Source organism: Hyla sarda, assembly GCF_029499605.1.
Source record: "Hyla sarda isolate aHylSar1 chromosome 1 unlocalized genomic scaffold, aHylSar1.hap1 SUPER_1_unloc_23, whole genome shotgun sequence".
NCBI lineage: Eukaryota > Metazoa > Chordata > Amphibia > Anura > Hylidae > Hyla > Hyla sarda.
This window is the reverse complement of record NW_026607585.1, coordinates 154,184-298,362: the sequence shown is the minus strand read 5'-3', so window position 1 is coordinate 298,362 and position 144,179 is coordinate 154,184. Positions and strand designations below refer to the sequence as shown.

At 45.0% G+C, this 144,179-nt stretch overlaps 2 protein-coding genes across 4 annotated transcripts; one reads left to right on the top strand and one right to left on the bottom strand.

The window, feature by feature from the left end:
* Positions 1-40,333: 40,333 nt before the first annotated feature.
* Positions 40,334-128,964, bottom strand: LOC130298133 (uncharacterized). Its single transcript, XM_056551039.1, has 14 exons — positions 128,800-128,964; positions 128,037-128,216; positions 124,533-124,659; positions 124,340-124,431; positions 124,173-124,251; positions 123,938-124,051; positions 101,564-102,474; positions 64,902-66,656; positions 63,668-64,402; positions 45,547-45,858; positions 44,363-44,542; positions 42,209-42,335; positions 42,020-42,111; positions 40,334-41,902 (listed from the first exon to the last, which is right to left on the bottom strand). Exons 1-14 carry the CDS (start codon positions 128,875-128,877, stop codon positions 40,787-40,789), a joined length of 5,898 nt encoding a protein of 1,965 aa, XP_056407014.1. The 5' UTR covers positions 128,878-128,964; the 3' UTR covers positions 40,334-40,786.
* LOC130298131 (gastrula zinc finger protein XlCGF57.1-like) lies at positions 47,801-60,533 on the top strand. 3 transcript variants are annotated; one of them, XM_056551035.1, is made up of 9 exons: positions 47,821-48,159; positions 51,952-52,028; positions 53,400-53,579; positions 55,119-55,245; positions 55,343-55,419; positions 55,506-55,581; positions 55,706-55,797; positions 55,915-56,023; positions 57,619-60,533. In XM_056551035.1, exons 2-9 carry the CDS (start codon positions 52,008-52,010, stop codon positions 58,695-58,697), a joined length of 1,761 nt encoding a protein of 586 aa, XP_056407010.1. In that variant the 5' UTR covers positions 47,821-48,159; positions 51,952-52,007; the 3' UTR covers positions 58,698-60,533. The 3 variants fall into 3 exon arrangements, with proteins under 3 accessions (XP_056407011.1, XP_056407010.1, XP_056407008.1); XM_056551033.1 differs by having other exon boundaries at positions 51,952-52,085; XM_056551036.1 differs by lacking the exons at positions 55,343-55,419; positions 55,506-55,581 and having other exon boundaries at positions 47,801-48,159; positions 51,952-52,085.
* Positions 128,965-144,179: the final 15,215 nt, after the last annotated feature.

Below are 144,179 nucleotides of genomic sequence, written 5' to 3'. Positions count from 1 at the left end.
AAGAGATCAGTGTGTGCAGTGTTATAGTCTCCTATGGGATAATAATGATCAGTATAAGAGATCAGTGTGTGCAGTGTTATAGACTCCTATGGGATAATAATGATCAGTATAAGAGATCAGTGTGTGCAGTGTTATAGTCTCCTATGGGATAACAATGAACAGTATAAGAGATCAGTGTGTGCAGTGTTATAGGTCCCTATGGGATAATAATGATCAGTATAAGAGATCAGTGTGTGCAGTGTTATAGTCTCCTATGGGATAATAATGATCAGTATAATAGATCAGTGTGTGCAGTGTTATAGTCTCCTATGGGATAACAATGATCAGTATAAGAGATCAGTGTGTACAGTGTTATAGTCTCCTATGGGATAACAATGATCAGTATAAGAGATCAGTGTGTGCACTGTTATAGTCTCCTATGGGATAACAATGATCAGTATAAGAGATCAGTGTGTGCAGTGTTATAGTCCCCTATGGGATAATAATGATCAGTATAAGAGATCAGTGTGTGCAGTGTTATAGCCCCATATGGGATAATAATGATCAGTATAAGAGATGAGTGTGTGCAGTGTTATAGTCTTCTATGGGATAACAATGATCAGTATAAGAGATCAGTGTGTGCAGTGTTATAGCCCCATATGGGATAATAATGATCAGTATAAGAGATCAGTGTGTGCAGTGTTATAGTCTCCTATGGGATAATAATGATCAGTATAAGAGATCAGTGTGTGCAGTGTTATAGTCTCCTATGGGATAATAATGATCAGTATAAGAGATCAGTGTGTGCAGTGTTATAGGTCCCTGTGGGATAATAATGATCAGTATAAGAGATAAGTGTGTGCAGTGTTATAGGTCCCTATGGGATAATAATGATCAGTATAAGAGATCAGTGTGTGCAGTGTTATAGTCCCCAATGGGATAATAATGATCAGTATAAGAGATCAGTGTGTGCAGTGTTATAGTCTCCTATGGGATAACAATGATCAGTATAAGAGATCAGTGTGTGCAGTGTTATAGTTCCATATGGGATAATAATGATCAGTATAAGAGATCAGTGTGTGCAGTGTTATAGTCTCCTATGGGATAACAATGATCAGTATAAGAGATCAGTGTGTGCAGTGTTATAGCCCCATATGGGATAATAATGATCAGTATAAGAGATCAGTGTGTGCAGTGTTATAGTCTCCTATGGGATAACAATGATCATTATAAGAGATCAGTGTGTGCAGTGTTATAGCCTTCTATGGGATAACAATGATCAGTATAAGAGATCAGTGTGTGCAGTGTTATAGCCCCATATGGGATAATAATGATCAGTATAAGACATCAGTGTGTGCAGTGTTATATCGTCTCCTATGGGATAATATTGATCAGTATAAGAGATCAGTGTGTGCAGTGTTATAGTCTCCTATGGGATAACAATGATCAGTATAAGAGATCAGTGTGTGCAGTGTTATAGGTCCCTATGGGATAATAATGATCAGTATAAGAGATCAGTGTGTGCAGTGTTATAGGTCCCTATGGGATAATAATGATCAGTATAAGAGATCAGTGTGTGCAGTGTTATAGTCTCCTATGGGATAACAATGATCAGTATAAGAGATCAGTGTGTGCAGTGTTATAGGTCCCCATGGGATAATAATGATCAGTATAAGAGATCAGTGTGTGCAGTGTTATAGTCTCCTATGGGATAACAATGATCAGTATAAGAGATCAGTGTGTGCAGTGTTATAGGTCCCGATGGGATAATAATGATCAGTATAAGAGATCAGTGTGTGCAGTGTTATAGTCTCCTATCGGATAATAATGATCAGTATAAGAGATCAGTGTGTGCAGTGTTATAGGTCCCTATGGGATAACAATGATCAGTATAAAAGAGATCAGTGTGTGTGCATTGTTATAGTCCCCTTTGAGATAATAATGATCAGTATAAGAGATCAGTGTGTGCAGTGTTATAGCCCCATATGGGATAATAATGATCAGTATAAGAGATCAGTGTGTGCAGTGTTATATAGTCTCCTATGGGATAACAATGATCAGTATAAGAGATCAGTGTGTGCAGTGTTATAGGTCCCTATGGGATAATAATGATCAGTATAAGAGATCAGTGTGTGCAGTGTTATAGGTCCCTATGGGACATAATGATCAGCATGAGAGATCAGTGTGTGCAGTGTTATAGGTCCCTATGGGATAATAATGATCAGTATAAGAGATCAGTGTGTGCAGTGTTATAGGTCCCTATGGGATAATAATGATCAGTATAAGAGATCAGTGTGTGCAGTGTTATAGTCTCCTATGGGATAACAATGATCAGTATAAGAGATCAGTGTGTGCAGAGTTATAGGTCCCTATGGGATAATAATGATCAGTATAAGAGATCAGTGTGATCAGTGTCATAGTCTCCTATGGGATGATAATGATCAGTATAAGAGATCAGTGTGTGCAGTGTTATAGGTCCCTATGGGATAATACTGATCATTGTTATCCCATAGGAGACTATAACACTGTACACACTGATCTCTTATACTGATCATTATTATCCCATAGGAGACTATAACACTGCACACACTGATCTCTTATACTGATCAGTATAAGAGATCAGTGTGTACAGTGTTATAGTCTCCTATGGGATAACAATGATCAGTATAAGAGATCAGTGTGTGCAGTGTTATAGTCTCCTATGGGATAACAATGATCAGTATAAGAGAGCAGTGTGTGCAGTGTTATAGTCTCCTATGGGATAATAATGATCAGTATAAGAGATCAGTGTGTACAGTGTTATAGTCTCCTATGGGATAATAATGATCCGTATATTAGATCAGTGTGTGCAATGTTATAGTCTCCTATGGGATAATAGTGATCAGTATAAGAGATCAGTGTGTGTAGTGTTATAGCCCCAAATGGGATAACAATGATCAGTATAAGAGATCACTGTGTGCAGTGTTATAGGTCCTTATGGGATAATAATGATCAGTATAAGAGATCAGTGTGTGCAGTGTTATAGTCTCCTATGGGATAATAATGATCAGTATAAGAGATCAGTGTGTGCAGTGTTATAGGTCCCTATGGGATAATAATGATCAGTATAAGATCAGTGTGTGCAGTGTTATAGGTCCCTATGGGATAACAATGATCAGTATAAGAGATCAGTGTGTGCAGTGTTATAGGTCCCTATGGGATAATAATGATCAGTATAAGAGATCAGTGTGTGCAGTGTTATAGTCTCCTATGGGATAATAATGATCAGTATAATAGATCAGTGTGTGCAGTGTTATAGTCTCCTATGGGATAACAATGATCAGTATAAGAGATCAGTGTGTGCAGTGTTATAGCCCCATATGGGATAATAATGATCAGTATAAGAGATCAATGTGTGCAGTGTTATAGTCTACTATGGGATAATAATGATCAGTATAAGAGATCAGTGTGTGCAGTGTTATAGGTCCCTATGGGATAATAATGATCAGTATTAGAGATCAGTGTGTGCAGTTTTATAGTCCCCTATGGGATAATAATGATCAGTATAAGAGATCAGTGTGTGCAGTGTTATAGTCCCCTATGGGATAATAATGATCAGTATAAGAGATCAGTGTGTGCAGTGTTATAGTCTCCTATGGGATAACAATGATCAGTATAAGAGATCAGTGTGTGCAGTGTTATAGGTCCCTATGGGATAATAATGATCAGTATAAGAGATCAGTGTGTGCAGTGTTATAGTCTCCTATGGGATAATAATCATCAGTATAAGAGATCAGTGTGTGCAGTGTTATAGTCTCCTATGGGATAACAATGATCAGTATAAGAGATCAGTGTGTGCAGTGTTATAGTCCCCTATGGGATAATAATGATCAGTATAAGAGATCAGTGTGTGCAGTGTTATAGCCCCATATGGGATAATAATGATCAGTATAAGAGATCAGTGTGTGCAGTGTTATAGTCTCCTATGGGATAATAATCATCAGTATAAGAGATCAGTGTGTGCAGTATTATAGTCTCCTATGGGATAATAATGATCAGTATAAGAGATCAGTGTGTGCAGTGTTATAGTCTCCTATGGGATAATAATGATCAGTATAAGAGATCAGTGTGTGCAGTGTTATAGTCTCCTATGGGATAATAATGATCAGTATAAGAGATCAGTGTGTGCAGTGTTATAGACTCCTATGGGATAATAATGATCAGTATAAGAGATCAGTGTGTGCAGTGTTATAGTCTCCTATGGGATAACAATGAACAGTATAAGAGATCAGTGTGTGCAGTGTTATAGGTCCCTATGGGATAATAATGATCAGTATAAGAGATCAGTGTGTGCAGTGTTATAGTCTCCTATGGGATAATAATGATCAGTATAATAGATCAGTGTGTGCAGTGTTATAGTCTCCTATGGGATAACAATGATCAGTATAAGAGATCAGTGTGTACAGTGTTATAGTCTCCTATGGGATAACAATGATCAGTATAAGAGATCAGTGTGTGCAGTGTTATAGTCTCCTATGGGATAACAATGATCAGTATAAGAGATCAGTGTGTGCAGTGTTATAGTCCCCTATGGGATAATAATGATCAGTATAAGAGATCAGTGTGTGCAGTGTTATAGCCCCATATGGGATAATAATGATCAGTATAAGAGATCAGTGTGTGCAGTGTTATAGTCTCCTATGGGATAATAATCATCAGTATAAGAGATCAGTGTGTGCAGTATTATAGTCTCCTATGGAATAATAATGATCAGTATAAGAGATCAGTGTGTGCAGTGTTATAGTCTCCTATGGGATAATAATGATCAGTATAAGAGATCAGTGTGTGCAGTGTTATACTCTCCTATGGGATAATAATGATCAGTATAAGAGATCAGTGTGTGCAGTGTTATAGACTCCTATGGGATAATAATGATCAGTATAAGAGATCAGTGTGTGCAGTGTTATAGTCTCCTATGGGATAACAATGAACAGTATAAGAGATCAGTGTGTGCAGTGTTATAGGTCCCTATGGGATAATAATGATCAGTATAAGAGATCAGTGTGTGCAGTGTTATAGTCTCCTATGGGATAATAATGATCAGTATAATAGATCAGTGTGTGCAGTGTTATAGTCTCCTATGGGATAACAATGATCAGTATAAGAGATCAGTGTGTACAGTGTTATAGTCTCCTATGGGATAACAATGATCAGTATAAGAGATCAGTGTGTGCAGTGTTATAGTCTCCTATGGGATAACAATGATCAGTATAAGAGATCAGTGTGTGCAGTGTTATAGTCCCCTATGGGATAATAATGATCAGTATAAGAGATCAGTGTGTGCAGTGTTATAGCCCCATATGGGATAATAATGATCAGTATAAGAGATGAGTGTGTGCAGTGTTATAGTCTCCTATGGGATAACAATGATCAGTATAAGAGATCAGTGTGTGCAGTGTTATAGCCCCATATGGGATAATACTGATCAGTATAAGAGATCAGTGTGTGCAGTGTTATAGTCTCCTATGGGATAATAATGATCAGTATAAGAGATCAGTGTGTGCAGTGTTATAGGTCCCTGTGGGATAATAATGATCAGTATAAGAGATAAGTGTGTGCAGTGTTATAGGTCCCTATGGGATAATAATGATCAGTATAAGAGATCAGTGTGTGCAGTGTTATAGGTCCCTATGGGATAACAATGATCAGTATAAGAGATCAGTGTGTGCAGTGTTATAGTCCCCAATGGGATAATAATGATCAGTATAAGAGATCAGTGTGTGCAGTGTTATAGTCTCCTATGGGATAACAATGATCAGTATAAGAGATCAGTGTGTGCAGTGTTATAGTTCCATATGGGATAATAATGATCAGTATAAGAGATCAGTGTGTGCAGTGTTATAGTCTCCTATGGGATAACAATGATCAGTATAAGAGATCAGTGTGTGCAGTGTTATAGCCCCATATGGGATAATAATGATCAGTATAAGAGATGAGTGTGTGCAGTGTTATAGTCTCCTATGGGATAACAATGATCAGTATAAGAGATCAGTGTGTGCAGTGTTATAGGTCCCTATGGGATAATAATGATCAGTATAAGAGATCAGTGTGTGCAGTGTTATAGTCTCCTATGGGATAATAATCATCAGTATAAGAGATCAGTGTGTGCAGTGTTATAGTCTCCTATGGGATAACAATGATCAGTATAAGAGATCAGTGTGTGCAGTGTTATAGTCCCCTATGGGATAATAATGATCAGTATAAGAGATCAGTGTGTGCAGTGTTATAGTCTCCTATGGGATAATAATGATCAGTATAAGAGATCAGTGTGTGCAGTGTTATAGGTCCCTATGGGATAATAATGATCAGTATAAGAGATCAGTGTGTGCAGTGTTATAGTCTCCTATGGGATAATAATCATCAGTATAAGAGATCAGTGTGTGCAGTGTTATAGTCTCCTATGGGATAACAATGATCAGTATAAGAGATCAGTGTGTGCAGTGTTATAGTCCCCTATGGGATAATAATGATCAGTATAAGAGATCAGTGTGTGCAGTGTTATAGCCCCATATGGGATAATAATGATCAGTATAAGAGATCAGTGTGTGCAGTGTTATAGTCTCCTATGGGATAATAATCATCAGTATAAGAGATCAGTGTGTGCAGTATTATAGTCTCCTATGGGATAATAATGATCAGTATAAGAGATCAGTGTGTGCAGTGTTATAGTCTCCTATGGGATAATAATGATCAGTATAAGAGATCAGTGTGTGCAGTGTTATAGTCTCCTATGGGATAATAATGATCAGTATAAGAGATCAGTGTGTGCAGTGTTATAGACTCCTATGGGATAATAATGATCAGTATAAGAGATCAGTGTGTGCAGTGTTATAGTCTCCTATGGGATAACAATGAACAGTATAAGAGATCAGTGTGTGCAGTGTTATAGGTCCCTATGGGATAATAATGATCAGTATAAGAGATCAGTGTGTGCAGTGTTATAGTCTCCTATGGGATAATAATGATCAGTATAATAGATCAGTGTGTGCAGTGTTATAGTCTCCTATGGGATAACAATGATCAGTATAAGAGATCAGTGTGTACAGTGTTATAGTCTCCTATGGGATAACAATGATCAGTATAAGAGATCAGTGTGTGCAGTGTTATAGTCTCCTATGGGATAACAATGATCAGTATAAGAGATCAGTGTGTGCAGTGTTATAGTCCCCTATGGGATAATAATGATCAGTATAAGAGATCAGTGTGTGCAGTGTTATAGCCCCATATGGGATAATAATGATCAGTATAAGAGATCAGTGTGTGCAGTGTTATAGTCTCCTATGGGATAATAATCATCAGTATAAGAGATCAGTGTGTGCAGTATTATAGTCTCCTATGGGATAATAATGATCAGTATAAGAGATCAGTGTGTGCAGTGTTATAGTCTCCTATGGGATAATAATGATCAGTATAAGAGATCAGTGTGTGCAGTGTTATAGTCTCCTATGGGATAATAATGATCAGTATAAGAGATCAGTGTGTGCAGTGTTATAGACTCCTATGGGATAATAATGATCAGTATAAGAGATCAGTGTGTGCAGTGTTATAGTCTCCTATGGGATAACAATGAACAGTATAAGAGATCAGTGTGTGCAGTGTTATAGGTCCCTATGGGATAATAATGATCAGTATAAGAGATCAGTGTGTGCAGTGTTATAGTCTCCTATGGGATAATAATGATCAGTATAATAGATCAGTGTGTGCAGTGTTATAGTCTCCTATGGGATAACAATGATCAGTATAAGAGATCAGTGTGTACAGTGTTATAGTCTCCTATGGGATAACAATGATCAGTATAAGAGATCAGTGTGTGCAGTGTTATAGTCCCCTATGGGATAATAATGATCAGTATAAGAGATCAGTGTGTGCAGTGTTATAGCCCCATATGGGATAATAATGATCAGTATAAGAGATGAGTGTGTGCAGTGTTATAGTCTCCTATGGGATAACAATGATCAGTATAAGAGATCAGTGTGTGCAGTGTTATAGCCCCATATGGGATAATAATGATCAGTATAAGAGATCAGTGTGTGCAGTGTTATAGTCTCCTATGGGATAATAATGATCAGTATAAGAGATCAGTGTGTGCAGTGTTATAGGTCCCTGTGGGATAATAATGATCAGTATAAGAGATAAGTGTGTGCAGTGTTATAGGTCCCTATGGGATAATAATGATCAGTATAAGAGATCAGTGTGTGCAGTGTTATAGGTCCCTATGGGATAACAATGATCAGTATAAGAGATCAGTGTGTGCAGTGTTATAGTCCCCAATGGGATAATAATGATCAGTATAAGAGATCAGTGTGTGCAGTGTTATAGTCTCCTATGGGATAACAATGATCAGTATAAGAGATCAGTGTGTGCAGTGTTATAGTTCCATATGGGATAATAATGATCAGTATAAGAGATCAGTGTGTGCAGTGTTATAGTCTCCTATGGGATAACAATGATCAGTATAAGAGATCAGTGTGTGCAGTGTTATAGCCTCATATGGGATAATAATGATCAGTATAAGAGATCAGTGTGTGCAGTGTTATAGCCTCCTATGGGATAACAATGATCAGTATAAGAGATCAGTGTGTGCAGTGTTATAGCCCCATATGGGATAATAATGATCAGTATAAGACATCAGTGTGTGCAGTGTTATATCGTCTCCTATGGGATAATATTGATCAGTATAAGAGATCAGTGTGTGCAGTGTTATAGTCTCCTATGGGATAACAATGATCAGTATAAGAGATCAGTGTGTGCAGTGTTATAGGTCCCTATGGGATAATAATGATCAGTATAAGAAATCAGTGTGTGCAGTGTTATAGTCTCCTATGGGATAACAATGATCAGTATAAGAGATCAGTGTGTGCAGTGTTATAGGTCCCTATGGGATAATAATGATCAGTATAAGAGATCAGTGTGTGCAGTGTTATAGTCTCCTATGGGATAACAATGATCAGTATAAGAGATCAGTGTGTGCAGTGTTATAGGTCCCCATGGGATAATAATGATCAGTATAAGAGATCAGTGTGTGCAGTGTTATAGTCTCCTATGGGATAACAATGATCAGTATAAGAGATCAGTGTGTGCAGTGTTATAGGTCCCGATGGGATAATAATGATCAGTATAAGAGATCAGTGTGTGCAGTGTTATAGTCTCCTATGGGATAATAATGATCAGTATAAGAGATCAGTGTGTGCAGTGTTATAGGTCCCTATGGGATAACAATGATCAGTATAAAAGAGATCAGTGTGTGCAGTGTTATAGTCCCCTATGGGATAATAATGATCAGTATAAGAGATCAGTGTGTGCAGTGTTATAGGTCCCTATGGGATAACAATGATCAGTATAAGAGATCAGTGTGTGTGCATTGTTATAGTCCCCTTTGAGATAATAATGATCAGTATAAGAGATCAGTGTGTGCAGTGTTATAGCCCCATATGGGATAATAATGATCAGTATAAGAGATCAGTGTGTGCAGTGTTATATAGTCTCCTATGGGATAACAATGATCAGTATAAGAGATCAGTGTGTGCAGTGTTATAGTCTCCTATGGGATAACAATGAGCAGTATAAGAGATCAGTGTGTGCAGTGTTATAGTCTCCTATGGGATAACAATGATCAGTATAAGAGATCAGTGTGATCAGTGTTATAGTCTCCTATGGGATAACAATGATCAGTATAAGAGATCAGTTTGATCAGTATTATAGTCTCCTATGGGATAATAATGATCAGTATAAGAGATCAGTGTGTGCAGTGTTATAGGTCCCTATGGGATAACAATGATCAGTATAAGAGATCAATGTATGCAGTGTTATAGTCTCCTATGTAATAATAATGATCAGTATAAGAGATCAGTGTATGCAGTGTTATAGTCTCCTATGTAATAATAATGATCAGTATAAGAGATCAGTGTGATCAGTGTTATAGTCCCCTATGGGATAACAATGATCAGTAAAAGAGATCGCTGTGATCAGTATTATAGTCTCCTATGGGATAATAATGATCAGTATAAGAGATCAGTGTGTGCAGTGTTATAGTCTCCTATGGGATAACAATGATCAGTATAAGAGATCAGTGTGTGCAGTGTTATAGTCTCCTATGGGATAATAATGATCAGTATAAGAGATCAGTGTGATCAGTGTTATAGTCTCCTATGGGATAATAATGATCAGTATAAGAGATGAGTGTGTGCAGTGTTATAGTCTCCTATGGGATAATAATGATCAGTATAAGAGATCAGTGTGATCAGTATTATAGTCTCCTATGGGATAATAATTATCAGTATAAGAGATCAGTGTGTGCAGTGTTATAGTCTCCTATGGGATAATAATGATCAGTATAAGAGATCAGTGTGACCAGTATTATAGTCTCCTATGGGATAATAATGATCAGTATAAGAGATCAGTGTGTGCAGTGTTATAGTCTCCTATAGGATAACAATGATCAGTATAAGAGATCAGTGTGTGCAGTGTTATAGTCCCCTATGGGATAATAATGATCAGTATAAGAGATCAGTGTGATCAGTATTATAGTCTCCTATGGGATAATAATGATCAGTATAAGAGATCAGTGTGTGCAGTGTTATAGTCTCCTATGGGATAATAATGATCAGTATAAGAGATCAGTGTGATCAGTATTATAGTCTCCTATGGGATAATAATGATCAGTATAAGAGATCAGTGTGACCAGTATAATAGTCTCCTATGGGATAATAATGATCAGTATAAGAGATCAGTGTGTGCAGTGTTATAGTCTCCTATGGGATAATAATGATCAGTATAAGAGATCAGTGTGTGCAGTATTATAGTCTCCTATGGGATATTAATGATCAGTATAAGAGATCAGTGTGTGCAATGTTAAAGTCTCCTATGGGATAATAATGATCAGTATCAGAGATCAGTGTGCTCAGTATTATAGTCTCCTATGGGATAATAATGATCAGTATAAGAGATCAGTGTGTGCAATGTTAAAGTCTCCTATGGGATAATAATGATCAGTATAAGAGATCAGTGTGATCAGTATTATAGTCTCCTATGGGATAATAATGATCAGTATAAGAGATCAGTGTGTGCAGTGTTATAGTCTCCTATGGGATAATAATGATCAGTATAAGAGATCAGTGTGTGCAGTGTTATAGTCTCCTATGGGATAATAATGATCAGTATAAGAGATCAGTGTGATCAGTGTTATAGTCTCCTATGGGATAATAATGATCAGTATAAGAGATCAGTGTGTGCAGTGTTATAGTCTCCTATGGGATAATAATGATCAGTATAAGAGATCAGTGTGTGCAGTGTTATAGTCTCCTATGGGATAATAATGATCAGTATAAGAGATCAGTGTGTGCAGTGTTATAGTCTCCTATGGGATAATAATGATCAGTATAAGAGATCAGTGTGATCAGTGTTATAGTCTCCTATGGGATAATAATGATCAGTATAAGAGATCAGTGTGATCAGTGTTATAGTCTCCTATGGGATAATAATGATCAGTATAAGAGATCAGTGTGTGCAGTGTTATAGTCTCCTATGGGATAATAATGATCAGTATAAGAGATCAGTGTGTGCAGTGTTATAGCTCCCTATGGGATAATAATGATCAGTATAAGAGATCAGTGTGTGCAGTGTTATAGTCTCCTATGGGATAATAATGATCAGTATAAGATCAGTGTGTACAGTGTTATAGTCTCCTATGGGATAATAATGATCAGTATAAGAGATCAGTGTGTGCAGTGTTATAGGTCCCTATGGGATAATAATGATCAGTATAAGAGATCAGTGTGTGCAGTGTTATGGTCTCCTATGGAATAACAATGATCAGTATAAGAGATCAGTGTGTGCAGTGTTATAGTCTCCTATGGGATAACAATGATCAGTATAAGAGATCAGAGTGTGCAGTGTTATAGTCTCCTATGGGATAATAATGATCAGTATAAGAGATCAGTGTGTGCAGTATTATAGTCTCCTATGGGATAATAATGATCAGTATAAGAGATCAGTGTGTGCAGTGTTATAGGTCCCTATGGGATAATAATGATCAGTATAAGAGATCAGTGTGATCAGTATTATAGTCTCCTATGAGATAATAATGATCAGTATAAGAGATCAGTGTGGGCAGTGTTATAGTCTCCTATGGGATAATAATGATCAGTATAAGAGATCAGAGTGTGCAGTGTTATAGTCTCCTATGGGATAATAATGATCAGTATAAGAGATCAGAGTGATCAGTATTATAGTCTCCTATGGGATAATAATGATCAGTATAAGAGATCAGTGTGTGCAGTGTTATAGGTCCCTATGGGATAATAATGATCAGTATAAGTGATCAGTGTGTGCAGTGTTATAGTCTCCTATGGGATAATAATGATCAGTATAAGAGATCAGTGTGTGCAGTGTTATAGTCTCCTATGGGATAATAATGATCAGTATAAGAGATCAGTGTGGGCAGTGTTATAGTCTCCTATGGGATAATAATGATCAGTATAAGAGATCAGAGTGTGCAGTGTTATAGTCTCCTATGGGATAATAATGATCAGTATAAGAGATCAGTGTGATCAGCATTATAGTCTCCTATGGGATAATAATGATCAGTATAAAAGATCAGTGTGTGCAGTGTTATAGGTCCCTATGGGTTAATAATGATCAGTATAAGAGATCAGTGTGTGCAGTGTTATAGTCTCCTATGGGATAACAATGATCAGTATAAGAGATCAGTGTGTGCAGTGTTATAATCTCCTATGGGATAATAATGATCAGTATAAGAGATCAGTGTGTGCAGTGTTATAGTCTCCTATGGGATAATAATGATCAGTATAAGAGATCAGTGTGTGCAGTGTTATAGTCTCCTATGGGATAACAATGATCAGTATAAGAGATCAGTGTGTGCAGTGTTATAGTCTCCTATGGGATAATAATGATCAGTATAAGAGATCAGAGTGTGCAGTGTTATAGTCTCCTATGGGATAATAATGATCAGTATAAGAGATCAGAGTGATCAGTATTATAGTCTCCTATGGGATAATAATGATCAGTATAAGAGATCAGTGTGTGCAGTGTTATAGTCTCCTATGGGATAATAATGATCAGTATAAGAGATCAGTGTGTGCAGTGTTATAGTCTCCTATGGGATAATAATGATCAGTATAAGAGATCAGTGTGTGCAGTGTTATAGTCTCCTATAGGATAATAATGATCAGTATAAGAGATCAGTGTGTGCAGTGTTATAGTCTCCAATGGGATAATAATGATCAGTATAAGAGATCAGTGTGTGCAGTGTTATAGGTCCCTATGGGATAATAATGATCAGTATAAGAGATCAGTGTGTGCAGTGTTATAGTCTCCTATGGGATAATAATGATCAGTATAAGAGATCAGTGTGTGCAGTGTTATAGTCTCCTATGGGATAATAATGATCAGTATAAGAGATCAGTGTGGGCAGTGTTATCGTCTCCTATGGGATAATAATGATCAGTATAAGAGATCAGTGTGTGCAGTGTTATATTCTCCTATGGGATAATAATGATCAGTATAAGAGATCAGTGTGTGCAGTGTTATAGTCTCCTATGGGATAATAATGATCAGTATAAGAGATCAGAGTGTGCAGTGTTATAGTCTCCTATGGGATAATAATGATCAGTATAAGAGATCAGAGTGATCAGTATTATAGTCTCCTATGGGATAATAATGATCAGTATAAGAGATCAGAGTGATCAGTATTATAGTCTCCTATGGGATAATAATGATCAGTATAAGAGATCAGTGTGTGCAGTGTTATAGTCTCCTATGGGATAATAATGATCAGTATAAGAGATCAGTGTGTGCAGTGTTATAGGTCCCTATGGGATAATAATGATCAGTATAAGAGATCAGTGTGTGCAGTGTTATAGTCTCCTATGGGATAATAATGATCAGTATAAGAGATCAGTGTGTGCAGTGTTATAGCTCCCTATGGGATAATAATGATCAGTATAAGAGATCAGTGTGTGCAGTGTTATAGTCTCCTATGGGATAATAATGATCAGTATAAGATCAGTGTGTACAGTGTTATAGTCTCCTATGGGATAATAATGATCAGTATTAGAGATCAGTGTGTGCAGTGTTATAGGTCCCTATGGGATAATAATGATCAGTATAAGAGATCAGTGTGTGCAGTGTTATAGTCTCCTATGGGATAATAATGATCAGTATAAGAGATCAGTGTGTGCAGTGTTATAGCTCCCTATGGGATAATAATGATCAGTATAAGAGATCAGTGTGTGCAGTGTTATAGTCTCCTATGGGATAATAATGATCAGTATAAGATCAGTGTGTACAGTGTTATAGTCTCCAATGGGATAATAATGATCAGTATAAGAGATCAGTGTGTGCAGTGTTATAGGTCCCTATGGGATAATAATGATCAGTATAAGAGATCAGTGTGTGCAGTGTTATAGTCTCCTATGGGATAATAATGATCAGTATAAGAGATCAGTGTGTGCAGTGTTATAGTCTCCTATGGGATAATAATGATCAGTATAAGAGATCAGTGTGTGCAGTGTTATAGTCTCCTATGGGATAACAATGATCAGTATAAGAAATCAGTGTGTGCAGTGTTATAGTCTCCTATGGGATAATAATGATCAGTATAAGAGATCAGTGTGTGCAGTGTTATAGTCTCCTATGGGATAATAATGATCAGTATAAGAGATCAGTGTGGGCAGTGTTATAGTCTCCTATGGGATAATAATGATCAGTATAAGAGATCAGTGTGTGCAGTGTTATAGTCTCCTATGGGATAATAATGATCAGTATAAGAGATCAGAGTGTGCAGTGTTATAGTCTCCTATGGGATAATAATGATCAGTATAAGAGATCAGAGTGATCAGTATTATAGTCTCCTATGGGATAATAATGATCAGTATAAGAGATCAGTGTGTGCAGTGTTATAGTCTCCTATGGGATAATAATGATTAGTATAAGAGATCAGTGTGTACAGTGTTATAGGTCCCTATGGGATAATAATGATCAGTATAAGAGATCAGTGTGTGCAGTGTTATAGTCTCCTATGGGATAATAATGATCAGTATAAGAGATCAGTGTGTGCAGTGTTATAGTTTCCTATGGGATAATAATGATCAGTATAAGAGATCAGTGTGTGCAGTGTTATAGGTCCCTATGGGATAATAATGATCAGTATAAGAGATCAGTGTGTGCAGTGTTATAGTCTTCTATGGGATAATAATGATCAGTATAAGAGATCAGTGTGTGCAGTGTTATAGTCCCCAATGGGATAATAATGATCAGTATAAGAGATCAGTGTGTGCAGTGTTATAGTCTCCTATGGGATAACAATGATCAGTATAAGAGATCAGTGTGTGCAGTGTTATAGTTCCATATGGGATAATAATGATCAGTATAAGAGATCAGTGTGTGCAGTGTTATAGTCTCCTATGGGATAACAATGATCAGTATAAGAGATCAGTGTGTGCAGTGTTATAGTCTCCTATGGGATAACAATGATCAGTATAAGAGATCAGTGTGTGCAGTGTTATAGCCCCATATGGGATAATAATGATCAGTATAAGACATCAGTGTGTGCAGTGTTATATCGTCTCCTATGGGATAATATTGATCAGTATAAGAGATCAGTGTGTGCAGTGTTATAGTCTCCTATGGGATAACAATGATCAGTATAAGAGATCAGTGTGTGCAGTGTTATAGTTCCATATGGGATAATAATGATCAGTATAAGAGATCAGTGTGTGCAGTGTTATAGTCTCCTATGGGATAATAATGATCAGTATAAGAGATCAGTGTGTGCAGTGTTATAGTCTCCTATGGGATAACAATGATCAGTATAAGAGATCAGTGTGTGCAGTGTTATAGCCCCATATGGGATAATAATGATCAGTATAAGACATCAGTGTGTGCAGTGTTATATCGTCTCCTATGGGATAATATTGATCAGTATAAGAGATCAGTGTGTGCAGTGTTATAGTCTCCTATGGGATAACAATGATCAGTATAAGAGATCAGTGTGTGCAGTGTTATAGTCTCCTATGGGATAATAATGATCAGTATAAGAGATCAGTGTGTGCAGTGTTATAGTCTCCTATGGGATAATAATGATCAGTATAAGAGATCAGTGTGTGCAGTGTTATAGTCTCCTATGGGATAATAATGATCAGTATAAGAGATCAGTGTGTGCAGTGTTATAGCTCCCTATGGGATAATAATGATCAGTATAAGAGATCAGTGTGTGCAGTGTTATAGTCTCCTATGGGATAATAATGATCAGTATAAGATCAGTGTGTACAGTGTTATAGTCTCCTATGGGATAATAATGATCAGTATAAGAGATCAGTGTGTGCAGTGTTATAGGTCCCTATGGGATAATAATGATCAGTATAAGAGATCAGTGTGTGCAGTGTTATAGTCTCCTATGGAATAACAATGATCAGTATAAGAGATCAGTGTGTGCAGTGTTATAGTCTCCTATGGGATAACAATGATCAGTATAAGAGATCAGAGTGTGCAGTGTTATAGTCTCCTATGGGATAATAATGATCAGTATAAGAGATCAGTGTGTGCAGTGTTATAGTCTCCTATGGGATAATAATGATCAGTGTGTGCAGTGTTATAGTCTCCTATGGGATAATAATGATCAGTATAAGAGATCAGTGTGTGCAGTGTTATAGTCTCCTATGGGATAATAATGATCAGTTTAAGAGATCAGAGTGTGCAGTGTTATAGTCTCCTATGGGATAATAATGATCAGTATAAGAGATCAGAGTGTGCAGTGTTATAGTCTCCTATGGGATAATAATGATCAGTATAAGAGATCAGAGTGATCAGTATTATAGTCTCCTATGGGATAATAATGATCAGTATAAGAGATCAGTGTGTGCAGTGTTATAGGTCCCTATGGGATAATAATGATCAGTATAAGTGATCAGTGTGTGCAGTGTTATAGTCTCCTATGGGATAATAATGATCAGTATAAGAGATCAGTGTGTGCAGTGTTATAGTCTCCTATGGGATAATAATGATCAGTATAAGAGATCAGTGTGGGCAGTGTTATAGTCTCCTATGGGATAATAATGATCAGTATAAGAGATCAGAGTGTGCAGTGTTATAGTCTCCTATGGGATAATAATGATCAGTATAAGAGATCAGAGTGATCAGTATTATAGTCTCCTATGGGATAATAATGATCAGTATAAGAGATCAGTGTGTGCAGTGTTATAGGTCCCTATGGGATAATAATGATCAGTATAAGAGATCAGTGTGTGCAGTGTTATAGTCTCCTATGGGATAACAATGATCAGTATAAGAGATCAGTGTGTGCAGTGTTATAGTCTCCTATGGGATAATAATGATCAGTATAAGAGATCAGTGTGTGCAGTGTTATAGTCTCCTATGGGATAATAATGATCAGTATAAGAGATCAGTGTGTGCAGTGTTATAGTCTCCTATGGGATAATAATGATCAGTATAAGAGATCAGTGTGTGCAGTGTTATAGTCTCCTATGGGATAATAATGATCAGTATAAGAGATCAGTGTGTGCAGTGTTATAGTCTCCTATAGGATAATAATGATCAGTATAAGAGATCAGTGTGTGCAGTGTTATAGTCTCCAATGGGATAATAATGATCAGTATAAGAGATCAGTGTGTGCAGTGTTATAGGTCCCTATGGGATAATAATGATCAGTATAAGAGATCAGTGTGTGCAGTGTTATAGTCTCCTATGGTATAATAATGATCAGTATAAGAGATCAGTGTGTGCAGTGTTATAGTCTCCTATGGGATAATAATGATCAGTATAAGAGATCAGTGTGGGCAGTGTTATCGTCTCCTATGGGATAATAATGATCAGTATAAGAGATCAGTGTGTGCAGTGTTATAGTCTCCTATGGGATAATAATGATCAGTATAAGAGATCAGTGTGTGCAGTGTTATAGTCTCCTATGGGATAATAATGATCAGTATAAGAGATCAGTGTGTGCAGTGTTATAGCTCCCTATGGGATAATAATGATCAGTATAAGAGATCAGTGTGTGCAGTGTTATAGTCTCCTATGGGATAATAATGATCAGTATAAGATCAGTGTGTACAGTGTTATAGTCTCCTATGGGATAATAATGATCAGTATAAGAGATCAGTGTGTGCAGTGTTATAGTCTCCTATGGGATAACAATGATCAGTATAAGAGATCAGTGTGTGCAGTGTTATAGTCTCCTATGGGATAACAATGATCAGTATAAGAGATCAGAGTGTGCAGTGTTATAGTCTCCTATGGGATATTAATGATCAGTATAAGAGATCAGTGTGTGCAGTGTTATAGTTTCCTATGGGATAATAATGATCAGTATAAGAGATCAGTGTGTGCAGTGTTATAGTCTCCTATGGGATAACAATGATCAGTATAAGAAATCAGTGTGTGCAGTGTTATAGTCTCCTATGGGATAATAATGATCAGTATAAGAGATCAGTGTGTGCAGTGTTATAGTCTCCTATGGGATAATAATGATCAGTATAAGAGATCAGTGTGGGCAGTGTTATAGTCTCCTATGGGATAATAATGATCAGTACAAGAGATCAGTGTGTGCAGTGTTATAGTCTCCTATGGGATAATAATGATCAGTATAAGAGATCAGAGTGTGCAGTGTTATAGTCTCCTATGGGATAATAATGATCAGTATAAGAGATCAGAGTGATCAGTATTATAGTCTCCTATGGGATAATAATGATCAGTATAAGAGATCAGTGTGTGCAGTGTTATAGTCTCCTATGGGATAATAATGATTAGTATAAGAGATCAGTGTGTGCAGTGTTATAGGTCCCTATGGGATAATAATGATCAGTATAAGAGATCAGTGTGTGCAGTGTTATAGTCTTCTATGGGATAATAATGATCAGTATAAGAGATCAGTGTGTGAAGTGTTATAGTCTTCTATGGGATAACAATGATCAGTATAAGAAATCAGTGTGTGCAGTGTTATAGTCTCCTATGGGATAATAATGATCAGTATAAGAGATCAGTGTGTGCAGTGTTATAGTCTCCTATGGGATAATAATGATCAGTATAAGAGATCAGTGTGGGCAGTGTTATAGTCTCCTATGGGATAACAATGATCAGTATAAGAGATCAGTGTGTGCAGTGTTATAGTCTCCTATGGGATAATAATGATCAGTATAAGAGATCAGTGTGTGCAGTGTTATAGGTCCCTATGGGATAATAATGATCAGTATAAGAGATCAGTGTGTGCAGTGTTATAGTCTCCTATGGGATAATAATGATCAGTATAAGAGATCAGTGTGGGCAGTGTTATAGTCTCCTATGGGATAATAATGATCAGTATAAGAGATCAGTGTGTGCAGTGTTATAGTCTCCTATGGGATAATAATGATCAGTATAAGAGATCAGAGTGTGCAGTGTTATAGTCTCCTATGGGATAATAATGATCAGTATAAGAGATCAGAGTGATCAGTATTATAGTCTCCTATGGGATAATAATGATCAGTATAAGAGATCAGTGTGTGCAGTGTTATAGTCTCCTATGGGATAATAATGATTAGTATAAGAGATCAGTGTGTGCAGTGTTATAGGTCCCTATGGGATAATAATGATCAGTATAAGAGATCAGTGTGTGCAGTGTTATAGGTCCCTATGGGATAATAATGATCAGTATAAGAGATCAGTGTGTGCAGTGTTATAGTCTCCTATGGTATAATAATGATCAGTATAAGAGATCAGTGTGTGCAGTGTTATAGTCTCCTATGGGATAATAATGATCAGTATAAGAGATCAGTGTGGGCAGTGTTATCGTCTCCTATGGGATAATAATGATCAGTATAAGAGATCAGTGTGTGCAGTGTTATAGTCTCCTATGGGATAATAATGATCAGTATAGGAGATCAGTGTGTGCAGTGTTATAGTCTCCTATGGGATAATAATGATCAGTATAAGAGATCAGTGTGTGCAGTGTTATAGCTCCCTATGGGATAATAATGATCAGTATAAGAGATCAGTGTGTGCAGTGTTATAGTCTCCTATGGGATAATAATGATCAGTATAAGATCAGTGTGTACAGTGTTATAGTCTCCTATGGGATAATAATGATCAGTATAAGAGATCAGTGTGTGCAGTGTTATAGTCTCCTATGGGATAACAATGATCAGTATAAGAGATCAGTGTGTGCAGTGTTATAGTCTCCTATGGGATAACAATGATCAGTATAAGAGATCAGAGTGTGCAGTGTTATAGTCTCCTATGGGATATTAATGATCAGTATAAGAGATCAGTGTGTGCAGTGTTATAGTCTCCTATGGGATAATAATGATCAGTATAAGAGATCAGTGTGTGCAGTGTTATAGTCTCCTATGGGATAATAATGATCAGTATAAGAGATCAGTGTGTGCAGTGTTATAGTCTCCTATGGGATAACAATGATCAGTATAAGAAATCAGTGTGTGCAGTGTTATAGTCTCCTATGGGATAATAATGATCAGTATAAGAGATCAGTGTGTGCAGTGTTATAGTCTCCTATGGGATAATAATTATCAGTATAAGAGATCAGTGTGGGCAGTGTTATAGTCTCCTATGGGATAATAATGATCAGTATAAGAGATCAGTGTGTGCAGTGTTATAGTCTCCTATGGGATAATAATGATCAGTATAAGAGATCAGAGTGTGCAGTGTTATAGTCTCCTATGGGATAATAATGATCAGTATAAGAGATCAGAGTGATCAGTATTATAGTCTCCTATGGGATAATAATGATCAGTATAAGAGATCAGTGTGTGCAGTGTTATAGTCTCCTATGGGATAATAATGATTAGTATAAGAGATCAGTGTGTGCAGTGTTATAGGTCCCTATGGGATAATAATGATCAGTATAAGAGATCAGTGTGTGCAGTGTTATAGTCTTCTATGGGATAATAATGATCAGTATAAGAGATCAGTGTGTGAAGTGTTATAGTCTTCTATGGGATAACAATGATCAGTATAAGAAATCAGTGTGTGCAGTGTTATAGTCTCCTATGGGATAATAATGATCAGTATAAGAGATCAGTGTGTGCAGTGTTATAGTCTCCTATGGGATAATAATGATCAGTATAAGAGATCAGTGTGGGCAGTGTTATAGTCTCCTATGGGATAACAATGATCAGTATAAGAGATCAGTGTGTGCAGTGTTATAGTCTCCTATGGGATAATAATGATCAGTATAAGAGATCAGTGTGTGCAGTGTTATAGGTCCCTATGGGATAATAATGATCAGTATAAGAGATCAGTGTGTGCAGTGTTATAGTCTCCTATGGGATAATAATGATCAGTATAAGAGATCAGTGTGTGCAGTGTTATAGTCTTCTATGGGATAACAATGATCAGTATAAGAAATCAGTGTGTGCAGTGTTATAGTCTCCTATGGGATAATAATGATCAGTATAAGAGATCAGTGTGTGCAGTGTTATAGTCTCCTATGGGATAATAATGATCAGTATAAGAGATCAGTGTGTGCAGTGTTATAGCTCCCTATGGGATAATAATGATCAGTATAAGAGATCAGTGTGATCAGTGTTATAGTCTCCTATGGGATAATAATGATCAGTATAAGAGATCAGTGTGTGCAGTGTTATAGTCTCCTATGGGATAATAATGATCAGTATAAGAGATCAGAGTGTGCAGTGTTATAGTCTCCTATGGGATAATAATGATCAGTATAAGAGATCAGTGTGTGCAGTGTTATAGTCTCCTATGGGATAATAATGATCAGTATAAGAGATCAGTGTGTGCAGTGTTATAGTCTCCTATGGGATAATAATGATCAGTATAAGAGATCAGAGTGATCAGTATTATAGTCTCCTATGGGATAATAATGATTAGTATAAGAGATCAGTGTGTGCAGTGTTATAGTCTCCTATGGGATAATAATGATCAGTATAAGAGATCAGAGTGTGCAGTGTTATAGTCTCCTATGGGATAATAATGATCAGTATAAGAGATCAGAGTGATCAGTATTATAGTCTCCTATGGGATAATAATGATCAGTATAAGAGATCAGTGTGTGCAGTGTTATAGTCTCCTATGGGATAATAATGATTAGTATAAGAGATCAGTGTGTGCAGTGTTATAGGTCCCTATGGGATAATAATGATCAGTATAAGAGATCAGTGTGTGCAGTGTTATAGTCTCCTATGGGATAATAATGATCAGTATAAGAGATCAGTGTGATCAGTGTTATAGTCTCCTATGGGATAACAATGATCAGTATAAGAGATCAGTGTGTGCAGTGTTATATCTCCTATGGGATAATAATGATCAGTATAAGAGATCAGTGTGATCAGTGTTATAGTCTCCTATGGGATAACAATGATCAGTATAAGAGATCAGTGTGATCAGTGTTATAGTCTCCTATGGGATAACAATGATCAGTATAAGAGATCAGTGTGTGCAGTGTTATAGTCTCCTATGGGATAATAATGATCAGTATAAGAGATCAGTGTGTACAGTGTTATAGTCTCCTATGGGATAATAATGATCAGTATAAGAGATCAGTGTGATCAGTATTATAGTCTCCTATGGGATAACAATGATCAGTATAAGAGATCAGTGTGATCAGTATTATAGTCTCCTATGGGATAACAATGATCAGTATAAGAGATCAGTGTGATCAGTGTTATAGTCTCCTATGGGATAACAATGATCAGTATAAGAGATCAGTGTGTGCAGTGTTATAGTCTCCTATGGGATAACAATGATCAGTATAAGAGATCAGTGTGATCAGTATTATAGTCTCCTATAATACTGCAAAAAAAAAGTAAAAAAAAAGTGAATAAAGATCATTTAACCCCTTCCCTAATAAAAGTTTGAATCACCCCCCTTTTCCCATAAAAAAATAAAACAGTGTAAATAAAAATAAACATATGTGGTATCGCCGCGTGCGTAAATGTCTGAACTATAAAAATATATCATTAATTAAACCGCACGATCAATGGCGTACACGTAAAAAAATTCCAAAGTCCAAAAAAGTGTATTTTTGGTCACTTTTTATACCATTAAAAAATGAATAAAAAGCGATCAATAAGTCCGATCAAAACAAAAATGGTACCGATAAAAACTTCAGATCACGGCGCAAAAAATGAGTCCTCATACCACCCTGTACGTGGAAAAATAAAAAAGTTATAGGGGTCAGAAGATGACAATTTTAAACGTATTAATTTTCCTGCATGTAGTTATGATTTTTTCCAGAAGTGCGACAAAATCCAACCTATATAAGTCGGGGATCATTTTAACCGTATGGACCTACAGAATAATGATAAGGTGTAATTTTTACCGAAAAATGTACTACGTAGAAACGGAAGCCCCCAAAATTTACAAAATGGCGTTTTTTCTTCGATTTTGTCGCACGGATTTTTTTTTCCGTTTCGCCGTGAATTTTTGGGTAAAATGACTGATGTCACTGCAAATTAGAATTGGTGACGCAAAAAATAAGCCATAATATGGTCACGTGACTGGTCATGTGATCGAATTGTATGACGCGGCCTTCCGGGACAAAGGCTGGAGTATCCGGTGCGGCGAACATGCGCCAAAATACATGTGTGGAATAAGGACACATACAAGGTGGGTGGCAACTTTGTTTTAACTGGCTCTATGGCTGTATAAATAGAAGAGAGATTGAGGGTAGCGTCACTCCCGGATGAAGGCTTGAACGTGCCGAAACGCGCGTTGGGGTGACGCTGCCTTGGACCCTGTGAGCTGTCTGCTGTTCATATTTTGCAGATTGCACTTTTCTGGGTTGGTATTCTTATTATGTTTACTCCAGCACTTTTTGCTTTCATCCTGCACACCCCCTCCAGTCCACCTTACTGTGCGACTTATGTATATACCGCCATCTAATTACAGGGGTTAGTGCAACATTAACTATAGCTACCTTCCCTAGTGCAATATTTTCATCACATTTTTGCCATAGCTTCAACTCGTGTGACAGCGCAGGTTCCGGGGCAGTGTTTTGCTTTTCCCATGTGTTGTTATGTTCCTCCTTTGCACATTATGAGTTTTTGATTCAATAAAGTTTATAATTAATTTGACATGACTCCAATTTTCTTTTTCGGGTGTATATCCCACCCAAATGTGCAGATGAAATGACCTCTCAATTCTCTATTGATGAAATACTCTCCTGCATACGGGCACTTAAGCCCTCCAAATCTCCAGGCTCTGATGGCATTTCTAATGATTTTTATAAAAAGTTTGCTCCCTTACTAGCTCCATACTTGCTTAGGATCTTTAATGTTATTGCATCTACAGGCGTTCCCCCTGCTGAGATGCTTGAAGCTCTTGTGGTTACCATCCCTAAAACCGGTAAGCCATATCTCTTCTTAATAGCGCTATTAAGTTGTATGCTATGGTACTTGCCGCTTGTCTTAACAGGATTCTGCCTGTCTTGATTTTAAAAGATCAGGTTGGCTTCGTTAAGGGGCACCAGACACTGGACGGTACTCGACTCTTCCTCGACCTTATTGCAAAGGTCAGTGCCGATCAGACGCCTTCTCTGCTCCTCTCCCTGGATGCGGAAAAGGCGTTCGATCGGGTACACTAGGAGAACCTCCAAGAGGTCCTTCGTAAATTTAAATTTCCTTCTAAATTGGAGCGTGCCATAATGGCCTTGTATTCTCCATCTGCAAGAGTATATACTGCGGGTGCAGTATCTCAGAGATTCACCCTCAGTAATGGCACCCTTTGCGCAGCACATAAGGACATCATCGGCCATATCTGAGATCCAGATAGGGCGGCAGAATCATCGTATTGGTCTGTTTGCCGATTATGTCATTGTTTGCTTAACCAATCCACAACACTCAATCCTTACAGTTACAACTATAATAGCAAATTTTGGGAAGGCGAGTTATTATAAGATTAACCCTACTAAGTCCACCATCATGGGTTTTAACTTAACTATGGAAGTTGAGGGATATTTGAGAACAAATTTCTCCTTCTCTTGGGCAGAAGGTCAAATTTCTTATCTGGGCATTATATTAACTGCTGATCCATTTAAAACTGCAAGTGTACATTTCTCCTCTTTGAAATAAAAAATAACCAAAGACATTGCGGATTTCTCTTTCCTCCCAGTGTCATGTGTAGGGCGTATAGCAGCAGCAAAAATGGTTTTGTTACCAAAAATCCTGCATCGTCTCCGAAACCTGCCAATTGTAGTTCCAAATAAGCATATTTCTGATCTTCAGAAGTTACTATCACAATTCATATGGGCAGGTAGATGTCCCAGAGATAGTGCACAGCTCCTTTATCGCCCAGTTAAAGAAGGAGGAACGGGCAGTTTTAATAGATCAGCTTAACCCCTTAAGGACCCGGCCATTTTACACCTTAGGACCCGGCCATTTTTTGCACATCTGACCACTGTCACTTTAAACATTAATAACTCTGGAATGCTTTTAGTTATCAATCTGATTCCAAGATAGTTTTTTCGTGACATATTCTACTTTAACATAGCGGTAAAAAAAAATTGTAACTTGCATCCTTTCTTGGTGAAAAATGTGAAAATTTTATGAAAAATTTGAAAATTTAGCATTTTTCTAACTTTGAAGCTCTCTGTTTGTAAGGAAAATGGATATTCAAAATATTTTAATTTTTTTTTCACATATACAATATGTCTACTTTATGTTTGCACCATAAAATTGACAAGTTTTTACTTTTGGAAGACACCAGAGGGCTTCAAAGTTCAGCAGCAATTTTCCAATTTTTCACAAAATTTTCAAACTCACTATTTTTCAGGGACCAGTTCAGGTTTGAAGTGGATTTGAAGGGTCTTCATCTTAGAAATACCCCACAAATGACCCCATTATAAAAACTGCACCCCCCAAAGTATACAAAATGATATTCGGTCAGCCTTTTAACCCTTTAGGTGTTTCACAGGAATAGCAGGAAAGTGAAGTAGAAAATTCACAATCTTCATTTTTTACACTCGCATGTTCTTGTAGACCCAATTTTTGAATTTTTACGAGGGGTAAAAGGAGAAAATGTATACTTATATTTGTAGCCCAATTTCTCTCGAGTAAGCATATTGTTACGCCGAGCGCTCCGGGTCCCCGCTCCTCCCCGGAGCGCTCGCTTCACTCCCTCCGCTGCAGCGCTCCGGTCACGTCCTCTGACCCGGGGCGCTGCGATCCTGCTGCCAGCCGGGATGCGATTCGCGATGCGGGTAGCGCCCGCTCGCGATGCGCACCCCGGCTCCCCTACCTGACTCGCTCCCCGTCTGTTCTGTCCCGGCGCGCGCGGCCCCGCTCCCTAGGGCGCGCGCGCGCCGGGTCTCTGCGATTTAAAGGGCCACTGCGCCGCTGATTGGCGCAGTGGTTCCAATTAGGGTTTTCACCTGTGCACTTCCCTATATTACCTCACTTCCCTTGCACTCCCTTGCCGGATCTTGTTGCCTTAGTGCCAGTGAAAGCGTTCCTTGTGTGTTCCTTGCCAGTGTTTCCAGACCTTCTGCCGTTGCCCCTGACTACGATCCTTGCTGCCTGCCCCGACCTTCTGCTACGTCCGACCTTGCTCTTGTCTACTCCCTTGTACCGCGCCTATCTTCAGCAGCCAGAGAGGTTGAGCCGTTGCTAGTGGATACGACCTGGTCACTACCGCCGCAGCAAGACCATCCCGCTTTGCGGCGGGCTCTGGTGAAAACCAGTAGTGGCTTAGAACCGGTCCACTAGCACGGTCCACGCCAATCCCTCTCTGGCACAGAGGGTCCACTACCTGCCAGCCGGCATCGTGACACATATACCTCATATGTCTATGTAAAGTGTTCGGCGGGCGCAGTAGAGGGCTGAGAAGGGAAGGAGCGACAAGGGGATTTTGGAGAGTACGTTTTTCTGAAATGGTTTTTGGGGGGCATGTTGCATTTAGGAAGCCCCTATGGTGCCAGGACAGCAAAAAATACCCACATGGCATACCATTTTGGAAACAAGACCCCTTGAGGAACGTAACAAGGAATAAAGTGAGCCTTAATACCCCACATGTGTTTCACGACTTTTGCATATGTAAAAAAATAAAATAAAATTTCACTAAAATGTGTGATTGCCCCCAAATTTCACATTTTTGCAAAGGTTAATAGCAGAAAATACCCCCAAAAAATTTGTAACCCCATCTCTTCTGAGTATGAAGGTACCCCATAAGTTGACCTGAAGGGCACTACGAGCGAACTACAATGCTCAGAAGAGAAGGAGTCATATTTGGCTTTTTGAGAGCAAATTTTGCTCGGGGGGCACTTCGCATTTAGGAAGCCCCTATGGTGCCAGGACAGCAAAATAACCCCCACATGGCATACTATTTTGGAAACTAGACCCCTTGAGGAACGTAACAAGGGGTACAGTGAGCATTTACCCCCACTGGTGTCTGTCAGATCTTTGGAACAGTGGGCTGTACAACATTTTTAATTTGCACAGCCCACTGTTCCAAAGATCTGTCAGACACCAGTGGGGTGTAAATTCTCACTGCCCCCCTCATTACATTCCGTGAGGGGTGTAGTTTCCGAAATGGGGTCACATGTGGGGTTTAGTTTTTTTGCGTTTGTCAAAACCGCTGTAACAATCAGCCACCCCTGTGCAAATCACCTCAAATGTACATGGCGCACTCTCCCTTCTGGGCCTTCTTGTGCGCCCCCAGAGCACATTGCGCCCACATGGAGTATCTCCGAAGTCGGGAGAAATTGCGTTACAAATTTTGGGGGCTTTTTTCCCTTTTACCCCTTGTCAAAATGAAAAGTATAGGGCAACACCAGCATGTTAGTGTAAAAAATTTATTTTTTTACACTAACATGCTGGTGTAGATCCCAACTTCACATTTTCATAAGGGGTGAAAGGAGAAAAAGACCCCCAAACCTTGTTAGTCAATTTCTCCCGAGTACGGTGATACCCCATATGTGGCCCTAAACTGTTGCCTTGAAATACGACAGGGCTCCAAAGTGAGAGAGCGCCATGTGCATTTGAGGACTAAATTAGGGATTTGCATAGGGGTGGACATAGGGGTATTCTACGCCAGTGATTCCCAAACAGGGTGCCTCCAGCTGTTGCAAAACTCCCAGCATGCTTGGACAGTCAACGGCTGTCCAGCAATACTGGGAGTTGTTGTTTTGCAACAGCTGGAGGCTCCATTTTGGAAACAGTGGCGTACCAGACGTTTTTCATTTTTATTGGGGAGGGGAGGGGGGCTGTATAGGGGTATGTGTATATGTAGTGTTTTTTACTTTTTATTTTATTTTGTGTTAGTGTAGTGTAGTGTTTTTAGGGTACAGTCACACGGGCGGGGGGTTACAGCGAGTTTGAGCTGCCGCGCAAAATTTGCTGCATCGCAAACTTGCAGCCTGATACTCACTGTAAGCCCCCTGCCATGTGAGTGTACCCTGTACATTCACGGGGGGGGGGGGGGACCTCCAGCTGTTGCAAAACTACAACTCCCAGCATGCAGCCTATAAGTGCATGCTGGCAGTTATAGTTTTGCAACAGCTGGAGGCACACGGGTTGGGAAACACTGAGTTAGGAAACAGACAATGTTTTCCAACCAGTGTGCCACCAGTTGTTGCAAAACCACAACTCCCAAACATTCTCAAACACGCTGGGAGTAGTAGTTCGGCAACATCTTTAGAGCCAGATGTTGCCGAACTACAACTCCCAGCATGCTTGGAGTTGTAGTTTTGCAACATCTGGAGGACTACAGATTGCAGATCACTAATACAGTGGTTCCCAATCTGTGCCCTTCCAGATGTTGCAAAACTGCAACTCCCAGTATGCCAACTGTCCAGGCATGCTGGGAGTTGTAGTTCTGCAACATCTGAAGGGCCAGATGTTACAGCACTACAACTCCCAGCATGCCTGGACAGTAAGGGCATGCTGAGGATGTGTAGATTTGCAACATCTGGAAGGGCACAGTGGTCTCCAAACTGTGGACCTCCAGATGTTGCAAAACTGCAACTCCCAGCATGCCCAGACGCCAAGGGCTGTCTGGGCATGCTGGGAGTTGTAGTTTACAGGGTCCCAATACAGCAATGCATGTCGCTTTACGGCGACGTGCATTGCTGTAAAGGGCCCGACCGCGGCTGAAGATCAACTCACCTGTCTCCGCCGCCGCCGTCTTCCTCGCCGGGATCCGGGTCTTCAGGGACGAGGTAAGTACCGGGGCCGGTCCCCAGCACTCCCCCGTCCCCCGCCGCGTCCTCCGGTCTTCCTCCTGTCCTCTCCGGACTTTCAGGGGCCGGGCAGGACGGGAGGAAGTAACCGCCCCCCCCTCCTGCGATTGGTCGGTTAACTAACCGACGGATCGCAGGGGATCGGAGGAGGGGGCAGGCTTTCCACCTCGCTCCTATACTTTAGCATGGTCCTGACTGTCTGTGACAACCGGGATCATGCGAAATTACTGGGCGGTCGGGTCCCAGAGACCCGATCAGCCCGGTATCGCCGCAGATCGCAAGGCCCCCCTCGGCGTTTGCCCTGGATGCCTGCTGAAGGATTTCAGCAGGCATCCGGTTCCGATCTCTGCCCGGCGTGCGGCAGGGACCGGAAAACGCCAGGGCGTATGGATACGCCCTGGGTCCTTAAGAGGTTAAAAGATGGTGGTGGCAAAAAGACTCCCCACACTGGGTGGATATAGAGGCAGAGCTACTAGAATCACCCTCCCTGTGTAACTTCTTGTGGTCTCTTCGATTCAACTCTACCTTACTTCCTTCTGTTTATGTCCTACTATAACAGCAGCTATTAAAATCTGGAGTAATTCGGAATACATGAAGGTCTTGTGCCCATGGCGAATAAGGGCTATCCCACTCACAGCAATAAGTAGTTATCTGAAGGACCTAGATCTAAAACCTTGGATTAGAGCAGGTATACATTCTGTTCATCAACTGTTTGACTCTTCTGGTCGTTCTTCCTTTTCTTTTATTGCCTCAGCTTTTTCTCTTTCACATAAGGAGTTTTATAAATACCTAAGAATACGGCATTTTCTTAGCTCTTTAGTGCGGCCCCAGGTAACCAATAGAACGAACTATGAAAGGTTTTTTCTTAATAAGGCATTTACCAAGGGAATTTCTGTGACCTACACGGAGCTTTTGCAGATAAATAAACCTCAATGTTTTGTATTCCAGCAAAGATGGGAGGAAAATCTGGGTCAAAAATTTACAGTTGAGCAATGGGGATTCGTATTTGATATTCACAGAAAAATATCTAGATGTGCTAATTATTTTGAATCGTCACAGAAATTGTTATATAGGTGGTATTGTACTCCTGCCCACCTCCCTAAATTGTATCCTTTGTCTTCTAATTGCTGCTGGAGATGTGATAATGGAGTAGGTACACTGATCCACATTTGGTGGACATGTGACCTTATACGCCCCCTCTGGCTGAAAATTAAATACCTACTTGAGCAACTCCTCTCTACCCCTCTCTAAGGCCTGAAGTGGCCTTATTATTTTTGACCCTAGAAAGTACTCCTATAGACCGCTTGGTTATTATTTATCATGTCCTTACTGTGGCAAGAATCTCCATTGCTCAATGTTGGAAATCAAAGAGGAACACAATAGGGATTTAGGGAAGTATCCCGCGCTGCCAAATCTCCAGGTAAGGAAAAATCACTGTTGTCAAATTATGGTTTTTATTGAATACACACAACGCGTTTCAAGGCTGAGTTAGCCTTTTCATCAGGCGTGTAAAACATAGAATGTCGCCAGTTTAAATAGGGAGAAAAAAGGGGAGGGGGAAGGGAAAAAAGGGGAGTGGTGCAAACAGGAATGACATAAAAACAATTCGGAGGAGTTATTCCCATACAGATGCATAAGCAATATTTAAAAATGTTGGAAAAACAGCTTACGTATTTTTACCATCCAATATTAAAAATATATAAGAGGCATATACATATAAGCACAAGTGACATAGATCGCAACAGTCACAAAAATCACAAAAGTCCATAGCAAAAAATACATGTCAAGAAATATATATACATATACAAACATAAAATATATATATATACATATACAAACATAAAAAATAAATATATATACATATACAAACATAAAAAATAAATATATATACATATACAAACATAAAAAATAAATATATATACAAACATAAAATATATATATATACATATACAAACATAAAAAATAAATATACATACATATACAAACATAAAAAATAAATATATATACATATACAAACATAAAAAATAAATATATATACATATACAAACATAAAATATATATATATACATATACAAACATAAAAAATAAATATATATACATATACAAACATAAAAAATAAATATACATACATATACAAACATAAAAAATAAATATACATACATATACAAACATAAAAAATAAATATATATACATATACAAACATAAAAAATAAATATATATACATATACAAACATAAAAAATAAATATACATACATATACAAACATAAAAAATAAATATATATACATATACAAACATAAAAAATAAATATATATACATATACAAACATAAAAAATAAATATATATACATATACAAACATAAAATATATATATATACATATACAAACATAAAAAATAAATATATATATATATATACACACATAAAAAACTTATATTCTTATACATCTAGACAGTAGTTCTCTCAATCATCTCATTGAGTCCCTCTGGATTCAAAGAATTAATCTTAAAATTCCAGAAGGACTCCCTATTTATAATGGTCTCTCTTTTTGTGTCATTGATTCTATACCATCTGACCATTCAAATCGTTTCCAGCAACTTATAAATAGGGAGTCCTTCTGGAATTTTAAGATTAATTCTTTGAATCCAGAGGGACTCAATGAGATGATTGAGAGAACTACTGTCTAGATGTATAAGAATATAAGTTTTTTATGTGTGTATATATATATATATATATATTTATTTTTTATGTTTGTATATGTATATATATTTATTTTTTATGTTTGTATATGTATATATATTTATTTTTTATGTTTGTATATGTATATATATTTATTTTTTATGTTTGTATATGTATGTATATTTATTTTTTATGTTTGTATATGTATATATATATATATTTTATGTTTGTATATGTATATATATTTATTTTTTATGTTTGTATATGTATATATATTTATTTTTTATGTTTGTATATGTATATATATTTATTTTTTATGTTTGTATATGTATGTATATTTATTTTTTATGTTTGTATATGTATATATATATATTTTATGTTTGTATATGTATATATATTTCTTGACATGTATTTTTTGCTATGGACTTTTGTGATTTTTGTGACTGTTGCGATCTATGTCACTTGTGCTTATATGTATATGCCTCTTATATATTTTTAATATTGGATGGTAAAAATACGTAAGCTGTTTTTCCAACATTTTTAAATATTGCTTATGCATCTGTATGGGAATAACTCCTCCGAATTGTTTTTATGTCATTCCTGTTTGCACCACTCCCCTTTTTTCCCTTCCCCCTCCCCTTTTTTCTCCCTATTTAAACTGGCGACATTCTATGTTTTACACGCCTGATGAAAAGGCTAACTCAGCCTTGAAACGCGTTGTGTGTATTCAATAAAAACCATAATTTGACAACAGTGATTTTTCCTTACCTGGAGATTTAGCAGCGCGGGAATACTTCCCTAAATCCCTATTGTGTTCCTCTTTGTTCGTATACACGCCCTCCCGGCGTGGGAAGCCTGCGGCAGCCTGGAAGCCTCACCAGCGGTCTCTGTTATACTCTTTGAGCGTTGTGCCTCTTCATTGCACAACGAATAAAAGGTGAGCTAAATACTCACCCATTTACATGATATTGTTTTAGATGATCCTGCACATGGAAGCGCTCTTGTCCTTTTTGTTTTCAATGTTGGAAATCGGCTACATCCCAGAGATTGCAGTGATTAAAGCTACTGTTTACCGTAATCTTACGTTGGAGGGACTTATAACTACGCAAGGGGGGACTTGGGGGACAAAAACTGATAGGTGGAGTAAGTGGATTGAGGCTATGAAACGGATTGAATTAGTATTTCATTTGTACCTCCATTTCTTTGTGTGCTTCCCTTCCTCTTATGGTTTTCTCTTCTTCTTCCTTTTCTTTTTGTCTTTTACATACACTTCCCATCAAATGGTATACGATTGTTATTGCTCCTTAAAGTAGGAGTTGTCATTTTATGTTATCATGTTTAAAAATTAAATAAAAAGTAAAATATATATATATTTAGAAGGAGAAAGTTAGAAACGTCTCACGTTTACTTGATCCCTTTTTTTCCAACCATTCATGTACCTCCTCTACCGAGGTGAAAAACCATGACTTTTCTTTAAATATCACTCTGAGTTTGGCCAGAAATAATAGGGAGTACCTAATATTTGCTTCTCTTAACCTAGCCTGCTATGTCAACCTCAAATAATCTGGATACAGCATTATTTTATTACCATCAACCTCTTTATCCACTACTCTGGCTGCCCTCAAAATCGAATCTCTATCTGCTGCCGATAACCTGACTAGAATTGTTCTTGGGTGGGCAGCTGGTGGGGGGAGACTTTGAAGGGACCCTGTGTGCCCTCTCTACTTCAAATAAAGTGGAGAGGCATTGTTTGTAAAAAAAAAATTTATATCCATTTTTTAACAAATTCCCAACAACCATTACCTTCCGTTTTTTCTGGAATCTCCAACTATTCTTACATTTGATAGTCTCCCTCTATCTTCTAGGTCACTCACTTTGTCGCACAGTTCCTGACACATCCTTGTGAGCTTACCAACCTCTTTCTCTGTCTCGCCCACCTTTTGTTCCATCCCTTTACCTTTTTCTTCCACCTCAGTCAGTCTTTCCCTAATTTTTTGAAAATCCTGTCTTAATATTGCGGTATCCTGTCTTACCTCTCCTATCTGACTTTGTACCTCTCCTATTGCTTCATTTGTTTATCCTACGCCCTCCAATATTCGATTTAACATTACTTTTGTCTCTTCTTCTTCCCTTCTCATCCTCAGAGTTTTCCACTACAATTTTTTTTCCATCTCTTGTTGGCTTACCTTTTTACCTTTAATCCCTGGGAGCTTAACATTTTTTCCATTGAGTTTCCGCCAACCGTCCCATCTCCCTTCTGCTTCTGACGAGTCTATGTCCAACCTCCTGACATACGGTTGGGCGCCGAGTCATCTTTCCCTGCATTCTTTTTGCCCCCCATTATTCTGCTCTCTAGAACCAGTAGTTATTAAAAAATTGATTTTATGGCGCCAAAGTCTAATATTAGATATTAGAGCACGGAACATAAATTTAGTTGTTAAGAATTAGAACACAGCATTTCCAAGGTTAGTAGATGATTGAGGCCCTTAAATAGGCATTTCATATTATAGCCAAGCAATAACAGATGGATGTTAAGACACAGAAGTCTGATATTAGGTATTAAAGGCACAAAAGGACATAAATAGATAAAAAAAAATGTAACACAGCCGTTCCGAGGTTCAATAGTTGCTTGAAGCCCTTATACAAATGTTAGATACTATAACCAAACAATATAGACTGGATGATAGAGCACCAGAGCCTGATATTAGAGCACGGAAAACGCAAAGATTAAAAGGAGATGTCCGGTGCTGACTATTCCTATTCCATCATGCCCGGCCTGCAAAAAAATAGAAAACAAACTTTCACTTACCTTCCTACATTCCCCGGAGCTCCGCAACAGCTGTTCGGTCGGCCTGTCTGCTTCCTAATTCCTTTAGCCCGGGACGTCACATGGCCCTTCAGCCTATCACCGGCCACAGTGATGTCCTGCTTCAGTGATAGGCTGAAGGGCCATGTGACGTCCCGGGCTAAAGGAAGTACAAAGCAGACAGCCCGGCCGACTGAAGAGCTGTTGCGAAGCTCTGAGGGGGAACGTAAGAAGGTAAGTGAAAGTTTGTTTTCCATTTTTTAGCATCCCGGGCAGGATGGAATAGGAATATTCCGCACCGGACATCTCCTCTAACTGTTGAGGATTACAGCACAGCAATTCCGAGGGTGGAAGCGAGAGTAGCCGATTGTTGATTGTTAGTGGGGAAGTTCTTGAGTAGCACCAATCAGTTGTGGAGCTCTTCAAATTCTTATAGACACTGGGACTTGTAATAGCACGCACTGATTGTAAACTCCCCCATTCCTTGAAGTAAAACAGCCCCCTGAATCCCAATTTTAAGCCAAGTCTCCCCACAGGTATAAACACTCATCTCCAGAGGGAGTCCTGCTGCTCCGTAATTCTTGTCAATGGCCACCAGAATAGCAGGGTAGCTTGTAAGTTATTAATGAGGAGGGCTTTAAGTTATACAAATGTTCATACGCCTTGGCCCAATTTTGGGGTCAGAATGATAAGATCCGAGCAGAGTCCCCCACAATTATAGGTATTCAGCTTTGGAAAATTTCAGTTATACCAATCCTTAAAGACTGAATCACAGCTATGTTCAGAGCTCCGCTCCTCTCACCACTCCAGACTCTCCGTCCCAGAAGCCTGGCGTCCCACATGTTCACAGCTTCCCACCACCACCACATCAGCCTCCGCCTCACTGATCCGTCTCGTCTCCCCCACTCAGCCTCCTGATCTCACACCTCCTGTCCACATCGGGACAGCACCGATCCTCTCCAGGGACCTCGCCTCCGTACTAGCAGCTTCCCCATTGACTTTGCAGCTACACCCAGACACAGGACAGGTACGCGGGATCACCATATGGCTGCTAGCTGGCTATGCCGGGTGGTCAGAGCAGCGTCTCACCGTTCACATACTCCACCCCCCCAATCTATCGTGATCATCCTCGGTTATATAAAGCTGGAGAAGGATGATGGGAGTTCTTTGTGTGTCAGGACAGGACAATTAGTTCAGGTAAATGGCCATTCTGTGGCTGGTAACTATAATATTTTTTTATGTGTAATGTAGAACCCAAACCTCATTGTACGTTACAATCGTTCTCCCCCCTCAGAATTACACATTTATGGAGACTGCTGGTCCATGTCTCTGAATTACACTTGGATGTTTATTTATATTGAATAAAACATCAAATTTATGAAATTGAACAAAAATATTAAATAAAAAGTCAATTCCATTTATTATTACCTTAACAGTCTATAATCAGATATCTCCCAAAAAGTTGGAGAAAAGATTCACACTTTGCAGATATGTTGCAAACATTTTTAGACTGTAAATCTAATCCATACACGTGAATAGAATTGTTACTAGACACGGATCCTTGTAAAACGTATTCAGATTAACGAGACAATGGCAGGAACTGCAGTGTGGATATTCCCTTACAATGTCCCTATACCTTATACTTAAGACAGCCGAATCCGCCACCATTAGCCGACTGTCTATAGCAGTGTTTAACCAACCATGGTGCATCCAGCTGTGGCAACACTACAACTCCCAGCATGCATGGACAGTGAAAGGCTGCATGCTATGAGTTGTAGTTTTGTACTAGCTGGAAATACCTTGGTTGGGAAACCCTGGTCGAAGGTTTATGGCAGCCTCCCGACTCTCCACCCAGGGGCAAACAAACATTACGCCGGTGCCAGAGAGGTATTGTTGCAGCTTCTTCCTCTCCCCATAAAGAAACACATAAACATGCAGCCGTGCAGACCTATGAGTCTGGAGAGGAAGGAAGAAAGGTTATGGAGACCTGTGAGTCTGGAGAGGAGGGAAAGGTTATGGAGACCTGTGAGTCTGGAGAGGAGGGAAAGGTTATGGAGACCTATGAGTCTGGAGAGGAAGAAAGGTTATGGAGACCTGTGAGTCTGGAGAGGAGGGAAAGGTTATGGAGACCTGTGAGTCTGGAGAGGAGGGAAAGGTTATGGAGACCTATGAGTCTGGAGAGGAGGGAAAGGTTATGGAGACCTGTGAGTCTGGAGAGGAGGGAAAGGTTATGGAGACCTATGAGTCTGGAGAGGAGGGAAAGGTTATGGAGACCTGTGAGTCTGGAGAGGAGGGAAAGGTTATGGAGACCTATGAGTCTGGAGAGGAGGGAAAGGTTATGGAGACCTGTGAGTCTGGAGAGGAGGGAAAGGTTATGGAGACCTGTGAGTCTGGAGAGGAGGGAAAGGTTATGGAGACCTGTGAGTCTGGAGAGGAGGGAAAGGTTATGGAGACCTGTGAGTCTGGAGAGGAGGGAAAGGTTATGGAGACCTGTGAGTCTGGAGAGGAGGGAAAGGTTATGGAGACCTGTGAGTCTGGAGAGGAGGGAAAGGTTATGGAGACCTGTGAGTCTGGAGAGGAGGGAAAGGTTATGGAGACCTGTGAGTCTGGAGAGGAGGGAAAGGTTATGGAGACCTGTGAGTCTGGAGACAGATTGTTCTGCTGCTCAGTGGAAATTTCAGAAAACTCTCAAGGGGCCGCGGCCGTTCGTTCTGCTCGGACTAAGAAAGTCCCTAAGATCTCATCATTTCTAGATTACACCTACAGATAGTGAAAACAAAGCCATATACAGGAGACATGGGGAAAATACTGTCCACAATACAAAGGAAACAAGATTCAGCAATGAAGATATTTCACCTGACCCAAAACTTTATCACAACTGGAGACAAGGTCACTTCTGGCCCACTAGAAACTCCTGCATTACAACAGAATCCTGACAAACATTGTAGGCCTCCTGCTCAGTGAACACTCGCAGCACCTGGCAGAGTGTACATGGTGATGTACATACAGTATGACAGAATCCTGACATACATTGTAGGCCTCCTGCTCAGTGAACACTCGCAGCACCTGGCAGAGTGTACATGGTGATGTACATACAGTATGACAGAATCCTGACATACATTGTAGGCCTCCTGCTCAGTGAACACTCGCAGCACCTGGCAGAGTGTACATGGTGATGTACATACAGTATGACAGAATCCTGACATACATTGTAGGCCTCCTGCTCAGTAAACACTCGCAGCACCTGGCAGAGTGTACATGGTGATGTACATACAGTATGACAGAATCCTGACATACATTGTAGGCCTCCTGCTCAGTGAACACTCGCAGCACCTGGCAGAGTGTACATGGTGATGTACATACAGTATGACAGAATCCTGACATACATTGTAGGCCTCCTGCTCAGTGAACACTCGCAGCACCTGGCAGAGTGTACATGGTGATGTACATACAGTATGACAGAATCCTGACAAACATTGTAGGCCTCCTGCTCAGTGAACACTCGCAGCACCTGGCAGAGTGTACATGGTGATGTACATACAGTATGACAGAATCCTGACATACATTGTAGGCCTCCTGCTCAGTGAACACTCACAGCACCTGGCAGAGTGTACATGGTGATGTACATACAGTATGACAGAATCCTGACATACATTGTAGGCCTCCTGCTCAGTGAACACTCGCAGCACCTGGCAGAGTGTACATGGTGATGTACATACAGTATGACAGAATCCTGACATACATTGTAGGCCTCCTGCTCAGTGAACACTCGCAGCACCTGGCAGAGTGTACATGGTGATGTACATACAGTATGACAGAATCCTGACATACATTGTAGGCCTCCTGCTCAGTGAACACTCGCAGCACCTGGCAGAGTGTACATGGTGATGTACATACAGTATGACAGAATCCTGACATACATTGTAGGCCTCCTGCTCAGTGAACACTCGCAGCACCTGGCAGAGTGTACATGGTGATGTACATACAGTATGACAGAATCCTGACATACATTGTAGGCCTCCTGCTCAGTAAACACTCGCAGCACCTGGCAGAGGGTACATGGTGATGTACATACAGTATGACAGAATCCTGACAAACATCGTAGGCCTCCTGCTCAGTGAACACTCGCAGCACCTGGCAGAGTGTGCATGGTGATGTACATACAGTATGACAGAATCCTGACAAACATTGTAGGCCTCCTGCTCAGTGAACACTCGCAGCACCTGGCAGAGTGTACATGGTGATGTACATACAGTATGACAGAATCCTGACATACATTGTAGGCCTCCTGCTCAGTGAACACTCACAGCACCTGGCAGAGTGTACATGGTGATGTACATACAGTATGAAAGAATCCTGACATACATTGTAGGCCTCCTGCTCAGTGAACACTCACAGCACCTGGCAGAGTGTACATGGTGATGTACATACAGTATGACAGAATCCTGACATACATTGTAGGCCTCCTGCTCAGTGAACACTCACAGCACCTGGCAGAGTGTACATGGTGATGTACATACAGTATGAAAGAATCCTGACATACATTGTAGCTCTCATGCTCAGTGAACACTCGCAGCACCTGGCAGAGTGTACATGGTGATGTACATACAGTATGACAGAATTGTGACATACATTGTAGGCCTCCTGCTCAGTGAACACTCGCAGCACCTGGCAGAGTGTACATGGTGATGTACATACAGTATGACAGAATCCTGACATACATTGTAGGCCTCCTGCTCAGTGAACACTCGCAGCACCTGGCAGAGTGTACATGGTGATGTACATACAGTATGACAGAATCCTGACATACATTGTAGGCCTCCTGCTCAGTGAACACTCGCAGCACCTGGCAGAGTGTACATGGTGATGTACATACAGTATGACAGAATCCTGACATACATTGTAGGCCTCCTGCTCAGTGAACACTCGCAGCACCTGGCAGAGTGTACATGGTGATGTACATACAGTATGACAGAATCCTGACATACATTGTAGGCCTCCTGCTCAGTGAACACTCGCAGCACCTGGCAGAGTGTACATGGTGATGTACATACAGTATGACAGAATCCTGACATACATTGTAGGCCTCCTGCTCAGTGAACACTCGCAGCACCTGGCAGAGTGTACATGGTGATGTACATACAGTATGACAGAATCCTGACATACATTGTAGGCCTCATGCTCAGTGAACACTCGCAGCACCTGGCAGAGTGTACATGGTGATGTACATACAGTATGAAAGAATCCTGACATACATTGTAGGCCTCCTGCTCAGTGAACACTCGCAGCACCTGGCAGAGTGTACATGGTGATGTACATACAGTATGAAAGAATCCTGACATACATTGTAGGCCTCCTGCTCAGTGAACACTCGCAGCACCTGGCAGAGTGTACATGGTGATGTACATACAGTATGACAGAATCCTGACATACATTGTAGGCCTCCTGCTCAGTGAACACTCACAGCACCCGGCAGAGTGTACATGGTGATGTACATACAGTATGACAGAATCCTGACATACATTGTAGGCCTCCTGCTCAGTGAACACTCGCAGCACCTGGCAGAGTGTACATGGTGATGTACATACAGTATGACAGAATCCTGACATACATTGTAGGCCTCCTGCTCAGTGAACACTCGCAGCACCTGGCAGAGTGTACATGGTGATGTACATACAGTATGACAGAATCCTGACATACATTGTAGGCCTCCTGCTCAGTGAACACTCGCAGCACCTGGCAGAGTGTACATGGTGATGTACATACAGTATGACCCCTGACCTGAAGACAGCCACATCCACAGGATAAGTACTGAGCAGCAGGCATTTTCCCTATTGCTCGGCAAGTACATAAGTAGGGAGTCTGATTCGTTTAACATTTCTTTGACCTTAGTATTAAACATTTCCCACATTCTGAGCATTAATATGGCTTCCCTCCTTAGTGATCTGTCATGGGTTACAAAATGTGGTTTACTTGTAATATATTTCCTCATTATGAAAATAGAATTTCTCTCCTGTGAAAATTGATAAAGTTGTAAAATATTTCCCAAATGCTATTTATTCTGCTTCTCGCTTGTGTGACGTCTCTCATGCATAACAAGATTTGACTTTTCTACAAAACATTTCAACATGAATATGGCTTCTCTCCTATATGACTTCTCTTATGTCTGACAAGACTTGACTGAGTTGTAAAACATTTTCCACATTCGGAACATAAATGTGAATTCTCTCCTGTGTGACTTTTTACATGTGCAACAAGATTTGACTGATCTGTAAAACATTTCCCACATTCTGAACATGAATATGGCTTCTCTCCTGTGTGACTCCTCTGATGAGTCCTTAGTTTGTCTTTAGTAATAAAACATTTCTCACATTCTGCACATGAAAATGGCTTCTCTCCTGTGTGACTTCTTTCGTGTCTATTAAGACTTAATTTATCTGTAAAACATTTCCCACATTCTGCACATGAATATGGTTTCTCTCCTGTGTGACTTCTCTCATGTCTAACAAGAGTAGATTTATCTGTAAAACATTTCCCACATTCTACACATGAATACGGCTTCTCTCCTGTGTGACTTCGTTCATGTTTAACAAGATCTGATTTATTTGTAAAGCATTTTCCACATTCTAAACATGGAAATGGCTTCTCTCCGGTGTGACCTCTATTGTGTAAAACAAGATGGAATTTTTGTATAAAACATTTCCCACATTCTGAACATGAATAAGGCTTCTCTCCAGTGTGAATTCTCTTATGTATAACAAGATGTGATTTATACATAAAACATTTCCCACATTCAGCACATGGATGTGGCTTCTCTCCTGTGTGACTTCTTTTGTGTGAAAAAAGACCCGAGCTTGTTGTAAACTCTTTTCCGCATTCATTACATTGAAACTTTTTCTGACCTGTCCTTGTGGTAACAATGTGTGGTTGGTGAGGAGAAGGTTCCCCATGATCAGGAGAATTATTATAGGATAGATCTGGATGGACATTAGGGGTAAGGAGGTCTTTTCCTGAGGAGCGCTCCATGATCTCTCCATCTTCTCCTGAGAAGCGCTCCATGATCCCTCCATCTTCTCCTGAGGAGCACTCCATGATCTCTCCACCTTCTCCTGAGAAGCGCTCCATGATCACTGGGGTAACACCTCCTGGAATTTCCTCCTTCACTTCCCTCATACACGGGTGATGGCCGCTCATCCTCTCTTCTTCATCCTCCACTTTATTATTAGTCAGATCTCCCCCCTGATGTGACATATAGAACAATTCACTACAATACAGCAGACAGGAGGAGCAACAGAGGCCCCCAAAATCTATCCCTGCAGGACCCCCCTATAGAGATATGGGATCAGCCTCATCTACCTGATGCTTCTCTGGGACATTTCCCTCTGGACAGTCCTGGGAATACAGATGACGGGGACACCTCTCGGGAGGATTTCTATCAATGACTCCATCTGTATGGAACACACAGGGAATGAATACATCAGTGCTGCATAGATTTCTATGTTACTAGGTAGTGAGAGTGATATCTATATATATGTCTCTTCTTACCTTGTGATGTGAGGGGCCGGTGATCCTCCATCATGACTATGTCCTGGTACAGATCCTTGTGTCCTTCTACATACTCCCACTCCTCCATGGAGAAATAGACCGCCACATCCTGACACCTTATAGGAACCTGACACACAATTATACCGTCATCACCAGACCCCTCCATTACTGTATAATGTCCCAGCAGTGTCACCTCTCTAATCATCACCAGACCCCTCCATTACTGTATAATGTCCCAGCAGTGTCACCTCTCTAATCATCACCAGACCCCTCCATTACTGTATAATGTCCCAGCAGTGTCACCTCTCTAATCATCACCAGACCCCTCCATTACTGTATATTGTCCCAGCAGTGTCACCTCTCTAATCATCACCAGACCCCTCCATTACTGTATAATGTCCCAGCAGTGTCACCTCTCTAATCATCACCAGACCCCTCCATTACTGTATAATGTCCCAGCAGTGTCACCTCTCCAGTCATCACCAGACCCCTCCATTACTGTATAATGTCCCAGCAGTGTCACCTCTCTAATCACCACCAGACCCCTCCATTACTGTATAATGTCCCAGCAGTGTCACCTCTACAGTCATCACCAGACCCCTCCATTACTGTATAATGTCCCAGCAGTGTCACCTCTCTAATCATCACCAGACCCCTCCATTACTGTATAATGTCCCAGCAGTGTCACCTCTCGAATCATCACCAGACCCATCCATTACTGTATAATGTTCCAGCAGTGTCACCTCTCTAATCATCAACAGACCCCTCCATTACTGTATAATGTCCCAGCAGTGTCACCTCTCTAATCATCACCAGACCCCTCCATTACTGTATAATGTCCCAGCAGTGTCACCTCTCCAGTCATCACCAGACCCCTCCATTACTGTATAATGTCCCAGCAGTGTCACCTCTCTAATCACCACCAGACCCCTCCATTACTGTATAATGTCCCAGCAGTGTCACCTCTCCAGTCATCACCAGACCCCTCCATTACTGTATAATGTCCCAGCAGTGTCACCTCTCCATTCATCACCAGAGCCCTCCATTACTGTATAATGTCCCAGCAGGGTCACCTCTCCAGTCATCACCAGACCCCTCCATTACTGTATAATGTTCCAGCAGTGTCACCTCTCTAACCATCACCAGACCCCTCAATTACTGTATAATGTCCCAGCAGTGTCACCTCCCCAGTCATCACCAGACCCCTCCATTACTGTATAATGTCCCAGCAGTGTCACCTCTCTAATCATCACCAGACCCCTCCATTACTGTATAATGTCCCAGCAGTGTCACCTCTCATCACCAGACCCCTCCATTACTGTATAATGTCCCAGCAGTGTCACCTCTCATCACCAGACCCCTCCATTACTGTATAATGTTCCAGCAGTGTCACCTCTCTAATCATCACCAGACCCCTCCATTACTGTATAATGTCCCAGCAGTGTCACCTCTCTAATCATCACCTGACCCCTCCATTACTGTATAATGTCCCAGCAGTGTCACCTCTCCAGTCATCTCCAGACCCCTCCATTACTGTATAATGTCCCAGCAGTGTCACCTCTCCAGTCATCACCAGACCCCTCCATTACTGTATAATGTCCCAGCAGTGTCACCTCTCCAGTCATCACCAGACCCCTCTATTACTGTATAATGTCCCAGCAGTGTCACCTCTCTAATCATCACCAGACCCCTCCATTACTGTATAATGTCCCAGCAGTGTCCCCTCTCTAATCACCAGACCCCTCCATTACTGTATAATGTCCCAGCAGGGTCACCTCTCTAATCACCAACAGACCCCTCCATTACTGTATAATGTCCAGCAGGGTCACCTCTCCAATCATCACCAGACCCCTCCATTACTGTATAATGTCCCAGCAGGGTCACCTCTCCAGTCATCACCAGACCCCTCCATTACTGTATAATGTCCCAGCAGTGTCACCTCTCCAGTCATCACCAGACCCCTCCATTACTGTATAATGTCCCAGCAGTGTCACCTCTCCAGTCATCACCAGACCCCTCCATTACTGTATAATGTCCCAGCAGGGTCACCTCTCCAGTCATCACCAGACCCCTCCATTACTGTATAATGTCCCGGCAGGGTCACCTCTCAACACCAGACCCCTCCATTACTGTATAATGTCCCAGCAGGGTCACCTCTCTAGTCAGCAGCTCAGTGATCCTGTGGATGAGTTCTAGGATCTTCTTCTCATGTATCAGTAAGTGAGGTGGAGGCTCCGTGATGGGGCCCCGGGCCCTGCTCCGTCCTCCTGACTCATGGAGATGGCTGCTGGGGGCCACACACTCCCCCCATGTCTTCTTCACTATGGTGTAATCCTGTGTATGGAGAGAGACAATGAGGGGACTGACCCTACAAAGAGACATCCAGAACATAGAGCGGGGCCAAAGATGGGGGCCAACAATGGTGGAAATGTAGATGGGGCCAACAATGGTGGAAATGTAGATGGGGCCAACAATGGTGGAAATGTAGATGGGGGACAACAACGGTGGAAATGTAGATGGGGGGGACAACAACGGTGGAAATGTAGATGGGGGGCCAACAACGGTGGAAATGTAGATGGGGGGCCAACAACGGTGGAAATGTAGATGGGGGGCCAACAACGGTGGAAATGTAGATGGGGGGCCAACGACGGTGGAAATGTAGATGGGGGCCAACAACGGTGGAAATGTAGATGGGGGCCAACAATGGTGGAAATGTAGATGGGGGACAACAATGGTGGAAATGTAGATGGGGGGGACAACAATGGTGGAAATGTAGATGGGGGGGACAACAATGGTGGAAATGTAGATGGGGGGACAACAATGGTGGAAATGTAGATGGGGACAACAATGGTGGAAATGTAGATGGGGGACAACAATGGTGGAAATGTAGATGGGGCCAACAATGGTGGAAATGTAGATGGGGGACAACAATGGTGGAAATGTAGATGGGGGGACAACAATGGTGGAAATGTAGATGGAGACAACAATGGTGGAAATGTAGATGGGGACAACAATGGTGGAAATGTAGATGGGGGGGACAACAATGGTGGAAATGTAGATGGGGGGGACAACAATGGTGGAAATGTAGATGGGGGGGGACAACAATGGTGGAAATGTAGATGGGGGGGACAACAATGGTGGAAATTTAGATGGGGGGGACAACAATGGTGGAAATGTAGATGGCGGGACAACAATGGTGGAAATGTAGATGGCGGGACAACAATGGTGGAAATGTAGATGGGGACAACAATGGTGGAAATGTAGATGGGGGGACAACAATGGTGGAAATGCAGATGGAGGGGGACAACAATGATGGAAATGTAGATGGGTCACCTCACCTCTCCGGTCAGCAGGTGGAGGATCTCCAAGGTGAAGTGTAATATTCTCTTAGTCGTCTGATTCCTGTCCTTGTCCATCTTTGGGGGGTCATTCAGGAGAAGAGGAGACAACTGGAGGAGAAGAGGAGACAACTGGATCAGCTGGAGGAGAAGAGGAGACAACTGGATCAGCTGGAGGGGAAGAGGAGACAACTGGATCAGCTGGAGGGGAAGAGGAGACAACTGGATCAGCTGGAGGGGAAGAGGAGACAACTGGATCAGCTGGAGGAGAAGATGAGACAACTGGATCAGCTGGAGGAGAAGAGAAGACAACTGGAGGAGAAGAGGAGACAACTGGATCAGCTGGAGGGGAAGAGGAGACAACTTGATCAGCTAGAGGGGAAGAGGAGACAACTGGATCAGCTGGAGGGGAAGAGGAGACAACTGGATCAGCTGGAGGAGAAGAGAAGACAACTGGAGGAGAAGAGGAGACAACTGGAGGAGAAGAGGAGACAACTGGATCAGCTGGAGGAGAAGAGGAGACAACTGGATCAGCTGGAGGGGAAGAGGAGACAACTGGATCAGCTGGAGGGGAAGAGGAGACAACTGGATCAGCTGGAGGGGAAGAGGAGACAACTGGATCAGCTGGAGGGGAAGAGGAGACAACTGGATCAGCTGGAGGGGAAGAGGAGACAACTGGATCAGCTGGAGGGGAAGAGGAGACAACTGGATCAGCTGGAGGGGAAGAGGAGACAACTGGATCAGCTGGAGGGGAAGAGGAGACAACTGGATCAGCTGGAGGGGAAGAGGAGACAACTGGATCAGCTGGAGGGGAAGAGGAGACAACTGGATCAGCTGGAGGGGAAGAGGAGACAACTGGATCAGCTGGAGGGGAAGAGGAGACAACTGGATCAGCTGGAGGGGAAGAGGAGACAACTGGATCAGCTGGAGGGGAAGAGGAGACAACTGGATCAGCTGGAGGGGAAGAGGAGACAACTGGATCAGCTGGAGGGGAAGAGGAGACAACTGGATCAGCTGGAGGGGAAGAGGAGACAACTGGATCAGCTGGAGTGGAAGAGGAGACAACTGAATCAGCTGGAGTGGAAGAGGAGACAACTGGATCAGCTGGAGGGGAAGAGGAGACAACTGGATCAGCTGGAGGAGAAGAGGAGACAACTGGATCAGCTGGAGGAGAAGAGGAGACAACTGGATCAGCTGGAGGAGAAGAGGAGACAACTGGATCAGCTGGAGGAGAAGAAGAGACAACTGGATCAGCTGGAGGGGAAGAGAAGACAACTGGATCAGCTGGAGGGGAAGAGAAGACAACTGGATCAGCTGGAGGGGAAGAGAAGACAACTGGATCAGATGGAGGGGAAGAGAAGACAACTGGATCAGATGGAGGAGAAGAGGAGACAACTGGATCAGCTGGAGGAGAAGAGGAGACAACTGGATCAGCTGGAGAAGAGAAGACAACTGGATCAGCTGGAGAAGAAGAGGAGACAACTGGATCAGCTGGAGAAGAGAAGACAACTGGATCAGCTGGAGAAGAAGAGGAGACAACTGGATCAGCTGGAGGAGAAGAGGAGACAACTGGATCAGCTGGAGGAGAAGAGGAGACAAGTGGATCAGCCGGAGGGGAAGAGGAGACAAGTGGATCAGCCGGAGGGGAAGAGGAGACAAGTGGATCAGCCGGAGGGGAAGAGGAGACAAGTGGATCAGCCGGAGGGGAAGAGGAGACAACTGGATCAGCCGGAGGGGAAGAGGAGACAACTGGATCAGCCGGAGGGGAAGAGGAGACAAGTGGATCAGCTGGAGGGGAAGAGGAGACAACTGGATCAGCTGGAGGAGAAGAAGAGACAACTGGATCAGCTGGAGGGGAAGAGGAGACAACTGGATCAGCTGGAGGAGAAGAGGAGACAAATGGATCAGCTGGAGGGGAAGAGGAGACAAGTGGATCAGCTGGAGGGGAAGAGGAGACAACTGGATCAGCTGGAGGAGAAGAGGAGACAAGTGGATCAGCTGGAGGGTAAGAGGAGACAACTGGATCAGCCGGAGGAGAAGAGGAGACAACTGGATCAGCCGGAGGGGAAGATGAGACAAGTGGATCAGCCGGAGGGGAAGAGGAGACAACTGGATCAGCCGGAGGAGAAGAGGAGACAACTGGATCAGCCGGAGGGGAAGAGGAGACAACTGGATCAGCTGGAGGAGAAGAGGAGACAACTGGATCAGCTGGAGGAGAAGAGGAGACAACTGGATCAGCTGGAGGAGAAGAGGAGACAAGTGGATCAGCTGGAGGAGAAGAGGAGACAAGTGGATCAGCTGGAGGGGATCCTGAGAGGAAGGAGATTATGGTTGCACCTGCAGTGACACATTGTAACAAGAACTCCTCATGGAATCCTACCTCAGGCAGTACTGTACAAATCTTCTCCGCACGACTGAACCCCGCCTACTGTCACATGACCATTCTCACAGGTCCTTCATCCACTATATCATCTATACTGCTGAACTCCGCCCCCAAACATACTGGTCACATGATTGTGACATCATTACAGGTCCTACACCTGCACCGAATTGAATATAAAGGAAGGGACCTGCTCGAGCGGTTACTGATCTTCTGTGTGGAGATCTCTGCTGGTAGGTGTCACCCCAATAGTAAGGAGATTACATGAGGAGGAGGTTTGTTACAGTGTGTCACCCCAATAGTGAGGAGATTACATGAGGAGGAGGTTTGTTACAGTGTGTCACCCCAATAGTAAGGAGATTACACGAGGAGGAGGTTTGTTACAGTGTGTCACCCCAATAGTAAGGAGATTACATGAGGAGGAGGTTTGTTACAGTGTGTCACCCCAGTAGTAAGGAGATTACATGAGGAGGAGAATTGTTACAGTGTGTCACCCCAGTAGTAAGGAGATTACATGGGGAGGAGGTTTGTTACAGTGTGTCACCCCAATAGTAAGGAGATTACATGAGGAGGAGGTTTGTTACAGTGTGTCACCCCAATAGTAAGGAGATTACATGAGGAGGAGGTTTGTTACAGTGTGTCACCACAGTAGTAAGGAGATTACATGGGGAGGGGGTTTGTTACAGTGTGTCACCCCAGTAGTAAGGAGATTACATGAGGAGGAGGTTTGTTACAGTGTGTCACTCCAATAGTAAGGAGATTACATGGGGAGGAGGTTTGTTACAGTGTGTCACTCCAATAGTAAGGAGATTACATGAGGAGGAGGTTTGTTACAGTGTGTCACCCCAGTAGTGAGGAGATTACATGAGGAGGAGGTTTGTTACAGTGTGTCACTCCAATAGTAAGGAGATTACATGAGGAGGAGGTTTGTTACAGTGTGTCACCCCAGTAGTAAGGAGATTACATGAGGAGGAGGTTTGTTACAGTGTGTCACCCCAATAGTGAGGAGATTACATGAGGAGGAGGTTTGTTACAGTGTGTCACCCCAATAGTGAGGAGATTACATGAGGAGGAGGTTTGTTACAGTGTGTCACCCCAGTAGTAAGGAGATTACATGAGGAGGAGGTTTGTTACAGTGTGTCACCCCAGTAGTAAGGAGATTACATGAGGAGGAGGTTTGTTACAGTGTGTCACCCCAGTAGTAAGGAGATTACATGAGGAGGAGGTTTGTTACAGTGTGTCACCCCAGTAGTAAGGAGATTACATGAGGAGGAGGTTTGTTACAGTGTGTCACCCCAGTAGTAAGGAGATTACATGAGGAGGAGGTTTGTTACAGTGTGTCACCCCAGTAGTAAGGAGATTACATGAGGAGGAGGTTTGTTACTGTGTGTCACCCCAGTAGTAAGGAGATTACATGGGGAGGAGGTTTGTTACAGTGTGTCACTCCAATAGTAAGGAGATTACATGAGGAGGAGGTTTGTTACAGTGTGTCACCCCAGTAGTGAGGAGATTACATGAGGAGGAGGTTTGTTACAGTGTGTCACCCCAGTAGTAAGGAGATTACATGAGGAGGAGGTTTGTTACAGTGTGTCACCCCAGTAGTAAGGAGATTACATGAGGAGGAGGTTTGTTACAGTGTGTCACTCCAATAGTAAGGAGATTACATGAGGAGGAGGTTTGTTACTGTGTGTCACTCCAATAGTGAGGAGATTACATGAGGAGGAGGTTTGTTACTGTGTGTCACTCCAATAGTAAGGAGATTACATGAGGAGGAGGTTTGTTACAGTGTGTCACTCCAATAGTAAGGAGATTACATGAGGAGGAGGTTTGTTACTGTGTGTCACCCCAGTAAGGAGATTACATGAGGAGGAGGTTTGTTACAGTGTGGCACCCCAATAGTAAGGAGATTACACGAGGAGGAGGTTTGTTACAGTGTGTCACCCCAATAGTAAGGAGATTACATGAGGAGGAGGTTTGTTACAGTGTGTCACCCCAATAGTAAGGAGATTACATGAGGAGGAGGTTTGTTACTGTGTGTCACCCCAGTAGTAAGGAGATTACATGAGGAGGAGGTTTGTTACAGTGTGTCACTCCAATAGTAAGGAGATTACATGAGGAGGAGGTTTGTTACAGTGTGTCACCCCAGTAGTGAGGAGATTACATGAGGAGGAGGTTTGTTACAGTGTGTCACTCCAATAGTAAGGAGATTACATGAGGAGGAGGTTTGTTACAGTGTGTCACTCCAATAGTAAGGAGATTACATGAGGAGGAGGTTTGTTACAGTGTGTCACCCCAATAGTAAGGAGATTACATGAGGAGGAGGTTTGTTACTGTATGTCACTCCAATAGTAAGGAGATTACATGAGGAGGAGGTTTGTTACTGTGTGTCACTCCAATAGTAAGGAGATTACATGAGGAGGAGGTTTGTTACAGTGTGTCACTCCAATAGTAAGGAGATTACATGAGGAGGAGGTTTGTTACTGTGTGTCACCCCAGTAGTAAGGATATTACATGTGGAGGAGGTTTGTTACTGTGTGTCACTCCAATAGTAAGGAGATTACATGAGGAGGAGGTTTGTTACAGTGTGTCACCCCAGTAGTAAAGAGATTACATGAGGAGGAGGTTTGTTACAGTGTGTCACCCCAATAGTGAGGAGATTACATGAGGAGGAGGTTTGTTACAGTGTGTCACTCCAATAGTGAGGAGATTACATGAGGAGGAGGTTTGTTACTGTGTGTCACTCCAATAGTAAGGAGATTACATGAGGAGGAGGTTTGTTACAGTGTGTCACTCCAATAGTAAGGAGATTACATGAGGAGGAGGTTTGTTACTGTGTGTCACCCCAGTAGTAAGGATATTACATGTGGAGGAGGTTTGTTACTGTGTGTCACTCCAATAGTAAGGAGATTACATGAGGAGGAGGTTTGTTACAGTGTGTCACCCCAGTAGTAAGGAGATTACATGAGGAGGAGGTTTGTTACAGTGTGTCACCCCAATAGTGAGGAGATTACACGAGGAGGAGGTTTGTTACAGTGTGTCACCCCAATAGTGAGGAGATTACATGAGGAGGAGGTTTGTTACAGTGTGTCACCTCAGTAGTAAGGAGATTACATGAGGAGGAGGTTTGTTACAGTGTGTCACCCCAATAGTAAGGAGATTACATGAGGAGGGGGTTTGTTACAGTGCGTCACCACAGTAGTAAGAAGATTACATGAGGAGGAGGTTTGTTACAGTGTGTCACCCCAGTAGTAAGGAGATTACATTAGGAGGAGGTTTGTTATAGTGTGTCACCCCAGTAGTAAGGAGATTACATGAGGAGGAGGTTTGTTACAGTGTGTCACCCCAGTAGTGAGGAGATTACATGAGGAGGAGGTTTGTTACAGTGTGTCACCCCAGTAGTAAGGAGATTACATGAGGAGGAGGTTTGTTACAGTGTGTCACCCCAGTAGTAAGGAGATTACATGAGGAGGAGGTTTGTTACAGTGTGTCACCCCAGTAGTAAGGAGATTACATGAGGAGGGGGTTTGTTACAGTGTGTCACCCCAGTAGTAAGGAGATTACATGAGGAGGGGGTTTGTTACAGTGTGTCACCCCAGTAGTAAGGAGATTGCATGAGGAGGAGGTTTGTTACAGTGTGTCACCCCAGTAGTAAGGAGATTACATAAGGAGGAGGTTTGTTTCAGTGTGTCACCCCAGTAGTAAGGAGATTACATGAGGAGGAGGTTTGTTACAGTGTGTCACCCCAGTAGTAAGGAGATTACATTAAGAGGAGGTTTGTTACAGTGTGTCACCCCAGTAGTAAGGAGATTACATGAGGAGGAGGTTTGTTACAGTGTGTCACCCCAGTAGTAAGGAGATTACATGAGGAGGAGGTTTGTTACAGTGTGTCACCCCAGTAGTAAGGAGATTGCATGAAGAGGAGGTTTGTTACAGTGTGTCACCCAAGTAGTAAGGAGATTACATGAGGAGGAGGTTTGTTACAGTGTGTCGCTGGTTCTGTGATCCAGGCTCCTCCTCTTTTTCAGGACTATCTACTCCAGCTGACCCCATTGTCTCCTCTAATCCTCAATGATCCCCAAGGATGGACAAGGACAGGAATGAGGTGATTAAGAGAATATTACACTTCACCTTGGAGATCCTCCACCTGCTGACCGGAGAGGTGAGGTGACCCATCTACATTTCCACGATTGTTCACCCCCCCCCCCCAAATCTACATTTCCACCATTGTTGTCCCCCCATCTACATTTCCACCATTGTTGTCCCCCATCTACATTTCCACCATTGTTGCCCCCATCTACATTTCCACCATTGTTGTCCCCCAATCTACATTTCCACCATTGTTGTCCCCCCATCTACATTTCCACCATTGTTGTCTCCATCTACATTTCCACCATTGTTGTCCCCCCATCTACATTTCCACCATTGTTGTCCCCCCACCTACATTTCCACCATTGTTGTCCCCCATCTACATTTCCACCATTGTTGTCCCCCATCTACATTTCCACCATTGTTGTCCCCATCTACATTTCCACCATTGTTGTCCCCCCATCTACATTTCCACCATTGTTGTCCCCCATCTACATTTCCACCATTGTTGTCCCCCATCTACATTTCCACCATTGTTGTCCCCCATCTACATTTCCTCCATTGTTGGCCCCCCAGCTACATTTCCACCATTGTTGGCCCCCCAGCTACATTTCCACCATTGTTGGCCCCCCAGCTACATTTCCACCATTGTTGGCCCCCCAGCTACATTTCCACCATTGTTGGCCCCCCAGCTACATTTCCACCATTGTTGGCTCCCCCAGCTACATTTCCACCATTGTTGGCTCCCCCAGCTACATTTCCACCATTGTTGGCCCCCCAGCTACATTTCCACCATTGTTGGCCCCCCAGCTACATTTCCACCATTGTTGGCCCCCCAGCTACATTTCCACCATTGTTGGCCCCCCAGCTACATTTCCACCATTGTTGGCCCCCCAGCTACATTTCCACCATTGTTGGCCCCCCAGCTACATTTCCACCATTGTTGGCCCCCCAGCTACATTTCCACCATTGTTGGCCCCCCAGCTACATTTCCACCATTGTTGGCCCCCCAGCTACATTTCCACCATTGTTGGCCCCCCCCAGCTACATTTCCACCATTGTTGGCCCCCCAGCTACATTTCCACCATTGTTGGCCCCCCAGCTACATTTCCACCATTGTTGGCCCCCCAGCTACATTTCCACCATTGTTGGCCCCCCAGCTACATTTCCACCATTGTTGGCCCCCCAGCTACATTTCCACCATTGTTGGCCCCCATCTTTGGCCCCGCTCTATGTTCTGGATGTCTCTTTGTAGGTGAGGTCTCCAGAACTGACCCCAGTATTCCAGATGTGCTCACTAGAGCTCTATACAGGGGGCACAATCTCCTCTTTGTAGTGGGGGAGGAATACTGGGGTCAGTCCCCTCATTGTCTCTCTCCATACACAGGATTACACCATAGTGAAGAAGACATGGGGGGAGTGTGTGGCCCCCAGCAGCCATCTCCATGAGTCAGGAGGACAGAGCAGGGCCCGGGGCCCCATCACGGAGCCTCCACCTCAGTCACTGATACATGAGAAGAAGATCCTAGAACTCATCCACAGGATCACTGAGCTGCTGACTGGAGAGGTGACCCTGCTGGACATTATACAGTAATGGAGGGGTCTGGTGATGAGAGGTGACCCTGCTGGGACATTATACAGTAATGGAGGGGTTTGGTGATGACTGGAGAGGTGACCCTGCTGGGACATTATACAGTAATGGAGGGGTCTGGTGATGATTAGAGAGGGGACACTGCTGGGACATTATACAGTAATGGAGGGGTCTGGTGATGACTGGAGAGGTGACCCTGCTGGGACATTATACAGTAATGGAGGGGTCTGGTGATGATTAGAGAGGTGACACTGCTGGGACATTATACAGTAATGGAGGGGTCTGGTGATGACTGGAGAGGTGACACTGCTGGGACATTATACAGTAATGGAGGGGTCTGGTGATGACTGGAGAGGTGACACTGCTGAACATTATACAGTAATGGAGGGGTCTGGTGATGACTGGAGAGGTGACACTGCTGGGACATTATACAGTAATAGAGGGGTCTGGTGATGATTAGAGAGGTGACACTGCTGGCACATTATACAGTAATGGAGGGGTCTGGTGATGATTAGAGAGGTGACACTGCTGGGACATTATACAGTAATGGAGGGGTCTGGTGATGACTGGAGAGGTGACACTGCTGGGGCATTATACAATAATGGAGGGGTCTGGTGATGACTGGAGAGGTGACACTGCTGGGACATTATACAGTAATGGAGGGGTCTGGTGATGATTAGAGAGGTGACACTGCTGGGACATTATACAGTAATGGAGGGGTCTGGTGATGACTGGAGAGGTGACACTGCTGGGACATTATACAGTAATGGAGGGGTCTGGTGATGACTGGAGAGGTGACACTGCTGGGACATTATACAGTAATGGAGGGGTCTGGTGATGAGAGGTGACACTGCTGGGACATTATACAGTAATGGAGGGGTCTGGTGATGATTAGAGAGGTGACACTGCTGGGACATTATACAGTAATGGAGGGGTCTGGTGATGATTAGAGAGGTGACACTGCTGGGACATTATACAGTAATGGAGGGGTCTGGTGATGATTAGAGAGGTGACACTGCTGGGACATTATACAGTAATGAAGGGGTCTGGTGATGATTAGAGAGGTGACACTTCTGGGACATTATACAGTAATGGAGGGGTCTGGTGATGATTAGAGAGGTGACACTGCTGGGACATTATACAGTAATGGAGGGGTCTGGTGATGATTAGAGAGGTGACACTGCTGGGACATTATACAGTAATGGAGGGGTCTGGTGATGACCGGAGAGGTGACACTGCTGGGACATTATACAGTAATGGAGGGGTCTGGTGATGACTGGAGAGGTGACACTGCTGGGACATTATACAGTAATGGAGGGGTCTGGTGATGATTAGAGAGGTGACACTGCTGGGACATTATACAGTAATGGAGGGGTCTGGTGATGACTGGAGAGGTGACACTGCTGGGACATTATACAGTAATGGAGGGGTCTGGTGATGATTAGAGAGGTGACACTGCTGGGACATTATACAGTAATGGAGGGGTCTGGTGATGACGGTATCATTGTGTGTCAGGTTCCTATAAGGTGTCAGGATGTGGCGGTCTATTTCTCCATGGAGGAGTGGGAGTATGTAGAAGGACACAAGGATCTGTACCAGGACATAGTCATGATGGAGGATCACCGGCCCCTCACATCACAAGGTAAGAGGAGACATATATATAGATATCAATCTCACTACCTAGTAACATAGAAATATATCCAGCACTGATGTATTCATTCCCTGTGTGTTCCCTACAGATGGAGTCATTGATAGAAATCCACCCGAGAGGTGTCCCCGTCATCTGTATTCCCAGGACTGTCCAGAGAACCATCAGGTAGATGGCGCTAAAGTCTTCCCCAAGATATGACCAAAAAGTGATTTGTTACCAAGTTAATTTAATTTTACTTCTTGTCTGTTTAGAGTGAAAATTTGATGAATATTAAGGTTGAGGTTATAGATGATGAAGAGGAGACGGATTTGGGGGCCGATCAGCAGTGTAAGGAGGGGGAGACTTTTATTGGTGGAGGGTCTCCTAGATACTACTACACCCATCATCTGATCATCACATGGAATAATCTATTCCAGCACTGATGTATTCATTCCCTGTGTGTTCCCTACAGATGGAGTCATGGATAGAAATCCACCCGAGAGGTGTCCCCGCCCTCTGTATTCCCAGGACTGTCCAGAGGGAAATGTCCCAGAGAAGCATCAGGTAGATGAGGCTGATCCTATATCTCTATAGGGGGGTCCTGCAGTCATAGATTTTGGGGGTCTCTGTTGCTCCTCCTGTCTGCTGTAATGTAGTGAATTGTTCTATATGTCACATCAGGGGGGAGATCTGACTAATAATAAAGTGGAGGATGAAGAAGAGAGGATGAGCGGCCATCACCCGTGTATGAGGGAAGTGAAGGAGGAAATTCCAGGAGGTGTTACCCCAGGTATGTAATAATGCCAGGAGCTGTTACCTCAGGTATGTAATAATGCCAGGAGGTGTTACCCCTGGTATGTAATAATTCCAGGTTGTGTTACCCCAGGTATGTAATAATTCCAGGGGGTGTTTCACCAGGTGTGTAATACTGCCAGGAGGTGTTACCCCAGGTATGTAATAATGCCAGGAGGTGTTATCCCAGGTATGTAATATTTCCAGGAGGTGTTACCCCCGGTATGTAATACTGCCAGGAGGTGTTACCCCAGGTATGTAATAATGCCAGGAGGTGTTACCCCAGGGATGTAATAATGTCAGGAGGTGTTGTCCCAGGGATGTAATAATGACAGGAGGTGTTGTCCCAGGGATGTAATAATGCCAGGAGGTGTTACCCCAGGGATGTAATAATGGATTACAGAGGGGATTCAGAGGTTTCTTCATGGGAGGCTTCACCTTAGATCTACATTACATTAACCCTTCAGGCCCCAGTGATCCCTGTGTTATGTATAGTCAGGACCTGAGGGAGGTGACTGCACCCCCTCTCCGAGGTCACCTGTGGGTCCTCTATCGGGGGGGGGGGGGTCGCCTGTAGGTCCTCTATCGGGGGGGGGGGGGGGGGGTCGCCTGTGGGTCCTCTATCGGGGGGGGGGGTCGCCTGTGGGTCCTCTATCGGGGGGGGGGGGTCGCCTGTGGGTCCTCTATCGGGGGGGGGGTCGCCTGTGGGTCCTCTATCGGGGGGGGGGGGGTCGCCTGTGGGTCCTCTATCGGGGGGGGGGGGGGTCGCCTGTGGGTCCTCTATCGGGGGGGGTCGCCTGTGGGTCCTCTATCGGGGGGGGTCGCCTGTGGGTCCTCTATTGGGGGGGGGGGGGGGGGTCGCCTGTGGGTCCTCTATCGGGGGGGGGGGTCGCCTGTGGGTCCTCTATCGGGGGGGGTCGCCTGTGGGTCATCTATTGGGGGGGGGGGGGTCGCCTGTGGGTCCTCTATCGGGGGGGGTCGCCTGTGGGTCCTCTATCGGGGGGGGTCGCCTGTGGGTCCTCTATCGGGGGGGTCGCCTGTGGGTCCTCTATCGGGGGGGGGGGGGGGGGGGGTGGGTCGCCTGTGGGTCCTCTCCGAGGATGGTATAGTAGTGTTCGTGCCCCATGTTTAATCCTATTACCTTAGTTTAGACCTTACAATAGTTTTGGGATCCCATAGATCATGGAAGACACTGATTAGGCAGAGGACAATTCTCATGAGTTTGGTCATTACAGACATCACCGATGGTACTTACCATTCTGCCGATGTACTTACCATTCTGCCGATGTACTTACCATTCTGCCGATTGTACTTACCATTCTGCCGATTGTACTTACCATTCTGCCGATGTACTTACCATTCTGCCGATGTACTTACCATTCTGCCGATGTACTTACCATTCTGCCGATGTACTTACCATTCTGCCGATGTACTTACCATTCTGCCGATGTACTTACCATTCTGCCAATGTACTTACCATTCTGCCAATGTACTTACCATTCTGCCCCATGGACTTTGTTCACCTTTAGTGTCATTTCGTCAAGCATTTTGATTCGGGGGAGGAAAATAATATTGTCCATTTTATCCCGACAGAAATTCCTTTAAAGAATTCTGATAGAAACGTCATTTTATCGCTAAATATTAAAGTAGAAGATCAGGATGATATGGAGCGCTCCTCAGGATACGACCTGTCACCTAATAATCCCTCTGAACATGGCGAACCTTCTCCTCACCAACCACACGTTTTCACCATAAGATCCGATCGGATTCAATGTGATGAATGTGGAATCGAATTTATAAAAAGATCAGATCTTTCTAGACATAGGAGAATACACACAGGAGAGAAGCTATTTACATGTTCAGAATGTGGGAAAAGTTTTACACGTAAATCAGTTCTGGTTGTACATGAGAGAAGTCACACAGGAGAGAAGCCATATTCATGTGCACAATGTGGGAAATCTTTTATACAGAAATCACAGCTTGTTATACATGAGAGAATTCACACAGGAGAAAAGCCTTTTTCATGTTCACAGTGCGAGAAATGTTTTTCAAGTAAATCCCATCTTGTTACACATAAGAGAATTCATACAGGCGAGAAGCCATATTCATGTTCAGAATGTGGAAAATGTTTTGCAAGGAAGTTGGTTCTGCTAAAGCATGAAAAACTTCACTCAACGGAGAAACCATATTTAGAATGTGGGAGTAACGCAGACAAACATGAGAGGAGTCACACAGGAAAGGAGCCATTTCTATGTTTATTATGTGGGAAAAGTTTCACACGTAAATCAGTTCTTGTTATACATGAGAGAAGTCACACTGGAGAGAAGCCATATTCATGTTCAGTATGTGGAAAATGTTTTATACAGAAAGCACAGCTTGTTATACATGAGAGAATTCACACTGGAGAGAAGCCATATTCATGTTTACAATGTGGGAAATGTTTTGCAAGTAAATCTCATCTTGTGTCACATGAGAGAATTCACACAGGAGAGAAGCTATTTCCATGTTCACATTGTGGGAAATGTTTTACACGTAAATCACGTCTTGTAATACATGAGAGAATTCATACAGGAGAGAAGCCATTTTCATGTTCAGAATGTGGGAAATGTTTTTTTGCTAATGACAAACTAAGGAATCATCAAAGAAGTCACACAAGAGAGAAACCATTTTGATGTTCTATGTGTGGAAAAAGATTTACAAGGAAATTAGTTTTATTTTCAACCTGAGGAGAGAATTCACAAAAAGAAGAAACCATGAATGTGGGAAATGTTGTTAGAGGAAAAATATTCTTCTCCTACCTGGTTATCTATAGACCTTATTCAGCCAATAAATGGTTTATCTTCTGGGTGGAATTAGCCTGAATTTGCTGTTTGTGCAGGAGACGATTGAAGGGTTCTCAATATGGCCGCCGGACAATCCACGTGGAGTTCCTCTTTATAAATAAACAAACAACAACAATGTTAACAATTTGCTTTTATATCTTCAAGATACGTTTAGGGCCGTCCCAAGGTTTAAACAGGTTTTTCAGGAGTTTGGAGGGAGATCGGGTTTGGAAATAAACTGGATGAAATCATTTCCCCTCCTCATAGACCAAAGGGCAAATCATTCTAAGCTGGGGGAGAATCGGGGTCCCTCCACTATTTGGGAATTAAAGTAACGGCTGATCCCATAGATTATTTTAAAGAGAATTTAAAACCTTTGTTGAATAAAATGAAAAAAAAAATTGGAAGTCTGGAACAGACTGACGTTAAATATGGCCGATCGGATGGCGGTACTAAAAATGGTGGCGTTGCCCCAGGTTCTTTTTTATTTTTATTTTTTTTTAACGCTTCCCCCATTTGGATAACTGATAAATGGTTCACTCGAATGGAGAGATTAATGAAGACATTTTTGAGAAAGAGTTAAAATATTTAGAATTAGTAGCCCCCAATGAAGAGGGGGATGGGCCTTGTTATCCCTTATTTATAGCGCAAATATTATCTGCTATAAAACAGAGGGAATGGGTGGGAAAAAAGGCGTTAAATAGAGAGACCGAGGGAGATGTAGTCACATTACTGGATCGGATGCCCTTTCATCATCTTTTTTCTATGCTCATATGTTGACCAAGGGTTGGAATTATTTAAAAATAAAAATATTAAAAAAAAATGTAAGATAAAAGGGGGTGAGATTTACTCCCATCTGGTACAACCTAAGGTTGAGTGAAGTTTTGACTGTTCCCGACCCGGTGTTTTGGGAAGGTAGAGGGATTAGGGTATTGGAACACATTATTGGGGTAAATGGTTTGAAATCATTTAGAGAACGTCAGGAGGAATTTCGCCTACGAGAAATGGACAGATTCAGATTTTTTCAGATACAAAGCGCATATAGAGGCACTAAAGAGTTAACTTTTTTCGCACTTAAACATTACACCATATTTAATGATGTAAGAACACTGGAAGATTTAGATAAGAAAATTAGATTTTATAAAATATTACAACATGAAGTCACTAAAAAAGTAAAAGATGAATTTAAGAAGAAATGGGAGAAGTCACTGGGAGTAATCACGGACGGCAGCGCGTAAAAGTAACGGCACTGTCTATACAGAATTCTTCTACAGTGTAGATTATTTCAGTTAAACATTTCGCATAAGGTTTATTCCACGCCGGTTGGTTTAAAGAAAATAGGTGACTGGCGGGATGATAGGTGTCCAAGATGTTGGGCAGAGGGAGCAGATTTTGGTCATATTATGTGGGGTTAATATATTCTGGCAAGAAATATTTGGGTTTTCTCCTCTACAGGTGTTATTGGGTGTTCAGGAAGGGGGTAGAGAACAAGGGGCTCTAAGTTACTTATTCTGAGGGTCTGGTTATCTTCGGAGGTCCCAAGTAGTGGACATTGGAAGAACTTGGTTGATAAAATTATGAAATATAAAAAAAAGCAACAGTCAAGGATAAGTAAGATCTGGAATAGTTGGAGATGAGAAGAGAGAAACAAATTAATATATAAATCCTGAGGAATAAATAGTCGGGTCCCCCCCCCCCCCCCCCCCCTTGGGAGACTGGCGACGCTGTGGGCTGGGTGGTGGGAGGTCGGGTGGGTTAGGGAATTGGGATTTAAATTTGGCATTTCTCTTGGTTTTCTTTGTATTTGAATGTGTACTAGAAAATAAAGATTTAAATAAAAAAAAAAATTTTGAGGTAGAATGCTTAACCCCTTAAGGACGCCGCCCTTTTTCACCTTTAGGACTGAGCCGTTTTTCGCAACTCTGACCACCATCGCTTTACGAATTAATAACTCAAACGCTTAAAACCGAATATTCTGATTCTGAGATTGTTTTTTCGTGACATATTCTACTTTATTTTGGTGGTAAATTTTCGGCGTTACTTGCATCCTTTTTTGGTGAAAAATCCCAAAATTTCATGAAAATTTTGAAAATTTAGCATTTTTCTAACTTTGAAGCTCTCTACTTATAAGGAAAATGGATATTCCCAATAAATTTTATTTTTCTTCACAAATACAATATGTCCGCTTCATGTTGGCCTCATAAAATGGACATATTTTCTTCTTGAAAAAATTAGAGGGCTTCAAAGTAGAGCAGCAATAATCAAAAATGTCATGAAAATTGCTAAATCTGAAGGGACAGATGTTACAGAACTACAACTCCCAGCATGCCTGGGCAGTCTAGGCATGCTGAGAGTTGTAGTTTGGCAACATCTGGAGGGCTACCGTTTGGGCACCACTGTAACAGTGGTCTCCAAACAGTGACCCTCCAGATGTTGCAAAACTACAACTCCCAGCATGCCCAGACAGCCTTTGGCTGTCTGGGCATGCTGGGAGTTGCAGTTTGGCCTTCCTAGTGGTTGCCACAGTAAAGATCACTTTACTTTCACTTTCATTTCCCCCCACAACGTGGTTTCCCTACCTGAGCCAAGATCCAGCAGTCTCCAGCGAAGATTGGGGGGTCCCCAGGCATCTTCTCCTCCAGGTACCGGCCTCCATCTTCTTCCCACGATCCCCTCGACATCCAGTGGGCCATGGCAACTCACTGTCCTGCGCTGCCATTGGTCAGAATCAGTTCTGACAAATGGCAGGGGATAGGAGGAGATCGCAGCACTGTGACCTCGCTCCTATCCCTCAGGATGATCAGGGCTGTCCCTGACAGCTCCGATCATCCCTATTATCCAGGTGATCGGGTCACCAGAGACCCGATCAGGCCGGAATAGCAGAAAATTGCATGTCTGAATTGACATGCGATTTTCTGCGATCGCCGACATGGGGGGGTCTCAGGACTCACCTCAGCTATGGGCCGGGATGCCTGCTGAATGATTTCAGCAGGCATTCCGGTCCGGTCCCCAGCCGGCTAGCGGCAGGGACCGGAATTTCCACAGGGGTATGCATACGCCCCACGTCCTTAAGGACTCGGGATGCAGGGCGTATGCATACGCCCGGCGTCCTGAAAAGGTTAAACTTACCTCTCTGACCTGACCAGCGGCCATCTTATCATAACTACTTATATAACAATGCTCTGAGTCTGATAGAATGCCTAAACTTACCTCCCTCACCCGACCGAAAAAAAGTATGTTTTCCGAAAAAAATAAATTCCTTAAATTCATCAGATGCTATAGACGTTTCATGGATGACGTGTTCATTGTTTGGACGGACCCTGAGTCATCTTTTAGTGACTTCGTGTCCGTCCTGAACGATTCAAACACAATGAATCTAAAATTTACTTTCAAGACAGCCACGGATGAATTAGAGTTTTTGGTCACAAAAGTAAAATTAAACAATGGAGATTTGGTAACTACTGGTTACCGCAAACCAACCGCCTGTAATGTATTACTCAATTTCCAAAGTTTCCATCCGGAACATGTAAAAAAGACTGTCCCGTATGAACAGTTCTTAAGATTAAGGATAATTAATAGTACCGATGCGGATTTTCTGTCACAGGCGGGTGATTTGCGGTAGCGCCTGCTAAAAAGAAGTTATCCGAGACTATTACTAGATGCAGCCCTAAGCAAGGCACTTCATAAAAGGAAAACACAGCACGTAAAAAAGACTGTGAACAGTCCCAATACTTGCAATGGTCAAGGGCAACGGTTTTGGCCCCCATTGTAAAGAAAGCTATATTCGATAATTGGGCTATTCTGAAAAGTGACCCTGATTTGGTAGACTACACTAGAAATAAAACACTCACCTTTAAAAGATGCAAAAAACATTAGCGATTTATTGGTACACAGCAGATTTGTCGCCAGCCGTAAGTAACAATTGGCTAAAGAATGCAATTCCCGTAGGAAATTTTCGCTGCCGTAATTGCTCATTGGCCCTTATTTACTAAGAGTGTTGTGTAGGTTTCTTTGTGGGTTTTAATTCCCTACAGTTTATTTCCCACGGTATTTACTGAGGTTTCCCTACATTTTCCACTTTCCCTTCACTTTTCTTTTTTTTACACCCGCTCTGATCTGTCGGGTTTTTCTCAGCTCAAATCCACAACATTTTATGTGGCAACCTTAGTAAATATGTTGTTTTTTTTGTGAAAATTTCTGGAACATGCCCCTTTTCGGAGACCACGCCTCCTTTTTGGGTTTTCTTAGCAAAATGGAGAGTTAGGCTGGGTTCACACTACGTTTTTGCCATACTGTTTTCAATCCGTTTTTCTAAAGAAAACCGTATGGCAAAAAAACGGATGGAACAGTATGGAAAAAAGTAAACCGTATGCGTTTTTTTTTTTTTTAAATCAGATAATTTTTATCAAGTTTTTTTGTAAACACGTTAACAATAACATACAGTCCCCAACAACCCCCCCCCCACACACATAGAACCATTCCGTCTCAGCCCCACCCCATCAATGTCCCACTACCCTCCGCGTACATAAGTCAGAAACTATAAACCAGTTTCAGCAAATCCCCACCAAACACAAGTTTGAGTAAAAAAGAACAAATTAAAAAGAAAGAAAAAAGGGGAAAGGAAAAGGATAGAAACACTTAGACCCCCGAAGTCATGGACATTAGCGTTCGCAATCACATTCCACTAAATCCCCCACACAGCCATCCTCATACACGTCAGGGAGGGAGACGCAGCACATCAGGGCACTCCAACATTAGCTCTCTTGTCAGCCCTTCCATTCAGAACCACATATTAGGGGACCCATCCTAAGCTAAGATACTTCTGCAGGGGGATCAAAGCTTTGCACCCAGGGACCCCAGACACCATCAAACTTCCTCTCCACTTTGCACTTAGTATAGATCCCCTTTTCAAGTTTCACTATGTGAGCTACTCTTGCAATGAGATCAGCCACACCCGGAGGAGAGGATCTGATCCAATACTGAGCGATCAACTTCCTGGCTTGATATAAGATTCTCAGGATCCCAACTTCTGCCAGGGAGGGCTCCCGACCACAACCTATAAGTCCAAGTAGGCATTCCTTGGGAGTTCTATTAACGGTCACCCTATACACTGTTCTAATGAGCTGCAGCACCTCAGTCCAGTAAGTCAGCAAACAAGGGCACGTCCACATCATGTGTACCAGGTGTGCCTCCAGCTCACCACATCGCGGACAAGCCGAGTCAGACCGAACCCCTATCATATGAAGAAATGAGGGAGTCCTATAAACCCTGTGAATAAAGAACAATTGAGACAGCCTATTAGATTCCGATAGAGACAAAGAAGGGGTAAGTGCCAGCACAGTACTCCATTCCTCATCAGTCAGGACCCCAAGGTCCCTCTCCCACTTAGACCGAACCGTCAAAGGGAATCTCTCATGATGGAAGCCAAGTAGTTCCCCATAAAGCCAGGAAATTATAACAGCAGAATCACGTTTAGTCACAGTAGATTCCAGAACCCTATTAGACTGTACCCGTAATTCCCTCACCCGATTCTGCGATTCATAGGCATGGCGAATCTGTAAATAACGATAAAATGAGGAGCGTGGTGGGGCAAACTCCTCCCGTATGTCTTCAAATGACCGAACAACCCCCTGATCAGCTAACTGACCCAACTCACAAAGTCCCCTCCTCTCCTAGAACTCGGAATCAGCATAGGATTTAAAGACCGGCAAGCCAGGGTTATGCCACAGCGGAGTAAATTTAAAATAGTTGGTAATACCCAAGAGTTTTCTCACGTGGCCCCAGAGCTTACACAGTAGGCGAGTCGTAGGAGAGGAGTCAGGAGGTCTGGTAAGGGCCCCAATCTCCAAAATGTGCAACGGTATCCTACCCCCATGTTTGACCATAAACAATCGACCAGTAGGTCCCAATGTGGAGCGAGCTGCCCACCCCCTCACCTGATGCAACTGCGACGCGAGATAATACAACCATGGATTCGGTAATGCAAGCCCCCCTGAAGCTTTACCCCGCTGTAATGTTTCCAATTTAATCCTAGCTGTCCCACCCCCCCCAAACCAGTAACCTGAATAGTCTCTGAATTCTCTGAAAGTGAGCCATCTCTATCCACACCGGGGAATTCTGCAATATGTATAACAGTTGCGGCATAAGAACCATTTTGACTAGATTAGTACGTCCAACTACCGATAGTGGGAGCTTACACCATACGGACACTTTTTGGGAGCTTTTATCTAGAATGGGGAGTAGATTGCGAGGAACAAAATCATGTAAGGAGGGAGTAATGTGAATACCTAAATATTTAAAGCTAGAGACTATTTGTATCTTAGAAATAGTTATCTGAGGCACCTCTGGTAAAGGTTCCAGAGGTAACAGGACCGACTTGTCCCAGTTAATGAGTAAACCTGAATACGACCCAAATTCTGTAATGAGGGACATCACCGGGGCCAGTGAGTGAGCTGTGTCTCCCAAAAACAACAACATGTCGTCAGCATATAGAGCCACCTTTTCTTCCACAGTCCCATACCGAAACCCCCTTACATCAGGTGACATCCTTAGAATGTTAGCCAGAGGTTCAATAGCTATGGCAAAGAGCAGGGGCGACAGGGGACACCCCTGTCGCGTACCTCTCTGCAGGTCAAAGGTCGAGGAGGTCCTGCCATTAATTCTGAGACGGGCAGTCGGGCACCGGTAGAGAAGCTTAACGTAAGAAAGGAATCTGTCACCAAACCCCATGGCCCTCATCACACTCCATAAGTAGTTCCATTCGACACTGTCAAATGCCTTGGCAGCGTCCAACGAAAAAAACGATCGGGCCCCCGCACCATCCTGGGACATCTGTAAATTGAGATACACCCTCCTAATGTTATCAACTGTGGATTTGCCGGGCATAAATCCAGTCTGATCCCCATGGATCAGTGAAAGTATGACCCCAGCCAGCCTGTTAGCGAGTACCCGAGCCAGCAGCTTCACATCTGTACACAAAAGTGAGATCGGCCTATATGAACCCGCACAAAGAGGGTCCTTTCCAGGCTTAGGAATGAGTACAATGATGGCTTCCATCATGGAGCGAGGCAACGAACCCTCTGAAACCGCTGACTCAACCACCCGCAACAGCTGCGGCAGTAAAACACCTGAGAATTTTTTATACACCTCACAAGGGAGACCATCCGGGCCCGGGGCTCTTTCATTATTTGCATCTTTCAATGCCTGTTCCAGTTCCTCTAGAGAGATGGGAGAGTCCAGCTCTCCCCTCTGCTCCCGAGTAAGGCAAGGCAAACTAGCACTGCGGACATATTCCCCCAGCGCCCCCTCGGAACAGGAGACCCTAGTCGAATACGCATCCTTATAAAAAGCCAACATTATTTCCATAATCCCATTATCATCAGTGACCTCGCAACCCTGTTCATCCCTCAAACAGCTAATAAACGAAATCCCCTGCTGCGCTCTAGCAACCGAGGCCAGCAATTTACCAGTACTTTCACCACATTCAAAATATCTCTGCTTAACAAAAAAGCGTTTATACTCAGCAGCTTCCTCCAAGTACACTTTATAATCTCCTTGTACCTGCAACCAAACCTCTTCCGTCATCTGGGAGGGAGCCGAGACATACGCATGCTCAGCTCCCACCATAGACAATCTCAGCTTCTCCCCCTTCTCCCTTGTGAACGATTTATGTATACTTATATCACGTATAAAAAGCCCACGCAAGTAAGCTTTAAGGGAATCCCACACCGTAGAGGCTGAGGCCGAACCCATATTCAGGGCAAGATATTCCCGAATCTCGGCACAGACAGTGTCAGCAGTAGTCAATACCTGCAACCAGAACGGATTCAGTCTCCACAGGGGGCGCACCCCTCACGCCCCGCCCGTGAAATCCAGGTGAAGCCTGATAGGGGAGTGATCTGAAAGGCCTCTAGCCAAATATTCTACCTTCCTGACCATTCTAGCCATTTCCCCATCCCCAAAAGCCTAGTCTATCCTAGAAAGGGTCCTATGCGTGGCCGAATAGCAGGAGTATTGCAGGACTGAAGGATTGCGACAGCGCCACAAGTCAAAAAGATCTACTTCAGATAGTATATTAGCAAGGCCAGTCGGCCTAGAGAGAGGGGGGGGGGTTGAGATCCCCAAAACCTATCCACCGAGGCATCCAAGACCTGATTAAAATCACCATAGATAAGTATTGGGGCCACTGGGAAACCCGAGATTATAGAGAGAACACGGTGCACAATAGTACTACTATAAGGGGGAGGGATATATAACCCCACTAATATAATCATGCGGCGAGACACCTCACCCAACAAACAAACATATCTACCCTCCGGGTCAATGCTAGAGGAGAGGACACGAAACGGGATAGATTTATGGACCAATATACTAACTCCTCTAGCATGAGAAGAAAAGGTAGAATGGAACGAATGACCAACCCAGGCTCTATGAAGAACCTCAGTGGTGGTGGTTCCTGTCAGATGGGTCTCAGTAAGACATAGTATCGCTGGCTGAAAATGCCTCACCGCATTAAGAACAGCATAACGTTTAGATACATCCCCCAACCCTCTAACATTCCACCCTATAAAATTAAAGGTAGCCATCCAAATGATGTAGATAGGCAGACATTAGCCCCAGAGTCAGCAAGCACACTCAAGGGGCCCGGGAACAACCACACGGGGATCAGAAGCACAATCAAAAGGAGCAATCGCAGAGAGCAGAAAGCAGCGGAGGGAGAGACGGAAAACACACCCAACAAACAGGTTAAAACAAACCAACATCCAAATGCAACACCCCAACATAACCACACCAGTCACCGCGGCACACGGCATCCAGGAGCGCAAACATACCCACACCAGACATCCACACAGTTGAAACATATCCAGGGAAGAAACCAGGATGAGAGGATGAAGGTGAGCGCATATCGCAACCAGTCAGACAGCAGGCCACACATACCCAAGCATGCAGTAGTGGAGCCCCTTCTCCTATGTTACCAATACTGGACATATCCCTTCTGAACATTGGTCAGCAGATCCCAACCCAGGGGACCCCCACCCACCCCCAGAAAATTAAACATAACATCTCCAAATTATACAAAGAATAATGCAGACCCGCCACCCCTCCCCCCCCCCACCACCACCCCCCACCACAAAAGTAACAGTATCAGGTGTCCCCACTCAGGAAAGGTCAGGTATAAGAACTGAGACAAGTCATAACAGCAAAGCACTAAGAGCACATATCCGACAGGGCAGTACAAAGTCAGTCCGGATCAGGTTCCGGTGAGCCCCTGCGGGCCCTCCGGCGCAATTGAGTTTCATGTGAGTCCAACCAACGGACCGCAACATCCACTCCCTCAAAGAAATGGGTAGTCCCCAAAGCAACCACCCTCAGCCTGGCAGGGTAGAGCATAGAATAGGGCAAATCCAGGGTGCGCAGTCTTTTTTTCACATCCATAAAGGAGGCGCGTTTCTTCTGCACCGCGGCCGAGAAATCCGGAAAAAAGGAAATAACATGGTTGTCCACAGTCACTGGTTGCTTCTCTCTGGCCAGTTAAAGAATTAAATCCCTGTCACGGTAATGTAAAAGTTTCACTAGCATAGATCTGGGCGGACCGCCAGGAGGGAACGGTCTCATAGGGACCCTGTGAGCTCTCTCCACAGCAAAGAGAGGGGACAGATTATCAGCACCAAACACTTCCTTTAACCAGGTTTCCATGTACTCTGTTGGTGTACGGCCCTCACACTTCTCAGGCAGTCCTATTATCCGCACATTATTACGGCGCATACGATTTTCCAAATCATCAGCTTTAGCTTTGAGAAAATCAATGTCCTGACTGTGTCTAGTAGAGTCTCAAACTATAGGCACCACAGTATCCTCCACATCACTAATCCGACTCTCTACAGCAGAGGTGCGCTCCGTCACTTTCTGTAAATTATGACTCAGTAAAGAAATAGCAGACTGTACTGTGCCCACCCGAACGGTCAGCTGAGATAATGTAGTGTTACATCGTTGTATTTCTGCAAAGACTGCGGCCAAAGTAGGTTCAGTGGCAGGGACGTCCGGGGCACCAGCCTGCGCACCAGATATAGCAGGAGGAGTATTCGGCAATGATATATGTGATTCCACAACAGAAGCTTGCAGAAATGTGTCATAGTCCTCCAGAGGGTCCAGGGGGGTCCCTATATCTACCATAGGAAGAGGGGCTCCCACACAGACCGGAGAGTCGGGGGATGACCGTCGTAGCGCAAACTTCCTGCTGAAGGGTTAATGTATTCCTAGATGATGAATGCCCGCTGGTTCCCTGCTGTGAGGGACCAGCCCCCTCCTTGTTTCTCCGGCCCATAGCAAAATGCAGTCAATGAAACAGTGAAAACCCACAGAGTGGTACCCCTCAGGTCACTAACTGCGCACCAGCCAGGTACTCAGCTCACAGTGTTATATGTATGAAATGTCCCAGCAGATGTAGGGTGAGGGGGGGAGGGCACACACGTACCAGGAGCAGGGGCACTGGAGGGGCAGCAGGAGAGAGAGTACAGCCAGTACCTCCACATACTTGTAAAGAGTCCAGTCCCAGAAGTAATAAGGTAGTCAGAGGAGGGACCCCTATTGCAGAGCAGCAGTCCAGCGGGACAGCCCCAGCAGCTCCCAGCGATATAGGGGAAGGCCCACCACACCAGAGGGAGCCCCAACTCCCAGGGACGTTTCCCAGGTGCACCCCGAGGAGGACAGTCCGTTGCACAGCCCCGCAGCCCAGCAGGGCCTATCAGGTACCTTAAGCAGGGACTCCGGCAAGAGACCCCGCAATTCCGGCAGCAGCGCGGCCCTTCCAGCAGCGAGGTCCCGAACAGCAGGCAGACGGAGGACACACCGGGCCCACGGGGATTACTGAGGATGGCAGCCGCTTCTCCACAGCACCGGAGCGCCACTCACCACCCGCCGCGATCCGGACCGGAAGTGGAGGAAGGCCCCGCAGCTCGGAGGACCCGATCGCCCACTCCAGCCGCCACAGTCCAGACCGGGCACCAGGATCCCCCGATGTGAGCCCCCGGAATAGGTAAGTGGATCTTCAGCTCCCCCGGGAGCACAGCAGCCAGCAGTTTCGGGCAGGAGGATACGGGAGGCCGCAGGCTTTGCGGCCTAGCACACGTCCGGCTCCAGCACCCCGCTCAAACTCCACCAAATCTCCCGATGGAGCCACTACAGGGGTCCCTATGGTGGTGGGAGACGTCCAGGGAGGGACAGGAGCAAATGCAGTGCAGGATGGCAGGGATATTTAAGGATAATCAAGCAGGATGGCAGGAGCTCCACTCTCACACGTCCGATCAGGCCGCCATGCAGACCACGCCCCCCGTATGCGTTTTTAAACAGTATACTGGTTTTAAAAGTGCATACAGTTCCGTCGGTTTTTATTAAAAAAAAAACCCCATAAGTTTTTGAAAATTTTGTCCATTTTTAATGGGAGGGGTCTTGGGTGGGGGCTTTAGGATTCAAATGCGCATGTGCAAAGTAAAAACGTATACGTTTTTCCCGTATGGAACCGTATACATGTGCATTTCCCATTGACGTCCATGTTAAAAAAATTTATGCGGTTGCAGTACGGTTTTTAACCCCTTAAGGACTCAGCCCATTTTGGCCTTAAGGACTCAGACAATTTAATTTTTAAGTTTTCATTTTTTCCTCCTCGCCTTCTAAAAATCCTAACTCCTTTATATTTTCATCCACAGACTAGTATGAGGGCTTGTTTTTTGCGCGACCAGTTGTCCTTTGTAATGACATCACTCATTATATCATAAAATGTATGACGCAACCAAAAAACACTATTTTTGTTGGGAAATTAAAACGAAAAACGCAATTTTGCTAATTTTGGAAGGTTTCGTTTTCACGCTGTACAATTTACGGTAAAAATGTGTTCTTTATTCTGAGGGTCAATACGATTAAAATGATCCCCATTATTACATACCTTTATATTATTGTTGCGCTTAAAAAAAATCACAAACTTTTTAACCAAATTAGTACGTTTATAATCCCTTTATTTTGATGACCTCTAACTTTTTTATTTTTCCGTATAAGCGGCGGTATGGGGGCTCATTTTTTGCACCATGATCTCTACTTTTTTTTATACCACATTTGCATATAAAAAACTATTAATAAATTTTTTATAAAATTTTTTTTAATAAAATGTATTAAAAAAGTAGGAATTTTGGACTTCTTTTTTTTTTTTTCATTCACGCCGTTCACCGTACGGGATCATTAACATTTTATTTTAATAGTTCGGACATGTACGCACGCGGCGATACCAAATATGTCTATGAAAAAAATTTTTTACGCTTTTTGGGGGTAAAATAGGAAAAAACGGACGTTTTACTTTTTTATTGGGGGGAGGGGATTTTTCACCTTTTTTTTACTTTAAATTTTACATTTTTTGACATTTTTTTTTACACTTGAATAGTCCCCATAGGGGACTATTCATAGCAATACCATGATTGCTAATACTGATCTGTTCTATGTATAGGACATAGAACAGATCAGTATTATCGGTCATCTTCTAGTATTGTCTGCTCGATCACAGACCAGAGCAGGAGACGCCGGGAGCCGCACGGAGGAAGGAGAGGGGACCTCCGTGCGGCGTTATGAATGATCGGATCCCCGCAGCAGCGCTGCGGGCGATCCGATCATTCATTCAAATCGCGCACTGCCGCAGATGCTGGGATCTGTATTGATCCCGGCACCTGAGGGGTTAATGGCGGACGCCCGCGAGATCGGGTCAGCAGCCGGGATCAGCCGTGCATGACACGGGCATCGCTCCGATGCCCGCGGTTATGCACAGGACGTAAATGTACGTCCTGGTGCATTAAGTACCACCTCACCAGGACGTACATTTACGTCCTGCGTCCTTAAGGGGTTAAACCGGAGACAAAATTGTGGTCAACCACGGTTTTGACTCCGGTTTAAAAACCGTACTGCAACCGCATACGTTTTTTTTAACATGGACGTCAATGGGAAACGCACATGTATACGGTTCCATACGGGAAAAACGTATACGTTTTTACTTTGCACATGCGCATTTGAATCCTACGTATGTTTTTTTTTTTTTTTTTTATAAAAACTGACGGAACTGTATGCACTTTTAAAAACAGTATACTGTTTAAAAACGCATACGGTTTACTTTTTTTCCATACTGTTCCATCCGTTTTTTTGCCATACGGTTTTCTTTAGAAAAATGGATTGAAAACAGTATGGCAAAAACGTAGTGTGAACCCAGCCTTAGTCAGGGTTTTTTCAATTCTGGCGCAAAATCTGGCGCAGACAGAATTTCTGGCGCAATGCGACAGAATCTTACGCACAACCCGACAAAACATGTCGAGTTTGCAATAGTAAATGAGGGCCATTGTGTCCATTTTTTTCTACAAATAAATCTGTATCTTTAGGAGGTGTAACTGTAACCATTAAAGACTTCATCTGCTGTAGGACCAATTATATAGTATATGCAATCCAATACACTTGCTTAAAATGTTACATAGGGTGCACTATCCGAGCGTTAAATATACGTTTCCGAGAGATTAATACGACGAGCATGGAGGTGATATTAATACAATCACCTTTTTCGGCTTAGAACGTGTTCACACTGTACAAGGAATAGACAGACGAAAAATGCTGCTTCAGTGTGAAGCCAAATGGATACTAAGGACCAACGCGCATTCATCACATTCATCTTATGTATGTTCCATTGTAAATTTCTGCACCCTTTTGTATATTTTTATATATACCTTTTGGAACATTCCTAGCAATAAACTGATATTTATATAAGAACCATCCACGCTTAAACTTTGTTTGTTTTTAATTTTTTCACTTTGTGGTTTTATTATTTGTGTAAACGCCCCTTGCTCTAACGTCATACAGGTATTTAGATATAAGAGATTGGAGGAGGAGACCAGAGAGGAAGGGGTTACAGAGCAGCCTGCAGTGATTGGATGAGGAGACCCAGAGAGGAAGGGGTTACAGAGCAGCATGCAGTGATTGGATGAGGAGACCCAGAGAGGAAGGGGTTACAGAGCAGCCTGCAGTGATTGGAGGAGGAGACCCAGAAAGGAAGGGGTTACAGAGCAGCCTGCAGTGATTGGAGGAGGAGACCAGAGAGGAAGGGGTTACAGAGCAGCCTGCAGTAATTGGATGAGGAAACCAGAGAGGAAGGGGTTACAGAGCAGCCTGTAGTGATTGGATGAGGACACCAGAGAGGAAGGGGTTACAGAGCAACCTGCAGTGATTGGAGGAGGAGACCAGAGAGGAAGGGGTTACAGAGCAACCTGCAGTGATTGGAGGAGGAGACCCAGCACATCAGATACAGGCAGGAAATGAATGCATGGGGAGTTAGTAAGGATCTGTCCATGCCTTGGACACGCCCCTTCCTGAGCAGTGGATGTCAGAGTGAGTGAGTGGCAGAACAGAGGGGCCAAATACAGAGGCTAGACACATAAAAATGTCCCGTAAAGACTCTGCATGAACTGTTAAGGAACATAAAGAAGCTGTATTTATATCTGTGATATTACAGGTACACTGTAACTTTTAAAGGGAAACTGTGGCGCAACACTTTACATGTCCCCATTACATGACAGTGCGCTCAGCCTTTCACCGGAGGAGGCGGGACATCGCTGCAATGTGACGTTCCGAGCCTAAGAAGCAGGAAGGAGAGTATCACTGGAGGACCGGGAACCAATATCTGTGCAACGGGGGAACATAGAAAGGATGAAGAGACCCAGAGAGGAAGGGGTTACAGAGCAGCCTGCTGTGATTGGATGAAGAGACCCAGAGAGGAAGGGGTTACAGAGCAGCCTGTAGTGATTGGATGAGGAGACCAGAGAGGAAGGAGTTACAGAGCAGCCTGCAGTGATTGGATGAGGAGACCAGAGAAGAAGGGGTTACAGAGCAGCCTGTAGTGATTGGATGAGGAGACCAGAGAGTAAGGGGTTACAGAGCAGCCTGTAGTGATTGGATGAGGAGACCAGAGAGGAAGGGGTTACAGAGCAGTCTGCAGTGATTGGATGAGGAGACCAGAGAGGAAGGGGTTACAGAGCATTCTGCAGTGATTGGATGAGGAGACCAGAGAGGAAGGGGTTACAGAGCAGCCTGCAGTGATTGGATGAGGAGACCAGAGAGGAAGGGGTTACAGAGCAGCCTGCAGTGATTGGATGAGGAGACCAGAGAGGAAGGGGTTACAGAGCAGTCTGCAGTGATTGGATGAGGAGACCAGAGAGGAAGGGGTTACAGAGCAGCCTGCAGTGATTGGATGAGGACACCAGAGAGGAAGGGGTTACAGAGCAGTCTGCAGTGATTGGATGAGGAGACCAGAGAGGAAGGGGTTACAGAGCAGTCTGCAGTGATTGGATGAGGAGACCAGAGAGGAAGGGGTTACAGAGCAGCCTGCAGTGATTGGATGAAGAGACCCGAGAGGAAGGGGTTACAGAGCAGCCTGCAGTGATTGGAGGAGGAGACCAGAGAGAAAGGGGTTACAGAGTAGCCTGCAGTGATTGGATGAGGAGACCAGAGAGGAAGGGGTTACAGAGCAGTCTGCAGTGATTGGAGGAGGAGACCAGAGAGGAAGGGGTTACAGAGCAACCTGCAGTGATTGGAGGAGGAGACCAGAGAGGAAGGGGTTACAGAGCAACCTGCAGTGATTGGATGAGGAGACCAGAGAGGAAGGGGTTACAGAGCAACCTGCAGTGATTGGATGAGGAGACCAGAGAGGAAGGGGTTACAGAGCAGCCTGCAGTGATTGGAGGAGGAGACCAGAGAGGAAGGGGTTACAGAGCAACCTGCAGTGATTGGAGGAGGAGACCAGAGAGGAAGGGGTTACAGAGCAGTCTGCAGTGATTGAAGGAGGAGACCAGAGAGGAAGGGGTTACAGAGCAGTCTGCAGTGATTGGAGGAGGAGACCAGAGAGGAAGGGGTTACAGAGCAGCCTGCAGTGATTGGATGAGGAGACCAGAGAGGAAGGGGTTACAGAGCAACCTGCAGTGATTGGAGGAGGAGACCAGAGAGGAAGGGGTTACAGAGCAACCTGCAGTGATTGGAGGAGGAGACCAGAGAGGAAGGGGTTACAGAGCAGTCTGCAGTGATTGGAGGAGGAGACCAGAGAGGAAGGGGTTACAGAGCAGCCTGCAGTGATTGGAGGAGGAGACCAGAGAGGAAGGGGTTACAGAGCAGCCTGCAGTGATTGGAGGAGGAGACCCAGCACATCAGATACAGGCAGGAAGTGAATGCATGGTGAGTCAGTAAGGATCTGTCATTGCCTTGGACACCGGCCCGTCGCTACAGGACAGGCAAACCAAGCAATTGCTTAGGGCCCCGAGCAGAGCCGGTGCTTACCTGTCCTGTAGCGACGGGGCAATTCCCCCCATCACTATTAAGGACATCCCTGTGTCCCGAAAGATGTTTTCGGGACACAGGGATGCTCCTGTTAACTCTCTGCGGCCCCACATTAAGTTTAAAAACACAGGGGCCGCCAGGTGATAGCGCACGCCGGGACGTCACTGAGGTTCCGTGCGTGCGCCCATAGTAGTGGAGGCGCAGAAGACCGGAGCATCGAGGAGGAGGAAGACGTGCGCCTAGCTTGGTAAGTGACCAGCGGCACGTCATCTTCGGTGCTCCGACCACCGCTTCTCCGCTCCCGGGAACTAATGCTATGGCCGGACCGGAGGAGCGGTGGTCGGAGCACTGAAGGGGGCAATACACAGGCATACACTGTATATGGCTGGAGGCTGTATGTCTGTGGGGAACACTGCCTGCCTAATGTGGGGGAACACTGCCTGCCTAATGTGGGGGAACACTGCCTGCCTAATGTGGGGGAACACTGCCTGCCTAATGTGGGGGAACACTGCCTGCCTAATGTGGGGGAACACTGCCTGCCTAATGTGGGGGAACTCTGCCTGCCTAATGTGGGGGAACACTGCCTGCCTAATGTGGGGGAACACTACCAGCCTAATGTGGGGGAACACTGCCTGCCTAATGTGGGGGAACACTGCCTGCCTAATGTGGGGGAACACTGCCTGCCTAATGTGGGGGAACACTGCCTGCCTAATGTGGGGGAACACTGCCTGCCTAATGTGGGGGAACACTGCCTGCCTAATGTGGGGGAACACTGCCTGCCTAATGTGGGGGAACACTGCCAGCCTAATGTGGGGGAACACTGCCTGCCTAATGTGGGGGAACACTGCCTGCCTAATGTGGGGGAACACTGCCTGTCTAATGTGGGGAACACTGCCTGCCTAATGTGGGGGAACACTGCCTGCCTAATGTGGGGGAACACTGCCTGCCTAATGTGGGGGAACACTGCCTGCCTAATGTGGGGAACACTGCCTGCCTAATGTGAGGGAACACTGCCATCATAATGTGGGGGGACACTGCCTGCCTAATGTGGGGGAACACTGCCTGCCTAATGTGGGGGAACACTGCCTGCCTAATGTGGGGGAACACTGCCTGCCTAATGTGAGGGAACACTGCCATCATAATGTGGGGGGACACTGCCTGTCTAATGTGGGGGAACACTGCCATCATAATGTGGGGGAACACTGCCTGTCTAATGTGGGGGAACACTGCCATCATAATGTGGGGGGACACTGCCTGTCTAATGTGGGGGAACACTGCCTGCCTAATGTGGGGGAACACTGCCAGCCTAATGTGGGGGAACACTGCCAGCCTAATGTGGGGGGAACACTGCCTGTCTAATGTGGGGGAACACTGCCTGCCTAATGTGGGGGAACACTGCCTGCCTAATGTGGGGAACACTGCCTGCCTAATGTGGGGGAACACTGCCTGCCTAATGTGGGGGAACACTGCCTGCCTAATGTGGGGGAACTCTGCCTGCCTAATGTGGGGGAACACTGCCAGCCTAATGTGGGGGAACACTGCCAGCCTAATGTGGGGGAACACTGCCAGCCTAATGTGGGGGGAACACTGCCTGCCTAATGTGGGGGAACTCTGCCTGCCTAATGTGGGGGAACACTGCCATCATAATGTGGGGGGACACTGCCTGTCTAATGTGGAGGAACACTGCCTGCCTAATGTGGGGGAACACTGCCTGCCTAATGTGGGGGAACACTGCCATCATAATGTGGGGGGACACTGCCTGTCTAATGTGGAGGAACACTGCCTGCCTAATGTGGGGGAACACTGCCTGCCTAATGTGGGGGAACACTGCCTGTCTAATGTGGGGGAACACTGCCTGTCTAATGTGGGGGGACACTGCCAGCCTAATGTGGGGGAACACTGCCTGTCTAATGTGGGGGAACACTGCCAGCCTAATGTGGGGGAACACTGCCTGTCTAATGTGGGGGAACACTGCCAGCCAAATGTGGGGGAACACTGCCTGCCTAATGTGGGGGAACACTGCCAGCCTAATGTGGGGGAACACTGCCTGTCTAATGTGGGGGAACACTGCCTGTCTAATGTGGGGGAACACTGCCTGTCTAATGTGGGGGAACACTGCCAGCCTAATGTGGGGGAACACTGCCTGCCTAATGTGGGGAACGCTGCCTGTCTAATGTGGGGTAACACTGCTATCATAATGTGGGGGAACACTTCCTGCCTAATGTGGGGAACACTGCCAGCCTAATGTGGGGGAACACTGCCAGCCTAATGTGGGGGAACACTGCCTACCTAATGTGGGGGAACACTGCCTGCCTAATGTGGGGGAACACTGCCAGCCTAATGTGGGGGAACACTGCCTGTCTAATGTGGGGGAACACTGCCAGCCTAATGTGGGGGAACACTGCCTGTCTAATGTGGGGGAACACTGCCAGCCAAATGTGGGGGAACACTGCCTGCCTAATGTGGGGGAACACTGCCAGCCTAATGTGGGGGAACACTGCCTGTCTAATGTGGGGGAACACTGCCTGTCTAATGTGGGGGAACACTGCCTGTCTAATGTGGGGGAACACTGCCTGCCTAATGTGGGGAACGCTGCCTGTCTAATGTGGGGTAACACTGCTATCATAATGTGGGGGAACACTTCCTGCCTAATGTGGGGAACACTGCCAGCCTAATGTGGGGGAACACTGCCAGCCTAATGTGGGGGAACACTGCCTACCTAATGTGGGGGAACACTGCCTGCCTAATGTGGGGGAACACTACCAGCCTAATGTGGGGGAACACTGCCTGCCTAATGTGGGGTAACACTGCCAGCCTAATGTGGGGGGAACACTGCCTACCTAATGTGGGGGAACACTGCCAGCCTAATGTGGGGGGAACACTGCCAGCCTAATGTGGGGGGAACACTGCCAGCCTAATGTGGGGGAACACTGCCTGCCTAATGTAGGGGAACACTGCCATCATAATGTGGGGGAACACTGCCTGCCTAATGTGGGGGAACACTGCCTGTCTAATGTGGGGAACACTGCCTGCCTAATGTGGGGGAACACTGCCATCATAATGTGGGGGAACACTGCCATCATAATGTGGGGGAACACTGCCTGTCTAATGTGGGGGAACACTGCCATCATAATGTGGGGGAACACTGCCTGCCTAATGTGGGGAACACTGCCAGCCTAATGTGGGGGAACACTGTCTGTCTAATGTGGGGGAACACTGCCAGCCTAATGTGGGGGAACACTGTCTGCCTAATGTGGGGAGAACTATATTGCACCTAATGTGGGGAGAACTATAATGCACCTAATGTGGGGGGAACTATATTGCACCTAATGTGGGGGGAACTATATTGCACCTAATGCACCCTCCCTCTCCCATTGTATGTGTGACTACTCACACTGGAGCTAACCTGGGAGCAGTCTACAAGCCTAGGCCTAATACTGCTGTAATTTGGTTCCTGGTTTTGCCTATCATGCACAGGTAGGTTAGTTGTTAGGACCCGAACCATCTGAGAAACCTTGGCGTTGGTGTGCGGGCTCAGGTATGTCCTTAATATAAGGATATACTGGCTAATGTCTCAATTTTAACATCAGTTTTGAGGGTTAGTTAATGTCATTGTTACATCTACCACAGTAGTGACCTATATTGTGGTCCATAAATGCAGGACCTCTACCCCAGCTTACAGTGCACAACTGCACTTGGGGTTGAGGATTATCTGCCATTTCAGACCACATCGGTGAATTTGTCCAATGTTTAAATGTCATGCATCCACACGTTTATCATGTGTAGGATGCCCTTGTGGTACTTGTGAACGTTTGCAGGCATCCTCCATTGTATGCATATTTTATGCTGGGGATCGCCCATAGGAAGGGACCACGAGTGCAGGAGCTCCGCCCCAATATAGGTGCACAACTGCACTTGGGGTTGAGTATCTCTTGCCATTGCAGACCACGCAATTGTAAGTTGTTTTATGTCTAATGTGGAGGGAACTATTCTGCACCTAATGTGACGGGGAACTATGCTGCACCTAATGTGGGGGGAACTATACTGCACCTAATGTGGGGGGGAACTATGCTGCACCTAATGTGGGGGGAACACTGCCAACCTAATGTGGGGGGGAACTATGCTGCACCTAATGTGGGGAGAACTCTGCTGCACCTAATGTGAGGGGCAACTATGCTGCACCTAATGTGGGGAGAACACTGCCAACCTAATGAGGGGAGAACTATGCTGCACCTAATGTGGGGAGAATTATATTTCACCTAATGTGAGGGGGAACTATGCTGCACCTAATGTGAGGGGGAACTATGCTGCACCTAATGTGGGGGGAACACTGCCAACCTAATGTGGGGGGAACACTGCCAACCTTATGTGGGAAGAACTCTGCTGCACCTAATGTGGGGGGGAACACTGCCAGCCTAATGTGGGGAGAACTATATTGCACCTAATGTGGGGGGAACACTGCCAACCTAATGTGGGGGGAACTCTGCCAACCTAATGTGGGGGGAACACTGCCTACCTAATGTGGGGAGAACTATGCTGGACCTAATGTGAGGGGGAACTCTGCTGCACCTAATGTGGGGGGGAACTGCCAGCCTAATGTGGGGAGAACTATATTGCACCTAATGTGGGGGAAACACTGCCTACCTAATGTGGGGAGAACTATGCTGCACCTAATGTGGGGAGAACTCTGCTGCACCTAATGTGGGGAGAACTCTGCTGCACCTAATGTGGGGAGAACTATGCTGCACCTAATGTGAGGGGGAACTATGCTGCACCTAATGTGAGGGGGAACTATGCTTCACCTAATGTGGGGAGAACTCTGCTGCACCTAATGTGGGGAGAACTCTGCTGCACCTAATGTGGGGAGAACTATGCTGCACCTAATGTGAGGGGGAACTATGCTGCACCTAATGTGGGGAGAACACTGCTAACCTAATGTGGTTGGAACACTGCCAACCTAATGTGGGGAGAATTATATTGCACCTAATGTGGGGGGAACTATGCTGCACCTAATGTGGGGGGAACACTGTTAACCTAATGTGGGGAGAACTATGCTGCACCTAATGTGAGGGGGAACTATGCTGCACCTAATGTGGGGGGAACACTGCTAACCTAATGTGGGGAGAACTATACTGCACCTAATGTGGGGAGAACTCTGCTGCACCTAATGTGAGGGGGAACTATACTGCACCTAATGTGGGGGGAACACTGCTAACCTAATGTGGGGAGAACTCTGCTGCACCTAATGTGGGGAGAACTCTGCTGCACCTAATGTGAGGGGGAACTATGCTGCACCTAATGTGGGGAGAACACTGCCAACCTAATGAGGGGAGAATTATATTGCACCTAATGTGAGGGGGAACTATGCTGCACCTAATGTGGGGAGAATTATATTTCACCTAATGTGAGGGGGAACTATGCTGCACCTAATGTGACGGGGAACTCTGCTGCACCTAATGTGGGGGGAACTCTGCTGCACCTAATGTGAGGGGGAACTATGCTGCACCTTATGTGGGGAGAACACTGCCAACCTAATGAGGGGAGAATTATATTGCACCTAATGTGAGGGGGAACTATGCTGCACCTAATGTGGGGAGAATTATATTTCACCTAATGTGAGGGGGAACTATGCTGCACCTAATGTGACGGGGAACTCTGCTGCACCTAATGTGGGGGGAACTCTGCTGCACCTAATGTGAGGGGGAACTATGCTGCACCTTATGTGGGGAGAACACTGCCAACCTAATGAGGGGAGAACTATATTGCACCTAATGTGAGGGGGAACTATGCTGCACCTAATGTGGGGAGAATTATATTTCACCTAATGTGAGGGGGAACTATGCTGCACCTAATGTGGGGGGAACACTGCCAACCTAATGTGGGGGGGGGGAACTCTGCTGCACCTAATGTGGGGAGAACTCTGCTGCACCTAATGTGGGGAGAACTATACTGCACCTAATGTGGGGAGAACTCTGCTGCACCTAGTGTGGGGAGAACTCTGCTGCACCTAATGTGAGGGGGAACTATGCTGCACCTAATGTGAGGGGGAACTATGCTGCACCTAATGTGGGGAGAACACTGCCAACCTAATGAGGGGAGAATTATATTTCACCTAATATGAGGGGGAACTATGCTGCACCTAATGTGGGGGGAACTATGCTGCACCTAATGTGGGAAGAATTATATTTCACCTAATGTGAGGGAGAACTATGCTGCACCTAATGTGGGGGGAACTATGCTGCACCTAATGTGGGGGGAACACTGAAGCACCTAATGTGGGGGGAACACTGCCAACCTTATGTGGGAAGAACTCTGCTGCACCTAATGTGGGGGGGGGGGGGGGAACACTGCCAGCCTAATGTGGAGAGAACTATATTGCACCTAATGTGGGGGGAACACTGCCAACCTAATGTGGGGGGAACTCTGCCAATCTAATGTGGGGGGAACACTGCCTACCTAATGCGGGGAGAACTATGCTGGACCTAATGTGAGGGGGAACTCTGCTGCACCTAATGTGGGGGGGAACACTGCCAGCCTAATGTGGGGAGAACTATATTGCACCTAATGTGGGGGAAACACTGCCTACCTAATGTGGGGAGAACTATATTGCACCTAATGTGGGGGAAACACTGCCTACCTAATGTGGGGAGAACTATGCTGCACCGAATGTGGGGGGACCTCTGCTGCACCTAATGTGGGGAGAACTATGCTGCACCTAATGTGGGGAGAACACTGCCAACCTAATGTGGGGGGAACACTGCCAGCCTAATGTGGGGGGAACACTGCCAGCCTAATGTGGGGGAACACTGCCTGCCTAATGTAGGGGAACACTGCCATCATAATGTGGGGGAACACTGCCATCATAATGTGGGGGAACACTGCCTGTCTAATGTGGGGGAACACTGCCATCATAATGTGGGGGAACACTGCCTGCCTAATGTGGGGGAACACTGCCAGCCTAATGTGGGGGAACACTGTCTGTCTAATGTGGGGGAACACTGCCAGCCTAATGTGGGGGAACACTGCCAGCCTAATGTGGGGAGAACTATAATGCACCTAATGTGGGGGGAACTATATTGCACCTAATGTGGGGAGAACTATAATGCACCTAATGTGGGGGGAACTATATTGCACCTAATGTGGGGGGAACTATATTGCACCTAATGCACCCTCCCTCTCCCATTGTATGTGTGACTACTCACACTGGAGCTAACCTGGGAGCAGTCTACAAGCCTAGGCCTAATACTGCTGTAATTTGGTTCCTGGTTTTGCCTATCATGCACAGGTAGGTTAGTTGTTAGGACCCGAACCATCTGAGAAACCTTGGCGTTGGTGTGCGGGCTCAGGTATGTCCTTAATATAAGGATATACTGGCTAATGTCTCAATTTTAACATCAGTTTTGAGGGTTAATGTCATTGTTACATCTACCACAGTAGTGACCTATATTGTGGTCCATAAATGCAGGACCTCTACCCTGGCTTACAGTGCACAACTGCACTTGGGGTTGAGGATTATCTGCCATTTCAGACCACATCGGTGAATTTGTCCAATGTTTAAATGTCATGCATCCACACGTTTATCATGTGTAGGATGCCCTTGTGGTACTTGTGAACGTTTGCAGGCATCCTCCATTGTATGCATATTTTATGCTGGGGATCGCCCATAGGAAGGGACCACGAGTGCAGGAGCTCCACCCCAATATAGGTGCACAACTGCACTTGGGGTTGAGTATCTCTTGCCATTGCAGACCACGCAATTGTAAGTTGTTTTATGTCTAATGTGGAGGGAACTATTCTGCACCTAATGTGACGGGGAACTATGCTGCACCTAATGTGGGGGGAACTATACTGCACCTAATGTGACGGGGAAACAATGCTGCACCTAATGTGACGGGGAAACAATGCTGCACCTAATGTGGGGGGAACACTGCCAACCTAATGTGGGGGGGAACTATGCTGCACCTAATGTGGGGAGAACTCTGCTGCACCTAATGTGGGGAGAACTATACTGCACCTAATGTGGGGAGAACTCTGCTGCACCTAATGTGAGGGGGAACTATGCTGCACCTAATGTGGGGAGAACACTGCCAACCTAATGAGGGGAGAACTATGCTGCACCTAATGTGGGGAGAATTATATTTCACCTAATGTGAGGGGGAACTATGCTGCACCTAATGTGAGGGGGAACTATGCTGCACCTAATGTGGGGGGAACACTGCCAACCTAATGAGGGGAGAACTATGCTGCACCTAATGTGGGGAGAATTATATTTCACCTAATGTGAGGGGGAACTATGCTGCACCTAATGTGAGGGGGAACTATGCTGCACCTAATGTGGGGGGAACACTGCCAACCTAATGTGGGGGGAACACTGCCAACCTTATGTGGGAAGAACTCTGCTGCACCTAATGTGGGGGGGAACACTGCCAGCCTAATGTGGGGAGAACTATATTGCACCTAATGTGGGGGGAACACTGCCAACCTAATGTGGGGGGAACTCTGCCAACCTAATGTGGGGGGAACACTGCCTACCTAATGTGGGGAGAACTATGCTGGACCTAATGTGAGGGGGAACTCTGCTGCACCTAATGTGGGGGGGAACTGCCAGCCTAATGTGGGGAGAACTATATTGCACCTAATGTGGGGGAAACACTGCCTACCTAATGTGGGGAGAACTATGCTGCACCTAATGTGGGGAGAACTCTGCTGCACCTAATGTGGGGAGAACTCTGCTGCACCTAATGTGGGGAGAACTATGCTGCACCTAATGTGAGGGGGAACTATGCTGCACCTAATGTGAGGGGGAACTATGCTTCACCTAATGTGGGGAGAACTCTGCTGCACCTAATGTGGGGAGAACTCTGCTGCACCTAATGTGGGGAGAACTATGCTGCACCTAATGTGAGGGGGAACTATGCTGCACCTAATGTGGGGAGAACACTGCTAACCTAATGTGGTTGGAACACTGCCAACCTAATGTGGGGAGAATTATATTGCACCTAATGTGGGGGGAACTATGCTGCACCTAATGTGGGGGGAACACTGTTAACCTAATGTGGGGAGAACTATGCTGCACCTAATGTGAGGGGGAACTATGCTGCACCTAATGTGGGGGGAACACTGCTAACCTAATGTGGGGAGAACTATACTGCACCTAATGTGGGGAGAACTCTGCTGCACCTAATGTGAGGGGGAACTATACTGCACCTAATGTGGGGGGAACACTGCTAACCTAATGTGGGGAGAACTCTGCTGCACCTAATGTGGGGAGAACTCTGCTGCACCTAATGTGAGGGGGAACTATGCTGCACCTAATGTGGGGAGAACACTGCCAACCTAATGAGGGGAGAATTATATTGCACCTAATGTGAGGGGGAACTATGCTGCACCTAATGTGGGGAGAATTATATTTCACCTAATGTGAGGGGGAACTATGCTGCACCTAATGTGACGGGGAACTCTGCTGCACCTAATGTGGGGGGAACTCTGCTGCACCTAATGTGAGGGGGAACTATGCTGCACCTAATGTGGGGAGAATTATATTTCACCTAATGTGAGGGGGAACTATGCTGCACCTAATGTGACGGGGAACTATGCTGCACCTAATGTGGGGGGAACACTGCCAACCTAATGTGGGGGGGGGGAACTCTGCTGCACCTAATGTGGGGAGAACTCTGCTGCACCTAATGTGGGGAGAACTATACTGCACCTAATGTGGGGAGAACTCTGCTGCACCTAGTGTGGGGAGAACTCTGCTGCACCTAATGTGAGGGGGAACTATGCTGCACCTAATGTGAGGGGGAACTATGCTGCACCTAATGTGGGGAGAACACTGCCAACCTAATGAGGGGAGAATTATATTTCACCTAATATGAGGGGGAACTATGCTGCACCTAATGTGGGGGGAACTATGCTGCACCTAATGTGGGAAGAATTATATTTCACCTAATGTGAGGGAGAACTATGCTGCACCTAATGTGGGGGGAACTATGCTGCACCTAATGTGAGGGGGAACTATGCTGCACCTAATGTGGGGGGAACACTGAAGCACCTAATGTGGGGGGAACACTGCCAACCTTATGTGGGAAGAACTCTGCTGCACCTAATGTGGGGGGGGGGGGGGGGGAACACTGCCAGCCTAATGTGGAGAGAACTATATTGCATAACAAATGAATAAGAAAGAAAGTTCTCTCAGCTCACCTCCTCCACGGTCTGCAAGGACTCGAGCCCGGCCAGGCTTGAAACTTGTAGGTAAATGAAGAAAGGTAGTCCAGCAGTCCCTTAAAACGTAGATCCTTTATTTCGCTTTTCTTTAAAAATACAGAGCACACACCATCCACCTTCACCTGGTCAGCAAACAGCTCCTATGGACGCGTTTCGAACGCATGCGCGTTCTTGATCACCACACCACCTGTGTGTTCCTCACCTCCTAAATACCAAATTCAAGAGGGAGGAGCACCAGCTTCAAGAAGACTTATGTAAACACCATTTGTGTGCTTTAAAACTTCTTACAAAAACAGGTAATTATTAAAACTAACTATTGCATGAAAAACTAAATAAATGAATGGAACAAAGGAAAATTGAATAGTCTAATTCTGCGCGGTATGTTTTATGAATCGACCAATTAATGTTGTGTATATTCTATACCGACTGCAGAATTGACAACTAACGCACTGTGTGTACTGGTTCTGAAAAATACTGGTTATGTTTTCGTTCACAATAATTTGCTAGATGTAATTTTTAATAATGCAACATTAATTCCTTCCGTATATTCAGACCGTGCGGTACTCTAGTGCACAGCGTGTACTGCCAGAAGGCCTCACGGTTGAACAATTTTCTTTGTATGTCACCACCTCTTATGGGTTTTTTAACCTTCTCAATAGAAGGTTAAAAAACCCATAAGAGGTGGTGACATACAAAGAAAATTGTTCAACCGTGAGGCCTTCTGGCAGTACACGCTGTGCACTAGAGTACCGCACGGTCTGAATATACGGAAGGAATTAATGTTGCATTATTAAAAATTACATCTAGCAAATTATTGTGAACGAAAACATAACCAGTATTTTTCAGAACCAGTACACACAGTGCGTTAGTTGTCAATTCTGCAGTCGGTATAGAATATACACAACATTAATTGGTCGATTCATAAAACATACCGCGCAGAATTAGACTATTCAATTTTCCTTTGTTCCATTCATTTATTTAGTTTTTCATGCAATAGTTAGTTTTAATAATTACCTGTTTTTGTAAGAAGTTTTAAAGCACACAAATGGTGTTTACATAAGTCTTCTTGAAGCTGGTGCTCCTCCCTCTTGAATTTGGTATTTAGGAGGTGAGGAACACACAGGTGGTGTGGTGATCAAGAACGCGCATGCGTTCGAAACGCGTCCATAGGAGCTGTTTGCTGACCAGGTGAAGGTGGATGGTGTGTGCTCTGTATTTTTAAAGAAAAGCGAAATAAAGGATCTACGTTTTAAGGGACTGCTGGACTACCTTTCTTCATTTACCTACAGAACTATATTGCACCTAATGTGGGGGGAACACTGCCAACCTAATGTGGGGGGAACTCTGCCAATCTAATGTGGGGGGAACACTGCCTACCTAATGCGGGGAGAACTATGCTGGACCTAATGTGAGGGGGAACTCTGCTGCACCTAATGTGGGGGGGAACACTGCCAGCCTAATGTGGGGAGAACGATATTGCACCTAATGTGGGGGAAACACTGCCTACCTAATGTGGGGAGAACTATGCTGCACCGAATGTGGGGGGACCTCTGCTGCACCTAATGTGGGGAGAACTATGCTGCACCTAATGTGGGGAGAACAATGCTGCACCTAATGTGGGGAGAACTATGCTGCACCTAATGTGGGGGGAACACTGCCTACCTAATGTGGGGAGAACTATGCTGCACCTAATGTGGGGGGAACACTGCCTACCTAATGTGGGGAGAACTCTGCTGCACCTAATGTGGGGAGAACTATGCTGCACCTAATGTGGGGGGAACACTGCCAACCTAATGTGGGGGGAACTCTGCTGCGCCTAATGTGGGGGGAACTCTGCTGCACCTAATGTGGGGGGAACTCTGCTGCACCAAATGTGGGGGGAACTCTGCTGCACCTAATGTGGGGGAACTCTGCCGCACCTAATGTGGGGGGAACACTGCCTCACCTAATGTGGGGAGAACTATGCTGCACCTAATGTGGGGGGGAACACTGCCTACCTAATGTGGAGGGAAAACCCTACTGCACCTAATGTGGAGGGAACTCTGCTGCACCTAATGTGGGGGCCTCGTATCGACGTTCGCTCACGTCGCGCTCCCAGAATTCAAGGGCCGGCGTTACTACGTCCTGACGCCGGCTCTAGAGTGTGACGTGCGTGAACATCAAGCGGGGGGGGGGAGGGGGGGTCCTCCATGTCCATTTTGCTTGGGGCCCCCAAATTCCTTCAAACGGCCCTGCTTGGACACGCCCCTTCCTGAGCAGTGGATGACAGAGTGAGTGAGTGGCAGAACAGAGGAGCCAAATACAAAGGCTAGACACATAAAAATGTCCCGTAAAGACTCTGCATGAACTGGTAAGGAACATAAAGAAGCTGTATTTATATCTGTGATATGACAGGTACACTGTAACTTTTAAAGGGGAACTGCGGCATAGCACTTTATATGTCCCCTTTACATGACAGTGCGCTCAGCCTATCACCGGAGGAGGTGGGATATCACTGCAGCCGGTGATTCAATGACTGCAGTGTGACATTCCGAGCCTAAGAAACAGCAAGGAGAGCATCACTGGAGGACCGGGAACCAATATCTGTGCAACGGGTGAACGTAGAAAGGATGGAGAGACCAAAGAGGAAAGGGTTACAGAGCAGCCTGCTGTGAATGGATGAGGAGACCAGAGAGGAAAGGGTTACTGAGCAGCCTGCAGTGATTGGATGAGGAGACCCAGAAAAGAAGGGGTTACAGAGCAGCCTGCAGTAATTAGATGAGGAGACCAGAGAGGAAGGGGTTACAGAGAAGCCTGCAGTGATTGGATTCGGAGACCAGAGAGGAAAGGGTTACTGAGCAGCCTGCAGTGATTGGATGAGGAGACCCAGAAAAGAAGGGGTTACAGAGCAGCCTGCAGTAATTAGATGAGGAGACCAGAGAGGAAGGGGTTACAGAGCAGCCTGCAGTGATTGGATGAGGAGACCAGAGAAGAAGGGGTTAAAGAGCAGCCTGCAGTAATTGGATGAGGAGAACAGAGAGGAAGGGGTTACAGAGCAGCCTGCAGTGATTGGATGAGGAGACCAGAGAGGAAGGGGTTACAGAGCAGACTGCAGTGATTGGATGAGGAGACCAGAGAGGAAAGGGTTACTGAGCAGCCTACAGTGATTGGAGTAGGAGACCAGAGAGGAAGGGGTTACAGAGCAGCCTGCAGTGATTGGATGAGGAGACCCAGAAAAGAAGGGGTTATAGAGCGCCTGCAGTGATTGGATGAGGAGACCCAGAAAGGAGGGGGTTACAGAGCAGCCTGCAGTGAATGGATGAGGAGACCAGAGAGGAAGGGGTTACAGAGCAGCCTGCAGTGATTGGATGAGGAGACCAGAGAGGAAGGGGTTACAGAGCAGTCTGCAGTGATTGGAGGAGAAGACCAGAGAGGAAGGGGTTACAGAGCAGTCTGCAGTGATTGGATGAGGAGACCAGAGAGGAAGGGGTTACAGAGCAGCCTGCAGTGATTGGAGGAGGAGACCAGAGAGGAAGGGGTTAAAGAGCAGTCTGCAGTGATTGGATGAGGAGACCAGAGAGGAAGGGGTTACAGAGCAACCTGCAGTGATAGGAGGAGGAGACCAGAGAGGAAGGGGTTACAGAGCAACCTGCAGTGATTGGATGAGGAGACCAGAGAGGAAGGGGTTACAGAGCAACCTGCAGTGATTGGATGAGGAGACCAGAGAGGAAGGGGTTACAGAGCAACCTGCAGTGATAGGAGGAGGAGACCAGAGAGGAAGGGGTTACAGAGCAACCTGCAGTGATTGGATGAGGAGACCAGAGAGGAAGGGGTTACAGCGCAGTCTGCAGTGATTGGATGAGGAGACCAGAGAGGAAGGGGTTAAAGAGCAGTCTGCAGTGATAGGAGGAGGAGACCAGAGAGGAAGGGGTTACAGAGCAACCTGCAGTGATTGGAGGAGGAGACCAGAGAGGAAGGGGTTATAGAGCAACCTGCAGTGATTGGGTGAGGAAACCAGAGAGGAAGGGGTTACAGAGCAGTCTGCAGTGATTGGATGAAAAGACCAGAGAGGAAGGGGTTACAGAGCAGTCTGCAGTCATTGGATGAGGAGACCAGAGAGGAAAGGGTTACAGAGCAGCCTGCAGTGATTGGATGAAGAGACCAGAGAGGAAAGGGTTACAGAGCAGTCTGCAGTCATTGGGTGAGGAAACCAGAGAGGAAGGTGTTACAGAGCAGCCTGCAGTGATTGGATGAGGAGACCAGAGAGGAAGGGGTTACAGAGCAGCCTGAAGTGATTGGATGAGGAGACCAGAGAGGAAGGGATTACAGAGCACCCTGCAGTGATTGGATGAAGAGACCAGAGAGGAAGGGGTTACAGAGCAGCCTGCAGTGATTGGCTGAGGAGACCAGAGTGGAAGGGGTTACAGAGCAGCCTGCAGTGATTGGAGCAGGAGACCAGAGAGGAAGGGGTTATAGAGCAGGCTGTAGTGATTGGAGGAGGAGACCCAGAGAGGAAGGGGTTACAGAGCAGCCTGCAGTGATTGGATGAAAAGACCAGAGAGGAAGGGGTTACAGAGCAGCCTGCAGTGATTGGATGAGGAGACCAGAGAGGAAGGGATTACAGAGCAGCCTGCAGTGATTGGATGAAGAGACAAGAGAGGAAGGGGTTACAGAGCAGCCTGCAGTGATTGGAGGAGGAGACCAGAGAGGAAGGGGCTATAGAGCAGCCTGTAGTGATTGGAGGAGGAGACCCAGAGAGGAAGGGGTTACAGAGCAGCCTGCAGTGATTGAATGAAAAGACCAGAGAGGAAGGGGTTACAGAGCAGCCTGCAGTGATTGGATGAGGAGACCAGAGAGGAAAGGGTTACAGAGCAGCCTGCAGTGATTGGATGAAGAGACCAGAGAGGAAGGGATTACAGAGCAGCCTGCAGTGATTGGATGAGGAGACCAAAGAGGAAGGGGTTACAGAGCAGCCTGCAGTGATTGGATGAGGAGACCAGAGAGGAAGGGGTTACAGAGCAGCCTGCAGTGATTGGAGGAGGAGACCAGAGAGGAAGGGGTAACAGAGCAGTCTGCAGTGATTGGATGAGGAGACCAGAGAGGAAGGGGTTTCAGAGCAGCCTGCAGTGATTGGATGAAAAGACCCGAGAGGAAGAGGTTACAGAGCAGCCTGCAGTGATTGGATGAGGAGACCAGAGAGGAAGGGGTTACAGAGCAGCCTGCAGTGATTGGATGAGGAGACCAGAGAGGAAGGGGTTACAGAGCAACCTGCAGTGATTGGATGAGGAGACCAGAGAGGAAGGGGTTACAGAGCAGCCTGCAGTGATTGGATGAAGAGACCAGAGAGGAAGGGGTTTCAGAGCAGCCTGCAGTGATTGGATGAGGAGACCCAGAAGAGAAGGGTTTACAGAGCAGCCTGCAGTGATTGGATGAAGAGACCCGAGAGGAAGGGGTTACAGAGCAACCTTCAGTGACTGGATGAGGAGACCATAGAGGAAGGGGTTACAGAGCAGACTGCAGTGATTGGATGAGGAGACCAGAGAGGAAGGGGTTACAGAGCAGCCTGCAGTGATTGGATGAGGAGACCAGAGAGTAAGGGGTTACAGAGCAGCCTTCAGTGACTGGATGAGGAGACCATAGAGGAAGGGGTTACAGAGCAGACTGCAGTGATTGGAGGAGGAGACCAGAGAGGAAGGGGTTACAGAGCAGTCTGCAGTGATTGGATGAGGAGACCAGAGAGGAAGGGGTTACAGAGCAGCCTGCAGTGATTGGATGAGGAGACCAGAGAGGAAGGGGTTATAGGGCAGTCTGCAGTGATTGGATGAAGAGACCAGAGAGGAAGGGGTTACAGAGCAGCCTGCAGTGATTGGATGAGGAGACCAGAGAGGAAGGGGTTACAGAGCAGCCTGCAGTGATTGGATGAGGAGACCAGAGAGGAAGGGGTTACAGAGCATTCTGCAGTGATTGGAGGAGGAGACCAGAGAGGAAGGGGTTACAGAGCATTCTGCAGTGATTGGAGGAGGAGACCAGAGAGGAAGGGGTTACAGAGCAGTCTGCAGTGATTGGATGAGGAGACCAGAGAGGAAGGGGTTACAGAGCAGCCTGCAGTGATTGGATGAGGAGACCAGAGAGGAAGGGGTTACACAGCAGCCTGCAGTGATTGGATGAGGAGACCAGAGAGGAAGGGGTTACAGAGCAGCCTGCAGTGATTGGATGAGGAGACCAGAGAGGAAGGGGTTACAGAGCAGCCTGCAGTGATTGGATGAGGAGACCAGAGAGGAAGGGGTTACAGAGTAGCCTGCAGTGATTGGATGAGGAGACCAGAGAGGAAGGGGTTACAGCGCAGTCTGCAGTGATTGGAGGAGGAGACCAGAGAGGAAGGGGTTACAGAGCAGCCTGCAGTGATTGGATGAGGAGACCAGAGAGGAAGGGGTTACAGAGCAGCCTGCAGTGATTGGATGAGGAGACCATAGAGGAAGGGGTTACAGAGCAGCCTGCAGTGATTGGATGAAGAGACCAGAGAGGAAGGGGTTACAGAGCATTCTGCAGTGATTGGAGGAGACCAGAGAGGAAGGGGTTAAAGAGCAGCCTGCAGTGATTGGATGAGGAGACCAGAGAGGAAGGGGTTACAGAGCAGCCTGCAGTGATTGGATGAGGAGACCAGAGAGGAAGGGGTTACAGAGCAGTCTGCAGTGATTGGAGGAGGAGACCAGAGAGGAAGGGGTTACAGAGCATTCTGCAGTGATTGGAGGAGGAGACCAGAGAGGAAGGGGTTACAGAGCAGTCTGCAGTGATTGGAGGAGGAGACCAGAGAGGAAGGGGTTACAGAGCATTCTGCAGTGATTGGAGGAGACCAGAGAGGAAGGGGTTACAGAGCAGTCTGCAGTGATTGGAGGAGGAGACCAGAGAGGAAGGGGTTACAGAGCAGTCTGCAGTGATTGGAGGAGGAGACCAGAGAGGAAGGGGTTACAGAGCAGCCTGCAGTGATTGGATGAGGAGACCAGAGAGGAAGGGGTTACAGAGCAGCCTGCAGTGATTGGAGGAGACCAGAGAGGAAGGGGTTAAAGAGCAGCCTGCAGTGATTGGATGAGGAGACCAGAGAGGAAGGGGTTACAGAGCAGCCTGCAGTGATTGGATGAGGAGACCAGAGAGGAAGGGGTTACAGAGCAGTCTGCAGTGATTGGAGGAGGAGACCAGAGAGGAAGGGGTTACAGAGCATTCTGCAGTGATTGGAGGAGGAGACCAGAGAGGAAGGGGTTACAGAGCAGTCTGCAGTGATTGGAGGAGGAGACCAGAGAGGAAGGGGTTACAGAGCATTCTGCAGTGATTGGAGGAGACCAGAGAGGAAGGGGTTACAGAGCAGTCTGCAGTGATTGGAGGAGGAGACCAGAGAGGAAGGGGTTACAGAGCAGTCTGCAGTGATTGGAGGAGGAGACCAGAGAGGAAGGGGTTACAGAGCAGCCTGCAGTGATTGGATGAGGAGACCAGAGAGGAAGGGGTTACAGAGCAGCCTGCAGTGATTGGAGGAGGAGACCAGAGAGGAAGGGGTTACAGAGCATTCTGCAGTGATTGGAGGAGACCAGAGAGGAAGGGGTTACAGAGCAGTCTGCAGTGATTGGAGGAGGAGACCAGAGAGGAAGGGGTTACAGAGCAGTCTGCAGTGATTGGAGGAGGAGACCAGAGAGGAAGGGGTTACAGAGCAGCCTGCAGTGATTGGATGAGGAGACCAGAGAGGAAGGGGTTACAGAGCAGCCTGCAGTGATTGGAGGAGACCAGAGAGGAAGGGGTTAAAGAGCAGCCTGCAGTGATTGGATGAGGAGACCAGAGAGGAAGGGGTTACAGAGCAGCCTGCAGTGATTGGATGAGGAGACCAGAGAGGAAGGGGTTACAGAGCAGTCTGCAGTGATTGGAGGAGGAGACCAGAGAGGAAGGGGTTACAGAGCATTCTGCAGTGATTGGAGGAGGAGACCAGAGAGGAAGGGGTTACAGAGCAGTCTGCAGTGATTGGAGGAGGAGACCAGAGAGGAAGGGGTTACAGAGCATTCTGCAGTGATTGGAGGAGACCAGAGAGGAAGGGGTTACAGAGCAGTCTGCAGTGATTGGAGGAGGAGACCAGAGAGGAAGGGGTTACAGAGCAGTCTGCAGTGATTGGAGGAGGAGACCAGAGAGGAAGGGGTTACAGAGCAGCCTGCAGTGATTGGATGAGGAGACCAGAGAGGAAGGGGTTACAGAGCAGCCTGCAGTGATTGGAGGAGGAGACCAGAGAGGAAGGGGTGTGCTTATTGTTTGGTGTAAATGTACATAGTCTCTGAACCATCAATTTATTGCACCTGCCCCTTTAAGTGCTTCTGACTATTCACAATATACACGTCCTGTATCAGATTGTAGCCGACCTCTGTACACGACACGTTACACAAATCTTATGATATAAGGTGTTCTATGGAGTCACATGATTTTGATCACATGCACGGTGTCTTGGCGCATTGATTGTTTACCCACGCCGGTGTTGCCATTATACCGAGCCGGCGTCGCCGTTGTACCGAGCCGGCGTCGCCTTTGTACCGAGCCGGCGTCGCCATTGTACCGAGCCGGCTTCGCCATTGTACCGAGCCCGTGTCGCCATTGTACCGAGCCCGTGTCGCCATTGTACCGAGCCGGCGTCGCCATTGTACCGAGCCCGTGTCGCCATTGTACCGAGCCCGTGTCGCCATTATACCGAGCCGGTGTCGCCATTATACCGAGCCGGTGTCGCCATTGTACCGAGCCCGTGTCGCCATTGTACCGAGCCCGTGTCGCCATTGTACCGAGCCCGTGTCGCCATTGTACCGAGCCCGTGTCGCCATTGTACCGAGCCGGCGTCGCCATTATACCGAGCCGGTGTCGCCATTGTACCGAGCCCGTGTCGCCATTGTACCGAGCCGGCGTCGCCATTATACCGAGCCGGTGTCGCCATTGTACCGAGCCCGTGTCGCCATTGTACCGAGCCGGCGTCGCCATTATACCGAGCCGGTGTCGCCATTGTACCGAGCCCGTGTCGCCATTATACCGAGCCGGTGTCGCCATTGTACCGAGCTGGTGGACGTCTCCTTCCTGCCATAGTAGTAATTGCTTTTCTTACAACAATATTGAGGGGCATTTACTAATCTTTTACTATGTCGTCTGGTTTTTACCCTGTTTTTTTCTACTTCATTTTTGACTATGTGCGACAAATTTACTAAATTGCTGCACGGCATTAATAAATTTGGCGCACATAGGCAAAAGTGGGAAATTTACTTCATGTAGTAGAAAAAAAAGTCTGTTCCTCTTCCTGCTGTCTGAATAGGTTTGGCTGCTGGTTTCCTTCTGGATCTTTTGTTTTTGAGTTTTTTTTTAGCTTTTTCACCAAATCTAAATAATTCAATAACTACAGTGGTCCCTCAAGTTACAATATTAATTGGTTCCAGGAAAACCATTGTAAGTTGAAACCATTGTATGTTGAGACCATAACTCTACGGAAACGTGGTAATTGTTTCTAAAGGCACCAAAATGTCATCCAAAATAGGAAAAAGTGACAAAGAAAAATAAGTAGATAACTGATATAGATAAAGCAAATCATTACATATAAAAGTAATAAAGATCTGCTGGGAGCTGTAATCACTGTCTATGTCAGTGTTTCCCAAGCAGGGAGCCTCCAGCTGTTGCAAAACTATAACTCCCAGCATGCCTGGACAGCCAAAGGCTGTCCGGGCATGCTGGGAGTTGTAGTTTTGCAAAAGATGGGGCCACCATGCTTGGCAAAAACTGGTCTATGTAGAGGACAGGAGCTTCTTCAGGGGTCCTGTACAGTACAGGCAATGTCCCAAACAAGTAATGGAGTCGCCCTCACCTGGTGTCCAAAAGAGCAGCTAACCCTGATACAGGTAAAGTGTACAGAACATGTAATACCAGACACCAGTCAGTGCATACACTTCAGTAATACAGGGGTTTTACCAGTGAATGCCCATTTTGATTGGTTGGTTCTTCCAGCCATTGACACGTTTTACAGATCTGGACTGTCTGTAGCATTGTATGTTGAGTCTGGTTTCAACTTACGATGGTCCAGAAAAGACCATTGTATGTTGAAACTATTGTATGTTGAGGCCATTGTAAGTTGAGGGATCACTGTAAATTGTAGTCATGGCTCAGAAGTGGTAAACGGCGTTTAGTGTGTGTGTGTGTGTTTATTACATTTTTTTAACACAGTTTTTTTCTCCCTAAATGTACTTACACTTTTTTTTTTTTTTGGTTACTTCTTCTACAGATCTGTGTATCCTGTGGACTCCTTCGGATTCGGTGGACTACTTCGATGACCAGCGTTTTTCTTTGCTTGATGTTAATAAAATGGTTAACGAGGGCTTGTGGGGGAGTGTTTTTTGTAATAAATTTTTTTTAAAACCTGTTGTGTTTTATTTTATTTTACTAGACAGGCTTAGTAGTGGAAGCTGTCTTATAGACTGAGTCCATTACTAAGCCGGGCTTAGCGTTAGCCACAAAAACAGCTAGCGCTAACCCCCAATTATTACCCCGGTACCCAACACCACAGGGGTGCCGGGAAGAGCCGGTACCAACAGGCCTGGAGCGTCAAAAATGGCGCTCCTGGGCCTAGGCGGTAACAGGCTGGTGTTATTTAGGTTGGGGAGGGCCAGTAACAATGGTCCTCGCCCACCCTGGTAACGTCAGGCTGTTACTGTTTGGTTGGTATTTGGTTGAGAATAAAAATAGGGGGACCCTATGCGTTTTTTTAATATATTTAATTATTTATTTAAAAAAAAAAAAACGCATAAGGTCCCCCCTATTTTCATTCTCAGCCAAATACCAACCAAGCAGTAACAGCCTGACGTTCCCAGGGTGGGCGAGGACCATTGTTACTGGCCCTCCCCAGCCTAAATAACGCCAGCCTGTTACCGCCTAGGCCCAGGAGCGCCATTTTTGACGCTCCAGGCCTGTTGGTACCGGCTCTTCCCGGCACCCCTGTGGCGTTGGGTACCGGGGTAATAATAGGGGGTTAGCGCTAGCTGTTTTTGTGGCTAGCGCTAAGCCCAGGTTAGTAATGGACTCTGTCTATAAGACAGCTTCCACTACTAAGCCTGTCTAGTAAAGTAAGAAAAAAACACAACAGGTTTTAAAAATGTTTTATTACAAAAAACACTCCCCCACAAGCCCTCGTTAACCATTTTATTAAAATCAAACAAAGAAAAACGCTGGTCATCGAAGTAGTCCACCGAATCCGAAGGAGTCCACAGGATACACGGATCTGAAATGAGAAGAAAACAAAAAAAATGGGTTAGTACATTTATTATCACCTGCTCACACATCTCCCGCCCCGCATGACTACAACTGCCAGCATGCCCTTACAGTAAGGACATGCTGGGAGTTGTAGTTGTGTGGTGCAGGAGATGTGTGGGCAAGTGACAAGCTTGTCCCCTGCCCCCAGCTGCAGGACTACAACTCCCACCATGCCCTTACAGTAAGGTGGGGCGGAGGCCGGGCACAGTGTTTCCCAACCTGGGACTTGTAGTTTTGCAACATCTGGAGGCACCCTGGTTGGGAAACACTGTTTTAGGCCAGTGTTTCCCAACCAGGGTGCCTCCAGATGTTGCAAAACTACAAGCCCCAGCATGCCTGGACAGTCAAAGGCTGTCCAGGCATGCTGGGAGTTGTAGTCTTGCAACAACTGGAGGCACCCTGGTTGGGAAGCCTGCGCAACTTACCGGCTTCCGTAGGATCCAGCGCTGCACGACACTGCCGCGCGACAGTGCCGCGCGACGATCTCCGACAGCGATCGTCGCTGGAGCCTCGGAAGGGTAAGTGAACTTCTTCGCCGGTCCCCTTCAGCTGTTTAGTTTTGCAACAGCTGGAGGACTACAGTTTACAGACCACAAACCAGTGGTCTGCAAACTGTGGCCCTCCACCTGTTGCAAAACTACAACTCCCAGCATGCCTGGACAGCCAATGGCTGTCCAGGCATGCTGGGAGTTGTAGTCTTGCAACATCTGGAGGCACCCTGGTTGGGAAACACTGTTTTAGGCCAGTGTTTCCCAACAAGGGTGCCTCCAGCTGTTGCAAAACTACAACTCCCAGCATGCCCGGACAGCCAAAGGGTGTCCAGGCATGCTGGGAGTTGTAGTCTTGCAACATCTGGAGGCACCCTGGTTGGAAAACACTGTTTTAGGCCAGTGTTTCCCAACAAGGGTGCCTCCAGCTGTTGCAAAACTACAACTCCCAGCATGCCCGGACAGCCAAAGGGTGTCCAGGCATGCTGGGAGTTGTAGTCTTGCAACATCTGGAGGCACCCTGGTTGGGAAACACTGTTTTAGGCCAGTGTTTCCCAACAAGGGTGCCTCCAGCTGTTGCAAAACTACAACTCCCAGCATGCCCGGACAGCCAAAGGGTGTCCAGGCATGCTGGGAGTTGTAGTCTTGCAACATCTGGAGGCACCCTGGTTGGGAAACACTGTTTTAGGCCAGTGTTTCCCAACAAGGGTGCCTCCAGCTGTTGCAAAACTACAACTCCCAGCATGCCCGGACAGCCAAAGGGTGTCTAGGCATGCTGGGAGTTGTAGTCTTGCAACATTTGGAGGCACCCTGGTTGGGAAGCTTGCGCAACTTACCGGCTTCCGTAGGATCCAGCGCTGCACGACACTGCCGCGCGACGATCTCCGTCAGCGATCGTCGCTGGAGCCTCGGAAGGGTAAGTGAACTTCTTCGCCGGTCCCCTTCAGCTGTTTAGTTTTGCAACAGCTGGAGGACTACAGTTTACAGACCACACACCAGTGGTCTGCAAACTGTGGCCCTCCAGCTGTTGCAAAACTACAACACCCAGCATGCCCTGACAGCCAAAGCCTATGGCTCTCAGGGCAGGAGCCCGGGCTGACATTACAGTGCAGCCGCCCGGGCTCCTCATACGGTCTCCCCGCTACCCACCCTTGTCTCCCGCCCGGGCTCCTCATACGGCCTCCCCGCTACCCCCCCCCCCCCTTGTCTCCCGCCCACGCCGCTCAGCTCCCGCTGCTACAAGACTACAACTCCCAGCATGTCCTCACTGTAAGGGCATGCTGGGACTTGTAGTCTTGCAACATCAGACAGATGGGAGTTGTGTGGCGCTGGCAGGTGAGAGGGGGGGATATAAATCACTGCAGTGTCCCGGTAGCGCAGTGAGGGTAGCGGGGAGAAAGTATGTCGGAGCCCGGGCGGCAGTAGCTTTTCTTGCTCCATGTTGGAGCTGGAGTAAATTTAGTCAATTTTTATGGCCGTTGCGACAGTTTATTGCGCAACTGCGACTGTCTCAGTTAATAAATTCCTGACCACTGCAAATAAAAACTGAAAACTTGCGTAAATTAAGCGGGAATTTTTTTTTTTTACTTTCTAGCTCTTGCTAGGGAAAGTCGCACAATTTATAGGGTAGGCGCAATTGCGACAATTTTGCGTCAAAAATAGTCAGAAAAAAATGACTAAACCCCTTAGTAAATGCCCCCCATCATGTTTACATATGTTTCTGATTAATTATGTGTCATTATTGAAGGGTTATGATTTTCAAGCACTATTTAACCCTTATGTACTGTATTACTTTATTTACTGATGAATATATGAAAATGATCCATGGGATTTTATATGTATTGTGACAATTGACACAATGTGGAGCGGATTTGCACCTAATCAATTATATGGGTATAAAACCCTCTTACTTGTCTGTATCACTGCGCTTGAAAAAGGCTCCAGGAGGAGCTGAAACGACGTAATAATGCTCAGGAGAAAATAAATCACATATATACCGTATATATATATATATATAAATAAAATACAGAAGTAAAACATATAGAAAATACACAATGTGGAGTGGATTTGCACTTAATCATATGGGTATAATACAAATGTATAATACAGAAGTAAATATGAGATGTATTACATGAAAACATAAATATATACAGTGGGGATGAAAAGTTTGGGCCCCCCAGGTAACAATTAGTATTAATGTGCATAAAGAAGCCAAGGAAAGATGGAAAAATCTCCAAAAGGATCAAATTACAGATTAGACATTCTTATAATATGTCACCAAAAGTTACATTTTATTTCCATCATTTACACTTTCAAAATAATAGAAAACAAAAAATGGCGTCTGCAGAAGTTTGTGCCCCCTGCAGAGTTAATATCTTGTACTGCCCCCTTTGGCAAGTATCACAGCTTGTGAACACTTTTTGTAGCAGCCAAGAGTCTTTCAGTTCTTGTTTGAGGTATCTCTGCCCATTCTTCCTTACAAAAGTCTTCCAGTTCTTTCAGATTTCTGGGCTGTCTGTCACGCACTGCTCTTTTAAGGTCTATCCATAGATTTTCAATGATGTTGAGGTCAGGAGATTGTGAAGGCCATGGCAAAACCTTCAGTTTACGCCTCTTGATGTAATCCCCCGTGGATTTCGAGGTGTGTTTAGGATCATTATCCATTTGTAGAAGCCATCCTCTCTTTAACTTCAGCTTTTTCACAGATGGCATCAAGTTAGCATCCAAAATTTGCTGAAATTTTATTGAATCCATTTTTCCTTCTACTCGTGAGATGTTCCCTGTGCCACTGGCTGCAATACAACCCCAAAGCATGATTGATCCACCCCCATGCTTAACAGTTGGACAGAGGTTCTTTTCATTAAATTCTGTTCCCCTTCTTCTCCAAACGTACCTTTGCTCATTCCGGCCAAAAAGTTCAAATTTTAACCTCATCGGTCCACAGAACTTGTTTCCAAAATGCATCAGGCATGTCTATATGTTCATTTGCAAAGTTCAAACACTGATTTTTGTGGTGAGGACGTAGAAGAGGTTTTCTTCTGATGACTCTTCCATGAAGACCATATTTGTACAAGTATCTCTTTATAGTGGAATAGTGAACCACAACTCCAGTGTCTGCCAGATCTTTCTGGAGGGATTGTGCAGTCAAACGTGGGGTTTGAATAGTTTTTCTCACAATCCTGCGAGCTGTTCTGTCTGATATTTTTCTTGGTCTTCCAGATCTTGCTTTAACTTCCACTGTTCCTGATGACTGCCATTTCTTAATTACATTCCGAACAGAGGATATTGACATCTGAAAACGTTTTGCTATCTTCTTATAGCCTTCTCCAGCTTTGTGAGCGTCAACTATTTTCAGTTTCAGATTTCTAGACAACAGCTTAGAAGAACCCGTGGTGCTGATTGTTGGGGCAAGGTCAGATGAGTCTGGGCATTTAAAACCTTTGAGATTGACATCACCCGGTCTTCCCAGATGATGATTGAGAACAATCCATGACACTGGCAGGTCTCAGCTTTACAAAGGGGGCAGTGCATGCTATAAATTCTGCAGGGTGCCCAAACTTTTGCAGACGCCATTTTTGTGTAAATGATGGAAATAAAATGTAACTTTTGGTGACATATTATAAGAATGTCTAATCTGTAATTTGATGCCTTTTGGAGATTTTTCCATCTTTCCTTGGCTTCTTTATGCACATTAATACAAATTTTTACCTGGGTGCCCAAACTTTTCATCCCCACTGTAATACAGAAGTAAATATGAGATGCATTACATGAAAACATAAGTATAATACAGAAGTAAATATGAGATGTATTATAATAAAACAAATGTATAATACAGAATTTAAGTAAATATGAAGAAAAATATATGGAAAAAACTTTATATTGACAAGTACAAAGTGAGAGGAAGATGATTGTCAGTCCCACAACCTTATACTGTGTTCTGATTGGACAGATAGAGGAGGATTATGTCAGTTCCATAACCTCGGACTGTGTTCTGATTGGACAGATAGAGGAGGATTATGTCAGTTCCATAACCTCGGACTGTGTTCTGATTGGACAGATAGAGGAGGATTATGTCAGTTCCATAACCTTATAACCTCGGACTGTGTTCTGATTGGACAGTCAGACACCGATTCTGCTTCATTAATGACCCTGTCTACATTTTTATTATTAGTTCTGTCTTAAATCTTTTGCTGTTGGAAGTTAGTAAAGAATGATGACAGCATGCGAGGCCTCATGTCACCATAAAATCACCAATCATTATCATACACAGAAATCATCCAATCATTTACCTACCGATTCCCCTACAAAGGTCACATGACCCCAGAGATAATGTTGGGTTTAGCTTCTGCTGACATTTCATTATGACGTTTATTCATGTGAATTCTCTACTGTGTGACTTCTCTCATGAGTAACAAGCTCTGATTTCCGTATAAAACATTTCCCACATTCTGAACATAAATATGGCTTCTCTCCTGTGTGAATTCTCTCATGTTCAATAAGAGTTGATTTAACTATAAAAGATTTCCCACATACCGAACATGAATAGGGCTTCTCTCCTGAGTGAATCCTCTCATGTTTAACCAAAGTTGATTTAACTCCAAAAGATTTTCCACATTCAAAACATGAATATGGCTTCTCTCCTGTGTGAATTCTCTCATGTGTAATAAGATCTGATTTTTGTCTAAAAGATTTCCCACATTCTGCACATGAATATGGCTTCTCTCCTGTGTGATATCTCTTGTGTCTAACAAGATGTGATTTACTTTTAAAACATTTCTCACACTCTGAACAGGAATATGGCTTCTCTCCTGTGTGAATTCTCTTATGTATATCAAGATGTGATTGCGTTGTACAGCGCTGCCCGCATTCTGTACACACAAACCGCTTCTTTCTTCTGTGACACTTTCTGTGCCTAACAAGAGCTGATCTATTTATAAACCATTTCCCACATTCATCACATTGGATCCTTTCCTCCCCTTCCTGACCTGTCCATGTGATAACAATGTGTGGTTGGTGAGAAGGGGGAATATTATATGATAGATCTGGATGGACATTAGGGGTAAGGAGGTCTTCTCCTGAGGAGCGCTCCATGATCTCTCCATCCTGTCCTGAGGAGCGCTCCATGATCTCTCCATCTTCTCCTGAGGAGCGCTCCATAATCTCTCCATCTTCTCCTGAGGAGCGCTCCATAATCTCTCCATCTTCTCCTGAGGAGCGCTCCCTGATCTCTCCATCTTCTCCTGAGGAGCGCTCCATGATCTCTGACGTTTCCTTCTTTCTGACATTTCCTGTTGGGATAAAATGGATGATGAGACTTTTGTTACAAACCACTAAGTAAAGAAATGTATCAAATGTTATTGGGCCGGAGATGGTCACCTGACCCCAGAAGAGACTACAGAGGAGAAGAGAGGATTCCCTCCCCCTTTACAGTTTATATGGTCACCTGACCCCAGAAGAGAATATAGAGGAGAGGAGATGATTCCCCCCCCTTTATAGTTTATATGGTCACCTGACCCCAGAAGAGACTACAGAGGAGAGATGATCCGCCTTTATAGTTTATATGGTCACCTGACCCCAGAAGAGACTACAGAGGAGAAGAGAGGATTCCCTCCCCCTTTACAGTTTATATGGTCACCTGACCACAGAAGAGAATATAGAGGAGAGACAGGGGTGTGGAAATTTTATAAAAAACTACTTGTCCACGGGACTAAAATGGAGCAAAATCTACTTGTCCCTCATGACGATCCACTTGTCCCGGCCAATTTTCGCTTTTACGCTCTGATTTTTTCCTCCTCGCCCTATAATAGCCATAACTACCTACTATAATGATACCTATCTACTATAATGATACCTACCTACTATAATGATACCTACCTACTATAATGATACCTACCTACTATAATGATACCTACCTACTATACTGATAACTACCTACTATAATGATATCTACCTACTATAATGATATCTACCTACTATAATGATACCTACCTACTATAATGATATCTACCTACTATAATGATATCTACCTACTATAATGATAACTACCTACTATAATGATACCTTTTAATTTTTCAATAACATATTCTCTGAACCAAAAAATATATAAATATTTAGGGAAGTGAAATTGAAATAGTAAAAGATAATTTTGCAGATTTGGTGTTTTTCTTTTCTGCGCCATTTACCTTGTGGTTGAGGTAACATGTTAGTTTTATACTTTAGGCGCCTGATTACAGAGATACCAGATTTGTATCGTTTACGTCATGTTTTACTAATTCTGGACTTTTTCTAATTTTTTTTTAATTGCCATTTTTTAACCCCTGCAGCTTTATTTTTTTCCGCATACCAGGCTGTATGAGGGCTCATTTTTTGCGCCATAATCTGTTTTTTGTATCGGTACCATTTTGGTGTTAATCTGACTTTTTAATCGCTTTTTAACTTTTTTTTCTGGGATATTATAAAAATTGCAAATCTGTGGTTTGGTATTTTTTTTACATTTACCGTACGGGATACATAATGTTATATTTTAATAGGTTGTACAATTACGCACGAAGCGATAACGAATATGTTTATTTTTATTATGTTTACATGTTTTTATATAGGAAAAGGGGGTGATTTGAACTTTTAACATGGAAGGGGTTAATGCAGCGGTCTTCAAACTGTGGCCCTCCAGATGTTGCAAAACTACAACTCCCAGCATGCCCGGACAGCCAACGGCTGTCCTGGCATGCTGGGAATTGTAGTTTTGTAACATCTGGAGGGGCACCGTTTGAAGACCACTGGGTGTCTTTCAAACTTTTATTAAAACTTTTTTTTTTTCTTTTACACTTTATTACACTTATATGAGGAATCATTAGATTCCTCAGACAGATGAATAGAGTTCTATTGAACTCCATTGATCTGTGCGCTCTGTGATCAATTGATAGAGCCTGGACCAGCCAGGATCTATCAATGACAGAGCGGGACAGGAGGAAGCAGAGGTAAGTTCTCCGGCTACCTCTATAGTGGATCGCCCCCCTGCAATCGCGCTGTGGGGGGGGGGGGGTGATCCACCCCCCTAGCCCACCAGGGAGCATTCACATGTCCCTTTAGACCAGTGGTTCTCAACCTTTTCAGCGACTGTACCCCCAAGGCCTGAAAGTATGTCCACGGGTACCCCCCTCACGCGGAACTTGCGAGCGAGGGGTACCCGCAGACAAAAGGCGTGTTCTTACCTTTATACTAATGCATCCCATCTCCATCTTAATCCCCTTGTGCTATTATTCCCCCTCCGTCTTAGTCCCCCTGTCCCACAATTCCCACCTCCCTCTGATTCCCTTTTACCATTATTCCCCCTCCATCTTTATCCCCTTGTGCCATTATTATCCAATACGGAACAAGGGGATTAAGATGGAGGAGGGGGAATAATGATACAGGGGGATGAATATGAAGGGGGGGGGGGGGTTTGATAATTCCCCCCTCCCTCTGATCCCCTTTTGTCATTTTCCCCCCTCCATATTAATCCCCTTGTGCCATTATTATCGGATATGGCAAAAGGGGGATCAGAGGAAGGGGGGAATGGTGCAAGGGGATTAAGATGGAAGGGGAGAGGGGAGTAATAAAGTACAAGACATAAAATTTCAATGCCTTGTGCTTTATTACTCCCCCCCCCCCCCTCCGCCATTATCCCTCTCCCCCTCCATCTTAATGCCTTGTGCTCCGTCCCATACAGTCCCCCCCCCCCTGTACCATACAGCTGTTTACCTGGCGTCCTGTGGTCCCGTTGCCTGCTGCTTCACGGGATGTTCCACAGGGCCGCACTGACGTGTGACGTCCCCCTGCGCTGTGCGGCAACTCCGCGCAACGTCAGGGGAGGCCACACGTCTCCCTGGCAACTACGCAGTTAACTTACAGTAGCCCCGGCCGCATCTCTGGCCGCGCTACTGTACAGTGAGCTGCCGCGGCGATGCGCTAACAAATACTGGCCAATGCATGGCCGGTATTTGTCAGCGTTTTCGCGTACCCCAGGTTGAGAACCCAGGCTTTAGACGCCGCTGTCAGCTTTGACAGCGGCGATCTAAAAGGGTTAATAGCCAGCCGCGGCGATCGCCGCATGCTGGCTATTAGCGGCGGCCCCCGGCTACTGAGAACAGCCGGGGGCTGCAGAGTATGGAGCGGGCACGAGTCCGGAGCCCCCTCCATACATACTGCAGAGCGCCGCATACAGTCTCCCCGTGCAGACGCGCCTCCTCCCCTCAACTCTCCGAAGCTACAGCTGGGGGGAGTGAAGGCAGAGGACGCAGGTCTGCACGGGGAGAAGTAAGCCACGCCCCCTCATCTCCCCCCGCACGTCTGCAGAGCAAGAAGCCACGCCCCCTCATCTCCCCCCGCACGTCTGCAGAGCAGGGGAGAGAGAGACATACACAGCTTCTCATCTCCCCTACTCTGCTTCGGATCTGCAGTCTGTATGGAGCGGGCTCCCGACTCCTGCCCGCTCCATACAGACTGCAGATCCGCCGCACTTGTCAGGTCCGGCCCTGCTTGTCCGAAGCCGGGATAAGGGCCGGACAAATTCACCTGCCCGGCGCTCAAAACTGCTAGTCCGGGGCGTCGGGCGATAGAAATTCCACATCCCTGAGAGATGATCCCCTTTATAGTTTATATGGTCACCTGACCCCAGAAGAGAGGAGATGATCCCCCCTTTAAGGTTTATATGGTCACCTGACCCCAGAAGAGAGGAGATGATCGCCCCTTTATAGTTTATATGGTCACCTGACCCCAGAAGAGAGGAGATGATCCCCCCTTTATAGTTTATATGGTCACCTGACCCCAGAAGAGAGGAGATGATCCCCCCTTTATAGTTTATATGGTCACCTGACCCCAGAAGAGAATACAGAGGAGATGATTCCCCTTTATAGTTTATATGGTCACCTGACCCCAGAAGAGAATACAGAGGAGATGATCCTCCTTTATAGTTTATATGGTCACCTGACCCCAGAAGAGAATACAGAGGAGAGATGATCCCCCTTTATAGTTTATATGGTCACCTGACCCCAGAAGAGAATACTGAGGAGAGATGATCCCCCTTTATAGTTTATATGGTCACCTGACCCCAGAAGAGAATACAGAGGAGAGATGATCCTCCTTTATAGTTTATATGGTCACCTGACCCCAGAAGAGAATACAGAGGAGATGATTCCCCTTTATAGTTTATATGGTCACCTGACCCCAGAAGAGAATACAGAGGAGAGATGATCCCCCTTTATAGTTTATATGGTCACCTGACCCCAGAAGAGAATACAGAGGAGAGATGATTCCCCCTTTATAGTTTATATGGTCACCTGACCCCAGAAGAGAATACAGAGGAGATGATTCCCCTTTATAGTTTATATGGTCACCTGACCCCAGAAGAGAATACAGAGGAGATTATCCCCCTTATCACTAATCCAACCTCTATATCTGGAACGTATATGTCGGTGCGGTCCTGGCTGCAGGTTTGAGGTGGGATATTACAGAAATCATATAATATATATATATATATATATATATATATATATATATATATATATATGTGTGTGTGTATAATGAGTAATGGACGGACACCCCCAGTGCTATCCTTACTATCCTCATAAGTCCAACGCTTGGCAGATCTTTATCATTAGTCGACTTGGTTTCTGTTACTTCCCATGGTCACGTCTGACTGTGGTCACATTTATCGACGTGAACCTTTCTGGGCTCTTTATCGTGTACAACTGATACACAATATGCTGAGCACTGCGCTCTACGGTATACAAATTATTGTGCACTGCGCTCTACGGTATACAAATTATTGGGCACTGCGCTCTACGGTATACAAATTATTGGGCACTGCGCTCTACGGTATACAAATTATTGGGCACTGTGCTCTACGGTATACAAATTATTGAGCACTGCGCTCTACGGTATACAAGTTATTGGGCACTGCGCTCTACGGTATACAAGTTATTGAGCACTGCGCTCTACGGTATACAAATTATTGGGCACTGCGCTCTACGGTTTACAAATTATTGGGCACTGCGCTCTACGGTTTACAAATTATTGGGCACTGCGCTCTACGGTTTACAAATTATTGGGCACTGCGCTCTACGGTATACAAATTATTGGGCACTGTGCTCTACGGTATACAAATTATTGAGCACTGCGCTCTACGGTATACAAGTTATTGGGCACTGCGCTCTACGGTATACAAGTTATTGAGCACTGCGCTCTACGGTATACAAATTATTGGGCACTGCGCTCTACGGTTTACAAATTATTGGGCACTGCGCTCTACGGTTTACAATTATTGGGCACTGCGCTCTACGGTATACAAATTATTGGGCACTGCGCTCTACGGTTTACAAATTATTGGGCACTGCGCTCTACGGTTTACAAATTATTGGGCACTGCGCTCTACGGTTTACAAATTATTGGGCACTGCGCTCTACGGTATACAAATTATTGGGCACTGCGCTCTACGGTATACAAATTATTGGGCACTGCGCTCTACGGTTTACAAATTATTGGGCACTGCGCTCTACGGTTTACAAATTATTGGGCACTGCGCTCTACGGTTTACAAATTATTGGGCACTGCGCTCTACGGTTTACAAATTATTGGGCACTGCGCTCTACGGTATACAAATTATTGGGCACTGTGCTCTACGGTATACAAGTTATTGCGCACTGTGCTCTACGGTATACAAATTATTGGGCACCGCGCTCTACGGTATACAAATTATTGGGCACCGCGCTCTATGGTATATAAATTGTTGGGCACCGTGCTGTATGGTATATAAATTATTGGGCACTGCGCTCTACGGTATACAAATTATTGGGCACCGCACTCTACGGTCTAAAAATTATTGGGCACCGCGCTCTATGGTATATAAATTGTTGGGCACCGTGCTCTATAGTATATAAATTATTGGGCACTGTGCTGTATGGTATATAAATTGTTGGGTACTGTGCTCTATAGTATATAAATTATTGGGCACTGTTACGCCTAGCGCTCCGGGTCCCCGCTCCTCCCCGGAGCGCGTACAGCGTCTCTCTCTCCGCAGCGCCCCGGTCGGTCCCGCTGACCGGGAGCGCTGCACTGTCATGGCCGTCGGGGATGCGATTCGCACAGCGGGACGCGCCCGCTCGCGAATCGCATCCCAGGTCACTTACCCGTTCCCGTCCCCTGCTGTCATGTGCTGGCGCGCGCGGCTCCGATCTCTAGGGCGCGCGCGCGCCAGCTCCCTGAGACTTAAAGGGCCAGTGCACCAATGATTGGTGCCTGGCCCAATTAGCTTAATTGGCTTCCATCTGCTCCCTGCCTTTATCTGACCTCCTCCCATGCACTTCCTTGCCGGATCTTGTTGCCTTGTGCCAGTGAAAGCGTTTTGTGTGTCCAAAGCCTGTGTACCAGTACTACTGCTATCCACCCTGACTACGAACCTTGCCGCCTGCCCCCGACCTTCTGCTACGTCCGACCTTGCTTCTGTCTACTCCCTTGTACCGCGCCTATCTTCAGCAGCCAGAGAGGTTGAGCCGTTGCTAGTGGATACGACCTGGTCACTACCGCCGCAGCAAGTCCATCCCGCTTTGCGGCGGGCTCTGGTGAAAACCAGTAGTGACTTAGAACCGGTCCACTAGCACGGTCCACGCCAATCCCTCTCTGGCACAGAGGATCCACCTCCTGCCAGCCGGCATCGTGACAGTAGATCCGGCCATGGATCCCGCTGAAGTTCCTCTGCCTGTTGTCGCCGACCTCCCCACACTGGTCGCCCAGCAAGCCCGACAGATTGCCCAACAAGATCACCAGCTGTCGTACTTGACCACCATGACTCAGCAACTCCAGTCGCAGCTACAGCAGATTCAGTCTCAGCTACAGCAGCAGCAACCATCTCCTCCGCCAGCTCCTGCACCTCTTCCGCAGCGAGTGGCCACTCCTAGCCTCCGCCTGTCCTTGCCGGACAAATTTAATGGGGACTCTAAGTTTTGCCGTGGCTTTCTTTCGCAATGTTCCCTGCATTTGGAGATGATGTCGGATCAGTTTCCTACTGAAAGGTCTAAGGTGGCTTTCGTAGTCAGCCTTCTGTCTGGAAAAGCCCTGTCATGGGCCACACCGCTCTGGGACCGCAATGACCCCGTCACTGCCTCTGTACACTCCTTCTTCTCGGAAATTCGAAGTGTCTTTGAGGAACCTGCCCGAGCCTCTTCTGCTGAGACTGCCCTGTTGAACCTGGTCCAGGGTAATTCTTCCGTTGGCGAGTACGCCATACAATTCCGTACTCTTGCTTCTGAACTTTCCTGGAATAATGAGGCCCTCTGCGCGACCTTTAAAAAAGGCCTATCCAGCAACATTAAAGATGTTCTGGCCGCACGAGATACTCCTACCAACCTGCATGAACTCATTCATCTAGCCACTCGCATTGACATGCGTTTTTCTGAGAGGCATCAAGAGCTCCGCCAGGAAAAAGACTTAGATCTCTGGGCACCTCTCCCACAGTCTCCATTGCAATCTGCGCCTAGGCCTCCCGCCGAGGAGGCCATGCAAGTGGATCGGTCTCGCCTGACCCTGGAAGAGAGGAATCGCCGTAAGGAAGAGAATCTTTGTCTGTACTGTGCCAGTACCGAGCATTTCTTGGTGGATTGCCCTATCCGTCCTCCACGCCTGGGTAACGTACGCACGCACCCAGCTCACGTGGGTGTGGCGTCTCTTGGCTCTAAGTCTGCTTCTCCACGTCTCACGGTGCCTGTACGGATTTCTTCTTCAGCCAGCTCTTCCCTCTCAGCCGTGGCCTGCCTGGACTCTGGTGCCTCTGGGAATTTTATTCGGGAGTCCTTGGTGAATAAATTCCGCATCCCGGTGACCCGTCTTGTCAAGCCACTCCACATTTCCGCGGTCAACGGAGCCAGGTTGGATTGCACCGTGCGTTTCCGCACGAAGCCCCTCCTAATGTGCATCGGACCTCATCATGAGAAAATTGAGTTTTTGGTCCTCCCCAATTGCACTTCTGAAGTTCTCCTTGGACTACCCTGGCTTCTACACCATTCCCCAACCCTGGATTGGTCCACAGGGGAGATCAAGAGCTGGGGTACCTCTTGCTTCAAGGACTGCCTTAAACCGGTTACCAGTACTCCCTGCCGTGACCCTGTGGTTCCTCCTGTATCCGGTCTCCCTAAGGTCGTTATGGACTCTGCCCGCCTTAAGAAGTGCCTCTCCCCCCCTCCCAGTCCAGTCAGGCAAGCCTCGGTGCCTCCTCATGGCCCTCGTCCTGGTGTCACACTGCCCCGTGCCAGGCCTCGCCCTCTGCCCTCCCTCCCCATTCCCACTCCTGCTGTACTGCCTGCCGTTGAGGAATCCCTCCATCCTTTCCCGGTGTCCTCATCCCAGGGGAGGCAGTTACCGGACAAAGAGAAGGGGAGACCTAAGGGGGGGGGTACTGTTACGCCTAGCGCTCCGGGTCCCCGCTCCTCCCCGGAGCGCGTACGGCGTCTCTCTCTCCGCAGCGCCCCGGTCGGTCCCGCTGACCGGGAGCGCTGCACTGTCATGGCCGTCGGGGATGCGATTCGCACAGCGGGACGCGCCCGCTCGCGAATCGCATCCCAGGTCACTTACCCGTTCCCGTCCCCTGCTGTCATGTGCTGGCGCGCGCGGCTCCGCTCTCTAGGGCGCGCGCGCGCCAGCTCCCTGAGACTTAAAGGGCCAGTGCACCAATGATTGGTGCCTGGCCCAATTAGCTTAATTGGCTTCCATCTGCTCCCTGCCTTTATCTGACCTCCTCCCATGCACTTCCTTGCCGGATCTTGTTGCCTTGTGCCAGTGAAAGCGTTTTGTGTGTCCAAAGCCTGTGTACCAGTACTACTGCTATCCACCCTGACTACGAACCTTGCCGCCTGCCCCCGACCTTCTGCTACGTCCGACCTTGCTTCTGTCTACTCCCTTGTACCGCGCCTATCTTCAGCAGCCAGAGAGGTTGAGCCGTTGCTAGTGGATACGACCTGGTCACTACCGCCGCAGCAAGTCCATCCCGCTTTGCGGCTGGCTCTGGTGAAAACCAGTAGTGACTTAGAACCGGTCCACTAGCACGGTCCACGCCAATCCCTCTCTGGCACAGAGGATCCACCTCCTGCCAGCCGGCATCGTGACAGGCACTGTGCTGTATGGTATATAAATTGCTGGGCACTGTGCTCTATGGTATACAAATTGCTGGGCACTGTGCTCTATGGTATACAAATTGGTGGGGCCTGCGCTCTACGGTATACAAATTATTGGGCACTGCGCTCTACGGTATACAAATTATTGGGCACCACGCTCTACGGTCTAAAAATTATTGGTCACCGCGCTCTATGGTAAATAAATTGCTGGGCACTGTGCTCTATAGTATATAAATTGTTGGGCACTATGCTGTATGGTATATAAATTGTTGGGCACTGTGCTCTATGGTATTTAAATTGCTGGGCACTGTGCTCTATAGTATATAAAATGTTGGGCACTATGCTGTATGGTATATAAATTGTTGGGCACTGTGCTCTATGGTATATAAATCGCTGGGCACTGTGCTCTGTGGTATATAAATTGTTGGGTACTGTGCTGTATGGTATATAAATTGTTGGGCACTGTGCTGTATGGTATATAAATTGTTGGGCACTGTGCTGTATGGTATATAAATTGTTGGGCACTGTGCTGTAGGGTATATAAATTGCTGGGCACTGTGCTCTATGGTATATAAATTGCTGGGCACTGTGCTCTATGGTATATAAATTGTTGGGCACTGTGCTGTAGGGTATATAAATTGCTGGGCACTGTGCTCTGTAGTATATAAATTGCTGGGCACTGTGCTCTGTAGTATATAAATTGCTGGGCACTGTGCTCTATGGTATATAAATTGTTGGGCACTGTGCTGTATGGTATATAAATTGTTGGGCACTGTGCTCTATGGTATATAAATTGTTGGGCACTGTTCTCTATGGTATATAAATTATTGGGCACTGTGCTCTATGGTATATAAATTGTTGGGCACCGTGCTCTATAATATATAAATTGCTGGGCACTGTGCTCTATGGTATATAAATTGTTGGGCACTGTGCTCTATGGTATATAAATTGTTGGGCACTGTTCTCTATGGTATATAAATTGCTGGGCACTGTGCTCTATAGTATATAAATTGCTGGGCACTGTGCTCTATGGTATATAAATCGCTGGGCACTGTGCTCTGTAGTATATAAATTGCTGGGCACTGTGCTCTATAGTATATAAATTGCTGGGCACTGTGCTCTATAGTATATAAATTGCTGGGCACTGTGCTCTATGGTATATAAATTGTTGGGCACTGTGCTCTATGGTATATAAATTGTTGGGTACTGTGCTGTATGGTATATAAATTGTTGGGCACTGTGCTGTATGGTATATAAATTGTTGGGCACTGTGCTGTATGGTATATAAATTGTTGGGCACTGTGCTCTATGGTATATAAATCGCTGGGCACTGTGCTCTATAGTATATAAATTGCTGGGCACTGTGCTCTATAGTATATAAATTGTTGGGCACTGTGCTCTATGGTATATAAATTGTTGGGCACTGTGCTCTATGGTATATAAATTGCTGGGCACTGTGCTCTATAGTATATAAGTTGCTGGGCACTGTGGTCTATGGTATATAAATTGTTGGGCACTGTGCTCTATAGTATATAAATTGTTGGGCACTGTGCTCTATGGTATATAAATTGTTGGGTACTGTGCTCTATGGTATATAAATTGCTGGGCACTGTGCTCTATGGTATATAAATTGTTGGGCACTGTGCTCTATGGTATATAAATTGTTGGGCACTGTGCTCTATGGTATATAAATTGCTGGGCACTGTGCTCTATAGTATATAAATTGCTGGGCACTGTGGTCTATGGTATATAAATTGTTGGGCACTGTGCTCTATGGTATATAAATTGTTGGGCACTGTGCTCTATGGTATATAAATTGTTGGGTACTGTGCTGTATGGTATATAAATTGTTGGGCACTGTGCTCTATGGTATATAAATCGCTGGGCACTGTGGTCTATGGTATATAAATTGTTGGGTACTGTGCTGTATGGTATATAAATTGCTGGGCACTGTGCTCTATGGTATATAAATTGCTGGGCACTGTGGTCTATGGTATATAAATTGTTGGGCACTGTGCTCTATGGTATATAAATTGTTGGGCACTGTGCTCTATAGTATATAAATTGCTGGGCACTGTGCTCTATAGTATATAAATTGCTGGGCACTGTGCTCTATGGTATATAAATTGTTGGGCACTGTGCTGTATGGTATATAAATTGTTGGGCACTGTGCTCTATAGTATATAAATTGTTGGGCACTGTGCTCTATGGTATATAAATTGCTGGGCACTGTGGTCTATGGTATATAAATTGTTGGGTACTGTGCTGTATGGTATATAAATTGCTGGGCACTGTGCTCTATGGTATATAAATTGCTGGGCACTGTGGTCTATGGTATATAAATTGTTGGGCACTGTGCTCTATGGTATATAAATTGTTGGGCACTGTGCTCTATAGTATATAAATTGCTGGGCACTGTGCTCTATAGTATATAAATTGCTGGGCACTGTGCTCTATGGTATATAAATTGTTGGGCACTGTGCTGTATGGTATATAAATTGTTGGGCACTGTGCTCTATAGTATATAAATTGTTGGGCACTGTGCTCTATGGTATATAAATTGCTGGGCACTGTGGTCTATGGTATATAAATTGTTGGGCACTGTGCTGTATGGTATACGATTTTTTGGGCACGATTAGGAGTGTGATGTGATCATTAAAGCGGGAGACCCCTGAATAGCGCCCCCTTTGGATATTACAGACTTCGTCTTGTTCATTTATCTTGAATACATCTTTCTGAACTGTCATGGATGAGATTCTAGATAACCGAACTAAACGTAATAAGTCTCTGTATCCCTGATGAATCCACCTTATTATTTGCGTAGAAACGCGTTTGAAATGGAACATATAATTTGACAATAGAATGAGGGTCGATATGGTATATGAGGGTCCCATTTTATGAGGGTGTCAGACTACTTAGGCCTCCTGGGCCATTTCGTGCAGCACCTTTCCCTCCCTTTTACTGTGTGAACCCGACTTCTAATTTATTCTTAACGTTTCATCAGGGAGGGACTGTCCGTGTGGTTGAGGCATCCTGTTAAGTCGATGGGTCCCTACTTAGGTTGGGTCAGTGTTTGGGGTGACTAAAATAAGGTGGGTCACGATCTTTGAATATTTTTTGTATATTTTTGTGTCTTATTCTGAATCGAAATTTAACTATAAATATTAAAGATTAAAGTTTTATCGGAAGGCAGAGCCACCAGGGGGAGCTATGTAAGAGAAGACTGATCCACCAGGAGGAGCTATGTAAGAGAAGACTGAGCCATCAGGAGGAGCTATGTAAGGGAAGACTGATCCACCAGGAAGAGCTATGTAAGAGAAGACTGAGCCACCAGGAGGCGCTATGTAAGAGAAGACTGAGCCACCAGGGGGAGTTATGTAAGAGAAGACTGATCCACCAGGAGGAGCTATGTAAGGGAAGACTGAGCCATCAGGAGGAGCTATGTAAGAGAAGACTGAGCCACCAGGGGGAGCTATGTAAGGGAAGACTGAGCCATCAGGAGGAGCTATGTAAGAGAAGACTGATCCACCAGGAGGAGCTATGTAAGGGAAGACTGAGCCACCAGGAGGCGCTATGTAAGAGAAGACTGAGCCACCAGGGGGAGCTATGTAAGAGAAGACTGAGCCACCAGGAGGCGCTATGTAAGAGAAGACTGAGCCACCAGGGGGAGTTATGTAAGAGAAGACTGATCCACCAGGAGGAGCTATGTAAGGGAAGACTGAGCCATCAGGAGGAGCTATGTAAGAGAAGACTGAGCCACCAGGGGGAGCTATGTAAGGGAAGACTGAGCCATCAGGAGGAGCTATGTAAGGGAAGACTGATCCACCAGGAGGAGCTATGTAAGAGAAGACTGATCCACCAGGAGGAGCTATGTAAGAGAAGACTGAGCCACCAGGGGGAGCTATGTAAGGGAAGACTGATCCACCAGGAGGAGCTATGTAAGAGAAGACTGAGCCACCAGGAGGAGCTATGTAACGGAAGACTGATCCACCAGGGGGAGCTATGTAAGAGAAGACTGAGCCACCAGGGGGAGCTATGTAAGGGAAGACTGAGCCACCAGGGGGAGCTATGTAAGGGAAGACTGATCCACCAGGAGGAGCTATGTAAGGGAAGACTGAGCCACCAGGAGGAGCTATTTAAGGGAAGACTGATCCACCAGGGGGAGCTATGTAAGAGAAGACTGATCCACCAGGAGGAGCTATGTAAGAGAAGACTGAGCCACCAGGAGGCGCTATGTAAGAGAAGACTGATCCACCAGGAGGAGCTATGTAAGGGAAGACTGATCCACCAGGAGGAGCTATGTAAGAGAAGACTGAGCCACCAGGAGGAGCTATGTAAGGGAAGACTGAGCCACCAGGGGGAGCTATGTAAGGGAAGACTGAGCCACCAGGAGGAGCTATGTAAGAGAAGACTGATCCACCAGGGGGAGCTATGTAAGGGAAGACTGAGCCACCAGGGGGAGCTATGTAAGGGAAGACTGATCCACCAGGAGGAGCTATGTAAGGGAAGACTGAGCCACCAGGGGGAGCTATGTAAGAGAAGACTGAACCACCAGGAGGAGCTATGTAAGAGAAGACTGAGCCACCAGGAGGAGCTATGTAAGGGAAGACTGAGCCACCAGGGGGAGCTATGTAAGAGAAGACTGAGCCACCAGGGGGAGCTATATAAGAGAAGACTGATCCACCAGGAGGAGCTATGTAAGGGAAGACTGATCCACCAGGAGGAGCTATGTAAGGGAAGACTGATCCACCAGGGGGAGCTATGTAAGGGAAGACTGATCCACCAGGGGGAGCTATGTAAGGGAAGACTGATCCACCAGGACGAGCTATGTAAGAGAAGACTGAGCCACCAGGAGGAGCTATGTAAGAGAAGACTGATCCACCAGGGGGAGCTATGTAAGGGAAGACTGATCCACCAGGAGGAGCTATGTAAGAGAAGACTGATCCACCAGGGGGAGCTATGTAAGAGAAGGCTGAGCCACCAGGGGGAGCTATGTAAGAGAAGACTGAGCCACCAGGGGGAGCTATGTAAGGGAAGACTGATCCACCAGGAGGAGCTATGTAAGAGAAGACTGATCCACCAGGGGGAGCTATGTAAGGGAAGACTGATCCACCAGGAGGAGCTATGTAAGGGAAGACTGAGCCACCAGGAGGAGCTATGTAAGAGAAGACTGAGCCACCAGGGGGAGCTATGTAAGAGAAGACTGAACCACCAGGAGGAGCTATGTAAGAGAAGACTGAGCCACCAGGAGGAGTTATGCAAGGGAAGACTGATCCACCAGGAGGAGCTATGTAAGAGAAGACTGAGCCACCAGGAGGAGCTATGTAAGAGAAGACTGAGCCACCAGGAGGAGCTATGTAAGAGAAGACTGAGCCACCAGGAGGAGCTATGTAAGAGAAGACTGAGCCACCAGGAGGAGCTATGTAAGGGAAGACTGATCCACCAGGAGGAGCTATGTAAGAGAAGGCTGATCCACCAGGAGGAGCTATGTAAGAGAAGACTGAGCCACCAGGAGGAGCAAAGTAAGAGAAGACTGAGCCACCAGGAGGAGCTATGTAAGGGAAGACTGAGCCACCAGGAGGAGCTATGCAAGGGAAGACTGATCCACCAGGAGGAGCTATGTAAGAGAAGACTGAGCCACCAGGAGGAGCTATGTAAGAGAAGACTGAGCCACCAGGAGGAGCTATGTAAGAGAAGACTGAGTCACCAGGAAGAGCTATGTAAGAGAAGACTGATCCACCAGGAGGAGCTATGTAAGAGAAGACTGATCCACCAGGAAGAGCTATATAAGAGAAGACTCATCCACCAGGGGGAGCTATGTAAGAGAAGACTGATCCACCAGGAGGAGCTATGTAAGAGAAGACTGAGTCACCAGGAGGAGCTATGTAAGAGAAGACTGAGCCACCAGGAGGAGCTATGTAAGGGAAGACTGATCCACCAGGAGGAGCTATGTAAGAGAAGGCTGATCCACCAGGAGGAGCTATGTAAGGGAAGACTGATCCACCAGGAGGAGCTATGTAAGAGAAGACTGATCCACCAGGAAGAGCTATGTAAGAGAAGACTGATCCACCAGGGGGAGCTATGTAAGAGAAGACTGATCCACCAGGGGGAGCTATGTAAGAGAAGACTCATCCACCAGGGGGAACTATGTAAGAGAAGACTGATCCACCAGGAAGAGCTATGTAAGAGAAGACTCATCCACCAGGGGGAGCTATGTAAGAGAAGACTGATCCACCAGGGGGAGCTATGTAAGGGAACACTGATCCACCAGGAGGAGCTATGTAAGAGAAGACTGATCCACCAGGAGGAGCTATGTAAGAGAAGGCTGATCCACCAGGAGGAGCTATGTAAGAGAAGACGGAGCCACCAGGAGGAGCTATGTAAGAGAAGACTGATCCACCAGGAGGAGCTATGTAAGGGAAGACTGATCCACCAGGAGGAGCTATGTAAGGGAAGACTGATCCACCAGGAGGAGCTATGTAAGAGAAGACTGATCCACCAGGAGGAGCTATGTAAGAGAAGACTGATCCACCAGGAGGAGCTATGTAAGAGAAGACTGATCCACCAGGAGGAGCTATGTAAGGGAAGACTGATCCACCAGGAGGAGCTATGTAAGAGAAGACTGATCCACCAGGAGGAGCTATGTAAGGGAAGACTGAGCCACCAGGAGGAGCAAAGTAAGAGAAGACTGAGCCACCAGGAGGAGCTATGTAAGGGAACACTGATCCACCAGGAGGAGCTATGTAAGAGAAGACTGATCCACCAGGAGGAGCTATGTAAGAGAAGGCTGATCCACCAGGAGGAGCTATGTAAGAGAAGACTGATCCACCAGGAGGAGCTATGTAAGAGAAGACTGAGCCACCAGGGGGAGCTATGTAAGAGAAGACTGATCCACCAGGGGGAGCTATGTAAGGGAACACTGATCCACCAGGAGGAGCTATGTAAGAGAAGACTGATCCACCAGGAGGAGCTATGTAAGAGAAGGCTGATCCACCAGGAGGAGCTATGTAAGAGAAGACGGAGCCACCAGGAGGAGCTATGTAAGAGAAGACTGATCCACCAGGAGGAGCTATGTAAGGGAAGACTGATCCACCAGGAGGAGCTATGTAAGGGAAGACTGATCCACCAGGAGGAGCTATGTAAGAGAAGACTGATCCACCAGGAGGAGCTATGTAAGAGAAGACTGATCCACCAGGAGGAGCTATGTAAGAGAAGACTGATCCACCAGGAGGAGCTATGTAAGGGAAGACTGATCCACCAGGAGGAGCTATGTAAGAGAAGACTGATCCACCAGGAGGAGCTATGTAAGGGAAGACTGAGCCACCAGGAGGAGCAAAGTAAGAGAAGACTGAGCCACCAGGAGGAGCTATGTAAGGGAACACTGATCCACCAGGAGGAGCTATGTAAGAGAAGACTGATCCACCAGGAGGAGCTATGTAAGAGAAGGCTGATCCACCAGGAGGAGCTATGTAAGAGAAGACTGATCCACCAGGAGGAGCTATGTAAGGGAAGACTGATCCACCAGGAGGAGCTATGTAAGAGAAGACTGATCCACCAGGAGGAGCTATGTAAGGGAAGACTGAGCCACCAGGAGGAGCAAAGTAAGAGAAGACTGAGCCACCAGGAGGAGCTATGTAAGGGAACACTGATCCACCAGGAGGAGCTATGTAAGAGAAGACTGATCCACCAGGAGGAGCTATGTAAGAGAAGACTGATCCACCAGGAGGAGCTATGTAAGGGAAGACTGAGCCACCAGGAGGAGCAAAGTAAGAGAAGACTGAGCCACCAGGAGGAGCTATGTAAGGGAACACTGATCCACCAGGAGGAGCTATGTAAGAGAAGACTGATCCACCAGGAGGAGCTATGTAAGAGAAGGCTGATCCACCAGGAGGAGCTATGTAAGAGAAGACTGATCCACCAGGAGGAGCTATGTAAGAGAAGACTGAGCCACCAGGGGGAGCTATGTAAGAGAAGACTGATCCACCAGGGGGAGCTATGTAAGGGAACACTGATCCACCAGGAGGAGCTATGTAAGAGAAGACTGATCCACCAGGAGGAGCTATGTAAGAGAAGGCTGATCCACCAGGAGGAGCTATGTAAGAGAAGACGGAGCCACCAGGAGGAGCTATGTAAGAGAAGACTGATCCACCAGGAGGAGCTATGTAAGGGAAGACTGATCCACCAGGAGGAGCTATGTAAGGGAAGACTGATCCACCAGGAGGAGCTATGTAAGAGAAGACTGATCCACCAGGAGGAGCTATGTAAGAGAAGACTGATCCACCAGGAGGAGCTATGTAAGAGAAGACTGATCCACCAGGAGGAGCTATGTAAGGGAAGACTGATCCACCAGGAGGAGCTATGTAAGAGAAGACTGATCCACCAGGAGGAGCTATGTAAGGGAAGACTGAGCCACCAGGAGGAGCAAAGTAAGAGAAGACTGAGCCACCAGGAGGAGCTATGTAAGGGAACACTGATCCACCAGGAGGAGCTATGTAAGAGAAGACTGATCCACCAGGAGGAGCTATGTAAGAGAAGGCTGATCCACCAGGAGGAGCTATGTAAGAGAAGACTGATCCACCAGGAGGAGCTATGTAAGAGAAGACTGAGCCACCAGGGGGAGCTATGTAAGAGAAGACTGATCCACCAGGAGGAGCTATGTAAGAGAAGACTGATCCACCAGGGGGAGCTATGTAAGAGAAGACTGATCCACCAGGAGGAGCTATGTAAGAGAAGACTGATCCACCAGGAGGAGCTATGTAAGAGAAGACTGAGCCACCAGGAGGAGCTATGTAAGAGAAGACTGATCCACCAGGAGGAGCTATGTAAGAGAAGACTGATCCACCAGGAGGAGCTATGTAAGGGAAGGTGGAGTCTCATAGGGGAAGTGACGCGCAGGCACATGGTGGTGCTGGCCTGTAGACTATGCCACAAAAGAGAAAAAAAGGAAATCACTGCATAAAATGTGCACACCCACCAGAAAATCTAACAAATATAAATATCTTATTATACAAAATATATTATCCAACACATATACATAGAATGTAAGATGAGACTACAAGAACATCTAAAACCAATTAAAAACTCACAAAATGAGCAAATCACAACTGGGGAAGGGGCCATGAATGCCCTATCCCCACCTGTCCTGCAAAAGAACACAAATAATAGCTCCTAAAGAAATGCCCAAAATAAATAAGTGATGTATACGGACACAATAATATGTACGCTAGTACCAAAGAAAATGGACAAAATATAGGAAGTGTTTTCCCTATAATTGCTCATCGCACTTTATTACTCTATTTTATAGTATATAGTACCACATATAATTATATATATATATATATATATATATATATATATATATATATAGTATTATCTTCTCTATAGTACCACACATAATTATATATATATATATAGTATTATCTTCTCTATAGTACCACATATAATTATATATATATAGTATTATCTTCTCTATAGTACCACATATAATTATATATATATATATATAGTATTATTTTCTCTATAGTACCACACATAATTATAAATATATATATATATATATATATATATATATATATATATATATATATATATAGTATTATTTTCTCTATAGTACCACACATAATTATATATATATAGTATTATCTTCTCTATAGTACCACACATAATTATATATATATATAGTATTATTTTCTCTATAGTACCACACATAATTATATATATATAGTATTATCTTCTCTATAGTACCACACATAATTATATATATATATAGTATTATTTTCTCTATAGTACCACACATAATTATATATATATAGTATTATCTTCTCTATAGTACCACACATAATTATATATATATATAGTATTATTTTCTCTATAGTACCACACATAATTATATATATATAGTATTATCTTCTCTATAGTACCACACATAATTATATATATATATAGTATTATCTTCTCTATAGTACCACACATAATTATATATATATATATAGTATTATCTTCTCTATAGTACCACACATAATTATATATATATATAGTATTATTTTCTCTATAGTACCACACATAATTATATATATATAGTATTATCTTCTCTATAGTACCACACATAATTATATATATATATAGTATTATCTTCTCTATAGTACCACACATAATTATATATATATAGTATTATCTTCTCTATAGTACCACACATAATTATATATATATATAGTATTATTTTCTCTATAGTACCACACATAATTATATATATATATAGTATTATCTTCTCTATAGTACCACACATAATTATATATATATATAGTATTATTTTCTCTATAGTACCACACATAATTATATATATATAGTATTATCTTCTCTATAGTACCACACATAATTATATATATATATAGTATTATCTTCTCTATAGTACCACACATAATTATATATATATATATATAGTATTATCTTCTCTATAGTACCACACATAATTATATATATATATAGTATTATTTTCTCTATAGTACCACACATAATTATATATATATAGTATTATTTTCTCTATAGTACCACACATAATTATATATATATATAGTATTATTTTCTCTATAGTACCACATATAATTATATATATATATATATACACAAACACGGGGTTAGTACTTTCCTCAGGGAGAGGACACCTCTTCAGGTGTAACGGAGATTCAGGTTAGGCTATTTAGCACTCCGCAGGCATTCTGGGTAGGGGAATATGCAAAGCAGCTCATTACACAACCTTTTCAGGTAGTGTTCCCTGGTATCAGCCTAGCTCCTGTTAAGGAATATAAAAAGCTGAACGGGAGAGGACCCATAGCCAGCCGGAGAGGACCCATAGGTGACCCCCGGAGAAGACCCATAGGTGACCCCCGGAGAGGACCCATAGGGGACCCCCAGAGAGGACCCACAGGTGACCCCCGCAGAGGACCCATAGCCAGCCGGAGAGGACCCATAGGTGACCCCCGGAGAAGACCCATAGGTGACCCCCGGAGAGGAGCCATAGATGACCCCCGGAGAGGAGCCATAGATGACCCCCGGAAAGGAGCCATAGATGACCCCCGGAAAGGAGCCATAGGTGACCCACGGAGAGGACCCACAGATGACCCCCGGAGAGGACCCACAGATGACCCCCGGAGAGGACCCACAGATGACCCCCGGAGAGGACCCACAGATGACCCCCGGAGAGGACCCATAGATGACCCCAGAGAGGACCCATAGATGACCTCGGAGAGGACCCATAGATGACCCCGGAGAGGACCCATAGATGACCCCGGAGAGGACCCATAGATGACCCCGGAGAGGACCCACAGGTGACCCTGGAGAGGACCCATAGATGACCTCGGAGAGGACCCAAAGATGACCCTGGAGAGGACCCATAGATGACCCCGGAGAGGACCCATAGATGACCCCGGAAAGGACCCAAAGATGACCCTGGAGAGGACCCACAGATGACCCCCGGAGAGGACCCACAGATGACCCCGGAGAGGACCCACAGATGACCCTGGAGAGGACCCACAGATGACCCCGGAGAGGACCCACAGATGACCTCGGAGAGGACCCACAGATGACCCCAGAGAGGACCCACAGATGACCCCGGAGAGGACCCACAGATGACCCCGGAGAGGACCCAGAGATGACCTCGGAGAGGACCCACAGATGACCTCGGAAAGGACCCAAAGATGACCCTGGAGAGGACCCACAGATGACCCTGGAGAGGACCCACAGATGACCCCGGAGAGGACCCACAGATGACCCCGGAGAGGACCCACAGATGACCCCGGAGAGGACCCACAGATGACCTCGGAGAGGACCCACAGATGACCTCGGAGAGGACCCACAGATGACCCTGGAGACGACCCACAGATGACCCTGGAGAGGACCCATAGATGACCTCGGAGAGGACCCATAGATGACCTCGGAGAGGACCCAAAGATGACCCTGGAGAGGACCCACAGATGACCCTGGAGAGGACCCACAGATGACCCCCGGAGAGGACCCACAGATGACCTCAGAGAGGACCCACAGATGACCCCCGGAGAGGAGCCATAGATGACCCCCGGAAAGGAGCCATAGATGACCCCCGGAGAGGACCCATAGGTGACCCCCGGAGAGGACCCACAGATGACCCCCGGAGAGGACCCACAGATGACCTCGTAGAGGATCTCTATGTGCAGTCACCTCCCTCAGGTCCTGATGATACATAACACAGGGGATCACTGGGGCCTGAAGGGTTAATGTAATGTAGATCTAAGGTGAAGCCTCCCCTGAAGAAACCTCTGAATCCCCTCTGTAATTCATTAATACATCCCTGGGGTAACACCTCCTGGAAATATTACATCCCTGGGATAACACCTCCTGGAATTATTACATACCTGGGGTAACACCTCCTGGCATTATTACATACCTGGGGTAACACCTCCTGGCATTATTACATACCTGGGGTAACACCTCCTGGCATTATTACATACCTGGGGTAACACCTCCTGGAATTATTACATCCCTGGGGTAACACCTCCTGACATTATTACATCCCTGGGGTAACACCTCCTGACATTATTACATCCCTGGGGTAACACCTCCTGGCATTATTACATACCTGGGGTAACACCTCCTGGAATCTCCTGGTTCTCTGGGACATTTCCCTCTGGACAGTCCTGGGAATACAGAGGGCGGGGACACCTCTCGAGTGGATTTCTATTCATTACTCCATCTGTAGAGAACACACAGGGACAGATTAGTTTATTTCCATGTGATGATCAGATGATGGATCTAGAAGACCCTAAAAACAGGTGTCCTTTTTACAAACCAACAAAAGTCTCCCCCCTCCTTACGCTGCTGATTGGCCCTGAAATCAGTTTCCTCTTCTTCACCATCTATAACCTCAACCTTTACATCCAGGAGATAATCGCCCTAAACAGACAAGAAAAATACAAAGACAAATTAACTTGGCTTCAAATACCTTAAGGTCTTATTATAGAGACACTTTAGCCTAATCTACCTGATGCTTCTCTGGGACATTTCCCTCTGGACGGTCCTGGGAATACAGAGGGCGGGGACACCTCTCGGGTGGATTTCCATCAATGACTCCATCTGTAGGGAACACACAGGGAATGAATACATCAGTGCTGGATAGATTTCTATGTTACCAGGTAGTGAGAGTGATATATATATATATATATGTCTCCTCTTACCTTGTGATGTGAGGGGCCGGTGATCCTCCATCATGACTATGTCCTGGTACAGATCCTTGTGTCCTTCTACATACTCCCACTCCTCCATGGAGAAATAGACCGCCACATCCTGACACCTTATAGGAACCTGACACAAAATGATACCATCATCACCAGACCCCTCCATTACTGTATAATGTCCCAGCAGTGTCACCTCTCTAATCATCACCAGACCCCTCCATTACTGTATAATGTCCCAGCAGTGTCACCTCTCTAATCATCACCAGACCCCTCCATTACTGTATAATGTCCCAGCAGTGTCACCTCTCTAATCATCACCAGACCCCTCCATTACTGTATAATGTCCCAGCAGTGTCACCTCTCTAATCATCACCAGACCCCTCCATTACTGTATAATGTCCCAGCAGTGTCACCTCTCTAATCATCACCAGACCCCTCCATTACTGTATAATGTCCCAGCAGTGTCACCTCTCTAATCATCACCAGACCCCTCCATTACTGTATAATGTCCCAGCAGTGTCACTTCTCCAGTCATCACCAGACCCCTCCATTACTGTATAATGTCCCAGCAGTGTCACCTCTCTAATCATCACCAGACCCCTCCATTACTGTATAATGTCCCAGCAGTGTCACCTCTCTAATCATCACCAGACCCCTCCATGACTGTATAATGTCCCAGCAGTGTCCCCTCTCCAGTCATCACCAGACCCCTCCATTACTGTATAATGTCCCAGCAGTGTCACCTCTCTAATCATCACCAGACCCCTCCATTACTGTATAATGTCCCAGTAGTGTCACCTCTCTAATCATCACCAGACCCCTCCATTACTGTATAATGTCCCAGCAGTGTCACCTCTCTAATCATCACCAGACCCCTCCATTACTGTATAATGTCCCAGCAGTGTCACTTCTCCAGTCATCACCAGACCCCTCCATTACTGTATAATGTCCCAGCAGTGTCACCTCTCTAATGATCACCAGACCCCTCCATTACTGTATAATGTCCCAGCAGTGTCACCTCTCTAATCATCACCAGACCCCTCCATGACTGTATAATGTCCCAGCAGTGTCACCTCTCTAATCATCCCCAGACCCCTCCATTACTGTATAATTTCCCAGCAGTGTCACCTCTCCAGTCATCACCAGACCCCTCCATTACTGTATAATGTCCCAGCAGTGTTACCTCTCTAATCATCCCCAGACCCCTCCATTACTGTATAATGTCCCAGCAGTGTCACCTCTCCAGTCATCACCAGACCCCTCCATTACTGTATAATGTCCCAGCAGTGTCACCTCTCTAATCATCACCAGACCCCTCCATTACTGTATAATGTCCCAGCAGTGTCACCTCTCCAATCATCACCAGACCCCTCCATTACTGTATAATGTCCCAGCAGTGTCACCTCTCTAATCATCACCAGACCCCTCTATTACTGTATAATGTCCCAGCAGTGTCACCTCTCCAATCAACACCAGACCCCTCCATTACTGTATAATGTCCCAGCAGTGTCACCTCTCTAATCACCACCAGACCCCTCCATTACTGTATAATGTCCCAGCAGTGACACCTCTCTAATCCTCACCAGACCCCTCCATTACTGTATAATGTCCCAGCAGTGTCACCTCTCTAATCATCACCAGAGCCCTCCATTACTGTATAATGTCCCAGCAGTGTCACCTCTCCAGTCATCACCAGACCCCTCCATTACTGTATAATGTCCCAGCAGTGTCACCTCTCCAGTCATCACCAGACCCCTCCATTACTGTATAATGTCCCAGCAGTGTCACCTCTCTAATCATCACCAGACCCCTCCATTACTGTATAATGTCCAGCAGTGTCACAGACCCCTCCATTACTGTATAATGTCCCAGCAGTGTCACCTCTCCAGTCATCACCAGACCCCTCCATTACTGTATAATGTCCCAGCAGGGTCACCTCTCCAGTCATCACCAGACCCCTCCATTACTGTATAATGTCCTAGCAGTGTCACCTCTCCAGTCATCACCAGACCCCTCCATTACTGTATAATGTCCCAGCAGTGTCACCTCTCATCACCAGACCCCTCCATTACTGTATAATGTCCCAGCAGTGTCACCTCTCCAGTCATCACCAGACCCCTCCATTACTGTATAATGTCCCAGCAGTGTCACCTCTCTAATCATCACCAGATCCCTCCATTACTGTATAATGTCCCAGCAGTGTCACCTCTCCAGTCATCACCAGACCCCTCCATTACTGTATAATGTCCCAGCAGTGTCACCTCTCCAGTCATCACCAGACCCCTCCATTACTGTATAATCTCCAGCAATGTCACCTCTCTAATCACCACAAGACCCCTCCATTACTGTATAATGTCCCAGCAGTGTCACCTCTCTAGTCATCACCAGACCACTCCATTACTATATAATGTCCCAGCAGTGTCACCTCTCTAATCATCACCAGACCCCTCCATTACTGTATAACGTCCAGCAGTGTCACCTCTCCAGTCATCACCAGACCCCTCCATTACTGTATAATCTCCAGCAGTGTCACCTCTCCAGTCATCACCAGACCCCTCCATTACTGTATAATCTCCAGCAGTGTCACCTCTCTAATCACCACAAGACCCCTCCATTACTGTATAATGTCCCAGCAGGGTCACCTCTCCAGTCATCACCAGACCCCTCCATTACTATATAATGTCCCAGCAGTGTCACCTCTCCAGTCATCACCAGACCCCTCCATTACTGTATAATGTCCCAGCAGTGTCACCTCTCCAGTCATCACCAGACCCCTCCATTACTGTATAATGTCCCAGCAGTGTCACCTCTCCATTCATCACCAGACCCCTCCATTACTGTATAATGTCCCAGCAGTGTCACCTCTCCATTCATCACCAGACCCCTCCATTACTGTATAATGTCCAGCAATGTTACAGACCCCTCCATTACTGTATAATGTCCCAGCAGTGTCACCTCTCCAGTCATCACCAGACCCCTCCATTACTGTATAATGTCCCAGCAGTGTCACCTCTCCAGTCATCACCAGACCCCTCCATTACTGTATAATGTCCCAGCAGTGTCACCTCTCCAGTCATCACCAGACCCCTCCATTACTGTATAATGTCCCAGCAGTGTCACCTCTCCAGTCATCACCAGACCCCTCCATTACTGTATAATGTCCCAGCAGTGTCACCTCTCCAGTCATCACCAGACCCCTCCATTACTGTATAATGTCCCAGCAGTGTCACCTCTCCAGTCATCACCAGACCCCTCCATTACTGTATAATGTCCCAGCAGGGTTACCTCTCCAGTCATCACCAGACCCCTCCATTACTGTATAATGTCCAGCAGGGTCACCTCTCCAGTCATCACCAGACCCCTCCATTACTGTATAATGTCCCAGCAGTGTCACCTCTCTAATCATCACCAGACCCCTCCATTACTGTATAATGTCCCAGCAGTGTCACCTCTCCAGTCATCAGCAGACCCCTCCATTACTGTATAATGTCCCAGCAGGGTCACCTCTCCAGTCAGCAGCTCAGTGATCCTGTGGGTGAGTTCTAGGATCTTCTCCTCATGTATCAGTGAGTGAGGTGGAGGCTCCATGATGGGGCCCCGGGCCCTGCTCCGTCCTCCTGACTCATGGAGATGGCTGCTGGGGGCCACACACTCCCCCCATGTCTTCTTCACTATGGTGTAATCCTGTGTATGGAGAGAGACAATGAGGGGACTGACCCCACTATTCCCCCCCCCCACTACAAAAAGGAGATTGTGCCCCCTGTATAGAGCTCTAGTGAGCACATCTGGAATACTGGGTCAGTTCTGTAGACCTCACCTACAAAGAGACATCCAGAACATAGAGAGGCTCCAAAGATGGGGGACAACAAAATGGAGGAAATGTAGATGGGGGGGGGGGGACAACAATGGAGGAAATGTAGATGGGGGGACAACAATGGTGGAAATGTAGATGTGGGCAACAAAGGTGGAAATGTAGTGGGGATATAAATGGAGGAAATGTAGATGGGGGGACAACAATGGTGGAAATGTAGATGGGGACAACAATGGTAGAAATGTAGATGGGGACAACAATGGTGGAAATGTAGATGGGGGACAACAATGGTGGAAATGTAGATGGGGGACAACGATGGTGGAAATGTAGATGGAGGACAACAATGGAGGAAATGTAGATGGGGGACACAACAATGGTGGAAATGTAGATGGAGGACAACAATGGTGGAAATGTAGATGGGGCAACAATGGAGGAAATGTAGATGGGTCATCTCACCTCTCCGGTCAGCAGGTGGAGGATCTCCAAGGTGAAGTGTAATATTCTCTTAGTCATCTCATTCCTGTCCTTGTCCATCCTTGGGGGTCATTCAGGAGAAGAGGAGACAACTGGATGAGCTGGAGGGGAAGAGGAGACAACTGGATCAGCTGGAGGGGAAGAGGAGACAACTGGATCAGCTGGAGGAGAATAGGAGACAACCGGATCAGCTGGAGGGGGGGGGGGGGGAAGAGGAGACAACTGGATCAGCTGGAGGAAAAGAGGAGACAACTGGATCAGCTGGAGGAAGAGGAGACGACTGGATCAGCTGTAGGAAAAGAGGAGACGACTGGATCAGCTGGAGGAGAAGAGGAGACGACTGGATCAGCTGGAGGAGAAGAGAAGACAACTAGATCAGCTGGAGGGGAGAAGAGGAGACAACTGGATCAGCTGGAGGAGAAGAGAAGACAACTAGATCAGCTGGAGGGGAGAAGAGGAGACAACTGGATCAGCTGGAGGAAAAGAGGAGACGACTGGATCAGCTGGGGGGGCATGCTGGGAGTTGTAGTTTTGTAGCAGCTGGAGGCACTCTGGTTGGGGTACACTGGTATAGTGTATGGTACAACATTCCAGGAGTTGGAGGATTGGTTGGATAAATACCGGCAGGGTGGCCAAAATAAATCACCTAGGATTATAGCTGATAACTGTGGAATGAGAAGGGTTAATGACAGAATGTCCATAGAATAGAATAGGAAACAAGATGTGACTTAGTCTTAACTGTACCAGAAGCCTCCGATTCCTGGGCTCCTGGAGAGAAGACATGGCCGACAGGCCCCCCCCCCCCCCCCTCAGCTATTGGCCCCGGATTAGGAATGGGATCTGATTCTGGGGTGGGGGATACATGCAGCACACTACAGGTCCATTCACACTAGGTTCCCTCCCTACAGCTGCCGGATCCGGCTGGGAAACGTCAAAACCGGGCGCTCCCATATCCCAGCCGAAACCCATCAGTTTTAATGAGCAGACCAGAGTCAGACAGGGACTCCAGTCAGACAGGGACCAACAATAATTGGACCTATGGATGGAGGGTAATTTCAACACTAATTTACAATTAACCACTCAAGGTGATCACTAGTCCCCTAAATTTACCATCCACTAACAATATTTGTACACTATAAAACATAACTTTTAATTAATTTGCCAGTTATTAAATATTTAGACAGGTAGGTCCCCTCCATAGTAACACTGTGAAGTATGGTCAGTATTGCAGGTAAGTACCTGCTATAATATGAGACATTACACTAATGTTGCGGCTGCAGTCTGCAACTAATCGTTCCGGTTTGGACCCAGACTGTTGATTCTAACATTAAACACACATCGCCCCCCTGACGTTTCGCCACCAACAAGAGGCTTTATCAAGGGCTATAGGGTAAATGGCGGATGAGCAGACCTGGGGTTTATAAAACCTCCCTTGTATGATGTCATCAACAGGATGGGACATCAACCGATTCCATTGGTGAATTAATGAATAGACGGCACCATTGCCCAATGAACATTTCTTCCAGACGTTGTATTCTCCCATAATTCATTTCAGCATTTCACAGGTAACTTAGCCAATCATGGAATTGCTTCATACCTTCCGTATCCCCTAATGGCTGCAAGAACTACGTACATGCGCAAACTTGCCTGTGCCGAATGATAGACCGCAACCTCAGCCGCTCTCTGACTGCGCATGCGCACGTCACTGTTTACATATTCTGCTATTGGTCCTTCCTCCGGATGACACGGACTCTGCCTGCGCACATTGTTTACTGTCCTATCATTGGTCTCCTCCGGATGGCGCTGTCTCACATGATTGGATACTTGATGATCCCTATTCAGTATCGCTCTGCGCAGGAACCTCTGCACTGACTGATCGTCTCATTCTGAACTGATTTTAACCGACATTGCTGTTATTGAGCAATAGATCTCTCTACAGGGATCCATTTCCACGGGTCCCAATTTGCAATGGGCAATACCCCAAAGTTTACAAACAGATACAGATATCTCTGATTCTGATATCTCTGAACCTGAAGATCGAGGAGAAATTCAAAAAGATCCAATCGTAGACAGAGGTCTAGAAGCAATGGTAGAGCCCAGCATAATACCGAACGTGGGTTGGCATCAGAAATCCCCAATAATAGTGGAGTTAGTAGAAATAATCAGAATCATGTCCACTATATATACCAATCGGAGATGTTGCATTATCTGGGCCTTTATCTACTTTCAGATTGGAATTGACCCCAATTTTGTCACATCCAGTAACTACAACCGCTGCACCGATACCCACTGGCAATGGTACGGCTACGAATACGTCAATTGTCCAGACTCCTCAGGGGGTTCAACTCCGAGATTGGGACAAATGGGCCGACAATTAAGTGGAGGTCATGACCAAATGCAGATGTGTAATCTGTCGTCATTCGTGTTACTTCCTCCACATGTGGCAGCTCTCCGTAAAGGTCGATCATATACTCCTACCCCCAAATGTAATATTTTTGAGTGGCTTAAAAGATATTAATTCATTTGGAAGGAAACTTACCTCACATAAATATCACAAAAATGTGCGTAATGATCCAAACTTGGCTCGGAGGAAAGATTTACAAGTAATTTGGAAGAGTTAGAACAAGAAATGCCCCTGGGGTAATACAAGTAGAATCACCTTTTTCCAGTTTAAAACCCAAATCTAAATTTACACCTCCACTAGCACAATATTCAGCAATAGACGCCTTTGTTTGGATGGAAACCAATGAAATATCTAAACGCAAACCCTTTAATCCCAAAAGGTGAGGACTAATGTACGGAAGAAATACAAGGGAGATGGCGGATAATGATCAGCGAACCCTCCTATAAAGGGTAGGAATATAGGGGGACATTTATCAAAGTGTTTACCCGTCTTTTCATTCATATACTTGTCGCAAAAAAAGTCGCAACTGCGACTACGCAATTTTCTGTGCGACAATCATCCCTAAGAGCGAGAAAACAAGAAAATAGATTTTTGCTCACGTAAGCAAGTTTTAGAAATTGACTTGCTGTAGGAAGAGATTTATGAAATGTGACTGTCGCTAAAAAGTCGCTATAGAGGAAAACTTTACTTAACCCCTTAACGACGAAGGACGTATATGTACGTCCTCCGCCGGCTCCCGCGATATGCGGCGGGGTCACGCGGTGTCCCCACGTCATATCAGGTCGGTCCCGGCGGCTATCAACGGCCGGGACCCGCGGCTAATACAGGACATCACCGATCGCGGTGATGCCCTGTATTAACTCTTCAGACGCGCCGATCAAAGCTGACCGCCGCGTCTGAAATGAAAGTGAAAGTAACCCAGCTGCTCAGTCGGGCTGTTTGGAACAGCTTACAGGACACCGGGAGGGCCCTTACTTGCCTCCTCGGTGTCCGATCGACGAATGACTGCTCTGTGCCCGAGATCCAGGCAGGAGCAGTCAAACGCCGATAACACTGATCACAGGCGTGTTAATACACGGCAGTGATCAGCATGAGAGATCAGTGTGTGCAGTGTTATAGGTCCCTATGGGACCTGTAACACTGCAAAAAAAAAAAAAGGACAAAAAGTGTTAATAAAGGTCATTTAACCCTTTCCCTAATAAAAGTTTGAATCACTCCCCTTTTCCCATAAAAAAATAAAACAGTGTAAATAAAAATAAACATATGTGGTATCGCCGCGTGCGTAAATGTCAGAACTTTAAAAATATATAGTTAATTAAACAGCACGGTCAATGGCGTACACGTAAAAAAATTCCAAAGTCCCAAAAAATCGTATTTTTGGTCACTTTTATACCATTTAACCCCTTCCCGCTATTTGACGTATGCATACGTCCAGGCGAATTACACGTTCGCGCAAATGGACGTGTGCATACGTCCAAGCGATCTCCTGCTCTGCCGCGGGCAGCGCAGGAGATCGCGGGTGGGACTCAGCTGTCAATCACAGCCGGAGTCCCACCGGCAGCTGGGGACGGGGGGGTTTAAGTTCGGTTCCCCCCGCTATGCCCACCCATCGGTGTCCGCGCACAGCAGGGGGAACCGTGTAGTAGCGGCGGCAGCGGCGGTCACTTACCCGGCTTCGGCTGTGATCACGGCAGCGGTGGAGGTGAGTATGACGCCGCGTGTCCGGGAGTCTGTTGCCTAGCAACATCTGCAGGGCGACAGTTTAGAGAGTGGTCTCTAAACTGTCGCCCTCCAGATGTTGTAAAACTACAACTCGCACCATGCCTTGACAGCTGTTTGCTGTGTTGGCATGCTGGGAGTTGTAGTTTTGCAAGATTTAGAGGGGTTCAGGCTGGAGATCACTGACAGTGGTCTCTAAACTGTAGCCCTCCAGATATTACAAAACTACAACTCCCAGCATGCCCAGACAGCAGTTTGCTGTCTTAGCATGCTGAGATTTGTAGTTTTGCAACATCTGGAGGGCCACAGTTTAGAGACCACTGTCAGTGATCTCCAGCCTGAACCCCTCTAAATCTTGCAAAACTACAACTCCCAGCATTCAGGAACAGCAAATGGCTGTCTCGGCATGCTGGGAGTTGTACTTGCGTGTCTCCAGCTGTTGCATAACTACATCTCCCAGCATTCCCTTTGGTAATCAGTACATGCTGAGAGTTGTAGTTCTGCAACAGCTGGAGGCACACTGGTTGGGAAATACCGAGTTAGGTAATAGGTTCTATTACCTAACTCAGTATTTTCCAACCAGTGTGCCTCCAGCTGTTGCAAAACTACAACTCCCAGCATGCACGTTCTGTCAGTGCATGCTGGGAGTTGTAGTTTTGCCCCCCCCCCCCCCCCCCTCCCATGTGAGTGTACAGGTTACATTCACACTGGCGGCGGATTACAGTGAATTCCCTGCTTCAAGTTTGAGCTGCAGCCGCAGCTCAAACTCCTAGCGGGAGACTCAGTGTAATCCGCCGTCAGTGTGAATGTAACCTAAAAACACTACACTACACTAACATAAAATAAAGAGTAAAACACTACATATACACACGTACACTGCCCCCCCCACCACCCCTTCCCCCCCAATAAAAATGAAAAACGTATCCTACAGCAGTGTTTCCAAAACGGAGCCTCCAGCTGTTGCAAAACAAAAACTCCCAGCATTTCCGGACAGCCATTGACTGTCCAGGCATGCTGGGAGTTTAGCAACAGCTGGAGGCACCCTGTTTGAGAATCACTGGTGTAGAATACCCCTATGTCCACCCCTATGCAAATCCCTAATTTAGGCCTCAAATGCACATGGCGCTCTCACTTTGGAGCCCTGTCGTATTTCAAGGCAACAGTTTAGGGCCACATATGGAGTATCGCCGTACTCGGGAGAAATTGGCTAACAAATTTTGGGGGGCTTTTTCTCCTTTTACCCCTTATGAAAAGGTAAAGTTGGGGTCTACACCAGCATGTTAGTGTAAAAAAAAAACATTTTTGTACACTAACATACTGGTGTTGCCCTATACTTTAAAATTTCACAAGCGGTAAAAGAAAAAAAGCCTCCAAAATTTGTAACGCAATTTCTCCTGAGTACGGAGATACCCCATATGTGGGCGCAAAGTGTTCTGGGGACGCACAACAAGGCTCAGAAGGGAGAGTGCGCCATGTAAATTTGAGGTCTAAATTGGTGATTTGCACAGGGGTGGCTGATTTTACAGCGGTTCTGACATAAGTGCAAAACAATAAATACCCACATGTGACCCCATTTTGGAAACTACACCCCTCACGGAATGTAACAAGGGGTACAGTGAGCATTTACACCTCACAGGTGTCTGACATCTTTGAAACAGGGGTCTGTGAAAATGAAAAATAAAATTTTTAATTTGCACAGCCCACTGTTCCCAAGATCCGTCAAATGCCAGTGGGGTGTAAATTCTCCCTGCACCCCTTATTACCTTCCGTGAGGGGTGTAGTTTTAAAAATGGGGTCACATGTGGGGGGGTCCACTGTTCTGGCACCACGGGGGGCTTTGGAAATGCACATGGCCAAATTCTCTCTCCAAAAGCTCAATGATGCTGCTTCTCTTCTGAGCATTGTAGTTTGCCCCCAGTGCACTTCATGTCCACTTATTGGGTATTTCCATACTCAGAAGAGATGGGGTTACAAATTTTGGGGGGTATTTTCTGCTATTATCCCTTGTAAAAATGTAAAATTTGGGGGAAAACAAGCATTTTAGTGTAAAAAAAAATTTTTTTTTTTTACATATGCAAAAGTTGTGAAACACCTGTGGGGTATTAAGGTTCACTTTACCCCTTGTTACGTTCCCCAAGGGGTCTAGTTTCCAAAATGGTATGCCATGTGGTTTTTTTTGGCTGTTCTGGCACCATAGGGGCTTCCTAAATGCGGCATGCCCCCAGAGCAAAATTTGCTTCCAAAAAGCCAAATGTGACTCCTTCTCTTCTGAGACCTGTAGTGCGCCAGCAGAGCACTTTTCATCCCCATATTGGGTGTCTTCTGAATCGGGAGAAATTGGGCTTCAAATGTTGGGGGTATTTTCTGCTATTACCTTTTTTTAAAATGTAAAATTTTTGCTAAACCAAGCATTTTTGGTAAAAAAAATAATTTTTTTTTTACATATGCAAAAGTCGTGAAACACCTGTGGGGTATTAAAGTTCACTTTATCCCTTGTTACGTTCCTCAAGGAGTCTAGTTTCCAAAATAGTATGCCATGTCGTTTTTTTTTTTGCTGTCCTGGCACCATAGGGGCTTCCTAAATGCGACATGCCCCCCGAGCAAAATTTACTCTCAAAAAGCCAAATATGACTCCTTCTCTTCTGAGCATTGTAGTTCGCCCGTAATGCACTTCAGGTCAACTTATGGGGTACCTCCATACTCAGAAGAGATGGGGTTACAAATTTTGGGGGGTATTTTCTGCTATTATTTTTTTTTTTACATATGCAAAAGTCATGAAACACCTGTGGGGTATTAAGGCTCACTTAATTCCTTGTTACGTTCCTCAAGGGGTCTAGTTTCCAAAATGGTATGCCATGTTTTTTTTATTTGCTGTTTTGGCACCATAGGGGCTTCCTAAATGCAACATGCCCCCAAAAAACCATTTCGGAAAAACGTACTCTCCAAAATCCCCTTGTCGCTCCTTCGCTTCTGAGCCCTCTACTGCGCCCGCCGAACAATTTACATAGACATATGAGGTATGTGCTTACTCGAGAGAAATTGGGCTACAAATTCAAGTATAAATTTTATCCTTTTACCCCTTGTAAAAATTAAAAAATTGGGTCTACAAGAACATGCAAGTGTAAAAAATGAAGATTTTGAATTTTCTCCTTCACTTTGCTGCTTTTCCTGTGAAACACCAAAAGGGTTAAAACACTTACTGAATGTCATTTTGAATACTTTGGGGGGGGTGCAGTTTTTGTAATGGGGTATTTCTAATATGAAGACCCTTCAAATCCACTTCAAACCTGAACTGGTCCATGAAAAATAGCAAGTTTGAAAATTTTGTGAAAAATTGTAAAATTGCTGTTGAATTTTGAAGCCCTCTGGTGTCTTCCAAAAGTAAACACTTGTCAATTTTATGATGAAAATATAAAGTAGACATATTGTATATGTGAATCCCAAAAAAATAATATTTGGAATATCCATTTTCCTTACAAACAGAGAGTTTCAAAGTAGAATATGTCACGAAAAAACAATCTCGGAATCAGATTGATAAGTAAAAGCATCAGAGTTATTAATGTTTAAAGTGACCGTGGTCAGATGTGCAAAAAAGGGCTGCGTCCTAGAGGTGAAAATGGGCTGTGTCCTTAAGGGGTTAAAAATGAATAAAAAGTGATCAAAAAGTCTGATCAAAACAAAAATGGTAGCGATAAAAACTTCCGATCACGGTGCAAAAAATGAGTCCGCATACCGCCCTGTACGTGGAAAAAGAAAAAAGTTATAGGGGTCAGAAGATGACATTTTTAAAACGTATACATTTTCCTGCATGTAGTTATGATTTTTTTCAGAAGACAAAATCAAACCTATATAAGTCGGGGATCATTTTAATCGTATGGACCTACAGAATAATGATAAGGTGTCATTTTTACCGAAATATGCACTGCGTAGAAACGGAAGCCCCCAAAAGTTACAAAATGGCGCTTTTTCTTTGATTTTGTCGCACAATGATTTATTTTCCCGTTTCGCTGTGAATTTTTGGGTAAAATGACTAATGTCACTGCAAAGTAGAATTGGTGGCGCAAAAAATAAGCCATAATATGGATATTTAGGTGGAAGATTGAAAGGGTTATGATTTTTAAAAGGTATAGGAGGAAAAAACGAAAGTGTAAAAACTGAAAAACCCTGCGTCCTTAAGGGGTTAAATTTACTCCAGCACATTCCTGGCTTACTAAACTGCCTTACATGAATTGTCCTCTTTTATAAATGGTATGCTCCTTCTTTTCTTATGCTTTTGTGCACGGTCCCTGAAATTTTTCATTTTTATTTTTGGGGCTTTTTCTTTGGACACTGATTGCCGTAATCAACCTCTTCTACTCAAGCTAATTCCAATCTTTGCTTGTCAAAACGTAATTTAAACTTCTATTTTAAAAATAAAAAGAATAATGACAACAACAACAAAAACGCATGAGAACCTTTTTTATTCACTTAAAACTCAAAATATTTTTGCCAAATTTATTGGGAGAGTTTGGTGGAATAGAGTCTCCTACAGGTTGTGTTGTGGCAATGGCGGACGACATACTTTGTAATATTTCTCCAATGGCGGACGACATACTTTGTAATATTTCTCCAATGGCGGACGACGTACTTTGTAATATTTCTCCAATGGCGGACGACGTACTTTGTAATATTTCTCCAATGGCGGACGACATACTTTGTAATATTTCTCCAATGGCGGACGACATACTTTGTAATATTTCTCCAATGGCGGACGACATACTTTGTAATATTTCTCCAATGGCGGACGACATACTTTGTAATATTTCTCCAATGGCGGACGACGTACTTTGTAATATTTCTCCAATGGCGGACGACATACTTTGTAATATTTCTCCAATGGCGGACGACGTACTTTGTAATATTTCTCCAATGGCGGACGACATACTTTGTAATATTTCTCCAATGGCGGACGACATACTTTGTAATATTTCTCCAATGGCGGACGACATACTTTGTAATATTTCTCCAATGGCGGACGACGTACTTTGTAATATTTCTCCAATGGCGGACGACATACTTTGTAATATTTCTCCAATGGCGGACGACGTACTTTGTAATATTTCTCCAATGGCGGACGACATACTTTGTAATATTTCTCCAATGGCGGACGACATACTTTGTAATATTTCTCCAATGGCGGACGACGTACTTTGTAATATTTCTCCAATGGCGGACGACGTACTTTGTAATATTTCTCCAATGGCGGACGACATACTTTGTAATATTTCTCCAATAGCGGACGACATACTTTGTAATATTTCTCCAATGGCGGACGACATACTTTGCAATATTTCTCCAATGGCGGACGACATACTTTGTAATATTTCTCCAATGGCGGACGACGTACTTTGTAATATTTCTCCAATGGCGGACGACGTACTTTGTAATATTTCTCCAATGGCGGACGACATACTTTGTAATATTTCTCCAATAGCGGACGACATACTTTGTAATATTTCTCCAATGGCGGACGACATACTTTGTAATATTTCTCCAATGGCGGACGACATACTTTGTAATATTTCTCCAATGGCGGACGACATACTTTGTAATATTTCTCCAATGGCGGACGACGTACTTTGTAATATTTCTTCAATAGAGGACGACATACTTTGTAATATTTCTTCAATAGCGGACGACATACTTTGTAATATTACTCTAATGGCGGACGACATACTTAGTAATATTTCTTCAATGGCGGACGACGTACTTTGTAATATTTCTCCAATGGCGGACGACATACTTTGTAATATTTCTTCAATGGCGGCACTAGGCTGGGACATGTGTTTGGATTCGGACCTCCTTTTACCACCTACTTGCGCCACCACAACAGTTTAGGCAATGCAGGATGATTTTGAGCCCGAGAAACAAGTGGGGACAGCAGAGAACGACTTCCTTAGCTAAGGCGGTAATAGCAGAGCCATCTCTGGTGCTTACCTCACAGCTTTTGCTTACGTGGAGGGATTTTCCCACTTTTGCTTACGTGCGACAAATTAAGGCCGTGTAACAGAATAATAAAATTTGTCGCAAGTAAGCAAAACAGTAATTGAATTTTTATTTTTTTAATAAAAAAGAGACTACAAAAGCAAAGTTTCATAAACGTCCCCCATAGTGTTGATGGACCAAAGAAATGATAAGGACACGGTAATGCGCCTTCTAAGTGATAAAGGTATTTATAAAATATTGGATGCTAACCCCAATCCTCAATTTGTAAATACACTTAAGATATTTTGGCAGAAGGCTGAACAGGACGGTTTGATAATGGAGGAATATACATTTTTGTTTAATGCTTCTCCTACAACATTTCATGCACTTCCGAAGCTTCACAAACCGAGCCTCCCGATCCCTGGCCAATTGTTGTGATAACCCGGCACAAAATCTTAGTTGTTCTGTAGAGGAGTATTTGGCCCCACACATGTTTTCACTTCCGTCAGGAGATCACACCCCCCAGGAACTTTGTTTAGATGTTGAATCCCTGTATACAAATATTAAGCAGCATTTGGGTCTGAACGCAGTCGAGAACTTTTTGAAAACTAAAGCTCCACAGTTCACAACCAATTTGTTTTCACACTATTACAATTTCTTTTGACGAACAATTTTTTTCTATTCGATCACTAATTTTATTTCCAAAGCAACGGGCACCAAATTATTCTAAATGTATTTCTTGGATAGTGGGAGGACACGATTGTTTTCTCTGACACGAATACACAATTCCCATCGCACATTGTTTTGGGGACGTTTTATTGATGATATTTGGATTTTTTGGGGTGACATCAAACAGCTATTGCAATCTTTTGTTGAGACACTAAATTCCAACAACATAGTTATGCACTTTACTTTTGAAATTCACGATACTCACTTTAATTTTTTAGATTTGACTATTTCACTAGATGATTTAGAGCAGGTACATACAAAAATTTATCATAAACCTACTTCAACAAATAATTTACCATCCCAAACCCTTTAAAAAGGGAACACGGACCGGCCAATACTTGAGAGCCCGAAGAAATTGTTCAGATTTGGATAAGTTCCAGGAGGAGTGCGATCATAATACGTGGCCACCCCAAGAAGGTATTACACAAGGCATATGCCAGGGGCAAGGGAAGTATTACACAAGGCATATGCCAGGGCCCAAGAAGGTATTCCACAAGGCATATGCCAGGGCCCAAGGAGGTATTACACAAGGCATATGCCAGGGCCCAAGAAGGTATTCCACAAGGCATATGCCAGGGCCCAAGAAGGTATTCCACAAGGCATATGCCAGGGCCCAAGAAAGTATTCCACAAGGCATATGCCAGGGCCCAAGAAAGTATTCCACAAGGCATATGCCAGGGCCCAAGAAGGTATTCCACAAGGCATATGCCAGGGCCCAAGAAGGTATTCCACAAGGCATATGCCAGGGCCCAAGAAGGTATTCCACAAGGCATATGCCAGGGCCCAAGAATGTATTCCACAAGGCATATGCCAGGGCCCAAGAAGGTATTCCACAAGGCATATGCCAGGGCCCAAGAAGGTATTACACAAGGCATATGCCAGGGCCCAAGAAGGTATTCCACAAGGCATATGCCAGGGCCCAAGAAAGTATTCCACAAGGCATATGCCAGGGCCCAAGAAAGTATTCCACAAGGCATATGCCAGGGCCCAAGAAGGTATTCCACAAGGCATATGCCAGGGCCCAAGAAGGTATTCCACAAGGCATATGCCAGGGCCCAAGAAGGTATTCCACAAGGCATATGCCAGGGCCCAAGAATGTATTCCACAAGGCATATGCCAGGGCCCAAGAAGGTATTCCACAAGGCATATGCCAGGGCCAAGGCGACTCCCCGTGAAGATTTATTACAAGAAAATCCAGAGAGAGAAGAGGACACAGGAATCAGATGTATTGGAACCTACGATCAAAACAATCAGAAAATACTTGGGATCCTGAGAGGATTCTGGATGGTTTTGAGAGCGGACACAGAATTGAAGGTGGCGACTTCATTTACCCCATCTATAACCTATCGGAGAGGATGTAATATCAAGGAACAACTAGTCACGAGATTTTACACAGACATCATCTATCAAGGTTCCCATCCGTATGGAAGATGTGGATTTTGCCAGTATTTGCCCCGCACTAAACAATTTACGAATCCTGTGGATAATAGCACATATATAATAAAAGTTTATAAATTGTCGAACTAAAGGAGTAATTTATGTGGCAAAATGCCTGTGTCCCAAACTCTACATTGGGAAGACATATCAGGAATTGCGTAGACGTATTTCCAAACATATCAGCACTATTAAAGGGGTACTCTGGCCCGAAGACATCTTATCCCCTATCCAAAGGATATCTGACCACGGGGGGGTCCGCTACTGGGGACCCCGCAATCTTGTATTCGCCACCCACCTCTTTGAGCTGTACGCCGCGCTGCCAGCTCACAAACTGCTGGGTGCAGACCGCGGGGCTGGAGTATCGCGAGGTCACGACTCCGCCCCCACTATGCAAGTCTATGGGAGGGGGCATGATGGCTGTCACGCCCCCTCCCATAGACTTGCATAGCGGGGGTGGGCGTGACGTCACACGCGGGCGGAGTCGTGATGTCATGATACTCCGGCCCCGTGGTAGGCACCCGGCAGTTTGCGAGCTGGCAGCGCAGCGTGCAGCTCAAACAGGTGGGTGGCGAATACAAGATTGTGGGGTCCCCAGTAGCGGGCCCCCCGTGGTCAGATATCCTTTGGATAGTGGATAAGATGTCTTAGGGCCAGAGTACCCCTTTAACACCAGTGCTGATAAACCTATTTAGAGACATAAGAGAGAAGTAAATGTGGAGAATCCTCTTAATTTGCTATTTTGGGGTATTACCCATTGTAAACTGGGACCCAGACGTGGAAATCTAAATAAAAAGTTATTAAAAGAGGAAGCGCGGTGGATTTACCATTTGAAAACAAAAAGTCCTATTGACCTCAATAAAGGATTTACTGTTTCTGCATTTTTGTAAGGACAAACAATAAACCTGCAGTTTAATTTAAATATTCCCTGGTTTACTGGTCCCTTTGTCAGAATAACAGACTGTAGGATTTACTACACGGTATTATTTATCTTTAGTTCCCTATAACTGGATGATTTACAAGACGGTATTATTTATCTTTATTTCCCTATAACTGTAGGATTTACTACACGGTATTATTTATCTTTAGTTCCCTATAACTGGATGATTTACAAGACGGTATTATTTATCTTTATTTCCCTATAACTGTAGGATTTACTACACAGTATTATTTATCTTTATTTCCCTATAACTGGAGGATTTACTACACGGTATTATTTATGTTTAGTTCCCTATCACTGTAGGATTTACTACACGGTATTATTTATCTTTATTTCCCTATAACTGTAGGATTTACTACACGGTATTATTTATCTTTAGTTCCCTATCACTGGATGATTTACTACACGGTATTATTTATCTTTATTTCCCTATAACTGTAGGATTTACTACACGGTATTATTTATCTTTATTTCCCCTATCACTGGATGATTTACTACACGGTATTATTTATCTTTAGTTCCCTATCACTGTAGGATTTACTACACGGTATTATTTATCTTTATTTCCCTATAACTGTAGGATTTACTACACGGTATTATTTATCTTTATTTCCCCTATCACTGGATGATTTACTACACGGTATTATTTATCTTTAGTTCCCTATCACTGTAGGATTTACTACACGGTATTATTTATCTTTAGTTCCCTATCACTGTAGGATTTACTACACAGTATTATTTATCTTTATTTCCCTATAACTGTAGGATTTACTACACGGTATTATTTATGTTTAGTTCCCTATCACTGTAGAATTTACTACACGGTATTATTTATCTTTAGTTCCCTATAACTGGATGACTTACTACACGGTATTATTTATCTTTATTTCCCTATCACTGGATGATTTACTACACGGTATTATTTATCTTTATTTCCCTATCACTGGATGATTTACTACACGGTATTATTTATCTTTATTTCCCCTATCACTGGATGATTTACTACACGGTATTATTTATCTTTAGTTCCCTATCACTGTAGGATTTACTACACGGTATTATTTATCTTTATTTCCCTATAACTGTAGGATTTACTACACGGTATTATTTATCTTTATTTCCCTATCACTGGATGATTTACTACACGGTATTATTTATCTTTAGTTCCCTATCACTGTAGGATTTACTACACGGTATTATTTATCTTTATTTCCCTATAACTGGGCGATTTAGTACACGGCATTATTCATCTTTAGTTCCCTATAACTGGGCGATTTAGTACACAGTATTATTTATCTTTAGTTCCCTATAACTGGGCGATTTAGTACACAGTATTATTTATCTTTAGTTCCCTATCACTGGATGATTTACTACACGGTATTATTTATCTTTAGTTCCCTATCACTGGATGATTTACTACACAGTATTATTTATCTTTATTTCCCCTATCACTGGATGATTTACTACACGGTATTATTTATCTTTATTTCCCTATAACTGTAGGATTTACTACACGGTATTATTTATCTTTATTTCCCCTATCACTGGATGATTTACTACACGGTATTATTTATCTTTATTTCCCTATAACTGTAGGATTTACTACACGGTATTATTTATCTTTATTTCCCCTATCACTGGATGATTTACTACACGGTATTATTTATCTTTATTTCCCCTATCACTGGGCGATTTAGTACACGGTATTATTTATCTTTAGTTCCCTATAACTGGGCGATTTAGTACACAGTATTATTTATCTTTAGTTCCCTATCACTGGATGATTTACAAGACGGTATTATTTATCTTTATTTCCCCTATCACTGGGCGATTTAGTACACGGTATTATTTATCTTTAGTTCCCTATAACTGGGCGATTTAGTACACAGTATTATTTATCTTTAGTTCCCTATCACTGTAGGATTTACTACACGGTATTATTTATCTTTATTTCCCTATAACTGTAGGATTTACTACACGGTATTATTTATCTTTATTTCCCCTATCACTGGATGATTTACTACACAGTATTATTTATCTTTATTTCCCTATAACTGGATGATTTACTACACGGTATTATTTATCTTTATTTCCCCTATCACTGGATGATTTACTACACGGTATTATTTATCTTTATTTCCCTATAACTGTAGGATTTACTACACGGTATTA

Coding starts and splice junctions, on each gene's coding strand:
- LOC130298131 (XM_056551033.1), top strand. CDS start 52,008: ATGGACAAGGACAGGAATGAGGTGATTAAGAGAATATTACACTTCACC. Junction 53,580..55,118: donor CTGAGCTGCTGACTGGAGAG/GTGACCCTGCTG, acceptor ATTGTGTGTCAG/GTTCCTATAAGGTGTCAGGA. Junction 55,420..55,505: donor ACTGTCCAGAGAACCATCAG/GTAGATGGCGCT, acceptor TTGTCTGTTTAG/AGTGAAAATTTGATGAATAT.
- LOC130298133 (XM_056551039.1), bottom strand. CDS start 128,877: ATGGACAAGGACAGGAATGAGATGACTAAGAGAATATTACACTTCACC. Junction 128,217..128,799: donor TCCACCTGCTGACCGGAGAG/GTGAGATGACCC, acceptor CTCCATACACAG/GATTACACCATAGTGAAGAA. Junction 44,543..45,546: donor TCCACCTGCTGACCGGAGAG/GTGAGGTGACCC, acceptor CTCCATACACAG/GATTACACCATAGTGAAGAA.